Consider the following 131,717-nt stretch of genomic DNA (forward strand, 5'->3'; position numbering starts at 1 on the left):
CTCTATCAGGCCGCACCAAGCCGTCCTGAACCGAACAATTCCTCCCAATTCCTATCGCTCGATAAGTCGGAGGGCTTATATATTTGATTGAAAGGGAGAGAAAGAGATCTTGTCACAACTCACAAGCATAAAGCAAGTGGTATCATTGGAGAGACAAGTACATGACACCAACAATCCCATTGTATGTGATGGTTATAGACAGCTAACCTCAAAGCCCCTCAGCTTCTCATCTCACCTGCCCCCTCCTCCCAACATCTTAACTACCAAAACTTGCTTCCCAAGTCTTTGACTGATCTTCACGCTGTCACTTTTGACACTTCCAATCGAATCACTTTGGCCAGCTGGGGAAAAGCTGGTCTCTGTCTTCATCTCCTCGGAATCTCTACACGGAGCACGGAGTTTCCGGAAAATTCTATTCCAGAGCTGTGATAATGATGGGATCACTTGCTTGATATCGATGGTGTGGTATACGAACGTCGCTTTGGTATAGGTGGGACGGAATCTTGGTGATGGGGCGTGGTGAGTATACCCTCCATTCTTGATAGATTCTTTCTCTCTTTTTTTTTTGTTTTTTTGTTTTTCGATGACAGATACGGCTTATAGTTTTAATACAATAAAATATGAGTCATAATAGCAAATAAAGGGATACGGACGGAAAATTCTATGATACATACACTTGAAATGCATGTATTTACTCGAGAAACTTCTAGTAATTTACTTGTAAATTATATAAAAAGCAAGTAAACTACGTATCATTCATATATCTTCAACCCCGTGTACTGTAGACCAACTCGGTATGGATAGCTCCACAATGAGAATCAAATTTGCAATCATTTGGTTAACAAGCGAGAGCGGATCACTGTGCTATACGTTATTTATTTATTGATTGAGAGATTCTTTTTCAACGGGGGAATCTTAAACATATGGGTTTAGAGTTTTTCTTTTCTCCCCTTCGTTTTCGTCCTCCGAGTATGATAATTTAAATAAATAAATAATGATAAATTGTTTGTTTGGTAATTTTGACTGATAACAACCTCTTCTCATGGCTTTATGCGAAAACTACCCTTGGTGGAGGAGAAGGCAAAAAATAATCAGATTTTGGGGGTTGGTGGAAGCACCTCGTGATGATTGAGGCTTTCATTCTTTGAAACCTACTAAATTTATGTAAAAATCAAATTTCTCACCAATCCCCTTTCAAAATTCTCAGCTACCCACAAGCCCATGATTATATATAGAATTTATTTCCTTTCCATGAAATTAGGCAGCTACTTCTATTAAAAGGTACCAGCATTAGCAAAACCTACCACGGATCGATGTCCAACATAAACACATGGAACATTCTCCATGCCCATACCTACATGTAACTACCCCTCCGATTGACATGTGACCATGTTCTTATTTAGTATCTGCGTGTTTGGATAGCAAAAAGATTGATGAACACGATTCAACTGAATCAACGCGGAGCTGTTGTTATCAACTTTTTTATGCGTGTGGTAGGCACAATCTTATTCATGTGCCCCCTAGGCACTTTCCCATTTTTTATTTCAATAATTTAAGAGGCATGAACAACTTGCCGAAAAACTCCCATAATTATTGTTATAAATGTATAGTCTGGTACATTTTAAGAGGAACCATTGACTTCTCTACGGTCCTTAAAAAAGTTTCTCCCATTGCGAATACTCCGGTCTTTACTAATTTCCTCTGTAAATAAAGGGGAAAAAGAAAAGCGAAGTGGAAATTGAATTAACATATTATGATCCATCATAAAGAATTACCATATTATAAACATTCTTTATATTTTTAGTGCCATCAAATTTGCAGTGGAGAATTTATGTGGACAGTGCAGATCTGACGAGCCTTGAAATTTGTAAAAGCAGTCAGTTTATGTTTTCGCTCCCATTATTTGCTTTTTAATTGTTCACCATAGCCAAACATCTAACCATTGTATAGTTCCTAATTCTTGTTTATCAACGAATTTAATTATGCATGTAAATATATTACAGGGAAAAAAAATGAATATGCTAGACAATTGTAAAGAACACTGTTATCAGTTAATTAATACATGTAGCTGGAAAGGAGAATACACATACACATGTATATGCATGTATATATATTATACGTACAAGCAACGAGTGGCTCTTTGCCCCTTCCATGATTCATATAAACTGATTCTTCTGTTCAATAGACTGACCCTTAGAATCTTTGAAAGACTACCCTGTCGGCTCCTCAACCAATCAAACGGCCACCTTCTTTTCCCTTTCCCCTATCACTATCACTATGTCTATATATCCTCAAACCCTAGTCTACACTTTTTCGAGTGTGATATCATATAATTCATCAATCTCCAACTGCTTCAAATCCATCACTAGATCCTTTTAATTAGTTTGCTGAAAGTTACATAAATAGTCATATAGTAACAACGAACCGGCTTCCGATGATCAAAGCATTCCTCGCGTCGTTCCGACTTCACACCAATCCAACTATTTATGAATTTTAATTTCGATAACTAGGAACGTATGAATTTCGAATCAGGTAGTAGGTACCTATGGTTTTCGGTCCTGGAAGTTGAAAACCGGTAATTAGTTACGGGGTACGTGCAATGCACAATTTGGTATCTTGTTTAATTTGCATGGGACGAATGAAAGTGCAGAAGCAGCCTTGCTGAAACTGATGTGTAGGAAAGTAGGAAGGTCATTTTCCTTTCATTAATGGAGCAATGGAATGGAAGAAAAGTCATACTTGGATAGGGCATGCTTCAGTGAAATCGACGGTGTCCCACTCGGTGGAGATGATGAAATTGACTCGCGATATCAGGAACATGTTTTTCGCGTACCGCAAACATGCAATTTGGTATATAAGTTTCTCTATGAAGGTGACATGCATTAACAGGAATTTTGATCAAAAGTAATCATTAATCTTCAATTTTGGGCAACAATATAATCTTTGATTAAATTAAATTAAATAAGCTAGTGTCCGAGATCTCCTCATAACCAGATGGAGCTGAGCCGACCACCCGTGCCGTGTGCACTCCGCTGCACGTCCCTACATATGAAGGCAAAAGAAATATTCTCAATATAAATTTCTCCGACTCGTCTTTCCATTTTCTTATGTTCTTAATCCAAATAATTATAGTTTTCTAACGACAGAACGTGATGCAGTTGCCGGACTCTATTGTCGGTACGGTGATTTTACTTCGCCAGTATATATAAGGGACCCGACATCTGCTGGAAGCACTTTGAACTTGGATGGTCGACGCTTGAGCGGGGATCAATTTCAGCTGATATATTGAACGCATCTCCTGTCTACTAAAAACAATACAAACAATTATTGTGATTTCTATTATTATATATTTATTATATTATTGTTAATTCAATTGGGGATCTCTAGGCATGCATGCATTTGCAATTAATCGTCTCCTGCTGCTTCGAGAAGCCGCATTCGTTTTGCCTTTTTTGACTGCGATTAATTATTATTATTTTTTTTTTGTTATTTATTCATTTGGAAGTTCTGAATTTATTAATTTGGAAATTGCGTCATTTAAGGGAGACAAACAGGACGTTGGATTTTCCAGCATTATGAGTAGTCTTTCGTGAGCTCACAGTTTAAATCTTTCATGTCCCTTCAGCACATGGTTTTCAATTGTCGGCAGATCTTGCAGAAAGTAACAGACAGAGATATCTCAATCGAGGGAGAAAATGTGGTTCGGTCTATCTTGTTAGCTTTCAATACCCGAATCAAGAAGTTCTAAATTAGTGGATTTGATATTGTTATCGGTGGAATTTGTCGTGCCTAACTATATATTTTCTATTCTCGTGTCCTCTACTAGCTAGATCAAGACATAGAGCCCTCCAAAGAATGAACTTTTTATGGTTTTGCTATTAGGAAAATTCGAGTCAATTGACGCACATATTACAGGTCACATCACATGCAAAGTTTCTTCACCAAATTGAAGGGGTAAATACCATCGATACTAAACTGGCATGGATTGATTCGATTCAAGTGGTTCGATACGTTTTCTCCTTAAATAAAGTATAGGGTTCGAATTTTGTGAATGAAGAAAATTCATGTCGATAGAATTTTACTCCTTAGTTGGTCAATCTAGTTGAACTAGATTAATCACAACCCATCGGACTTTTGAAGACCGTGATTAAAAAAAAACTTTGATATTGATATAATCAATGAAATTTATTATTAGATATCCCAAATGGCCCTATTCACTTCTTCCTTAAGGACGACAAGAATTGTGACAAAAATGTGCCTCATTAAACCACCAGAGAAAAATGGGGCATGTCTCAATTTGATGTTGTATGAGGTGTGTCGGACTCTTTGCCTTGTGCAAAGATAGGCAACAAAACATGCAAAAGATAAATTAATGCATACACACACACACACACACACACACACAACATAAGTTACTTGAATGTTGAAACTACTTTGTAGGTAACTTTAACTTTGTAAATAATTTTAATACTTGAAGGTTGAATTTCTTGATTCTAAGTTACTGTCATTATCAGTTATTTTAATACATATTATTTTTCGATAGGCTTTTTCCTTCCGTCCAGGCCAAGCAATGATTTCTCAAGTCATGCTGGGAAAGATCTCATTGATCCAATTCTCGCGGTAAAAGATCCACTTCAATAATTAATTACATAATGCGGAGATTAAAAATAGCCTATATTATTTAATTTATTTATTTATAAAAATGTATATACTCCACACGATTGATTAATTAATTGCTTGAACCAGATAGTTTAGCAACTGTTTCCGACCAATAGCTTTGTTTAATGCTGTCCCAAAGTTTTACTAATAATTAATTGAGGGATGATCACCTAACAACATGTCTTTTATATTTTTTTAAATATAACACAACATTTAGAAAATAATACAGAAAGGCACGATGTATGCATTTTTTTAATATAGTACGATCTTTAGAGAATAACATAGAAGGATACGACATTTGCACTTTTTCTTAAATATAGGACGACCTTTAAAAAATAACATAGAAATACACGACTTTCATGCACGATCTTCTTTTTTAATATGCTAGAATCACAGCTAAACCTAAAGGTCGCGATTCTAGCACGTTAAAAAAGAAGATCGTGCATGAAGGTCGTACATTTATGTGTTTTTTTTAAAGGTTGTGCTATATTTAGAAAAAAGTGCAAAAACGTGCCTTTCTGTACTACTCTCCAAAAGTCGTGTTATATTTATGAAAAAATATAAAAGTCGTATATTTTTGTGCTATTTTTTAAAGTTGTATTATATTTAGGAAAAAATATAAATGTTATGTTTTTCTAGGTGAATAACTCTTAATTAAATTCATTTTCTTTGGAGTAATCTATATTCATGCAACTGCCATCATTAATTAATGGTGCAGTCTAAAACGTTGAAATAATATATTTACAAAATCAAATAAAATATGAGCCCTTTTGGACTGTCATGTCCATCCATGTCACATTTTATTTATATATACGTCCATGTACTTTAGTCAAGAAATTATAAAATCAGTTCGCTTCTTCGGCATTCATAACCACTTGAGCTCAGTAAAATAAATAAATATTTAAACAAGGAAAAAATAAAAATAAAAAAGGAAGAAGAAGAAGGGATCAAAACTAACCCCAAGAAATCAATTTTGATTTGACAAATGAATGGCATCTTTTAAGAAAGCAGGTCTACCTTCTCCGCGTCAATTTGAGTCGGTGGCTGGGCTGGTAAGCCCCACGGAAGTCATAGCGGCCCTACTCTTCCTCCTCTTCGCTTTTGGCTACCTAAAGGCAGTGTGTTAGGGTGTCCCCTAATGGAGCACCCTCCTGCTCCCCGTCGTGGTCATGCCTCCTCCACCATTGCCCAAGATCTAATGTGAAGAGGGAGGGAAGTACTCATCTCCTCGGTCACCGAAGAGGGCTGTCTTGCTGAATCAGCCAATCCAAATTAGACATGTCGGCCTTACCCAGTCTGTCGTTCAGCGCCCGATCCGACCATCATCTACTCCGACCCGACCTGGGACGACATGCATGACCTGACCGCCATTTTTCGACCGATCTGACTGCCATCAACCCTGACTCGACTAGCAAACCTCCCAATCTATCAGAATCTCCCATAGATGGCGGCTTCTATTATGCAGACAATTGCCATCACATGTGATGGAATCCCCGTCCTCCACCTTAAAGGATTAGCCTCTTGGATTAATCTATTGTACCAACTACCTGTAACCGACCTTTGGCGGCCATGGTCATTTTTTTGTTGGCCTTTACAGGTTTCAGCTCCCCGACAACAGTCGCTGGTATGAATTGATCAAGGAAGCTTGGTAGTTTGATTTGATAGTCTAGTTGATATTGATTAATTAGGTTGTCACTGATTTGAACCGATCAAAGGAATCTTGCTGAATTGGTTTGAATATTTAGGGATTGAGCCATTTAGGAATTGATTGATAGAATTGATCTAGAGGTTTAATCTGTGAAGGGTTCTTGCCGGAATATAAGTTCAAGACTCTTCTTGACTTTGCTTCTCTATGTAACAGCCTCTATATGATTGTGCTATGCTCTGCTTCTCGATTTTCACTAGGGTCCATTCAAGTTTATCTCGTGAGATTGAAAATGTCTACAACATATGGATGGATTTCTACAATTGTACCTAAGTTCAATTGATTTGCTTTAGTTGCATGTTATCTTCATTTGCAGCAATTTAAATGGACCTACTGTATTACTGTCTCTTTAATGTACCCTCTTGGACTTTTTCCCATTGTATCCATCTTTGTGATTAATGAACAGTCATTGATTTTCGAGGAAAAAAAAGTATCGAATTTCCCTGTCGTTCTTATTTATTTAAGTCCTTTGACTTGTTGGATATAAATAGACTAAAATCAATCTCATATTAGGCTATGGCTCCCTAATTCATCAAAAAAAAAAAGGGCCAAGCTCACAAAATTAACGTTGTGAAGATAATACTTTCTTCATATTACTTCAATCTTTTCCTATAATTTAGAGTCAATGGCAAATACAGAAAATAGATGAATAGTTACTTATCGATTAGTCGTAAATTGTCATGTGTATGAAACGAACTAAGGAGTTCATAAGACCAGTAATTGATAAGATCTTCGCATGCTACAAATTGAAAGCGAAATGATTTCTACCCAATTTCAAATGATAGCAAACAAATAATGGCATAATCTATTTTATTCTTCCGCAAAACAAAAATCTTTTTTTGGTTTCTCCAACTTATTTGAAGAATAATTGTTTCTCTCCTTTCTTTTTCTTTTTCTAGGATATACTTTTGTTTTTCCTTGGCCAGATCACGAGATACAAGGTAGGTCTTAGCTTATTGGCTAAGAATAATTCCCATTCAAGTATCGATTTGTTTGTCCACAAAATGTTTTAAATGGATTCCGACTCTTACATTATAAGTACAGTCTTTTTGTTGGCAACACAATTTTAGAAATATTAATTTAATAAAAAGGTTTTTATGAAATCAAGATAATTGACATGCGCTCGTATATATATGAAGAATCTGGTACTATATTTATCATCAGATATCTTTATTCTTTTTCCCATAAAAGAAGATTATTTATTCTTATATATGGTCAGCTGGGAATCAGCTTAGCTAATCTGTTACATGCACCTTTCAGGAAAAAAGAAAAGTAAAGAAAAATTATTTCAGTTAGAATCTCCACGTGAAACACAACAAAAATTAGGTACGACGTTCTTCTTCCTTGTAGATATGACGATGTCTATGGGGATCCTCTCTCTCTCTCTCTTTTCCGTTTTTCCAATTGCTACTTCAAAAGTACTGTAAAAATATCGTGCGAGAAAATAAAACTCTTCAATCTTTTTATAAATTAAAAGTTGGTGCACATAACACAATTGGACTATAAAATTGATCAATTCCATTCCCCCATATATTTGTGGTTGTAGATGTTCCCCACGTACTCGTACTAGCTCTTCGGAACGTGATTCACGATCATCTTAGGGCTTTGATGTTAGTCTATTATGTTATTTTGAAATCCACAAATATGATCAATAAATGTTGACAACAATTAAGCTGCAATGAGAAATTTTTTAATTAGTATAGTATTCGCAAAAAAGAAAAAGAGAAGTCGTACTTTGATAAATTATGCTGAAAAAAAAGAAGAAAATTGTTCTGGATTGCTTTGCGTAAAAGCATCCAAGAAGACTAATTATCTCCATGGTCAATAATAAATAAATTAATTGAATATTTAAAAGGTAAATCAGACAGGATTTTTAATATGATCTTATTTTAATAATTTAAAATAAATTATCTCAACTATTCAATATTTTTTTCTCAATTTCAATATTTATTTTTTAATTCAATAACACAATTATTACTTTTTTTTATCTTCTTCTTTAAATTCTTTCATATACTTTTTCTAACTATTTTTGTCTTCATTTTCTCAAATCAAACTTAACTTCGTTACCAAACGCAATGCAAAAGAATATGGAAAAATAAAAAATAAAAGAAATTAATAAAAGAAAAATAAAAAGGATAATAATTAAAATTTTTAATAAATGCAAGTAATGTATCTAAATCCCCTACTCACTATGTAAAAATTCAAAGAAAATTGAAAGAATATGGAAGAAAATTTTAAAACAAAGAATAATAAGCAAAAATATTTAATAAATGCAATTAAATGTACCCAATTTTCTTACTAAATACAATCAAGATATTTTTTTTATAATTTCTTAATTATATATAAGTTTGATAAATGTACACAAGCAACTAACTTACCGTGACATCAATAAAATTGAGACTAGCTTATAGAAATTGATAAAAAAAATTAATATTCTTACGAAAATTAATTAAGCATATATATCATTTATCATAAAGACTAAACATATCTATATACGAGCATCTTGAAAAGAAAAATTTAATGTGTTTAAAATAACAAACATGAATAATAGAAATGATTACTTTTTAATAAATTCTAAAATAATAGGAAATATATGAAAAGTATATATATAAAATATAGTTAATATACATATATATATATATATAATGTCTCATTATATAGAACGATAATAATTCTTACCCATTAAGGAATATTACATAAGTTGAAAAAAAAAATATTATATAGAATAATAACAATTTTTATCCAAATGGAAGATTCCATAAGTTTAAAAAATAATAAAAAATAATATAATATTTAAAATAATATAATTATATATAACACAAACTAAAATTGCGAAAGAAATTAAATAAATTTACAAGATATAATAAGAACGTTGATTGTAAAATTATAATTGAACTATTATAAAACATTTATGCAACTCTCTTGAAAATTATTTTTGAAAATTTATTGTTGAAAACTCTTATTTTCAATAATAATAGTAATACTAATAAGTAAATTAATATCTTAAATTGTGATAATTATTATTCATATAACATATAAATATATAAACACAAATCAGTGCAAAGCACGTGTTTGAACACTAGTCCTACAAATTAAAGCCATGCCTTTAGTTAATGAATCACTCTCATGATTAGCCTCATAATCATACTTTTAAATAAATAAATATGGACTACTTATCAAAAGAATAAATAAATATGGACAAAGGCCATTTTTTCTTCTTTTGATTGATGAATAACAAAGAGCATATATATTATTGGAATATGGTGAATTGGGTTGGTAGGTGGCAATGTGGCCCAAAATTTGAAGATTTATTAATTGATAAATATATATATTAATGAATGAATAAATAAATAAAAACTTTGGAAAAAGGGGAGGGGATTAAGAATGTAAGTGGAAATTTGGACACTTTCGTACCGTTTGCAGAAGCCTTGTCATATGGGGCCCGGAAAAGCTTTGATTAGATATTGTGCCCCTTTAATTATTTTTGGGGAGATTTTCTTTTAGTCCCAAAAGGGCCTTTTTGGATATTTATTTTACTAACTTATTTATTTTTAAAAAATAAAATTTATTTATTGCCATTTTCCAAAATACTGAACGCATCTCACGTGAACTTCCCCTCTCCAATTCTTCTAAATCTTCTCATATTGTCTCTATTTCCAACACGTTAAATCTCATTGATTTTTAAGACCCGTGCTTATAATTTGTTCATTAAGTTTGCGTGAGAGTTTGATGATTAGGCACCTCTTTTTTGCTTGTATTTAAAATAAACATAAATGATATTAAGTTCAAGAGCATCCCTTATAACCAAAAATAAAAATAAAAATAAGCATCGATGTATTATATTATCGTCGGTATCTGATATGATGTGATCACACACCCTGAAATTCATGACATCAAACTGCACTTGTAACGCTCCTATATTATGAAAAGGATAATACCAAAAAACTTCACTAGTTCAGTTATATATATCAGTACATCTATCGATTGACTCAATTCGTTTTTTCCTCTTATTGTGTAGCTATTGGGTACTTTTCACTCAACTTATTAATTGGTCACATCATTTTTTTATGTGTTAATTAATGTTATTATTATCTATACTAATATATACGCAAAATTATATTTTGTTGAAATCATAAACAAATTAAGGGTAATAAATTCGCTGGTACTGCAAGATAAGACATCGACATATTACAAGTTCCAGTCAGTCTTTAGATATCACCAACTGATTAGTCGTCACATCGATTGTCACATTGTTGGCCTTTCATGTTATATATATAAAGAAAATATGAAAATTGGCAAGGTAGATATAGACGCAATTAATATTGCCGGCTCCACTTCCACGAGCAAAGGTCTAGTCAGGATAGCAGAATATAGTATGAAGTATTATAATTAATATTGGCGAGTTAAAAGATTATTAAAGATTATTTTTATAAATTATATGAAACTTTATCTTTTACCAAAAAATAACATGTTATTTAAGTTTTGTAACTAAAATATAACATGAATGGGTTAACAATTTTTTGGATTAAAATATTGTTAAATATTATATACTCTTATAATTAATATTACGTACTTGTATGCCTTAACTTTATAGAAGTTATTAATTAGGATAATGAAAACATAAAAAAAATATAGCTTTAAAATTATGAAATCAAGATATTGCTTGACAAATAATGTTGCATTTAGTATTAAAATGCAATATTCGTACATGGCACAAGTGATTAGACTAGTAAAAAGAGGAAACTTAAAAAAAATAAAAAGATGGAAAAAAAAACTCACTTAACTGTAAAAAAGATTCGCTGTCGGTTCCTTTCGCTTTGGATCAAATCACAGAGAAGAGAATTGGCCCTTTGTCTGCTTCGTGTCGTCAATGTCACACGTGACAGTTTTTGACTGAGGCAAGCATCATCGCATGGTCCTTTCGCCCTTTGATCAATTGCACAGAATTTTCCTTCTCCATTATTATTTATGGGGTTCCATAATTAATTTCGTAAAATCCAAGATTTATATATAATGAGTTATTTCTAATTACCAAAAAAAAAAGAATTATTTCTTCTGAAAATAAAAAATGAAAATCATACTGTACGGTGCTTTAATATCAATCATTGGATTTAAAAGTGTCTGCTGCCACTATTAAAAAAGGGTCATATTCAATTATGGACTCCCATATTTCGTATTTTTCAGATACAATAAAAGTTCTCTTGAAAAAAAAAAGAGTTGACGATCTATGTCAAGACATGAAGTAAAATTTGTCACCTATGACACAATCGAACGAGATGTGTCAGCAAATTGTCTGCACAAGATTTAGGTCCACTTTCATGGCAGAATACATCATACTGAATAATATTCTCGTAGATTTATGTCAATTTATGTTATTAAAGATCATTATCATTGATTACATATTTTTGTTTGTAGAATCTGAAATGTAATTTTCTCGGGATAGCTCTACAGTTTGAAAATCTCTCCTTTTGTATTATTTCGATGGTGATAAGAGAATTCGTTTTTAAGAAAACAATATATGCGTTTGAATTTCAAAGCGAACAAGCAAGACGCGGCGAAAGGGTTGCGAATGATCGGATCAACAAACACAAATGCAATGGACACGAGAAAGACCTACTAACCTTAACTGCAAGGCTTGAAATCTGTAATTGAAGCACAGTTAGATATGATAACTGATAAGCCTCCTCTTTCTTCTCGTAGATTAGGACTTCCATTCGATCAGTCAAGACAGCGCTTTGACACAAACATGGGAGTCATCCCTCTACACGAGAAGGGAGATATTTCTTCGATGGATCATGGGATTCATACTGTCATTGTTTGATGGGACCTTCAAGGAGGCAATAATAACACAAAAGGACGAACCATTAATTATTTGAATGAAAAAAAGTATCATCTCTTTTTGAATGTTCTTCGCAACTCAATAATTTACTTCACCTAACCCCCGCCATGTCATGTTTGGTGGCACGACTATATAATATAATATTGAAGGTAATCCACGCTATGCATGAAATTAAATCATACATAAATTATTTTATTATTATTTTAAAAATTTTAAAAATAGTTATAATTAACAAAAATTAGAGAGAAGAAGAAAAAGAGACCCGTAAGAGATAGGGTGAGAGAAAAATAGGAGATGTGGTTTATATGTGGTTTGTATAAATTCGTGAATTTATAATTTTAGATGTGGTTTGTATTAATTGAAATTATTTTTGTAAGGACATTCACGGAAAGAAAAAGTGACGGAAGAGATGTCTCTCCATATAATATGACATAAAATAGTATAGATAAATATAATAGTATAGAAGTATAAATATATTATGTTATATCATTTAAATCAAATGCAATAAATACTAAACTGTATAAACACCAGAGCGTGTCACAAATTCAGCTAGCCTTCAAATATATTTTATTATATCATTTAAAATTTCTATTATGAGGGATACTCATGCATTAGTAATAATAAAATAAAATTTTTAATAATTAATAAAGAATTACGGATGATTTCATCACCAAAATTGAATTTATAATCTTTAGGTTATTACGTGATAGTATGAGCCCTGTACTGCATTCTCATTCTCTTTCTCTATTCTCTATTCTCTATTCTCTATTTTCTATGGTGAGCCAATATTGCTAATGACTTGCTCTTACAAAATTAAACTTTATATGTACACAAAAAAACATCCCACAAATTCACGGCCTCCCCGAAAACCGTCGGTCAATTTGAAGGACTCCATGGCATGGCACTACGGTCCGAACTGTCGACGTTAGGCGTACATCGACTGATGAGAAAGTTTGACAATATCCTCCCGAGGGCAGCCGCCTTACTATTTAAGACACTTTGATTTATACATCCCTATGGTGGGCCAAAAAATTGATAACGACGTGCCCTTATAAAATTAATTCGAGAAGTGCCCTAGCTTATAACATATATATATATATATATATATATATGCAAATTTGTGTTTTTTTTTTTAGGTTGAAGATCTGGTGTAGGTAATTTAGGATGTTACATGTACAGTTGACTGAGACATGGGAGTAGGTAAATGGAAACGTGGGCTTATGAGATTCAATAGACGTTATTATCGTTTTGACGCTTAGAAAGATTTTGGCTATCTTTGCCTAGAATTGGAAAGTCGTGACAATTAGAGATACCGGACATATTTCGATTTTTATTTTTATTTTTATTTTTGTGTTGCGTACGAATTGAAACATGCATGTGGATACGACTTTGAAGCAGCTTAATATATATTCGAGATCCGCGTGTTTCTTATAATCCGAGAATGTACAACCAAAGAGATCATCTGTATAATAGAAGGAAAACATAAAAGAAGTTTGAAATGAAAATACATTTTAGAATTCTGAGTCGTGAATTGGAGTAAACAATCGTTGCTGATGAGAAAGCTAGTTAATTAATGTATGCTAAACATAACTTATTGAATAGATTAAACTGTTGAAAAGAAGTTGTGTTGATCATTTTTATCGTCCATCTATCGAATATGTAAGAAAAGCTAAATAACTTTTCCTTTTAGTTTTTGTATCTTTCTATTCTAGTTTTCTTTATCATAATGGATAACCTAACAGAACTGATCGTGTTACGATTTCCGCTATGACTTCTATAATCCAAACTGGAAAAGAGAACATATGATAGATAAAGTTTCTATGGATTATGAAGAAAGCATATGGACATGCAAATGCATCCACTAGGCTGCACTAATCGGAAACAACTTTCATGGCATGTTCCTCTTTTCAGACAAGATAATGCGATAACGACCACTCCTCGAAAGCTACTTATTAGGACAATAAGGTCGAATTTCCAATTGAGGTTTTAGAGATGATGGAAAAACGAGATATTTGAGAAAACAAGTGGTTTCATGCAAATGATAATAAGAAAGTAGTTTTTCTTCACAGTTTGTGGCGATGCAAAAGTCAATTAAATTAAAGCATATTGTTGAAAAATGAAATTGTGTTGATCATTTTTATCATCCATCTATCGAATACGTAAGAAAAGCTAAACAAATTTTCCTTTTAGTTTCTGTCTCTTTTTTCTTTACTTTTCTTTATCATAATCAATAACCTAACAGAACTGATCGTGTTACTATTTTCGCTATGACTTCAATAATTCAAAATGGAAAAGAGAACATATGATAGATAAAGTTTCTATGGCTTATGAAGAAAGCGTATGGACATGCAAATGCATCCACTAGGCTACACTCATCGAAAACAACTTTCATGGTATGTTCCTCTTTTCAGCCACGATAATACGATAACGATCACTTCTCGAAAGCTACTTATTAGGACAATAATGTCAAATTTACAATTGAGGTTTCAGAGATGATGGAAAAACAACATATTTGAGAAGGCTACACATAATAGTTAGGGAACAATATGCTTGAATTTAATTGACTTTCGCATCGCCGCTAACAAATTGCGAACAAAAAGTACTTTCTTATTATCATTTGCATGAAACCACTAGCTAGAACCTAACGTGGAAAAACGATTCTCTTCTTGGGGAAGATCTCACGAGAACCATGCACTGACCTTTCCATAAATTGATATATAAGTCTCCAACCAATACAACTTAAGAATGCTTTTCTGATTGAAAATGACTATATGTTATACTATCATAGTCAGATCCATCTAATAATAAAGATTTTTTTTTGGGTTTCAGATTAGTTCCATATACCTAAAAAAAAATAAAGGAAATCTAAATAAAAGGATACAAATAGTCACACTGTTAAGAATTAAATTTGAAAATTTTTGGTTAGTAAGTAATGATATATACAACTGCATTATACATTTCTCATCAAATAAAGATTTAAATGAATTTCTACGTAAAAAAGATTAGTTTCCTAAATCACCCAAAAATATGATCCCAATTAGGCAAGTTGCTTATCATAAAATAAGGGTCATTCAAAAACTGCATACGTGATATCGAAGAGAGTGTTGAGCACAATATCGAAAAAAAAGAGGGCGTTGAGCACACTATCGAATAAAAGAAGGTGTTGAGCCGTGTCGCATGCCATCGTTTGGTAATCAAGAGGTTCCAGTTTTGATACCTGGTCGGACTACTTGAATGGTTGAACCCCTTTGTTGATTGTTATTATTTACATTTCATTATTATACTCAAGGATTTCCTTTGTAACTGGAAAACAAAAATAAATAAATACGTGATATAGTTGATAACTGCATTTTTAATGAATGAATTTTATCTAGTGTAAGGGTACATAACCCATTAAAATATTTATTGGTGGTAAGCTCGCTCCCAAGCTAAGCTAAATACGTCTTGGAATTTAAAAAGAATTAATTTAGAAAAAAAAGGTAAAAAAGAGAAACTTTAACTTATACATGGAAATGGAACAAACACTAACTACGACATTGCAAACACAAACTGTTGGCCGCGTAATTAATTAGAAGTATATAATCTCCGCCGGCAGCAGAAACTTCACATAATCAAGTGGCCGCGTCCACTCTCATTCCGTCGCTCATTCCGTCAGGTTGCACGCTCGGCTTGGTCAAGCCGCTTCTCTGACGGCAATACACCCCCAGAAGTCGGCCCACAGCTTCGTTAAATTTTTCAATATTCAACTTATTTTCTTTATCTGTTATGGTAATATTTGCTGTAATTATTAAAAAAAGGGGTAAATTTTGATACCATTTCACTAGCTAATTTCCCAAGTTACCATACATTATTACATTTTATTTTTGGGTGTACATTATTACATGATTCTGATTAGTTTGTCATATTAATATTAATTCCATTGATCCTACCGAAAAAATAATAATATTCCATTGAACAAGAAAGGATAGTTCCCTATAAAACCTCGATTATATATTGGATTAATCACTCCACCACCATCACCTGTATAACATTTTTTTAGTCATTTTTCTTTTCTTGCTGTATACGACTAGCAATTTTTTAATGTTCATTTTAGAGGTTTTCAGAGCACTTGAAAAACACAATTTCATGTGTATGGTTTTTCTTTCTTCTTCTTCTTTTTTTTTTTTGGCTGAGATTTTCATGTGTATGTTTGATTGCTTACATAAGGTGATAGAATTTTCTCGTACCTTTCGTAACGGGGAGAGATCACTAGACAAATAAACGAAAGGATTGTATCTTGATTTAGATAAATATTCCGAGGTTTTCAAATATTAGGAGGCCGTCAAAAGTCATTTGTTGCCCAATATTTCAATCTTTTTCTTAATTATCTTTTCTTGATGAAGTCAACCTTTATCTTGCTGTTTCTTTCGATGAGAAAAGTTGGCGGGGGGAGCGGTGGTGGGGAGAACAACTGCACCCGTTGGGCGGTCATTTACACCTGTAATTTGCATTCATTATTTTTTAACTTAAAATCTCAATGAGAGTTATCGCAACAATAATTATATATGAATCTTTCATACTAAAAATATCTTGTGAAGAAAAAATTGGATCTCAAAAATACGGAACAACAAATCAAGCTGGTTGGTTCAAATAATGGTTCGACATTTGTTCTTATTATTCGAGTCTTGTGAACGAGAAAAATCCACGCATGAATAATTTCACATTTTAGTGGGCTGAATCGACTCGAACTATATTAGTTGAAATTCATTGAATTTCCGAATAGCAGGAGTACATCAAAAAATTCAGCAATAAGAAACTCGGGATCTCTTCGGTACTTTTACTACAAAATTAATAAATACGGGGTTTACTTGCTCCCATCCGTCAAGCTACCAGTTTTTTTTTTCTCATATGAAAATAACTTTTTTCTTTTTAGGGTTGTAGATTGAAAATACATTGAAGAAAAGTCTATATATCCATTTTTTGCTCCTTCGTAAAAGTCAATGACTAATGAAATCCATGCACCAACAGTTACCATCACTTCTTACGTCCTTGCCACGGTCTAATAAGCCATTCATAGAAAACTGCATATTAAAATATGTCGGAGAAGACATGCGTACGCACGCCCGATTTGTATATTACTAGGAAAATATACAGAGCATACCTAGACAACTCGTATTCTTCTACCGAAGTGTGCCCGATGACGAAGTGCATATTCAAGTGGGACTCGAAAAGATTCCCTTTGGGTTAGGTTTGATGGATTTCCAGCAATCCTATTATTGGTAATCCAGATTGCTTCGAGATAAATTGCCAGCAATTAAATTACTAGTAATCCAACATTGTCATGTTTGGTATCTAAAGTATCATCGAAAATAATTAGACTTCCCAAAATACCCTCTGTTTTCCTACTTCTTCATTTCGTTGTCCTCATCAAATCCCTAAGCCGCACTACAATTGGCTCCTCTATGGCCAACAACGACATATCTCTATATTTTCTACTACTCTCCACCATTGCTTGCACCTTCCTTTTCTGTCTTTTTTTTTTCTCTCTTCAATGCAGAGACTTCGAGTCGAAACAGCACAACTTAGATCAAAACATCAGTTGCTTCGAATCAAAGCATAACTTCTTCGATTCGAAGCATAGACCCTTCAATTGAAGCCTTGCTGCTTCGATTTGAAACTTAGAGGATTCGATTAGAAGCTTAGAGACTTCGATTGAAGCCATTTTGCTTTGATCTGAAGACTGCTTTTAGGGTTCTCCGATCTAGAATGGTAGTGAGAGTGGTGGTCGCGAGGCTGGCAGCTCTACTTGTGGTAGTGACGATGGTCGACGACGCAGTAACTGTGATGATGATGGTAGGTGAGGGTGCGTGGAAAAGGAAGATAATAACGGTAAAGGGGGTAATTTTAGACGTTAAAGAATTAGAGATTGCCTCCTTTGAGGAATAGAGTTGAAGAAAATCAACGTGCTTTGATGGCCCGTTCATATTCCGTATGAGTCCGACTTTCTTGTTTTAACTAGAACCTCTCCTTTGCGTACACTTTCATGAATTATTAATTTCAGTTGGTACTAATTGTTAAAATTTAAGTATGATTAATATGAAAAAGCCGTTACACTTTACTCGAGTAACAACTATCACGATTGGAAATTTTGTTATTTGACAAGAACAATTAGCCAAAGGAAATTGCGGATAAGAATCTGCTGGCTACTAATCCACAGAAAAATTATGCCGATTTACCAAAATATCCCTGCTATAATCTCAAAATTGTGTGAAATAGATAATTTCATTTATAAGGAGACCCGTAATAAACGGTCGATAATCTAGTTATGTCTTCCAACTTGTTCTAAGAAGTACGCATAGGCTCACTTAAATGTTTGGTTGTTAAAGGAATTGATTATATCATTAATATAAATCATTTTGAAACTTTACCCAACGCATTAAATCAGTATATAACAAAGTGAAATTAATTCTGAAGAAGCGTGTTTTATGTGACTCAAATCATAATAAGCCTCCTTATTTGGTCAAGTGGACCAATGCATAATTAATTATGAGTGAGGCAATTAATCAAGAAACAAGTGAAGTTAGTTGACGTAAAGTAATTAATCTCCAACGTACCAGCCAGACTGAATCCACGTATAAATGGCATCGTATAACAAAGAATATAACCTAGTACGTACAATGACTCGTGATCGGGCAATTACTGGACACGCAATAAATAGTCGATAGTATAATTATGTCATTCAACTTGTTTTTGGAAAGTACAAATTGGCTTGCCCAAATATTCGGTTGTTAAAGGGTTTCATCTCAATATTATGTAATGTAACGAGTTAATTTTGGACGTTAAAAAATTATACATCTTTTGTTTTATTTTTTGATTATTTTATTCTTTATTTTTTGTTTTCTTAAAAATTCAGAAATCAAATTTATTTTTTTATTTAAAAAATAGAGTCACCTCTATTGCTTCTTGAAATGCCAGCAACCATATCAGCATGTGCTAACGGTGTTAGTTAGAAATTGACCGAATGTATTTAATTGTAACATTTGCGAAAGATTTTATACTCAATTGCTATAGTTTTTTTTCTTTTTGTATCAATGTGTTATACCTTTTAAACTTTTTGTACTCAGGAATAATTAAGTCTAATATAATCCTTTGAGTTTATCCAAATGGATTAAACCAGTGATAGGAGTGCATTTAGCTGGGAAAAAACGTGGGCCCCGCGTGACTCAGTGGTCTCTGTCAGATCCACATCAGCATCGGGACCACATCACTATACACAGCCAATTGAAGGGGGAGTAAAATCAGAATCATTAAAAAAAGGTAAAAGCGTAATTACGGTAATTAATGATTTGTGTTGTTTTTTCCTTATGTAGAGAGAGCTCTAATTTGATACTGGGGGCGCCAGGGGGGTGCGGCGGCTCGCAGCCGAGCCGCCGGCTGATGGGGCGACAAGGGAGAGAGCCTAGCGAGGGCGGCTTCGAGTCGCGCGGGCTGTCGGGGAGGGGCTGAAGCTTCGGCAGTAGCGTGCTGCATAGCCTGCCAGCACACGTGGCAGGCCGTCCAGCCTGGCCCCACCGTGAGCTGTCACCCTCACTAAAAATGGTGAGGTGGGACTGGACTAATTCCGGCAAACCATCCCTCCCCGCCCCCAAGCTGTGGGCCCCACACTCCGCCCCCACCTATCTCTCCTCCTACTTTCTCTCTCATCTGAATTCTCTCTCTCTCTCTCTCTCTATCATTTGAACTTTCTCTCTCCTCCCCTGCTCTCCTTCTCCTCTCCCCTTCTATATAATGCATTGCTTGCCCTGCTCCGAGTCGGAAGAAGCCCTATCTCCCTCCCCTGCCTCCCTCCCTCCCTCCCTCCCTCTGCCCTCCATCGCCTGAGATCCGCTTCTGCAGCTTTGTTTCTTGCTCTCTCTGTCTGGGCATTGGGTCGCTCTTTGGTTTGATAAGTTTAGCTGTAACTTCCTCGAGAATCTCTCAGGCTCTCGGGGAATCCGCGCGTCAACAAAGTCTCCCTTACCCCCCCGTATAATTTCAATTTCGGATTTTTTTTTTGCCAGAAAATCTGCTGATGATATCAATGATTATTGCTTAAAAGGGCACTTCCCAATCCGAAAAACACAATCCGCTTCTGAATCTTCTCTGCTTCCTTTTGGATAAAGTTTGTTGGGGTCACAGATCTGTTAGATTTTCACCTGATACACATACCCAGTTTCCTTCAGCTACTGGATCTGGTTGTTGGTGAAAGCCAAGCTCGAGGTCTGCCAATCTCTGTCGACCCTTAAGCCGCCTTGCATCAGCTCTTTTTGCCGGGTCTAATCTAATGTCGTCTGCTTCTTCGAACTCCGTCCTTCAACCCAAGGCCCAGAGCTCTGCTCTGCCTTCTTCGCTCAACAAGCCTTATGTTACCCCTCAGCTGAATGTGAACCTTCGGAGGAAGAGGGGAGGGAAATGCTCTGTCTCGAAGAGGCCTGCTTCGCGCCTCGTGGACAAGCGGTTCTTTGGGTCGAAACTCAGGGGTGCTGAGAGGCTCCACTTGTGGCAATCGGAGGGTCCCGGGCGGTCACCGAAGCTCCTCGTCGTTCAAAACACCCTTTCCGGAGTGCCGGAGAAGCCGCTTGGGCTCTACGACCCCAAGTTCGATAAGGACTCATGTGGGGTCGGGTTCGTCGCGGAGCTGTCAAGCGAAAGCAGCCGCAAGACGGTGAGCTTTTGCTTGTGCCATGCGCGTGCAGGATGTTTTCACACGATTTCTCGGAATTTTGCTAATAAAGATTTGCTTTTCAGGTGACGGATGCTTTGGAAATGCTTGTTCGGATGACGCACAGAGGCGCCTGCGGGTGCGAGGCTAACACCGGTGATGGAGCCGGCATCCTTGTTGCCCTGCCTCATGAGTTTTACCAGGAAGTATGGATTTTTTTTTTTGTCTTGTTTATGTTTTCTTCTCCTTTGTTCCCAATGTTAATTTGAGAATGAATTCCAATTCCTTACTCGAAACGAAATCTTTTCTGGGAACTGTATTCCTTAGTCCAATATGCAAAATCTATGTATAAAACGTGGTTCCGATGCAATTTCGATGAATATTTTGATTGAAGCAGACTACCCTTTTGCGGCTATACCAGTTTGGGGTCTTAGATACAAAGTTCACACTAATGGGTTATGTATTTTCCTATCTCAGGTGGCCAGTGAGAACGGGTTTGAGCTACCCCCACCAAGGCAGTATGCAGTCGGCATGTTCTTTCTGCCCACGTCGGAGAGTCGGAGGCTCGAGAGCAAACAAGTTTTCTCAAAGGTAGCCTCGGACCTATAACAATGCTTTGTGTCGCTCGCAATGTTTTTCATAATCTTTAACCTGTCTTGCTTTGATCATCAGGTTGCGAAGTCACTTGGGCACACAGTCCTTGGATGGAGATCTGTTCCTACCGACAACACAGGTCTGGGTAAGTCTGCTTTGCAGACAGAACCTGTCATCGAACAAGTGTTTCTCACCCCGAGTCCCAGGTCCAAAGTTGACTTGGAAAGACAGGTGCTCATCCAGCCATTCAATTGAAAATTTCCATATTCATTGAAAAACCAGGGCGGACATTGTCACATTTGTAGTAGCGTTGCCTTAATATGCAGAACTCCTACTCTGCTAATTGAGACCATTTGTCTCTTCATTATTCCCAAAAACTCTCTTTCGCTGTCTTTATGATTAAAACCATTTCAGCAGAACAACCTGTAGCCCCCTTGGATTTTCTAGAAAAAAATTGGCGATGATTGGACTTATTCACTTGTGTCTCTGACATCTGCAATGCTTGAATCTATCTTTTTTTGCAGATGTACATGCTCAGGAGGCTCTCAATGGTTGCTATTCGAGCGGCATTGAACCTCCAGCATGGCGGTGTTCGGGACTTCTACATATGTTCTCTTTCCTCGAGGTTTCTGCTTCTTGCTTATCCTACATAAATGTTAATGTTTTTGCTTTGACTTCTCTTTTTGGCCAAATATATCTGATGCTCTGTCCCGTCTTTGCAGAACTGTTGTGTACAAGGGTCAGCTGAAGCCGGATCAGTTGAAGGAGTACTATTATGCAGATCTTGGGAATGAAAGGTTTACGAGCTACATGGCCCTGGTAAATAATTTATCCATTCACTTGTCTTCTCTCCACTAACTCATAATAATACTTCAACAAACAGCAAGGGAACCAGAAACCTGACAAGGCGCAAGGTTGAGGAATGACTTCTGAGGCCTTGAGGTTTGAATGATCCCTTAAGTTCATCCACTCCCTTTTGATTGGCTGCATTGTGTGAGTCGGTAAGAAAAACCTCATTACTGAAGAGGATGAGATGAGTTTTAGTGACAAGAGAGTCCAACTAAATGGCTTAGGTTCCCTTTCCAAATAGAAACAACTTCTCCGTATACAAATTCCATTTCTGAAGATTCATGGAGCTTCCACGTACAAAAACCGAATCCTAAATTCCCATTCGAAGCATTTCTAAATGGATCTGGAAATATCAATAACAGCAAATATTTTCTTTCCAGGTTCACTCTCGATTCTCTACAAATACATTTCCCAGCTGGGATCGTGCACAACCCATGCGTGTCTTGGGCCACAATGGGGAGATTAATACTCTCAGGGGCAACGTTAACTGGTAACTTCTGAAACTAGTTCTCAGGGGAGATTAATACGTAAGTACCCTGCTAACTGTTGTACAATACTCTGTGTTGCCTTTTGGTCTGCTGCCTCTAGGATGAAAGCTCGTGAAGGTCTCCTGAAATGTCAGGAGCTTGGTTTGTCAAAGAATGAATTGAAGAAGCTTCTACCTATTGTCGATGCCAGCAGTTCTGATTCAGGTGAATCTCACATGATATGTTTGATTTGCTCGTTCTTATTCTAGATGCACACAACATTTCGGTGGTTCCATTGTTGTTCGTTTTTGTTCATAATTTTCTGTTCACTTTGTACCTTCCAGGAGCTTTTGATGGTGTCCTTGAACTCCTGGTTCGAGCTGGTAGAAGCCTTCCTGAAGCAGTCATGATGATGATTCCTGAGGCTTGGCAAAATGACAAGAACATGGATCCCAAGCGAAAAGACCTGTACGAGTACTTCTCCGCTCTCATGGAGCCCTGGGATGGTCCCGCTCTAATATCATGTAATAATCCTTCCATTTTTCCCTCCTTCAAAGACATCAAAATGAAAAATGTACTAAAAATTACAATTTGAGAGGAACTGCTGAATCAAGAGAGGTCTGCCAAAGTGCATGTGAAAAAGTCTTCCCTCAACCTCTTTTATCTTAAGAAAATAAATGAGAAATGTCAACTTGAAAATTTTTCCCATCTCTCTGATTCAAAAAGGGTCTTAGCGATTATACCATTTTTGGCAGATTTTCATTTCGTTGTTTTATCATGGTATAAAATCTTTCACAGTTACGGATGGTCGCTACCTCGGTGCTACATTGGATCGAAATGGGCTTCGTCCTGGTCGGTTCTACATAACCCACAGTGGAAGAGTTATCATGGCAAGTGAAGTCGGTGTTGTTGACATCTCTCCCGAGGATGTGGCTCGGAAGGGAAGGCTCAATCCTGGCATGATGCTATTGGTTGATTTCGAGAAGCATATTGTCGTGGACGATGAAGCCCTAAAACAGCAGTATTCACAGGCGAGGCCCTACGGAGAGTGGCTTAAGAGGCAGAAGATTGAACTCAAGGACATAATTGACTCCGTTCCTGTGTCTGAAAGGGTTGCTCCTTCCATAGCTGGGGCGGTACAAGTAAGCATCCTTGGGCTCTATTTGCTTTTGCAGAAACAATGTCCACTTTTCTGTTTGCTTGCATGGAAAGTACGTGAAGTTCCTTTTTTACCTGATATTTTCAGACAACAAAAACAAGCATCATGCTTTCATTGACACACACATGTATCAAACATAGCTTCCCTTTTTCTATTCTGAATTTTTTCACCAACCTTTTTTTTTTGGGTTAAATTTAGTACAAAAGTTAGATACTTAATTCAATATCCAATTCGAGGCACACTGCAGTGGGAAAGAAAAAATTAGTTCTCACAGAAATTTCTCCTGTCTTATAATTATTAACTCTTTATTTTTAGTATGGCCTCTGCTTATCATGTTTAATTATTTTATCAGGCGTCAAGTGACGATGACAACATGGAGAACATGGGCATTAATGGTTTATTGGCGCCACTGAAAGCCTTCGGGTATGTGTGAATTTCTTTCTTTCCTGTATATGTTACTTTTGCCCTCTTCTGTTTCTTAGATTCCTCTACTTTCTTCTGCAGTTACACCATTGAAGCATTGGAGATGTTGTTGCTTCCCATGGCGAAGGATGGGACCGAGGCTCTTGGTTCAATGGGAAATGACACACCCTTAGCTGTCATGTCAAACAGAGAAAAGCTCCCCTTCGAGTACTTCAAGCAAATGTTTGCTCAAGTTACTAACCCTCCCATTGATCCTATCCGGGAGAAGATCGTGACTTCCATGGAGTGCATGATTGGCCCTGAAGGTGATTTGACTGAAACCACCGAGGAACAGTGCCACCGCCTCTCACTAAAAGGCCCCCTTCTGTCCATCGACGAAATAGAAGCTGTTAAGAAGATGAATTACAGAGGATGGCGGAGCAAAGTTATCGACATAACTTACCCTAAGAGCCGTGGTAGGAAGGGACTGGAGGAAACCTTGGACAGGATTTGTGCTGAAGCACACAATGCCATTAAGGATGGCTATACGACTCTTGTCCTTTCTGATAGAGGTATAGAGAATGATCAGTCTTTCTGTTACATAATAAAGTCGGTTTCCAATGTACTTAACCTGCTTATATAATGTTTGCTATAATAAATCAAAATATCTTTTGCAGCATTTTCACCCGAACGAGTTGCTGTGAGCTCCCTCTTAGCAGTCGGTGCTGTCCACCACCACTTAGTGAAAAAGCTCGAGCGAACTCAGGCTGCAGTCATTATAGAATCTGCCGAGCCACGAGAAGTCCATCATTTCTGTACGCTCGTTGGGTTTGGTGCCGATGCCATTTGCCCGTACTTGGCAATTGAGGCAGTTTGGAGATTGCAGGTTGATGGGAAGATCCCACCAAAATCAAACGGTGAATTCCACTCTAAGGATGAGCTCGTAAAGAAGTACTTTAAAGCAAGCAACTATGGGATGATGAAGGTTCTAGCAAAGATGGGAATCTCAACCTTGGCCTCCTATAAAGGCGCTCAGATATTTGAAGCTCTGGGTCTTTCATCTGAAGTTATTGAGAAGTGTTTTGCTGGAACTCCAAGCAGGGTTGAGGGAGCTACCTTTGAGATGCTTGCTGGAGATGCCCTTCACCTGCATGAAATGGCCTTTCCCAGGCGGATCTTCCCTCCTGGGAGTGCTGAAGCTGTTGCCCTTCCAAACCCTGGGGATTATCACTGGAGGAAGAATGGAGAGATTCACCTGAATGATCCTCTTGCGATTGCGAAGCTTCAGGAAGCTGCGAGGGGCAACAGTGTGGCAGCATATAAGGAGTACTCGAGGCGAATTCAAGAGCTGAACAAGAGCTGCAACCTTCGCGGGATTTTGAAATTTAAGGAGGCAAAGGTGAAGGTTCCTTTGGAGGAAGTTGAACCTGCTGGTGAGATTGTGAAACGATTCTGCACTGGAGCTATGAGCTATGGGTCAATATCTCTCGAGGCCCACACAACTTTGGCTATTGCTATGAATAAGCTTGGAGGGAAATCCAACACAGGTAGATGAATCTTCTCCTTATGCAGTTCCCTTTCTGTTGGAGCTGGCCATAAACTGATGAATTCTCTTCTATTTATGTTGAAGGTGAGGGAGGCGAGCAACCTTCTCGAATGGAGCCTCTTCCTGATGGTTCAAGGAACCCAAAGAGGAGCGCAATCAAGCAGGTTGCAAGTGGAAGATTCGGCGTCTCGAGTTATTATCTCACCAATGCCGACGAGCTACAGATTAAAATGGCCCAGGTAAATAAATGTTTGCATCTCTTATTTGGATTTTGGGTTCCAATGCACTGTTTTCCCAATTCTGAATTCTTCCTTCCCATCTTACCCCCTTGTTCCTCTTGGAAAGAACAGAGGTTCTGCTTCTTTATTTAGTTATGTTTATGGCAGATGATGCCATGGTACTGGGACCTACATTTGCCGTTTGGTGAGGCTAAACAAACCGAATACTTGCTGATTTACTTTGATCATCTATACAGGGTGCTAAACCTGGTGAAGGAGGTGAACTTCCAGGCCACAAGGTTATTGGAGACATTGCTGTCACTAGAAACTCCACTGCAGGTGTGGGGCTTATAAGTCCACCTCCTCATCACGATATCTACTCCATTGAAGATCTGGCCCAGTTAATTCACGATCTCAAGGTAAACTACTTTGATTTACCTCCATTAAACTAAGATGTCAATGATTTTGAAGCAAAATGCTTGATTTCTGATTTTGTATGGTCGTATGTGCAGAATGCCAATCCTTCAGCCCGCATTAGTGTCAAATTAGTGTCTGAGGCCGGAGTTGGAGTAATAGCAAGTGGAGTTGTGAAGGGCCATGCTGATCATGTCCTGATCTCAGGTCATGATGGTGGAACAGGAGCCTCTCGTTGGACTGGTATTAAAAACGCAGGGCTTCCGTGGGAACTTGGATTGGCTGAGACCCACCAAACCCTGGTTGCCAATGACCTTCGTGGTCGGGCTGTCCTTCAAACCGATGGGCAGCTGAAGACGGGCCGGGATGTGGCCATCGCAGCCCTTCTTGGGGCTGAGGAATTCGGATTTAGCACTGCCCCACTCATCACTCTTGGATGCATCATGATGAGGAAGTGCCACAAGAACACCTGCCCTGTGGGGATTGCAACACAGGATCCCGTCCTCCGTGAGAAGTTCGCTGGTGAGCCTGAGCATGTCATCAACTTCTTCTTCATGCTCGCAGAAGAGGTGCGAGAAATCATGTCTCAGCTTGGGTTTAGAACGATGAATGAGATGGTTGGCCGATCGGACATGCTTGAGGTCGACAAGGAAGTAACCAAGAACAACGAGAAGCTTGAGAACATTGACCTGTCCCTCCTCCTTAGACCTGCTGCCGATATTAGGCCCGACGCTGCACAGCATTGTGTCCAGAAGCAGGATCATGGGCTGGATATGGCTTTGGACAATGAGCTCATTTCACTCTCAGGACCTGCTCTCGAGAAAAGCGTCCCTGTATACATTGAAATGCCTATTTGCAATGTGAACAGAGCAGTCGGAACAATGCTGAGTCACGAAGTTACGAGGCGTTACGGAATGGCTGGGCTTCCTTCTGATACAATCCACGCGAAGTTCTGGGGAAGTGCTGGGCAGAGTCTCGGGGCTTTCCTTTGTCCGGGAATCACCCTTGAGCTTGAAGGTGATAGCAATGACTATGTTGGGAAAGGGCTTTCCGGTGGCAGGATTGTAGTTTACCCTCCAAAGGTCAGCAAGTTTGACCCAAAAGAGAATATTGTGATCGGAAATGTGGCTCTATATGGGGCTACTAGTGGGGAGGCTTACTTCAATGGGATGGCTGCCGAGAGATTCTGTGTCCGAAACTCAGGGGTAAAGGCAGTGGTGGAAGGCGTTGGAGATCATGGATGTGAATATATGACAGGTGGCACTGTGGTGGTGCTCGGGAAGACGGGACGTAACTTTGCTGCGGGAATGAGTGGTGGCTTTGCATACGTTCTTGATGTGGATGGGAAGTTCCATTCTCGGTGCAATCTGGAGCTTGTAGATCTTGATAAGGTTGAAGAGGAAGAGGATATTATGACTCTGAGAATGTTGATTCAGCAACATCAAAGGCACACGGGGAGCAAGCTAGCAAAAGAAGTGCTTGCTAACTTTGATCTCCTTTTGCCAAAATTCATTAAGGTATTCCCAAGAGACTACAAGCGTGTACTTGCAAACATGAAGGCCCAAGAACTTGCCGAAAAGTCTGCAGAAAATGAAATTCCAGAAGATGAGCAGCCAGATGAGGCAGAATTGATGGAGAAAGATGCATTCGAGGAGCTCAAGAAGATGGCAGCTAAAGAAATTAACAAAACCAGTCAGGTAAAAGTGCCCCAGGGATAAGATATTGGAACCAAAAATCAAACCACATAAAGAGAAGGAAATGGATAGCGATCATAAATTAGTAAAGTTTACTGCAAATTTCTTTTTAAATAGGAAAATTTACCGATGGCCAAAAAAAGAGGAGTAAAATTTACCAATAAAAGAATTGATCCATTTTCTGGAAATTTTCCGGTGGAGCATTCTGAAATATTTTAACTCATTATATCCTGCAGAAGGTTGAAGCAGCTGCATCATCTGAGCGGTCTGTTGAGAGGCCTACTGAAGTTACTAGTGCTAAGAAACATGGCGGTTTTATGAAGTACGAGAGGAAGAGCGTTCAGTACAGGGACCCTAACATTCGGGTCAACGACTGGAAGGAAGTTATGGAGGAGACAAAGCCTGGGCCCCTTCTGAACACCCAATCTGCTCGGTGCATGGATTGTGGAACTCCATTTTGCCATCAGGTCAGTCGTCCCTCATATCTGCTTCTTTCTTTCTTCTCTCTTTTCTGCATATGGAGTTCCTGTAACAAGACATCGATAGAGATTCAGGAATAATTTTCTGTATGAATTATGCAGGAAAACTCGGGATGCCCTCTTGGGAACAAAATTCCTGAGTTCAACGAGTTGGTCTACCAAAACAGGTGGCAAGAAGCATTAGACCGGCTACTTGAGACAAACAACTTCCCAGAATTTACTGGGCGGGTCTGCCCTGCACCTTGTGAAGGTTCCTGTGTCCTTGGCATTATTGAGAATCCTGTGTCAATAAAAAGCATAGAGTGCGCCATTATTGACAAGGCCTTCGAGGAAGGCTGGATGAAGCCACGACCTCCTCTTAAGAGGACAGGGTAAGCTTCTTCTCCCATTTTTCTATTTTACTGATGCACTTATGAAGAAGACATTTTTCCGTAAGATATGAAGTTGTCTCAAGTCCTTTAAGCTATTTCTGTTCATAATTCAGGAAAAGAGTGGCAATAGTTGGAAGCGGGCCATCGGGTTTGGCAGCTGCTGATCAGCTCAACAGAATGGGTCACCATGTGACGGTGTACGAGCGGTCTGACAGAATTGGGGGCCTCATGATGTACGGTGTTCCCAACATGAAAGCTGACAAAGTCGATGTGGTTCAGCGTCGTGTTAACTTAATGGCTGAGGAAGGTGTTGACTTTGTGGTGAATGCCAATGTTGGGAATGATCCTTCCTACTCTCTTGATCAGCTCAGAGAGGACAATGATGCCATTGTCTTGGCAGTTGGGGCTACAAAACCTAGGTGTGTTCCGTTGACATTACAGTTATCAGACCAGATGCCAACAATTTCAAACCAAGAACCACCGAGGGCTTGATTTTTACATGAATTTTTGCTTTTTCCAGTCAGAAACTTAGAATTTCATAAGTTCTTCAATTGGTCTTTCCTTGCTTGCAGGGACCTCCCAGTACCAGGACGGGAATTGTCAGGTGTTCATTTCGCCATGGAATTCCTTCATGCGAATACCAAGAGCTTGCTCGACAGCAACCTAGAAGATGGTAAATACATCTCTGCCAAGGGAAAGAAAGTTGTTGTCATTGGAGGAGGTGACACTGGCACAGATTGTATTGGAACTTCTATCAGGCACGGGTGCAGTAGGGTCGTAAACTTGGAGCTTCTTCCTCAGCCTCCAATGACCAGGGCTCCTGGGAACCCCTGGCCGCAGGTATGACAGACGAAAATTTACTGGAAAAACGTCTTAAAAACATAGGAAATATTGGCAAAAAGAGTTGAATGGATTCATCGTACTGCAATATTTTCTTATGATATTCGTCTTTTGTTGCTTTCTGTTGCAGTGGCCTCGTATCTTCCGTGTGGACTATGGGCACCAAGAGGCTGCCAACAAGTTTGGCAAGGACCCGAGAACATATGAGGTGTTGACTAAGCGGTTCATCGGGGATGAGAACGGGGCCGTTAAGGGGCTCGAGGTTGTTCGTGTTTGCTGGGAGAAGGATGCCAGCGGAAAGTTCCAGTTCAAGGAGATCGAAGGCTCTGAAGAAATAATTGAAGCCGATCTAGTCTTGCTTGCAATGGGGTTCTTAGGACCTGAAGCGGTAACACTTCCAAGCTAATCCGTATTAATTTACGAATTTCCTGAGCATCTCCTCTCTCAATGTACACATGTGTGATTTAATGCTACTTTTTCCTTCCTTCCAGACAATAGCGGAGAAGTTGGGAATGGAGCGAGATGGAAGATCGAACTTCAAGGCCGAGTATGGTCGATTTGCGACCAATGTGGATGGGGTCTTCGCGGCTGGTGACTGCAGAAGGGGTCAGTCTCTGGTGGTTTGGGCCATCTCAGAGGGTAGGCAAGCTGCTGCACAGGTGGACAAGTACCTCACCCAAGACGAAGAGCAGCAGCTCAAGACAGGAGAGGATAACCTGAACAAGATGCAACAAGACTCGACAAAGAGCAACAAATTCACAGTAGTAAGTTGAGGTGATCCGCATTCTTTTTTGTCTCGGGACGTGCTGTAAGGGGTGCGAAGCACGTTGGAGGGAGTATGTATAGCTCTGCAAAAGCCGAGTGGGAGATTCTTGTGGACGTGTAGAGGGACATCAATTCGATTCATCAACTAGTCACATGGGGGAGACAATAGCAGGAGAAAGGACTTTCTGGGATGCTTATGGCGTTTTTTTTTTTTTTTTTAATGAGTTATGTTCAATTAAATCTTTCCTTTTGTTTGTGTTCGGTACCAGATAGGCTGGTCATTTGTTACAAGTGAATAATGTACAGTTTTTTTTTCCAGCCCGACTGGAAATTAATATAAGGAAGATTTTCATTGTTATGGTCATCAGTGCTCCTCTCTAGTAATGTATCGATCATCATATCATATTGAATTCAAGTCGCTCGCTCTTTCAATGAATTACAGTTGTATTGTTTCTCAAGCTTGAAATGCATCTGGCAAAGTGATTCTCGAGCTTTAAACACGATGTATTTCACAGCTTGACCACCTTTTAACACACGGGGCATCGAGACTCAATCGGGATTATTTCAAAGTGCCACAACATTGTTCCATTGTGAACACTGCCTGAGAGGGCATACTCTTACAGAGAAAGATTGCAAAAAGCTATCAATCTTCCAATCTCCTTATCCATCCTGGGTGGTAGCTTCTTGGCCCTCTCGAATATCAGAAGCTGCCGCCCAGCTGCAGTGACACAAGAACATCGAACACGGACATCAGCATCGAAGCAAAGAAACCTTGCGCACTCAATAGAAGAGACAGCAGAGAGATCATTGAATCTACTCGAGAATACCAATCCTTTGCATCTCCAAGTTCACAAAAATAAATATATCATAAAATATCAATTGGGCTTCTCCATATTCATCCTTAAGCATGTTTTCTAGACTTATATTCAGTAACGTTGTTAACTTTCTCCAGCCACTGCAAATGCAACATTCTGCGTGGATCTCAGACACGGCTTGCGAACTTGTTTTTAAGGAGTCGGAGACTAACAAATTCATCCCAGTGATATCAGCATCAATAAGCTCTGAGCATATATTTCTAATTCACGTGCGAAAAGGCCTAAACCCGTCAATGGGGTCATCAGCACTAACCATAACGGCTTCAATCTCCTGGTCCGAGACAGGCGTGCGTTTGGGCTGCAGCGTAGCTTTCCCTCCCACGGCCATGTCACTCGGAGAAGCAGGCACATCCGACCTCGGCATCGAGACGTTCCCCAGGCTCCCAGATGCCGATGCGGCCTCCAACTGTGCTCCGGCAGACACTGTAGGGAAGCAGAAAATTACAACTCCGAGCCGAATTATGCTTTTGTCAAGTTCTGATTTTACGATTCCACCAAGGATCCGCAGAATTGGCGGCAAGGATCACAAACCAAACAGTTTATACTCGCCAAACATGTCAAAAACTGCTCATAATCTTTCCGCAACACATCAAAGAACACGTTTTGACTTTGTATTGGTGAAAGCTCATATGATCCTTGAAGGGGACAAAGATTCTATCTTTACAAGTTTGGGACGATTCTCTTCGAGATACTGATCTGCCCACATGACCACTATGAACATGCTACCTAAGAAACCACAGAAGCTGTTCAAGCAGAGAGAGATAAGAGGAGATAAAGAGGACCTGAAGCTGAGGTGTTGGGATGCCTCTGTGGGAATCTGATGCGTGGAATCCTCCTCATGAGCTCACCTCCTCCCCCCATCTTCTCCTCCTCCTCCTGCTTTAGCTCTGCAAGTTCTGATATTTTTGGTTGGATTTTTTTCGTCACAGAGGAGGAAGAAGAAGGTTCTGTTCTCCGGCTCGGTCTCGGTGAGAGAATCCCTGCGGATCCGATTAAACGGGTTCGGGTCTCAGGCCGCAGCAAGCCCATCCGAGGCCCATGAACGTGCCACGGTGCGAGCTCTCCCCCAGTCCACGTGTCGAGACCTCATGATAACACGTCAGCCTCCCACTCGCCTCCCCTGCTTCTTCTACCCTAACACTAGACGGAACCACCCTTACCATACGACGAGAGAACGATGGCGTCGAATCTGAGCCGCCTATTCTCCACGAGGCTGGTCCTCCCCACCGGCGGATCCGCCCGCCCGGCGGTGTTCCGCCTCTTCGGCTCATCGAATCAGGAGGAGAGCGGCAGCGCCAGCAAGGGACGGGAAGAGGATGCGGTCAAAGAGAGTAAGACCAAGCGGGAGGATGCAGAAGAAGCAATCGAGGAAGGCGCCGCCGGGGAGGAGGAGTGCGTGAACAGGGAGACCGGCGAGATCGGCGGGCCGAGGGGGCCCGAACCGACCAGGTACGGCGACTGGGAGCGGAGGGGCCGCTGCTCCGACTTCTGATCGGTACGGTCGCACTTCCCTCAGCTCTGAGATTTCGGATTATGCCATTAATCACCTCAAGCAATTAGAGAGAATCTATGATTCGATGTTTCGGTGTATTTTCCCTTTGTAAAATAAAGAAGGAAAAATAACAGTGATGTATTTCAATTTTTACATGTTATTTGTTATTTTAGTTTATGTCAAGTCGATTTTTTATATATCTTTAATGTAAAATGTATATATCTTTAATGTAAAATGTATCTCGCCGTAAACTTTAAATCTTTTTTTTACGAAAATGCTGACGTAACGCGTCAATCACTTGACTACCTATCTTAGCCTATATTGTGGGTCACAATATAAAAAAAAATAATACTACCTATCTTCGCCTTTTAATATTTTCTTAATTTAATCTCAACATTTTTATTTTTCTCAATTTTATCCCAATCTTTTTTATAATTCCTTAAATTTATCATAATAGGGATAATATTGATAAAACAGTAAAAATTGAGATAAAATTGAAAAATTAATGCTTGATAAGCATCAAAATGTTAGAATAAAACTGTTAAAATAAAATTAAGAAATAATAAAAATATTGGAATGCACGGTGTAATTTTTGTCTCTTATATTGAGACTCACACACTCTCCATGTCAAGCTCATTAAACAATTAACGCGTCACATCAATATTTTCGTAAAAAAATAGACGAAACTTTTATGGTGGGATAGATTTAAAATCAAACCATTAACGTTAGAATTTCTAAAAAAAATCGACGTTGGAATAAAACTAAGATAATACGTAAATGTTATGATATATGATGCAATTTTTTCAATAAAGAATTAGAAGAGCCAATCTTTTTTAGGATCGATAACTTGACGAATAGCGAGTAGTGATTTGTTGTGGTATCAAATATCATTTTGGGATTGATTTCGAATCCTTGCTTGCTCCCGATCCAGCTCTCATCGATGCAATTTCGCTCGAACAACCAAGATGATGAGCACTTATGTCGGGATGAAAGGAAAGTCGCGCATGTTAATTATCAGATTTCGCCATACTGAAGCTTAACCCGACGCCTGAATGCAACCTTATGGTTGTGTTCTGCATTGACAAATGAAAATGGCTGACACGACGCTATCTTAGTACTTACTTTACACTCTCGATCTGCATGGTCCACCATATTGAGGACGCTCTTGTTCAATTCTCCACACGCGTCCTTGTCTGGACTGGAACAATGAGGTTTTGGATTCAATTTTTCACATGTCAACCGATGTTTCGAATTCAATTTTTCACATCTCAACCAAGAAAGTTTTGTACAGTACTATCTTTGTCCATTCATGATATGCTGTGTGTCCGAGTAACTTGTTCCATTTATTAAAATCTGCCATATTTATCAATCGTATCTATTGCCGTAAAATACCAAGGCAGACATTTCCACAAATTTGGGCAATTGTTGTTTAGTGTTAGGAACAATCAATCTGACCAAGCAAGAAGATTCTCTGATTATTCAGCTACTTCAAGACGAAACATGAATATGATAAAGCCGCCATTGCAGAGTCTGCCTCATATGGGGACACTTCTGATTTCAGATTTTGGACTCAAAGGGGCCAAAAAATATATATATATCCAACACGACCCGATGCAATTGGCTACTTTTATTTATTTATTATTTTATGTATTTTCCATAATGCAACTGAAATAAAATTATCCTTTTTGAACAAGGAAATGAAGAATTATTCCCCAGCTATATATATTTGACTGCCCGCACTGTTCTTGGGGTCAAACAACAGAACATCCAATACACGAATATACCAAGGACAATGTATTTTGGTCCGGTCATATTGCTCGTCGGCTCATATTTCGGACGCGGCTCCATATTCCCTCCCTTTTCTCCGATTTATAGAAGTCTTAACAAATGAAAACTCATCTTGATTCTAAACGGAGATAAAGTGCTACTGCATAGAATCATACGCAATCCAAGTCTACCGATTAATGGGAAAAAAGAGAAAAGGAAATAAAAAAAGTCGTGCGGGCATTATTGTCTATAATTAAGATTGATTTGCATAATAGCAAACTAGTGGGGATGAAATCATTTTAGTCCCAATAAGACCCTATTTGGTAAATTACAATTAGTGGTGTGTGGGGTACTATATGTATATATATATACACACACATATAAATGCGTGTGTTCTGTGTGTGTATACATATATATATATATATACATGTATGTATGATAATGTCAAACGTTACTAAAATGGCCACTACTTTGATTTATAATGATGGTTTCGATTGTATATACATCTGATGATTAATAATGGGGAATGCAAACCACATGGACATAATTAGAAATAAAAGAACATGGTCTTAATTTTACTAGAATACTATTATGGCGATTAAGTCAGCCAAGTACGCCCAAATTATTCCTAGCTAGCCTTCTTGTTCGGCCGGTTTCCTCTCAAGATAGTGGTATCCGACCTGTTACCACACACTCGCGCTCAGTGCCACTTTTACGGTCTGAGCCATGTTCAAATTTAGATCATGTGAATCGAACCTCGGCGTGTTGGACACTTTAGTAATTAATCAATAGTGGCTTAATGATTATGACACTGTCCATAGCGTTGACATGCTGAGCTTATTATATACGATCAAACAACACGCTGGACTTCCTCATCAAAGATTCAAAGCTCAATAGGTCCATACGATTTTCCACGATCAATCATGACCTCATGTGGACCCCAAACCTCCCCCCCACCCCCCCTTAAATTGATGGCTTCCCCTGCTTCTTTTCTTTTTTTTTTTTCCTACTTTTCTTTTTCATCAACATCACGTGATGTCCTCAACGATTAATTCAAAATGTTTTGGCCTATTCAAGCGTTCGCCTTGTCCTTACTACGAAGTATTTTTAAAAATTTTCAGTTCATGCACTAATAAAAACCGCGTTACCAATTACACTACACTTGGTAGGTTTTTTTCTTTTCTATTTTAACTTAGTGGTCTACAAAATACAAATCCTTACTTACGTATCAATATGACTCTTACATCATATATTTATGTCTATATGTATATAATATATATATATATATATGCATGTATATAAATTCCTAGGCCCATGTCAAAATCAACTTCCTCAAGCGCTTTGATTTACTAATTCCACTCTATCTTTTGGGGAAAAAAATGAAAACTCTCTCATTGTCCACCACTTCCTTCTTCCTCCTCTTCTTCATCTTCCTAACCCTATTTTGTCCACCATCAACTGGAGAATCCCAAAGCATCTGCAGGGGCTCAGTTTGCTACCGCAACGAGCCCGTCATTCGTTTCCCCTTCCGGATCCCGACCCAACAACTTGCCCCATGCGGATACGCGGGCTTTGAGGTGTCATGCAATGTCACGAACCAAACCCTCTTTCGCCTACCCAACTCAGGCTACTTCAGCATCCAGGGCATCGACTACGGTGAGCAGGAGATCTGGATCAACGATCCTGACAACTGCTTGCCCCGTCGTATCCTCTCCCTTAACCTCTCCGGATCTTCCTTCACCGCGGTTTATTATCAGGAGTTTTCGTTCTTCAGATGCTCCTCCTCGAACTATATCAAGTATGGGCTGAACCCTGTCGCCTGCCTCAGCAGCCCGAATTACACAGTCTTCGCCACCTCATCTTACAAGGTTGTCGAGGATCTGACCGGCTCGTGTGAGCTCATGGCAGTGGTCCCAGTGCCAGTCCAGTGGCCATTCTTTGAGCAGGTTCTATCTTCAGACCTGAGCGACGACCTCCGACTCACATGGGCAACGCCCCGGTGTGGTCGCTGCGAGTCTCGAGGAGGAAAGTGCGGGCTCAAGGTGAATTCCAGTACTGAAGTCGAATGCAGAAACGTCCCACAGCATGGTATAAAACTCTCAGCTCCTTCCGTGATCTAACATGATTTATCATTGTAATGTTAATTCGAACGAGTCAGTTCAATTAATTATGTGATTCAATTGTGGAGATAGGGTTGGAATTAATTTCATAATTTGCCCGAGAAATGATTAAGATTTCCAAAATTACATAATATGTCAGCAAAGAAGTTGATGATGTGCTGCTTCCATGTGTGAGAACGAAAGAATTGATAAAAGGAGGATCAATATAATGCAATCTCCCTCAAATAAACCCGAGTTTTAGACTCGATTTTCGTGGGTAAACTTCTCATATATCCCTTCTTTTCTTCCTTCCTTGTCCCATGCTGGATCATATGATATAGCGTCCATTCTAACGACAAAAGTTTAAATCGATAAATGTATGTGTTGTTATGGGCAATTGGGTAGAGACCTTTTTAATGATATGTAACCCAAAAAAAAAAAAAAACGTTATTAACGGTCAGCTAATGCATAAATATATAAATACAGATATATAAAAAGGGGTGATGCATCTGACATAGTCAAGAGCATATCTAATATGTAACAGTTAAGAGTATATCCAAGAATTTATTTTTAGATAATAAAGAAGAGAAAATACAAAGGAGTCAATGCAACCTTATAAAAATATTCTAAATATGTGCTGATTAAGCTTTCATGATTATTCATTAATTGTTTAAAAATTAATGACAAATTCTTGACCAAGTTGGACAAATTCAACGCATTCTGGTCTACTTATTACGGAAAAGATTGTAACATTGTTCAAATAATTTGGTCAATGGCAATATTTCGTAGATTATCTAGCATTCCTTCATATCTATATAGTTTTTCCACATTTATACGTGTTAAATATTAAATATGGTCGTTAAGACTTTAGGAATATGATGATTATATACGTCAATGATTAGAGTCGATATTGTTATTAATCAAGACAATAATTACGGGTGTGAGCAATATGTAAAAAGGCTTTTGCGGTGCCACTTGGATATAATTAAATAACAATTATTTTTTGCTTGAATAAATTTGAATAATTAATTGTTAAATTCTAATGAAACTTATCTAATCTTTGACTTTAGGGCAATTAAATTCTCAGATTATGGGCATGTGTGGTCAACAATTCAAGGTTTGACCTTGATTGTGATATATAGCCACTGGGCCATTGGCAACTCATAAGATCAACGTCGACTCCACACGTAAAGTTCCAAAACACAGATCAATGAGGGTCCAAAGATAATGATAGTATTTCATTATTTACTTTAAAAATTACTAAATATTACGGGGGTAGATCTGCATGAATTATAGACTAGCTAATTATAGTCGATCGCTCTCCTCGATAGGGCAATATGTTGAAAAGTTCATCATATTGGGGCACCGTATGAGGAGGGACAAAATTAAACATGTCGTGTTGTGATGTATAATTTGTATTTTATATAGTTATGAAAATTATAATTAGAGGAGTCGAGGAGGAAGAATGCAGTAATTAAAAGAGTTTGGTGAAACATGAGATGAGTAGGTAATGAATTTGGTTAACTAATGGATCTCTTTAGTAATTAATTATTCGATTGCAAATCAAAGATATGAAGATTAAATTATAACATTTGAGACACTTTTCCTCTACATTGAAAAGTACACGAAGAAGAAGAAGAAGAAGTGAAAGGGAAGGAAAGGAGAAAAAGGAAGGGGAAAAAAAGTGCAAAATATATATTCTATTGAATAATTTAACACCTTAATCCGAAAAATATGAACTAGTCTCATTAGGTTCCTTTTATAATCACAGGAATACCTCGGGCTGCTCGATATGCGATCACCTTTGGAGTCGGGGTCCCCGGGCTCATGCTCATCATGGGACTAATCTGCTGTGTATGTGGCCGGGTCAAGTCCTTTACGATACGACCGGACCACCAGGTCGCGGAGCTGGCCTCCTCTACAATCACCTCGCAGGCGAATGCTGTCTCGGGCCTTGATGGGGCCACCATCGAGTCGTATCCCAAGGTAGTTCTGGGAGAGAGCAGGAGGCTCCCCAAGCCCGATGACGCCACTTGTGCCATCTGCCTTTCGGAGTACCAGCCTAAGGAGACCATCAAGACCATCCCTGAGTGCAATCACGGCTTCCATGCCGAGTGCATCGACCAGTGGCTAGAGCTCAACGGATCATGCCCCATCTGCCGGAACTCTCTAGAGCGGCCAATGGGGACGATGGATGCTGTGTGACCGGAAATTGTTTGATAGTATTGCATTGGGCCCGTCCTATTCATTCCCTTGCTTTATTTATTTGTACATGGAATGGAGTAAATCTCCCTTTTATCTTCGTCATTAGTTGATTTTGGAGTTACGTTCCTGAAATTGGGCAACCGATTTCACTATTTTTTAAAATCCCATGAAAATAGAAAATAAAAGAAAAACAAAATGGAAAAAGGAAGCCCACTGGACCGAAGTTGATAGTCAATTGGATCGAATCCACCGAAGCCGGAATTGAATTATATTGTAGAAACTAATTTGAGCACATATAGATGTGGACGATGACTCTGCAGTCGGCCCATCGAGAATATAGCCCTTTTGTACATTGTCCAAAGAGATGAAGATAACACTACCAGCACCGTGATTTAGTGATTAACCTTCAAGCGCTCCATTTGAACATCACGAGTTCGAGTTTCACTGAGAACGTAGAGTTCGCACACTATGGAAGTGTATTATGGGATGGCGGTGACCAGCTTATAATGTTTGATCCAATGAGCCTTGAACTTAATCCACTTGTATGTTGATGGGGCTGCGGTGACTAAGTTTGACTAAAGTCTCAGCGAGTTATGACGAAATAAATATTTCATGGCAGTTAGGTTTCTTTAGTTGGAGCAGTCACAGCGGGTCAAAAACTTGACCTAGCCTTTTATAAATAAATAAATAAATAAATAAAAGTGAGAGAGGAGATGAAGATAGCAATGATTGGAGAAAGTGCACAATTAGTATTGGATGAAGACTCAACTTCCCCCAATCATATGGGTGTGGGTCTCTGTAAAAATAGTAGAAACTCGATTTTACCGATTTAAAAATTGAATTATATTGTCATCTTTTAATCCAATCTAATTGTAGTTGATTGAATTTGATAGTCAACTTAATATTACAGAGCACATAACTTAAAAACATAAGAATTTAATTTTTAATTTCCTATAAACTTCCTTTTTGCAGTATTTTAAAAAATAATATTTATTTTGCTTAGGCTGTTGAAGGAATGCATATTGAGCCTTAATTTGAACTTTGTAATTATTATTGTTGATATAGATATTAGATATGTATAAAAAAAATTTACTTTTTATGCGTTATATTAACTTTTATGGAAATTTATGATTCTACACTTCGATTTTGACAACTTAACCTATATTTTTTTATTTTATTTTTTTTTCCAATTTTGAGGTACTTGCATTTGGTCCGGCCATGCGAACACTTTAGAAGCTTCCGCAATAAGTAAGTTGACCCCCTAGCCATGCATTTGTCAAAAAGAATGCATGTCATACGGTTTCGCAATGACTCAAACTTGTATATCTTTATTTGAAGAGTTGTGCTACATTTATCACAAAGATGAATTGTGTTATGAGTTTATTCTCGGTGAAATATATCTATCTATATTTATAATCTATAATACAATACTACAAAAGTGAGAAAGAATGTTTTGGTCTAATTTTCACATTCATAAAATACCCTTACTAAAGTAATCATAATTAGTAACAACTATTTAATTAAGGTTAAAATTATAATTTTACTTTAATAACCACCCAATTAGCCCTATTTTCTCTACCCCATTCGTCCACTCTCTCCTCCGATGAATTTCTCTATCTTCTTCCGTTCATTCACTCACCAAATTTTCTTTTATTTTTTAATTCTTTTTAAGATATGTCTCAAATTACCTTAGTTAATAAATAGAATAACCTAACATTTCTCGAACTTGGTGAGTCGATTTCGAATTTTCTGCTCCTAATTACATATTTTTGTCATTTTAATTCACAATTTAAATACTTCAATTTAATTATCGTGCATAACACAGATTTATGTTTAAGTATATCTACGTTATTCACGGGAGAAGAAATCAATCGGTGTAACTTCCTCTTTCACATATTGCCTATGAAAAAATAGGTTGAAATTTAGGAGTCATTGGATTAGAAGGAAATTAGGGATAAATTAGTCAATTTATTTTTTTAACCACCCGCTTTTCAATTTCTCCCACAATTTTCTCTTTCTCCTTCTTCTCTTATCAGCCTTCTTTGTTCTATCAAGTTGCCCACAGATTTTTTTTTGGAATTGTGTTTCATTAATTACTTTTTTTAATTAATTAAAATACTTTTTAATTGCTCCAAAAAATCGACATACATATTAAAAAATAAGAAAAATAATGATATTTTTAAGATTTTAAAAGACAAGAAAAAATCATATCGACCGTACATAGCACGGATGTATGCTTTCTACATATAATCAATGACTTTTTTTCAACTATAAAAAAGGCTCAATACTTAGCGCAATAAAAGAAAAATTATAAATAATTAATAAAAAAATTTAAATAATCTCACTAAATATCGAATTTGTGATCTCTAAATCAATAAGTGATCACGTACTCCACTACACTACACGTCCTTTTCGTTATAATCAACGAATTTTGGGAATTGATTTGATGAGTCACGAGAAAGATGAAAACATATGACTCAACCTGTCGACACGTAGGCGCAGCGCTTTGATTGCTTGCGATTCACTTTTTCGACCCAATTCTCGTACAAAACCCAACTCCTCAGTAATCTCACAACAAACCATTGAACACAGGCCAGCCAGTTAGCACGTTGTTTACGTGATCCCTCCATAACTGTGTCCTGCACCTTCTACTTTTCTCTTCTTTTTTTTTTTTCAATCTAATACGGAAGAATGTTTGCTCGATATCCATGCTCTTGACAGACACGTTGGTGACGTAGCGACGAATTGGTCAGCGAGAAGTGACCTGTTTAGAATTATGCGAATGGATGGCACCTTCTTCTTAAGTCGTAACTTTCTATCTTATGGCCGTCGCATCAACTAAATCAATTCGATTGGTTGTTGCGCCAACTCGATCTATGAAGCTGCATATGGTCCGAGAATCAATGGAAATCGAGAGATCTCCTCTAATCTTAATCTAAGAAAGAAAAAAGAAAAAAAGAATCTATGTATGCGTAAGCTGGGCAGAAGACCGGGGGGGGGGGGGCATGGAGGCTAGAAAATCTCTCGCAAGACGCAAAAGTATCGGCATCGACACTTGGTACGAGGTCCCAGCTTTTCTTCAATTCCAACACGACTGCTTCTGACCCCACCACTCCCTCCCGACACGTGTCCCCAAAGTCAAACTTCTCTCGTCACAGTCCTAAAAAATCTCCCCACTTATTCCCCCCCCCCTTACATACATACAAGCAAGAAAATTTCAATTTTAATTCATTTTTTTGGTTGGACGCTCCTTTCCTTCCTTCTAAGTAAGGAGAGAGATTCGAATTTATGCAGGAGGAAGAAAATTTACGATTGTGAGATTTACTCCTCAATAAGCTCTTAGCTTCAAATTTTGACTAATTAGGATTCAATGATATTGAGTATTAGGAGGTGTAGATTCTTAACAGAAAAAATTCATTGAATGCATAGATTGAGTTCCTGTCCAACTCAAAATTTTCAATTGATAGCTTAGTGGATGTAATTATATTATAGATCTAATATTTTTTCGTCATTATCAAGATCTAGGATTCTTAACATAGATATAATACTTATTTTTTATAATTTTATAATTTTGAATTTTATTATTATAAATCAAAAAAATTATGGTGAGAGAGTTTTTTTTTGAGCGATGAGTCAATTAAATTCGAATTAAATTAATAAATTAGATTTTCGGGATGGTACGGTACCCACCGAAAAGAAAAAGAAAGGAAGAAATCTCCCTTTGCGGGGCAAAGGCGAATGGCAAGGATTCGCCACGTTGCGGGTTCGCGTGGGACCCAGCGGACCGAAACCCCGGAGCTGAAAAATCACTAACCTCAGGATCCTCGCGCCACGTCTCGCCAGATTCGATCTCAGCCGTCCACGTCCTCCCGGGGGGCAAGATTCAATCCTCGAAAGAGAGAGGTTCATAACCACCCACGTCGCGGTCGGGGGGGCCACCTGATCAGGATGGACGGCTGTGATGCGTTCTGCTTTTCCCGCCATGGTCCCCATTAAATAATTCCCCCCACCAGACCGCACACCCCCCAGCCCCGTGTCACCCTATCTTAGCTTACCTAAGCTGGTGAAGTGATACTATATATAGGTGGAGCAAGGGTTGCGGCACAAAGTTATACTACACGGCCGGCGCGGAGAGATGACCGTGGACGCCGGTGGGAGGGTGAACAACGGAAGCCGGAAGAGGTCCAGGCACCGGCGAGCTAGGTGTGCCCCGCAACATACTAATATTGATATTAACTACGAGATCAATAAGAAAGCATCAGTCGTTGATGCCGACGAGCTGCCGACAGAGATGTCGATGACGGCGCCCTTCTGCGCCTCCTCATCTTCGTCCTCGGACCGATCTCCGGAGAGCGACGTCGCGGCTGTGTTGAGGGAGGAGTTATTGAGGGAGAGCATGACCGAGTGTGCGGCGGCGCGTGCCGTTGTTAGCTCGCTCGGGTGCGTTTCGGTGATTGGCAGGAGAAGGGAGATGGAGGACGCGGTGAGGGTTGAAGTGGGGTTCGCGATGGGGGCCTTGTTCGGGGACCTGTACGATTTCTTCGGGGTCTACGACGGGCACGGCGGGGCCCACGTGGCGGGGGCGTGCAAGGAGCGGTTGCACGGGGTGGTGAAGGGGCGGGTGGAGGCGGCCGAGGGGCTGGTCGACTGGGGGGAGGTGATGGCGGGGAGCTTTGTGGAGATGGATGCAGATGTGGTGAAGACCGGGGGCGAGGCGGCCAGGACAGTGGGGTCCACCGCGGTCGTGGCAGTGATCGGGGGAGACGTGGTGGTGGTTGCCAACTGCGGTGACTCGAGGGCGGTCATGTGCCGGGGAGGCACCGCCATCGCCTTGTCCGAGGATCATAAGGTACTGCTGAATGTATAATACCCTCGAGATTCGGTGACGGACATATGGAAGAACGATATTCATGCTTGTCGAATGTTCCGATATTTCGTGTGACTGAATTTATTTCTGGTATTTCACGTCACGCTGCATCATGCTATCGTTTGATCCTAGGTCGAAACCTTTTAATGCATACTTATTGGAATTGCAAAATTGATACATGATATGACTGATCAATGGACCGTGAATTTATCGAGATATAACATGGTTTCATGCATGGGAAGATGGATCAACGACGTAGTATCTTAAGGATAATGAATAGCTTGTGATTCAATGTTCGAACTCGAGACTTTTTGCCATCGTACTCCTTTCGACTGAAAAAAAATACAATAAAGAGCCCATATGCTGAACCGTCCAACTGTATGTACGTAGCGGACTGCTTTATGGAGATGATTTTATGCTGTAGAGATATGATCGATAATCTAATATTTCGATATCATATGCTACAAATTAGATTGCTTATTATTATTGTCATTCTCAAGGATACGGAGAGAATGAAGGTGAGAGATATTGTGGATGTGATCATATTCATAGAGCGAGTTTCGGTGGAACATTATTAACTCGGATGTCTTTTGGTCCTCGTTTCTAGCTTGAATATGATAGTCATGTTTTTTGTGGGATTCTTTTTCGTTTATCGAGCTATCGCAACTGCTGTGGTTGATCTTTCTCGTCGACTAGTTTTATTTTCAGTGTGATCATATCGTGTACACATGTTATACATGTTATATTTGCTATGTTCATGTCAGGCCCTTGGTGATAAGTAAAAATCCCATAAGTGGGTCTTATAAATTTCTGGCTTATATACCTTTCTGCTCTCCTAGCATAGCCTAACAGGCCCGATGAGCTGAAGAGAATTGAAGCTGCCGGTGGAAGGGTCATCAATTGGAATGGTCACCGAATCCTTGGAGTACTTGCCACTTCTCGATCTATCGGTACGTATGGAAAGAAAGTTCTAAGTGCTTCATCAACTTGCTAAGGCACTACAGGAATTTGTTTCTGTAGAGACGGAATAAGTCCGTCTTAATTTTGAGACGGAAATTTTCAAATTGGGACGCAAAATTTCGTCTATCATCCCCGTCTCTTTTTTTTTTAAGAGGGATCAGGAGATAGAAAATTTTGTCTAAATTTGACGAGACAGAAATTTTCAAATTGGATTGGCAAATTCCATCTTATCAAAGAGACGGAAAAGAAGATGTAAAACTCCGTCTCTTTTTTCGTCTCAATTGCAGTCTCCATAAGAGTGAATTCCTGTAGTGAGGTCAAGTATAGGGATCATTAAATAATTTTATAAGTACTTAAAATCTAAATCTTGATCGATATGAGGGAACAAATGACAATAGAATCGAGTACAATAGTACTATATGAAGTTTCTCAATCTTAGTCATCGTACCTTGACTCGATGAAGGCGACCAATACCTCAAGCCGTTTGTGACGCCAGACCCCGAGGTCAGAGTGATGGAGCGCACTAGCACTGATGAGTTCCTCATACTGGCGACCGACGGGCTCTGGGATGTGATCTCAAATGAGTATGCCTGTCAGGTCGTGAAGAGGTGCCTCAAGGGCCGAATTAGGAGGAGACATGGCCAGGATGCAGCCGAGGAGGACGAGGCAACCAGGGCTGCAGCCATCCTAGTTGAGCTGGCAATGGCCCGGGGCAGCAGGGATAACATCAGCGTGATTGTGGTCGAGCTGAACAAACAACCCCGAAGATTCTCATAGTTATAGCTGAAATCCTTACTGGTAAGTTCTTTGTTTCCAGATTCGTCTGAGCATTCTGTGGTCCTGGCGGGGACAGTGCCCGGCCACTACGGCCATTTCTCCGGCACTCAATCTGAAGGACAATGGAGATCCAACGGCGGCAATTGGGGGACTGTTCCCAGACCGTGGAAACTCCTTCTGCAGTATTATTTCACTTGTTCATCTTCAAAATGTGTACGTGGGACCCGACAATTCCTTGGAACATGACGAATGGTATTTTGGGTCATTTTGCTTTTGCTTTTGCTTTAACAGGTGGACTCGCAACTGTACCTAACCTGGTCTGGTCATGAAATTTCATTGGTCCACCATTCATCCCCGCCGTAGCGTTGGTGCAAGCCCCTACTACGGCCCGAATATCGGACCATGGACTTTACAGGACGATATGGACACTTTGCAGGAGATTGGAGTACATGACAAAATGAGCTCAAGGCTTTTTAACCTGGATATGAACGAAATCAAAGATTGCTTTTGGTACGTATATGTGCTGTATCTTATTCTTCGTCTTGCGATGTATCCTGTGAAGTGGTTCGAGGTTAAGGACATTTTTCTGACATGTACATTATTCGTCGTTGTACATGTTCTTTCAAAAGCCACCTCGATTGGCCTAATAATTATCGTAAGTTGCACATTTAGCATCATTTTGGATGAGAGCCATTGTAATGGTGTTGATTATTATCCACCATGTAAGTTGTGATTGTGACTCTTTCGATCTATGATTCTCGAACAAATTCAGTTTACCGGTTTACAAAAATTGCCGTGCTGATGCTTTCTTTAAATTCACAATGATCCGGTTGATCCATCATTATTCGGTCGGTATCCTTTCCAATCTTCCGACTGAGACATGTCACTTTCTTTTTTGCCCTTTTGGTCTCTAATTGTCTAGCATGCGCATGGACTGGAAGGTCCGTATAATCACTTGAAATAATAATGAAATCATTTCGATTTGTAGTATAAAATAAATCCCTTTTGAGTAAATTACTTATATTCAAGTAAATTATTTGCAATGGTTAATTGTATGTATTTTGAGCAAATTATTTATACTTCAATTAAACTATATAAAAGTAAAAAGTTTTTAGGTAGACGCTTAATTCTATCTTGCTATGATACAGTCGCTTTCGCTGATTTGAGTCAATAGAATTATATTGCTCAACGTGGCACCTCAAATCATGGATGTTCTTATACGAAACTAGAAATTTGAATAATAATTTGGAGTCATTGACGGCTACACGGAAGGGCTAATATAATTTTAGTTCATGAAGTTGAGATCGGACAGCTAAACGAAATCTCAGTTCATGGAGTTTAGATCGGGATAGCTCCACGAGTAGGATTGTTGTTCAAGTTCATGGGCTTCTGATTGGGGTGCGAACACGAACTTAATTGATCGAGAAATTTGGAATTGCTTCTTATGATTTGGTAGAGGAGCATTGTTAACAGCTAAGAGCTTCACGTCGGATGCCATGCATGGCACGACCTGACAATACGGTGTTTGAACTGAAGACGTATTTTGACAAATATATTATATATATTAAATACAGAGAGGAGCTCTACCAAATTGTTTGACAATTTTAATTAACTCCGAGTCAATCTTGAGTCGGAAGCACGTATTACCAACAACATAATTTATATGTATACAAGATACATATGAACTTCGTTTAAGGTAATATACTTTTTTTCTACCACGGGAATATCCTATCTTATATATGTTAAAAATTGTTTCGAAACTCAAATGCGAAAGCAAATATTTACTGGCATGAATTTCAAGCGCCACGAGAATTATATGCTAGAAATCACCATGTTTTTTGGTAAATTTTTTTTATTATAAGAGAGGCATGAGGATAGTAATCTTAATATAAAAAATATGCATAATTTCATTAAATATCGAACTTAAAATCTCTTGAATATCATGAGAAAACGTGCATCACTGCATATACTTTTTTTTATATGTTTTTTGGTAATTAGATGGTCTTTTTTAAACAAAAAAAAAAAGTTCTTAATACTTCGTGCATGTTGACAATGGATGATTAGGAATGTATTTGGATTTAGAGCTGAGTTGAGTTGAGTTTTGATTTTAATTAGTTTGTAATGATTGTATTGTTGAATTATAAAAAAAAGTATGAAAAAGTAGTGAATAGTTGAGATAAAGTAATAATTAAGTAATGATTATGTTGTTAAATTATAAGAAAAAATGTGAAAAAGTAATGAATAGTTGATATAAAGTAATAATTAAATAATAATTGTATTGTTGAATTGAAGATAAATGGAGTTACGTTGAGTTGAGTTAAAAAAAATTTAAAATCCAAACACACCCTAGGTCATTCATTGAGTGAGCCCGTGTTTGCTTGTAATGGAGCTTTTGTGGTCCTCCCGTGATGCTTTTTCTCGAACCAAGAAGGTCCCATGGGCCATGGTTGGTGGCTACTAGCTAGTATACAACTATCATGCTTATTCGTTGCGACGAGAACGTGATCATGGTACTGATGGTGGGCTGCAATGCGATCCAAACGAAAGTATTATAATTTCTTTGTCTCGTGGCACGAACGTTTTGAAGGATATCGTACATTATGAAGGCCTTCACCTTTTTTTTTTCCCCCTTTTATTTTGTTTATATTTTTCACAGCCTCTTTCCCATTGTGCCATTTCTTGTTGCCCATAGATTCTTGCTGAAATATATTCAATTCACGATAATTGGACCACTAACTGGACCCATCCACTCAATCTTTTCCTAATGGGAAAATTATATCGCGGACGGGTTTGTGACTCCTTTTACATTACAACACAAATCGAAATAATTTTACTGTACAATACGTTTTTTTTTTTCACACCAAATCAAGTTGTCAATATTCCATCAAACGATGGACAAAATGCTGATGTTGTTTTTTTTTTTCTTCTTCTTTTTAAGATTTTAGAGCACATCGCAAACTTATGGATTTAAAACAAATAAAATAAAGTTAAAAGTAAAATTTGGGATTGGAGAAGGGAGTGAGGGCACCCTCGTAAACTTATGGATTGAAGTAAACGAGAATTGATTAAGGATTTGTAAGTTCACTGAGTAAGGATCTTCATGAGCAGACCTAACTTGTTGATTTGAGAGGTCGTGTTAATTGATTTTATCTACTATTAATTTCAAGGAGTTCTATTCTACAAGTTATGCCACATATATAGAACAAATCTGATCTACATTAAAATACCAAAATTTACTTAGTGCCTGGATCAATAATTTATCAGTGCTCTCTTTGGACGTGAACATCCAAGTCATGCACTTTTTTTTTCTCCTAAATATAGGACGAACTTTAGAAAATAGTATAGAAATGTACGATTTTTGTACTTTTTTTTCCCTAAATATAGCACTACCTTTGAAAAACAGCACAAATAGACACGACGTTTGTACTTTTTCCTAAATATAGCATGAATTTTGAAAAATATTCATGGAAAGGTATGACCTACGGGTTTAGTTGCGATTCTAGCACCGCGTCAATTATTTCGTCAAATATAACGATAACAGTTAACGGGAAGCTAACAGTATCACGTGACACGATATGATTGGACGATTGAACCCCGCACGTGAACTGACGAGTGAACGCCGCACATGAACTGCCCCTTCATAGCAAGAAAAAAATGAGATCCTTACCTAAGAACTTGGGATGAAGGGCTTGTTGAATAAGACTGACTCCTTATGGCTTACAGAAAAGGTGCTCTCAAGTTAGATAGAGATTCGCATCACCAGAGTCATTTGATTCATGGATTGAATGCGCTCAATGCAGCCTATGAGAGAATGCGCCGCGTTGGCAGTAAGGAAGATGCACGATCAAAGGGTATCGGCACATACATTTTATTAAAGGAAAAAAATTCGGAGAACCTATGCACGTGGAAAAGGTTGAGGAATGGAATCAGGTTCCAAGAAAATAGATAAAAGCACCCTAAAATTAAATAATTGATCACAATCAATTCCCTTTCGAAAGTAAAGATTGGGTCATCATAACTTACACGTACGTACACACACACGCATATATTATAAATATGTCATTACACAACTTAGAGCATCAATCATAATAGAAAAAACACATGAAAAAAATTAAATAAAAAAATATTTAATCATAAAATACATTATGGGTGGGGACAAAGGGGACATAATCCTTAATCATGTTCCACGCGTATCAATATCTTATTAGACACAATGGATTAATTTTTAAGGCATCTCACTAAATGAGAAGCTTTTCCACTCGCAAATCGTGTGCTTTTTGGCCAAACCATATGCCCCATTTTCTGCATTCCCTTTCCTTTACATGAGAATCACGAGATTTATTAGAAATGATAGACCATTAATCGGGCCGCGTTTCGAATAGAGCCCAAAAAAAAATCTTTAAAAAAAAAGGCATTACATTAATCTTCACACTGTTATAAAAAGTGATTGCATTTAAAATCACCATATTTCAATGATTTTTAATGTTTATGAAAATTTTTGTTTTCTATTTAGAAACTATAAGTGGATAATTTCGATTTTATTTGAAAGACAATCTATCTATAAAATTCTAATTTACGACCGGGAAGACGCAATCACATGTGAAGTACTGGAAGTTGAGGTTTTTCTTCTCTATACCGTCACGAGAAAGAGTTGTTTAAGTGTGTTTAAATTTTTTTAACATTATATCCGAAAAAAATAACTTTTACATAAAAACTTGGATTGAAAAGGGCTAAAATATCTCTTTCTCTTTCTCAAAAAGATAAATGAAATGAAAAGAGGGTAAAAGGAGATCTAATGAATAATAAATTGAAGGGGAAAAAAAAGCTATGGTTTGGCCCGGTAGTTAAAAAAAGAGATACGAGAATGATCTAAATTTGAATCATTCCACAAATTATTCACTGAGTCATAATGGATTAACTCTTTCATATTTCATACTCTCCCTTGATTATTAGTTATAAACTTGTACTTATAATTTTTAAAATATCAAATCAACTACAATAAATTATCTTTATATTGTATACTAGGTGATAACTCGCTCATTGCGAGAGTAGATTTTTAATTGTTTAACAATATTTAATATTTAAAAGTAAGTACAGTACGAATTTTCATTTGAGAAAAATATATTGTGGATTAAAATTTTTCACTTAAACATTAAATGACTTTAGCATAAAATTAAGGAGCAAAAATTTAAAATCTCAAGTGGGGTTTTTGTTTCCTACACCAAAATCACATGATCTAAGATAAATATCTTACCCAAGTAAAAAAAATTGAAATTATACAATTTGAAATTGAAAAAAAAAATTCCATATAAAAAAGAAGCATGTGTCAATTTTTCAAGTATAGTAAAACGCAAATTTTAAATAATAATTATTTTAGAAAAATAAATAACTGAAAAAATAGATATCTAAGCTACTTATTTCAAAGAATAATTATTTTCCATCCGACAATGACCATAATTATGTATTATATTATGTTATATTATAATTATATTTACTATCAATATTCTATTCAGCTCAATTTTTGAGAGCTTGCATAATCGGAATTGCCATCTTAACAAAATTACATTTCGCATGGCAATTACAACTCTTCAACAAAATAAAAAGTTCTTTAAACCAATAATACAATAGGAGCAAGGCAATTATCTAAATGCTCAATGAATGGGTGCTAACTCATAAAAATTGAAGAGATTGCAATAACTTAGAAAAACGGCCAAATCCTAATGAAGTGGGATTTAATGTAAATAAAGGAAAACATGATGAATGTGAAAACATAAATAATGACCGATGAAAGAAAGACCTATTTTAGCCATATTTAATGAAACCGTCCATTAAGTACCAAATATGTTACGAGCCTTTGCATGAGAAAAAGAAATATTAAAATATAATTTATAGCTACTAAAATTTTGCACTATAATTATACTTACATAATATTACAATATCTTTAAATAATTCAAATGCCTTATTAGATTAGATTCCACTAATATGCTATTATCATAAATATATTTCGCTATATATTCTACTTTTCCTAATTCCTCTAATATCCTATTGAAAATATATTTCATTCTATATTTCAATTTGCTTAAATATATATATACATATATGTATTTTCTTAGTATAAAAAATGATGATGTGAATCAGTTTTAGACTTTGTTATTATATATATGTATATATATACACAGATATACAGATATAGATTGTAAAATATATTTCCATAAAAATTAATTGAACTATGTAAACGTAAAGGTCTACAAGTACTAGTAAAAAAAACAAAAAAACTACTTTTTACTTTTGATAATAAAGAAAAGAAAGGCAAGTGAAACTAGTGTTATCAGAACCAGATAAGACGGTTCAATCGGTCAAATCGAAAAATCAGACATATGCCCGATTCGGTTAGTTTAAAAATCGAAAAATGCATAAATATACCGGTGAACCCAGAAAACCGTGCAATTTTTAGGCAAACCCATGTGAATCGGCTAGTTGGATGGGTTCAGAATATTTTAAACATGAAGAACCTAAAGGTAAATCTGAAAAATAAAAAAAAAACTCAAAAAGGAAAATGAAATTATGAAAAATTGTCTTCATCTTCACGATTCGTGGCTTCACTAGTTCACCTCTTCTCTGTTGAAGTCTCGATCTCGAAGTCTCCATGTGAACTGACGAACAAAGGTCGAAATTTCAATTGCAAGTTGTCTCTTCTCGGCTTCCTCTTCTCCTTTTGTCTTTCCGTTCGAAATTTCGAACGAAGGTCGAAAATTGAAGGTTGAAATCCATTTTAAGGTTTGCAATTTGGGTATCGATTTATGTTCTGCACTTGCAATTTTGTTTGGGTATTGATTGATTTTCCTCTGGCTCTGTTTTAGCTTTACAGTTCGCATTCTCCTTCACTCTCACCACCTGCTGACTCGGTCACTCTCAGCTTCCATCTCCTTCCTTTTCCTTCCTTCCCAATAGCCTCTGAGTTCCTCTTTCTCTATCCCAACAACTACTGGAGGTGAGGATGTCTTATTCTTGGGACCTGGAGAGCCCGCGAAGGGTGGGGTCAGAGTTCTAGGCCGGAAAGACGAGGAATTGAGGAGATTGTTGCTATGTTGGGGTTGCTGGCTTCAAGGAATCATCATGTACTGAAGGAGGAAGAAAGGTTTTAGCGTTGAAGAGAGATGACATGGTTCTTGAACTACCTATTAAACCGATCACGAGAATACCAATTACAGTGCTTGGTGGCAATTAGAGGATCCGAGAATTTCTACAAGTGCCTTCATTTGATTCATTTTCATTTAACTTACGCTGTTTCAACTCTGAATTCTATTGTGTTTGGTGGATTGTTAAGGATGATTTGTGGTTTGTTAATGTTACTTGAAGGTTGAAAAGCCCATTTCCTGCTTTTTATCTCTACGATAGTGTTAGGTTGGGCTGTTGAGAGATGTGTCTTCTCCTTCACCAACTATTTTCTTGTATTTTATAATTAAACACGCGGTCTGACCATCAAACCTCCGGTTGAACTCATAAATCAATATCTCGACCGGTTCGATGTCTGGTCAAGGTTCTGATAATACCGAGTGAAACTGTTTTCAAATATGCCAATCTATTCTAATTAATTAATTCAATTGGGAAAAAGATAAAAAAAACCATTGTGGTTTAGAGTCGAAACAAATCGCACCATGTTCTTTTGTTTGGGATAATTATCCCCCATGTGGTTTGCTTCGTTAGACATTGGGGGTTACGACGTTAATTTTTTTTCATTTTCATCCTCAATTTTTAACTTTTTAATCATTCCTATCATCAACTTTCCATTTTATTTTATTTTAGTCCTATAACAAAAAATCTAAAGGGGAAAGGGTCGGGGCCGCCAATTGGCGACCTCGAACCCTCCACTGAGGGCGCCGGCACCCACAAAGGACGTCGGCGACCTCAGTGGAGGGGTCGAGGTCGCCGATTGGCGGCCCCGACCTCTTCCCCTTTCGATTTTTCGTTATATGACTAAAATGAAACAAAATAGAAAGTTGAGGATATGAATGATAAAAGAAAAAGATTTATGATCAAAATGATTAAAAACTAAAGATTGAGGACTAAAAATAGAGAAAAATTTACGCCGTAACCCCTAGGTCTAACGGAGCAAATCATAGGGGAGACTAAGAGTGCGTTTGGATTTAGAGTTAAGTTGAGTTGAGTTTTGGTTTGTAATGATTGTATTGTTGAATTATGAGAAAAATTATGAAAAAGTAATTACGATTGAGAGAAAATAATGATTGTGTTATTGAATTGTGAAAAAGTAATAAATAGTTGAGAGAATTTAATATTAATAATTAAATTAAATGATTAAAAAATAAAAAAATAATAAAGGTAATGATTGTGTTGTTGAATTAAAGATAAGTGGAGTTGAATTGAATTTTTTTTAAAAAATAAACACACCCTAATTGCCCCAAACAAAATAACGCAGTGCGATTTGTCCCGATCCTAAATTACAATAAATTTTTTTTTATCTTTTTTCCAATTTTTAAGCCCGCCCGTATTTCCAATGGGGAAATTGGGCGGGCTATAAATAATCGCCACTGCCATTCCATCCAGAGCACAGAGCAGCGTCGTCGTCTTAAGCTTAAAAGCCGCAGAATAGAAAGGGGAAGAGAGTCGCCCCTCCCCACCTTGCAGAGAGAGTTCCAGAAGAGAGAGAAACTGATTAAACAGCTCTTCTAGAGAGAGAAACGGGGAAGCAGAGGAGGGATTCTTCGCATTTTCCCCCTTCTCACCGCAGCTGCTAACCTACTCAGGCAAGATCGATCTTCCCCCCTCTCTCCCTCTATCTCTGTCAATCCCTTGCTTTTGTGTTGGTAGATGAATGCGTTCTGTCAATCTTCTTGCGAGAGCTCCTTATTCTTCCGGTAGGTTTTGCCATAGAGTGTATCTTCTCTTTGCGACTACCAGACTGTGTGGTTCCTGTTCATTCAAGGTGACGATTATGTGACGGAGCTTCGAACTGGAGCTCTTCTTTCTGCTTAAAAAGAAAAAAGAAAAAAGAAAAAAAGAAAAAGAACACATGCTAATTTTCTATACGAGAAATCTCGAGCAGATTGCAGCTATTTTGTTTTCATTTGAAGTTGTCTTTTTTCTTTTCTTCTTTTGTTTAGTGGCGCCATGCGGCTTTTGTGATGTCATTCAGTCCCTTTTCTCGGCCAAATTTATGTCCAAATTCAGATTATGTTTCTTTTCCTCGGCCTTCGTTTTGCATATGGTGTTGATGGTTACCAGTTCAATTCGAGCTAGTCGCACTACTTTCCGACCGGCATTTGCCTTTCCCAAATGTGTTTGTGATGCTGAAATCATTGTTGATCGGACCCGGTGGCTTGGGAGCTCTTGCTTCGGTATTTGGTATACCAAGATAACATTTATCTGGGCCATTGACTGACTCATCATTTCCATCGTTGATCACAGATTCCTCAGTCCTGCCTGTAGAGACTGGAGCCGGATAAGAAAAAGATTATCTATGGAGGGAGGCGCAGGAAGAGGTTTGGAATGCCAGAAGACTATGGATGGGAGGGCGAATGACGGGAATGGACCAGAGAAGGAGATCCCTTCGTGTTGCTTGAAAGCGAGGGCTTCAATCCCCGAGCTCGATGCCAAATGCCACTCAACTGTTGTTTCTGGGTGGTTCTCAGACGCTCCATCTAGCACTGGTAATTATCTCAACATTGGGCTTGAAAATTTGTGAGCTTTCGTTTGTGTAGATCAGGTTCTATTGGTTGCATTTTGATCTAGATTTAGAGTCTTTTGAGTTGTTTTAGTATTGTACAGAGGAAATTTGATGATATGATTGGAGTGGGGTTCTTGACCTTTTCAATCTTTATTGCAGATAAACCATGCAAACAAGTCTACTTCAACAACCCTATGTGGCCTGGTAGGCATGACTATATTTTTCTGATTGTAGCCATTTTCATTTTGGGTTAAACGAATTGTTGAAAAGTTTTATTGGGAAGATTCAGTTTTCCGGTTTATAGCTTATTTTAGTACAGCATTCCTTGCTCATTCTTTCTTGTGAGTTAAGGATCTTTATGTGATAGATTGCTTGTTATATTTGTAAATTGTATCGTTGCAGCTAATTCTCATTCCTTTATCACTTAACTATTGCTTGGAAAATCCTCATTATCAGTTTCCTCTGAAGCTTCGAATTTTATCCTTTATTTAGTTCGGTGACTGTGACTTAAATTGTTGCGTACCTGTTTATAGGAGAAGCACATTCGCTGAAGGTTGAAAAAATACTGTTCCAGGATAAGTCAGATTACCAGGAGGTCTTGGTTTTTGAGGTTAGCTGTTATTAACTCTGCATCTTCAAAGATCCATTTCGAGCTTGCTTGCCTGAATTTTGCCACTCTACCCTTTTCATCTCATTTATTCTACTTGATTAATTCATGCACCTTTGTCCTGCAGTCCTTGGCATACGGGAAGGTTCTCGTTCTTGATGGCATTGTCCAATTGACTGAGAAAGATGAATGTGCCTACCAGGAGATGATCACCCATCTGCCCCTTTGTTCAATTCCTTCCCCGAAGACTGTGAGTGTACATGCTATCATAAGGATTTTCTGTTTCCTGTGGGGTTTGGGTGGAAATATACTGTAATCCTTGCTTTTTCTTTTCTTTTTTTTTTCCTTGGAACTTCGTGACATTCCTTCATTCACTTACAAATTAATAGAGCTATTTTAGGTGTTAACTTTTGTATCGTAGTTTAATGTCAGAATTTTGCTCAAAGTACTAATATATCTGCAGGTTCTGGTTGTTGGTGGTGGTGATGGTGCAGTCCTTAGGGAAATTTGTCGTCATGGCTCTGTGGAGCACATTGACATTTGTGAGATAGACAAAATGGTTATTGATGTGAGTGAGAAGCATAGTACCTCTTCATACGATAGCTTTCATATTTCGCATTATATGCTCATCTTTACTCTTTTATTCTTAAACAGGTGTCCAAGAAATTCTTTCCTGAGCTAGCAATTGGATTTGATGATCCTCGGGTCAACCTACATGTTGGTGATGGTATTTGAACAATCTTCCTTCTTTTTGATTTTTCACAGTTTCCAAATAACATATGAACTATTTAGACTATCTCCTTACCTTCCTAAGACAAATTTTGCTTTAATGTTCTTAACAGCGGTTGAATTTCTGAAGAATGTGCCTCGAGGGAAGTATGATGCAATCATTGTTGACTCATCCGATCCTGTTGGTATGTTCTCTTTAACTCGCTGACCTAAAATCTAACACAATTCTTTCAAGTTATTCTAAATAGGCTGGAACTTTACTCACTTGTGATCATTCTATGTTCTCAGGTCCTGCTCAGGAGTTGGTGGAGAAGCCATTTTTTGAGACAATAGCTCGGGCGTTGAGGACTGGTGGTGTTCTTTGTAACATGGCTGAGAGCATGTGGCTCCACACGCATCTTATTGAAGACATGATCTCTATTTGTCGGGAAACGTTCAAAGGATCTGTCCATTATGCTTGGACCAGTGTGCCTACTTATCCTAGGTAAAATGGACTTTCATACCGGAATTTCTATCAGTGCCTTCTTCAGTCTTGATGAGGGTCACTTGAAAATGAATTCTCAAACTGTCAGGTCTTGTTGTTTCTGACCCACTATTCAACATTTGTCATTTAGAAAATGAAGAAAATAAGAGCACTGTTGTCCTTTCATGTTATGTTCTCAATCTGAAAGACTTGGCTTGGGTAAATAACTCCCCTACCGTATAAGTTTCCTGGAACATAGGTAGGTAGGCAACATATCAGGGTGATGAACTAGCAAAGAGTTTGTGTCTGTGTGTTTCATGTACTCATCATTCTTACTCGAAGCATTCTTTTGCAGTGGTGTGATCGGGTTCCTCTTATGCTCAACTGAGGGCCCCCCAGTTGATTTCATTAATCCTGTTAACCCAATTGAGAAAGTAGAAGGAGCAGGGAAACAGTGTCGGGAACTTAGATTCTACAATACTGAGGTAACTATTTTAACCGCCTATCTATATAAGCTCGATGTACTAGTGAAAAAGGGGGAAATCTTTTGCTTAGAAAATTGGAATAATCAGGTTAACCTTACAGAAAACTGATAAGTTTGGTGGTTGTATTGTTTTTACTTAGATGCACTCTGCTGCCTTTGCCCTTCCGACGTTTCTGAGGAGGGAGGTGAGATCGTTGCGCCATTGATTCTCCGACTCCATAATGCTGAATCTGTAACTTCCGGGCTGGATCCACGATGGTGAACTTCATTATTCTCGTACATGACATCTGTTCTTGCACGGGAAAAGTAGTAGTTTGAGGTATTATTGTCATTAGTACATGGCGTATTTGAAGTGTATATGACCGGGACATCTGCTTTGAGGATGCAGAACTATACATGAAGTATTTTAGATATAACGCGGCGGTAGCAGGCTGATCATATTCGTGTTGTTGCTTCACTCTTTTCTATTGAATAACCGGTGATGGTTTCGGGTTTTTAATGTTTTCTTTATCCATGTCCACTGGATGTTTCATGACCTGCACGAAATCTTTTAATGTGGAAGTGCACACAAGAAATCCAATTTCTGGGAGATACTCATAACATTAACATCTCGACTGACCAGGAGTTACTGTGATTACTGTCCAACTCGAGCCTGGTCGACTTTTAATTGACCATGGAAATGTAACAGGATAACGGATCTGGAGAGTGCTGCTAGATAGATGAGAGTGGCCAATGCCGTGTGTGACGAGTAGGCTTGAACAAATCTGACACCGAATTCAGAAAACTCGAGCTCTAGTATTCAAACTGCACAGAATTGTTGATAACAAAAGAGAAATCACCGTATACAATAAGCTAATTATGCACAAGCCTATTACAAGCAAATTCCAACACTACAGTTTTCGCTTTCCTCTCCTTTCCCCTTCCCCTTCCCCTTCAATAATACAATTACGATATGACAAAACAGCTACTTAAAAAAGTCATTAGAACCGGACTCCCTCACTTATCCTTGCTATTGTTCGTCGGCGGTAAAGTCGGGCTCAGCAGGCTTCTGGAGCAGCATTGGAGGAATCCTCTCAGACATCCTCGCCTTCCTCGAGCCCTTCTGCCTCAGAGCCCGAAGGGCATTTGCTGCAAACCGGGATGCATAAATGGTGGCCCCCAAGCTGGGGGAGCTACCTCCGCCCTTCGCTAGAGCACTCTGAAGCCTATTCTCCTCTTCCTGAAGGGTCTCCTCGAGCTTCTTCCGAACATACCTTCTCCAAGCAGCTTGTATGAAACAAGCTGCCCAAGTCCTCCACTGCTGGGAGTAGAACCTAAACGTGTGGCGAAGCTGCTTGCTGTGGAGCCGCCTGAACTGGGAGGCCACGAGCTTGAGGTCCTCGGCCACGAGGGCGAAGGCCTCGACCTCTGCTAAGGCTTGGACTGTTCGGGTCGAGATTGGGAGGTTTGAGGAGGAATGCGGGTCCAGGGCCCAAGTGAGAAGCTCCTCTCCACAGAAATCTCCCGCCTTCAGATACTCTGAGTTGAAAAATCCTGTCCTTCCTCCATTTGTAGTCATAGTCAAGAGCCTCCCACGCATTATAAACAACATCTCATCAACAGGGTCTCCTTCTCGGACAATGTAGCTCTCTTCTGTGTAAAGGACAGGCTTGAGTCGGTCACACATTGCATCCAACAGCTGCTCGTCCATCTTCTCAAATATTGGCACCTGGAAGAAGTAATCATCTCAGCCTTCATATATCGGGCAAAATCAAAATAATCTACGAACTTGTGAAGTAAGGAAACTCACTCTCATGAGGAGAGCCAAACAAAGATGGCGTTTAATGTCCCTCCTCAGGTCCTTGGGGAGATTCCGAAGCAGATATTCTTCATCAACTCCTCTGGTTTCCTGCCACCTGTACTGTTCATACCTCCTAATTCGGCTCCTCAGAGTTTCAGGGAGCAATCGGTGGGACATCCACTGCTCTGCATCTCGTCTTTTCACCCTCATCTCCTCCAGTCTCGTTGTGGTGGACTGAAGGTATGTCTACTCCAACAAAATATACAAATAATCATTTCCCCATAAAATTCGACTCCTGAATAATTTTTCATGTGTTCGCCCAAAAAACCAAAAACAATATAGCGGGACCAACCTGCATATTTCCAATGAGGAACGAAAATAATACCAAGCCCGAGATTGAAATGAATACAGCAAAACAGTTTTCCCAGACGTATGTACTTGTCTTAAGGTTTTGACCAAGAGAGCTGCAAGAATAAAGAAACAATAAGTACGTGATAAGCTCTTAATAAATCACAAAATGATTTAGCTATGGGATATTAATTTGCTTGCACCTTAAGTTCTGCAGACCCCACCAAAAGCAGTAGAAGAGCTTCTCCGGAAAATCTGTCGACTCTACAACCCCCAACCGAAGGGCATCAAGGAATATCCCAAAGTCAAATAGTGTAGTATTTGGCGTCTGAATGGGGCAGGAAGAATTGAGAAAGGTGTTGAGGCTGGAGCTGTTATAATCACAAAACAAAGAATGACGGCTACAGGTGGTGTGATGCTGATCACAGGCCCTCTGCCAACATGTAGTCTCCCGCTCTATCGAGAACAAGTACCAGAAAGCTCCAAACACCTGAAATAGCAGACAAATATGAGTCACCAAAAATTCTGCTTTGTAAGGTTTCAAATATCTAGCTCAGCAGAGGAACAAGTAGTTGGAACATCAAATAAAGGAGATGTGATCGCCAAAATATCCAATCACTGGTCCAAACTTCATATATGAACTACTATAACAAAAATACATACATGACTAGCAAGCATGTATAGCAAGAGGTTGAATGCAGCTCCAGCCCCTGCAGTCTCAGTGAGTATGCCCGAACTTCTTGTTACTTCTTTGAACAAAGGATATATCCGCAGAAACCTTGGGATATATTGTACTAAGACGACAAACTTCAACAAGTTCTTTGTGTTCAAAGATTTTGCACCCCTTAACTTTGGAATGACAACAAGAATCACCACCTACAAACACAATAGCAACTTAAGTGTTGAGTTCACATACGGCCATATAATTAAATCAAAATCAGAGTTGTATACATTCCCAGAGGCATGCTTTAGATTTTCCTTTACCTGAGGGAGGGGAAGGACCGCGAGGATGTCCACAAAGAAATACGAGGCTAGATATCTTTTGGCTATAGCCCATGTATCTTCAACCAAAACACCTCTTCCAAATACCCGAGAGGAGGGAGCAATGAAACCGGTGTGAAATTGAAAAATTATATGTAATATGTAAAAGACATCAGTGAAGAATCTCAGCACACAAGCAGTGACCTCCATCTTGTGGTCCAAGTCGAGGCACTTCTTGGAGTCGTTAATGATGGGTACATATAGAAACAAAGGGTCCAGTGAAACCGCAACCACACAAGAGAGCATGAATATCTTATTCCACTTCTGAAGAAATGGTCCCTGCGGGTCGAGAACTTCCTTTTTTGAATCCGAGCCTTTTGCCAATATACTATTAATGGAAAATGATCTCCAAGATTTTCCAATGCTCTTCATCCGTTGGGAACCGAACCCCAGGCTGTTCTGAAACTTCTCAGACACTACACTTAGGGCAGTTCTAAACCTCCCAGAGCCTGCCCAAGCATTCTGAGCAAATTGACCGTCTGTTTCTTTATCTGAAGTCCAATCCTGAAACCTGCGCAAAAGGGCATACACTAAAGTTTGAACGCAGAATAACTAACTGGGAAACAAGCAGCCGTAGAGGAAGAAGAGATGCACCAGTTTTGCTCACCTCACGGTTTTCTCTCGCCGATAATCCATTTGTTCGGGATAGTTGAGATGACAATTTTCAAACCGAGGAACCTGCGAGCCACTTCACGGACCAGAACATGCCCAGTTCCGGACTTCTAATCTAACGATAAAAAAAGAGAAAGAAAACTTCATTAGATTATAATGTCAACATATTCCCAATACCACAACCGAAGAAGATGCAGAGACAGTCGCAAGAACAAAAGTGTGCCAAATTTAACTAATTTCAGGTAGAGAATCATAGTCAAGCACGGTATAACTGAGGACAATCGTAGACCCACCGGTCACGAAATTTGAAAAGTAGGTCACACTGATATTACATATCATCGACGAGCATCATACACCTGAGATACATGTAAGAAGCAAATATCACTTCCAAGCCGTTCAAGCGAAAACAAGCAGATAATCGACCCTCTGCCTACTAAAATCCTTAGGAACAACAAAAAGCCATAACTGCTAAACGCACCCTGCAACTCCAGAAAAGCCGGGAATGGCCGTCCGCAACCGCCGGGAATTCAAACAAACGGAAAACTTGCCGCACCTAACCGACGGAAACGGGGAGAGCAAGGACAACAGAAATGGCGGAATCCGAGAAGCACACGACCATGGAGTTTCAATTGATGGCTGAGGAGCAGCGAGTGAGATTGACGGACCAATTGGAGGTACAGGGAAGGAGGAGGGTTGAAGAACCGGAGAAGGGGTCTTGGAGGCGTTGATGGGGGGCACGAGAGTCCTGTGCTGTGATGCCTTCGATGAAGTAAGCGGTGGGGAGAGAGGCTGATTGAAGTGGGGGAAGGAAGAAGCTTCTCCGAAAGCCCTCTCTCTGGTTAGGGCAGTGACTGACTGGTTCTTTATCTTCCCTCTCAAAATGTCGTCGTCGTCTTCTTCTTCTTCTTCTTCTTCTTCTGCTGCCCCTTGTCTTTGCCCCTTCAAAGGCGATGACAAAGTTCGGACGTTTACAAGATTAGATTTGATTTTACAGTGCAGAGAGAGAGAGAGGGAGTGAGAGTCCAACACGGTACAGTCAAGGAAGAAAAGGACAACCGCGGTGGGACCCCTTCGGGTTGGAAGGGCTTGTATTGTTGCATGCACCCGGAGCACCTGCTTCCAGCAACAAATGCCTTTTCTCGGGTCGATCTATTGATAGTAAAATCCCATAATTATGAATTTTTTCCATTCACGAAACTCGAAATCGATACATTATATAAGGAAAATAGACATGTAATTACTTGAACTGACCCACGTTAGTTCGGAGTTAAATGTAGTGCTTATTACTCTGACGAGATATTGAGCTATACGCATTCATACCCTCCAATTATGTTCCCGCATGTTATGTGGAAATTTTACGCGAGTTGTTGATGGTGTATATGTATCTGTTCGACATAGTATGACCTTTCTTCATGCTTTCACCAAGAGTGCTATTTTCGGAATCATTTGGATGGGACCCTTCAAGTTGGAAAGAAGAAAGGATAACTCGGAGGAACCATTTGATTGGAATAGCATATAATAATCATATGCGCTCGGAGTAGGTGCTTTACATTGCGAACGATTATCTTTATCGAACAATAACCAGCTATAAAGCAGCACGTATGAGTACCCTCCAATTACATTTTATCACATTATCAAGAACTCAAGAGGCAGAAATTTTATGCAAGTTGTTGATGGTGTATATGTATCTGTTCGACATAGTGGGACCTTTCTTCATGCTTTAACTAAGAGTGCTATTTTCGGAAGCATTTGGATGGGAACCTTCAAGTTGGAAAGAAGAAAGGATAACACGGACGAACCATTTGATCTGAAGAGCCTATAATAATCATATGCGCTCGAAGTGGGTGCTTTACATTGCTAACAATTATCTTTATCAAAAAATAACCAGCTATAAAGCAGCACGTATAGATACCCTCCAATTACATTTTATCACATTATCGAGAACTCAAGAGGCAGAAATTAACACAAGTTCTTGAGCTATCAACTTCAAACTATGAAAATTTTCTTGCAATTGCGAACGATTATCTTTATCAGACACTAACCAGCTATCAAGCAGCACGTGTGAGTACCCTCCAATTACATTTTATCACATTATCAAGAACTCAAGAGGCAGAAATTAACACAAGTTCTTGAGATATCAACTTGAAATTGCAAAACTTTTCTTTAAATTTTAATTAATATTAGAAATTTTCGAGTGCATTTGCATGAATATTAAGAGCTATTTATGCGTCATAATATTAATTGAGTTTCTCTATATTTCGTATAGAGATAGTTTATCGGTCTACCATGACATAAAAGAGACGAACGATGACGATTCTCCCGCATGGTGCATCAAGAGTGCGCGGGCGGGCCCAAGCTATGCCATCTCTCACTGGGCGTTGGTGCTCCGGGCGCAGGAAGAGTTGACATGGCGGGTGGAGGGGACCGCCCTGACAGACTTCACTGTTGCATGCACTGCCGTCAGTCAACTTGACGCCGGTCAATCGGGCGGTTGTGGGATGGCTTGTAAAGTGGGCTGAGAAAATGTATTTTCAATTCGCCCCCCGAATTTTTCTAGCCGCCTGATCTACTCCCTGTAGTTTCAGCATCCTCAATTCTCTTGCCCTAATTTGAGAATTCTTTTCAATGAGATTTTGGATAAGGGGCTAACGATAATCCACAGACTATCATAAGAAAAGTAGGATCAGGGAGCAAGTGCCAGGGTGCAAATGACAATTAACTTAAAATCCAATGTTTACTTGCTCAATATAAAGATTAGATTTTGTACTCACGCTATGAGCGATTCTCTATAGTTTTTGAATTATCGAGTTTTGTTCATTTACCCTTTTTTTATTTGTTAATTTAATCATATCAATCAATATGTCATTCGCCCAAAACATAGTTATAAAATCAGTCTTTTAATGGTATTGAATTTTATTTTTGGGTGATACTGATAGCTGTCTTGAAAATTTATGAATTAAAATCTCAGAGAATTCATTATGACTCCTTGGTTCACCCCAATTCCCCGAGGACAGTATTATTGGTAGGACCTTCACTTAAATTTAATTTTCTTTGTCAAAGGAAAAGGCAATTAGTGCATTTCAAGTGAGAAATAGGAACACTTAAAAATCTTGAGAAAATTGAAATAAGAGAAGAAATTAAAAATATTGTCTACAAATATGGTATGCAAATACCGCACATCCCGCGAGTTATAAGACCAGTCGTTGTTTAAGTTAGAAAAGTAACTGGCCCATGAGAGAGAGAAGTGGAGCGTTGAAAGAAAAATGTGAGAATGAGTGGGTGGTTAAATTGACATAAGTTGACAAATTTATTCTTATTCTCTCGCTAATTTAATGGTTATAAATTTTCAATAATTTGTTTACGGATATTTTCGAAAATTAAATATTAGACGAAAGTTTCCTTCTCCTTTTTTGTATTAGTATAGAATAGATTAAGATTAAAATATAAGAATGAATGAGTGACCAACATTTGTTGATTCGAGCAATTTGGCGCTTGTTCCCCTTAAGTAAGATATCAATTTCGAGTTTTGTAATCCATGCCGTGAGAATTTTACTCCTTAGTGGGCCAACCCGCTCAAAATGAATTATACGAGACCCGTTAAGTTTCTGAATACAAGTTACACACTGAAAAATATAAGAATGACTTTAATTACTGTTCTGATAACTAATTGAAGTCGTAATAAATTATTTAAAAATATATGTTTTTGATAGGAATCAGAAGAGCAAAAAATCACTCTCTTCTACGATATTTCACAATAATTCCAACTAATCTAAGTATAAAAATTAATTATGGAGTCATCGTATAGTTGTTAGATGACATATATAGGTTTCTTCCCTGGTTTCATCGTTGGAATTGTTTTGTTGGGGAGCATGATATTCTCGTGCTTCAATTTTTCTTTTCAATGTCAATAAAATCATATCGTCATCGTCGTCATCATAATCAAAATTTTTATCCTCTACTTATTTTAAAAAATAAAAATCTCGCCTCTACCTAATATTATATACGTTTATATATATCTAGTATGTTTAACATGATAATATCGATCTATAACAATTACCACTTAGTATTCTTAGTATTTAAATCGTGGAATATAAGTTCAGCAATGATGGAAATGGCAATCCAGCCGTAAAACCTCAAAGGATGTCATATCGGATCGAGCATATAGCTCGGCAAATACACAGTGCTCTAAAGTTGTCGTGCCTCATTCTGAACCATTGATGTCTACTCCTTCTAGAGGCTAAGCTCTCGTGCTTTCCATAGTTGAGATATCATAGTTATTTTATCATTATCATCCATTTATTATATGTTTTACTAGCTAGGGAAGGCATTATAAATTTGGAAATTGCCAAAGTGACTCCAGTGGTATGGGACGACTAAAAACTGAAATTGCAGAAATACAACGATTGTTCGATAGCCTCGACGAAGTCAATAAGGCCGGCAAGATATTCCAATTCCTCATTGGTGTCCCGCAACTAATAACAATAATCCTAAATAAAATAATAAGGAAGAGTAAAGGAAAAATGTAAAAAAATTTACAATTTATATTTTATTTCCGTTTTTATTATTAATGTATCGGTACATTTTTCAAAGTACACGTAGATTGGAGTTGGTAAATTAATTTAATGAGTTAGACTAGAAGCTACATAAAGATTAATTTTAAGGATTTATATATATATATATATATATTATGTATGTATATATGTTGATGGGGTAACAGTTGTTTGTTCATAGTAGTGGTGGATTTATCACAGAACAGAATCCGGCTTAGTTTGGCTTTGGACTGAGTTGGCAATTGAATCAAAAAGCTCAGCAAAGTCAACTCAACATCTTCAAGGTTTCCAATTGCAGTGCAGATCATCTCTTGTGAATGCTGGGAAAAAAAATTGCATATATATACATACATATATATGATGTGTTATATTTATATTGTTTTGAAGAAAATCGAAATTTGGCTTTCTCCAACAATGCAGGCATTCAATTCTCAACATCGATTTGATTAGTTGGGGGGGGTGGATGCAATTGTATGTTGCTATTGGTGTGCTCGGTAACGAAATTAAATCTAACTTAACTTTATTTTATTTTAATTTCCCATTAATTCAACAACATAATTATTACTTTTTGATTAATTTATTTAATTTAATAATAAATTCTCCCATATATTTTTTCTTATTTATTATTACAATTAATTCTTTAATACTGAATTCTTCTAACTATTCAATCTTAATAATAAATTTTTTCAACTACTTTTGTTTTTATCCCGTGATATCAAACTATATATATTACATTAGAATTTTAAAACTTAAGGAGTTAAAGATACAATACAATCCCGACTTGTTAACCATTGTTAATGACTCATCATCTCGTATACAATCATCTTGCACTAGAAAAGCCACAGTCCATAATTTGCGCTACCTGTATATACAATTTTTGAGTCGATTTCATATCAACAAATGATCGAGAATAGGATGTTTATACATCTCGAATGCCATAGTTGCTTCTAACTGCAGTGTCTTAATGTATTAGCACGAAATATTGGATTTGCGAAGGGAAAAAGAAAATAGACGTGTCCTCCCTTATAATTTTTAAAAAAGGAAAATGGACGTGGCGTCGGCTCATTGGTGAGGTGCAGTGAGCAGACTAGCTCTCGTCTGCATGGAATCATAACTCGAGTAGTATGCATGATCGGTGCCACGTGTGCCTTTCCTCTTCTTGTGTCAAAGTTGCAATCTTTCTCATCTCACTCTCTCTCTCTCTCTGCTGTAAGCTTTTCAATGGCCACTCGCAGCATAACCCAGCTTCACTCTATCATCCATTGATCCTCTCTCTCTCTAGGGTTTGAGATTCCCCAGCTGCCCTCTCCGGACAGAGGAGCTGCGCGGTCGTCTCGGATTCGGATCCTCCGAGCACCACCGCCGGATCGAATCTCATCGTCCCGATTCGCCTGATCCTCCTGATCCGTTTCATATCGGAGCTCAAGCTCGCAGAATCTGTTCCAAAGACCTGTAATTTCTTCCTTATCCTGGCTTCCCTTCCCGTCAACACCCGGAATTCAGCTAGCTGCAATTGTGCCGCGGAATTCGGATCCCGTTTCATGGTTTTGGGCCTTTTGGCATTTGTGATTTTTGAGTTGTTATTTGATTGCTGACTGACCGATGGAAACAGTTAAAATGATACTTAGGAAGAGGGTAGCATGGTTGAATTTGACATTTTAGGATTAAAAGGGGTGATCTTGACACTGTCTTGTTCGCAGACTTTGGTTTGCATTTGCTTTTCCTTGTCCGGATACTGTTCGCGGAAACGAAATTATCTTCAATGATATCTCATTGTTCTCGTTGTTTCCACTTATGTTGGCAAGTGTGTCTTTCGCAGGAGAGCCGGGTGGCTGATATAGATGGTATGCAACGCTTGTATAAGAATGTCATTGTTCAAGCTGGGCTTTTAGGATTACTCCCTCCTCTTCGAAGACCACGATTGGGCTGCTATACGGCCAGAACTTTTCATGCGGGTCTTGGGCTGACATATCCGTGGAGGTATCAACTGAGTACGGGATACAAGATGATGGTGGACACGGGCGCAACGGAGAAAAGAGAACCCATCGCAGACGTGTTTATGGCGAAAGAAGACGACGGTGGATTTGCGATTGCAAGTGGAGGCTGGAAAAGGTGCCCTTTATTTTATTTATTTATTTTTTAACTTTTGTTTTCAGTATTTTGGTTTGCCTGTTACTTGGATGTGGAAAGTGAGTGGATCATTTGTGCGTCGAAATTAGTATTTGTTATATTATGTTATCTTCTCCTTTTGGTACCTGAGTTGTCAAAGGGCATTTTTTGGCATAACCAGCTGTTGTGAGTACTTATTCGGGCCTTTCCCTTTGAAGGTGGAGCTTGGTTGTAGAGAAGTACTGAAAGTACAATAAATTTTCTCATTAGTCGATGGAAGAAAAACTAAAAATAAAAGTTTGGCCATTTTCCTTGAGATCTATCTTCTAATGTCAATTTGACATCAGGCTGTTTTATTCTTCGTGTCACTATGAGGAAGATGTCGGAATGGTGGAGTTGCTTCCAATAAAGTTTATTGACCATTTCCATTTCATTTTTATCGACAGTGAAGATGGAAAGTTTAGCTGGGGATACTCGAGCTTCCGGGGGAAAAGAGTGACAATGGAGGATTTTTATGATGTTAAAACTTCTAAAATTGACGGAGAGACGGTCTGCATGTTTGGAATATTTGATGGTTAGGATTCAATGTCTCTTCTTCAATTTTGACTGTGCGGACATTACAACCTTCCTGCTCGGAGTTAACATAGTGTATATATACATTGATATTTCTAATTCTGTTTCTGATTCTGTCAGTAAAAGCTGTAATTTGTCCTTACAGGCCACGGTGGGTCTCGGGCTGCTGAATACTTGAAGGAGCATCTGTTTGATAACCTCATTAAGCATCCACAGTTCATGACAGATGTTAAATCAACAATAAGTACGTGCGTACGCTTAACTTTTACATGTAGTGCTAGATTTTGTAGAAAATTATTTTGGTCCCAAGCGCAGAAAAATTCGACAGATAAGTTATTAGCTCCTCTGTTTTTTTTTTTTTGAGCCATAAGAATCTTAGTAGGAACAACCTATATCAGCGACTCTTTTCTTATATTGGCTCGAGTGTCGAATGCTCTTTCTTCTTCTGCATGAGCTCATTTGAAATGCTCTTCCCATTTACGCATCTGTATGAGCTGATTTAATTTCTCTGGTGAGGTTTCAGCTGAAACCTATCAGCAGACCGACATGGATTTTCTAGAATCTGAAAGAGATACTTGTCGTGACGATGGTTCGACTGCATCCACAGCAGTATTGGTTGGCAGGCATTTGTATGTGGCAAATGTTGGAGATTCTCGTACTGTAATATCAAAGGCTGGCAAAGGTATCGTTGTCTTACATTTTATCTTCCCTTGTGAAACTTCATTTCTATAACTTCAGATTTCCTATTAGAGTGGGAGGTGGAAACTTTGCAAAATATACGGGGGGACAACTTGTATGAATTAGAGATATTGATTAAAGTAAATTGCTGGCGGAAATATATATACTATTGACCTGACCATAATTTCTTCCTTGTCATGCTTTATAAGACAGTTCAATTGTGATATGGTGCCTGGAACTTACCTTCAGAATCAGGTCAATTTTATATCTTGACCAACAACACAGAAGTTCATCTTCCAGTAGCTGAGGTTTAGAATTAAAAATGGCTTAGGATACTGTTCTGGTCAACTTCTTTTTGGCCGAACATTTAGTTGAGGACTTCTCAGTAATTTTAAGCATCATCCTGTTGTACAGCAATTGCACTCTCTGAAGACCATAAACCAAACAGAAGTGATGAGAGAAAGAGAATTGAAAGTGCAGGAGGTGTTGTTATGTGGGCAGGTATAGTTGTCTTTGTCACGTCTACGCAGCTGAATATTTCTCTTTTTGATTCAGTTAGCAGCTTTTTGGTTCACAAATTTTTACTTAAATCTGGTGAGAAATTCCACCAGGCACTTGATACGTGTGTTCGGGTTGGCAGGTACTTGGAGGGTAGGAGGTATATTAGCCATGTCCCGTGCTTTTGGTAACCGCATGCTGAAGCAATTTGTTGTTGCGGAGCCCGAGATTCAGGTGCAACTTTTGAGGACAAATTTCCGTGCGATTCTTATTTATGGTCGAGCTGAATTCTACTATGAATCAGTTTATTTCTTATATTTCATCTGTATTCATACAAAATAGCTTCAAAGAATTGAGTGCTTGGCCAGTACTTCCAAGTATCGCGTAAATTATGAGGATTTCTATCATAATGTTTCAGGAGCAAGAGATTGATGAAGAATTTGAATTACTCATACTTGCCAGTGATGGACTGTGGGATGTGGTGCCTAACGAGGTAAGCCACCGTCCTTATTTCTCTCTACTTTTTTCAGATGCAATGATCTGCGTCTGCTTCAGAGCAGCTCTTGAATTTGTTCAGCGGTCTGTGTTACAGGACGCTGTTTCACTTGCCAGAGCAGAGGAAGAACCAGAGATCGCGGCGAGGAAATTAACTGAAGCGGCCTTTAACAGAGGCAGTGCTGACAACATAACGTGCATTGTCGTGAAGTTTCACCACAGCAAAACTGAGGCAGAAGATCCTGTGGCTTCTCAAACCGGTGCGGTGCCAAACCACAGCGCTTCTGTAGATTTGTAGATGGGAGTCAATTTAATCTACTATCGAGATTTCACGTGTACGCAATGCATAATGCTCGGGTCACGTAGGGAGACATTTGTTTATTTAATTATTATGATTGGTTGTGTCCCTATTCTCGTCCTCTTCCATACGACCCTGTCACTTTATGCGATGCTGAAGACTCGCCTTCTTCAAGTTGTTCGATTGATTCCTAATTCGAGAGTTTATTGCAGTGATTCGAGGGGAAAAATATTCGTGTTCTTACATGTTTGCTACTGAAATTCGAAACTATAGCGAAAAACCCTCCATGGAAATCATGCTTTCATATTTATGAGGTCAGCAGCCTTTGCTCCCTGCATCGGTTATTTCTAGTCCTTCCGAGTGCATTTATATTTGCTATTGCCATTCCCATAGGGCCATAGGTCTCCTTCCAATGAGCTTACTGGTCTGTCCCAGCGGCATTAGCGTCCGTTGCGTTTGGCAGGAGACTCTTATTGAGATCGAAGTCCATTTCTTTCCGAGAACAGCCATGGCCATACTTCTATTGAGATCAAAGTCCATTTCTTTCCGAAGTTCCAGCCATGGCCATGTTTTTATTGAGATCAAAGTCCATTTCTTTGTGAGATACGGCCATGCCCTTCTCTTCTTGATGTCCGCTTGTCGAAGCTGCTGCAGGCTCGACCACCTTCCCCTTCGCCCTTCTCATCTACTTTGATACAAAGTGATCCAAGAAAAAAAGAAACAGCAATCAATATCTAATGGTGTCTAACTTATTTGGCTTGTTTCAATCATCGATGAAGTAGATCACTGGATTCGATTGAGGGTCTTACTGGGAGCCGAATTCCGATGAGTCCTGTTGAGGTTGTGTTTTGTACTGTGATGGGTCCCTAAGTAGCTTATTGAACCGAGTAATCTGCTCGAACAGGATCATCCTAGTTTAGTAGGCTTAGAAAAATCTGGGATCCTCTTCTTCCATTGCTGTCCAAACTATAGGATATACAATTCGTGAATTAATTACATGAGATTATCTCGAGATTTCTTGCAAGTGACTACATTAGATGGGGAAGTTTGCAATGATTACTCAAATCTACGAGACTCGGCTTTTATGGTTGAATTGCATAAGAGAGTGATCGCCTTGGCTTTTGTCATATACATAACCGGACATCCTTCTGTGGAATGCCGAACCTGTAAAGAGCCATCGAACCTTTACATGTTGAGAACAGTTACAAGAGATATCCGGGCGAGTGGCAGTGCGAAAGAAAGATCATAAGCAGAAACGCATCGAACTGTTCGATGTGAAGGACTTACATGCGCGGCGAGTTGTTCGATTTCCTTTGGAATGTTGCGTACCTTTGGCATTTGCTAGAGTATCAGGAGAGATGGCTCTGATCCAATCTGCAGAGCCTTACCAGTGAGTTACACGACCACTTCATTTCGATTCGATTTTGTTAACACAGCCTGATACTGCAGTGAATCACGCAGCGCTCATATATGAATCACAACTGAAAGAACTGCGCATTCTAGACTAGGAGAATCGGTATCGGAAAATGAAGAACAGGTCAAACGTTCTGGAGTAGTTTTCTCGATTCACCTTTCAGCATTCAATCCGACGATAAGATTTATGATCCGGAAAATCAAGAACCTCTGAAGGAGGAGAAACCAAGAAGAACTCCAGAGAGGCAGTGTCTGCTATGTAACTGAAATAACGGCTTGCTACTGCTGAAGAAGACTTGGAAGTACACAATTGCTCGTTTATGGTCCCGAATCGAGCATTTTCATACTTGTTATGTTTCGAAAGAAAGAATAAAACGATCGAAATTATCCGAAAAGTTCACAGTCAGCCACGTTTAAAATGGCAATAGTTCAAAACTGGTCAAGACAACCACTTGAAGATGGCTCGGATCCCTCGCCGTTGAGCATAGAATGAGCTAACCGGCGAGGATCATACTATACAGACCAAGGAAAGGATGCTTGCAGCAAACTAGTTGTCATAGACCTAAGCAAAAGCGAATCGAGCTCGAGAATGGTGACGTACTACTTACGCGAAAACTGCTCGTTTTTTTTCACCGTCTTAGTCGTTGTTCTTATTTCTTTCCTTTTGTTTTGGCAATTACTGCTGAAGGATGGAACTGAATGACTCGACTCGATAGTAAGCCTCATAGTTAAAAAAAGAAAAGAAAAAATACGAATCCCACATAAGTCTATTGCTAAAAGCAGTAGATTGACCTAATAATTATTCATTTTACAAAAAAGACATTACCATGTATACTCTTCAAACCCATTTTTATGGTTAATATTTAACCCGAGTTAATACATCTCCACCTCCAATCCATACATCTGAGTTGGCCCCAAAAAAAAAAAGAAAAAAAAGAAAATCATTATTAAAAAAAAAACCACACTTAACCTTTTTACATTTATTTATTATTTATTCAATATTTAATAAGTTATTTATTATAATTATTATTTTCTTTTTGTTTGAGTTAAGGCTGCTTGTCTAAGCTTGAAGCTCTCTCTTCGTTTCTTGTGAACTGTACAATGGTGATGGTGTCCTCTTCAGATTCAAATTCCCCTTCACTCCCACCGCCTCCTCACTCTCATGGGTAAGCAGCTCCTCCTCTCCCTCCTTCACCTTCCCCCGCTCGCTCTGCCCATTTCCTCTTCCCCTCGGTAGGAATGCACTTCACTGAATCTGTTGCTGTGCTTTCGAGAAAAATGCCCGCCCTAGGGTTTCGTGCCCACCGCTGCTGAGAATCGGGCTCAGGGCTTAGATGGGTGCGTGAATTTCGTGCTCAAAGACTCTGCCTTTTTCAGCTCGTGTTACTGTTCATCAGTGGGTTGGGTGAATTATGGTTCAAATCAAGATTCGTGTGCTTAACCGTTAGATGCTGACTAGTTGCCCTGGGTTTCGGTTCGACCCAGGAGGAATTTTGTTGGGGTTTTGGGATTGTTGCAGTGATGAGTAGTTTTTCTGGGTGATTGGCTGCTGTGAGTTTGAATTCTGAGCTGCCTTTGTTTCAATCTTTGTGTTGTATTTGTTTAGATCGTGGTAAAGTCGAACTCTTTTCTAGGGCCGAGCTAAATCTGTTGTCTTTCGCTTGTCATGATCCCGGGATCTACTGAAACAATAGCTCGAGTTTGGGACGATGTTGTTGTTGTTGTTGTTGTGGCTAGCACGTTAAAAGTTTACGATTCACCGGTGTAAGTTTGAACACATGTTCCTTTCAGTTGGTTGATTATTAGCGATTTAGCAATCACGGTGCCGATCCACATGATGTGCTCAGGTTTTCTGGGTAGATCTCATTCTAGTTTTGCTAATTTCTCCTTATATGTTTTGGCTGGCTTGGTGTAAATGCATTGATCAACATTAATTGTCTTGTGTTATGCCCTAAATATTCGGGAAAATTGAAGAAGCTTGTGTTCTGCCTCATGTTTTATTTGTCCTACGTGCCGGTTTCCTTGAATAGTTGGAATTATCACTCTACATGGCAAGCTAATGAATGTGGCTCACAAACCGGAAATCCTGTTCTGTGGGTGTACCTTTCTAAAGTGATTTGTAACGGTCTTTGTAGTGATTTTTGGAATCAAATATTCGCTGTATTGTTAGTCGAGACTTTATTTCATTGTCTTGTCTCTAGTAATCTCTGCGAATCTAGAAAAAAATTGAGATCCCCTAATCATAACGTATTAAGCCACGTAGGTTTCCTAGTTTTACCAATTTTCAGATTTTGTGACAGGTAGCTGACAGAAGGATGTTCCCCCTTGGTATCTCAAAGTCGTAACCGCTCCGAGTCTGGGGGTCTGATTGTTATTCATCTTCAATTAATGTTAGAATCTGACCAGGAACGGACAGCATCAGATAGGGATCAAAACATTAACGAATCATCTGATGGAGTGCAATAAGGATGATGCACTCCGGGCTAAGGAGATCGCTGAAAAAAAGTTCATGGAGAGAGATTATGCAGGTGCGAGAAGATTCGTCTTGAAGGCCCAAAACCTTTTTCCTGCTCTTGAGGGCCTTGCGGATATGCTGAGCACTCTCGATGTGTACATCTCTGCGGAGAATAAGATCTGCGGCGAGGCCGATTGGTATGGAATTCTCGGAGTGAACCCGTGGGATGATGACGAGGCAGTTCGAAAGCAGTATAGGAAGCTTGCCCTTGTACTCCATCCTGATAAGAACAAGTCTATAGGGGCCGAGGGGGCCTTTAAGCTCCTTCTTGAAGCCTGGAGTCTTTTGTCAGATAAGTCCAAGAGATTAACCTATAACCAGAAGAGGAACTCAAGGGTTGTTCAGCAGAGCAGTAATGGTTTCTACTCAAATAAGATGAGTACGAACTTGGACAGTAATAATCGGGTCAATGTTGCTTCCGTCCCTTCTCAACCTCGCCGGAAAAATGACACCTTCTGGACTATTTGCAACCGGTGCAAGACTCACTACGAGTACCTTCGGGTTTATCTCAATCATACTCTCCTCTGCCCCAACTGTCAGGAAGCTTTCTATGCTGTGGAGAAGGCCCCTCCGCCACATGTTTTTAAGCCATCAAACTCGCATTCTAACCAGTCTCACCGTAATTCAAGACGTGGGACTAGTATCCCAACTAATGACAGTTCTTCTAGACAGCAGTCTATTAATTTCTCAATGTCAGCTCCTAGTGCTTCTCAGGGATCTGGGGTTCTCCAGCACGATCAATTGAAGCGGCGAAGGATGGAGAATGATTATCATCAGACGTACAGTTACGGGAGTGATCAAGTGAGCACTGGAGAAAGAGGTTATGCTGAAAAGGAGAGACCCCAGGGAAGTTATTACTATGGCCTTAATAAGCCGAACAGTGAGAGGGAGCTGTCTTTTGTTGAAACCCGGAATATGTTATTGGAGAAGGCACGAGGTGAGATTAGGAAGAAGCTTGCAGAGTTGAGTTTAGGAATCAAAGAAAATGGGAGGGAAGACAAGAAGGTGGATCGCGCGATGGACCTGCTTTTTTCTCCTGTGGCAATCAATGTCCCCGATCCCGACTTCCACAACTTTGACCTGGACAGAACAGAGAACTTTTTCGAGGTTGACCAAGTGTGGGCTGCTTATGCTGATGGGGACGGGATGCCCCGATTCTATGCCCGTATTCAGAAGGTCATCTCCTTGAAGCCATTCAAAGTGCAGATCAGTTGGCTGAACTCAAGAACCACTGCTGAGTTCAGCTCTCAAGACTGGATTGGTTCTGGTTTTACAAAGACCTGTGGGGACTTCAGGGCTGGGCGGATTGAGATAAACCGAAGCCTGAATTCTTTTTCTCACAGGGTCGCGTGGATGAAAGGCCCACGGGGAGTTATTCGGATATTTCCCATAAAGGGTGAGGTGTGGGCCCTCTACAGGAACTGGAGCCCTGACTGGACAGATCTTACACCAAAGGAAGTTGTGCACAAGTACGAGATGGTGGAGGTCCTCGAGGACTATGATGAGGAGCTGGGCATCCCCGTGGCTCCTCTTGTGAAGGTTGCAGGTTTTCGGACTGTGTTTCACAGGCATATGGACCCGAAGGAGGTTAGGAGGATCCCAAGGGAAGAGATGCTCCGGTTCTCTCACCAGGTCCCGAGCTACTTGCTAACAGGCCAAGAGGCCCAAAACGCTCCAAAGGGATGCCGGGAGCTGGACCCAGCTGCTATGCCTCTGGACCTGCTTCAGGTAATAAGCGAAGTTTATCCTTAGGATATGATATGCCTGCTGTAGAGGACGATTAATCTGGAAACTGAGGCGGAAGTGCAGGCGAACTGCCTAGGAAAGCTGATCTGTTTTAGACGGTGAATTGTTTAGCTTATATACAACTAAAGATTTAGAAAGTTTGAAGATTATCAGGAACTGGATCCCAATTGTTGAAACCGAAATCACCTTTTTCCTGTTTGTTGTTTTCCCTTTTTGATGTCACAGCCTACCGGGTCCAGGTTTAAATGATTTAGGGTTCATTTGTTCGGGCTTTTTAATGATATGGTGACAGTTGAAAAGTTTCATATAGAAACTGAGGGGAATACCATACCTCTTAATTCTTTCGGAGCACAGCTGTGTTGAAAGGTTTGATTGAGTTTCTTTCCTGATCGCTCACTTCGAGTTTCCATGCAAACTTGGTGTCTGAGCCTTCTCTTTTGATGTGGTTCTGTGGAGATTTTTGCATTCATTCGCATATGAGGCCTTGTCTGGTACGACGAACGAGGAAGGGAACAAAACAGAATCGTTGCTGGGTTTCAAAATACTGGTGATTCTATCGTGACTCATGCCCGTTCCGTCATACAAGAACTGGCCTTACTTTGTTAGACTTGTTACTACTACTATAATCTTTTCCTCGTTTTTTTCTCATGTTCTATTGGTGGATATTGTACATTCACCTTCCTTGATGACAGATTGGCCTTTCCTTTCCGGCTTGATAATAATGTAAATACATACATATGTATGTTCTCCTGAGGAGTTGCTCGTGGATAGATCTGAGCCTGAAAGTCGAAATTAAGGCTTATGTTGTCTGCCGCGTTTGACACAGGGCCCCAGCAGGAGGCCCGCTCGATGGGCTATCAGCTCGGTGATAGAGCACGTCCCTGATAATTGAGTCGGGTCGTTGTTCTTGTAAGGTAAATTATTGGGCACCTTGGCCGCTTCCTGAATTTCCTTGGACCCATTTGGATATATATAGTACGGACACTAGGAAAACCTTCAACGTCCAATAATTCTCCCACCCACATCATCAATCAATCAATCAATATGGGCAGCTAAGCCACTGCCACGCCAGTGGTATATATATGTACTTAAGCCCACTAATGTGTTCTTAATCAATCAATCAATATGTTCTCAAAGCGATGCTCTTAAATAATAATGCCTCATCGAACATAATACCTCGCAGGATTGAAGGGTTTAGGTTACAACTTAAAATTCGAACTATGACGGATGACACGTGATTCATGTTGTGTATGACGAAAAACGTAATTCATGTTGTGTATGACGAAAAACGTAATGGCATATGATATTAGTATGTAGAAGGAAATGAGCTTTTCTACTTCGTTCTTCTTCGAGTTGGACTACGATTCTATGCTTACACTAAAAATGGGTGTCCTTGATAACTTATGAATATTAATATGTTCGATACTTTGCATTAGTATAATACACGCGTGATTGTTGTCCGGCACATCAGACAGGGTGGACCGTACCGACTTTGAATTCTAGAAGGGGCTGATCATGTCAGTCGGAAAATCAATGAAAACATGAAGATAAAGAGGCTCAAGAAGATGTCCAAGATGAATTCGAAGTCGATAGCGACCTCCAATCAAGATGTTGAGGTTGTGATTAAGAAGCATGACTTCCTCCTACGATCATTGAAAGTTACATCATCGAGGGAATTTTACAAGCCATTAATTGTAGAATTTGGGTTAGTAATATCTTTTTTTTTTTGGTAAAATAAGAAGTTTCATTAAAGCTTAATTGTCCGTGCACATAGTGCTTACAGATCGAGGGGACGAAAGCCCCATAGGGTCCTCGGAAAGAAGTTTCTTAATAGAAGGAGGTGCATGAAATAAAATAACAAGGCGATCCAGAAGTTCCTCTCCAAGATGGGCAAGGTGGTCAGCGCATTTGTTTGCTTCTCGGTAGGCATGCTTTGGTGAGATGATCTCAAACTGTTGGCACAGTGTCCTGCAATCGCCGATCAAGTTTGTTAGCGCCATATTAGTAGAGTTTCCCCACACCCAGGATAGGACTAGTTTGGCATCTAGCTCAACAATTAACTTGTTGACTCCACAGTCTTTAGCCATGATTAACCCTTGCCTAAGGGCTTTAAGCTCAGCGATAGCACTGGTGGTACGCCCAAGATTCATCCTAAAGCCTCTGACCCATCTGCCCATGGGATCTCGAAGAAGTCCCCCAGCACCGGCTAAGCCCGGATTGCCCTTGGCACAACCATCAGTGTTAAGTTTGAAGAAACCATCCGGGGGGACTCCCAGTGGACTTGAACAATCGAGCTGGGTTTGGAAGGAGGTCTCTGTTGAGTAGCACGGAACTCTGTAGCAATTTGGATGATATAATCTACCAGGTTGCTATGGAGGGGTTTCGAAGAAAAGGCTAAGGAGTTCTTATTCTTCCAGAGATGCTAAATAGCGAAAGGGAAGATAAAGCCCCAAGGAATACGGAGGTGTGAGGCTTGAGATGAAGCAGTGTTGTATCTAATCCAAAGTTCGATCGGGGCAGTGAAGGTGCCCAACTTTGATGTTGGGATTTCCAGATGTTGCCAAAAGGATTTAGCAATAGGACAACTCCGAAGGATGTGGTCTACAGTTTCCTGCTCTAAAGGGCATCCGGGACAGCAGGGTGAGATGAGCAAGTCGCGCTTAGCGAGGAGGGAGGCAGTGGGGATCCTATTCTTTTGGCATAACCAAATGAAGTATTGAATGCGGGGAAGAGTTGGGCACTTCCATATCCAATCCCAGTTATCATCGGGGGGTCCTGAGGGTCACAACAGGAGGAGATATGCAGATTTAGTGTTATACTTGGCATCGCGAGAGAGGCCCCAGATGATAGAGTCCGACGTGTCATGTCTTAATCCAGTGGGGAGGCCTTGGATGGAATAGGTGATGGATGCTGGAAGGTTGAAGGAGAGATGGGAAAAATCCCAAGTTCTGTTAGGCAGCAAAATAGAGCTAACAAGTCTGTTGTGTTCTCCGGCAAGAAGGGGGCCATGGACGATGCTTCTAAGCGGTTCCCTGCCCACCCAGCGGTTATACCAAAAAAGGGCAGAAGCTTCATTACCAATTGCCCATTTAGCTCCTTTCTCCCATACCTCCATTCCTGCCCGAATGGCTTTCCAGTTGCTAGAGCCACTGATGAGGTGGGCGAGGCATCCCAAATATGAATCTTCGTAACAAAGCTCTATTAGGAAGCCTAGTCTCTAGAGCAGCTTCTTCAAGAGAACCCTGGGTTAGTAATGTCGATATTGAGCAATAGGCGGCATTCAAAAGTTATTATAGGGCATTCCTATTTGTGGTTTTAATCAACCAATCATAGAAATCTATAGATATAGACTGTTTCAAAATATCCAACTACCAACTAATTCTTCCATTTTCTTTTTTCTTTTATCCCCTCCCTTCACTTCCTCATTATTGATCCCTCCATCCATTCAAATACCATGGGCTCATATGACGTTTGGAATAAGGTCGAGGTTGGATCTCGATGCTTGAATTCGATGTAAATCATGTTGGCGTACGAAAGAAGATAGAAATAAATCTTGCCCTTAATCTTTGACAAGTTGGAGATCTTTGTATGTGATACGTGCAATAATATAGATGATTATAAGAGAGTTTATTTGGTTTCAACAAGTTTTTTAACAGTAGTAGTGGTCATCATATACGGTAATATGAGGAGAACGACGTTATTAAGCCACTTTGAATAAGAATTCTCGGACTAATGAAGGAGTATGATTACCTAATTGGACTACATGAAATCAATAATTTTTTCAATATTAGTTTCGATGATCTAATTCCGAGTGAACTCTCTATTACTTGAGATATTTATGCTTTTAGGCAAGTGCATTTGCATTATTGAACACTTTTAGAAGGAAAAAAAAATCTTTTATGATAACTAATTATTGTATTGGTCTAGAAAAAGTCTAACACGATCAATTCAAAAAATAATAATAAATCCATACCATCCCCCTCAGTAAAGTTACACTATATATTAAACTTTGATTCCATGTCTCCTTTATTACAAAAATATAAAGCTCAAATGTGCATTGAATAGTTCTCATTAGTTTTCACATAAAATTGAGCCAAAAATTTAAGCGGACGATGAAGAAATTCTTTACAATTGTTAAGATACAAAATACATTAATTCAGTTCTAGACATTAAGGACCCGTTTGGTTTCATGATGTGATTTTAGAATCATGATTTTGATTTTAACTCTACCCACTACACAACAAAAACACACGTTTCCCAAATCAAATTTATAATATCATATCATCTGTCTTTTTTCACAATCAAAATCAAAATTTAAATTAAACTTACTTTAATTCTGAAACCAAACTACCCCTAAAAGAATCTTGCATGGGAAAGGAATCCTCACTTTAATTCCTATCAATGAATTATTTTAATTTCCCCAACTTGCTCAAAAAAACTAATTAATAAACTTTCAATTACTGTGTCAGCATGCTATATCAACAGAAATCCCCCTACTTTATGGCCAACCAAATCGATTCAAAGTCGACGAATATTACTTTTTCCAATTAAAAAGGAAATACTCATTTAATACTTCTCGTTTCGCGAAACAAAAATGTGTGATAATCTTAGAGAATTATTCGGTAAGTATATTCACCTAATTTTTTTTCCTTTTTAAAGTAAATCTCGACAAATTATTTCAATGGAGAAGTTGAATAAGTAACAATTTGACGGAGCGAACGGATCTCTAACCGATCGTTTAATTCGGTTTTTCGCGCTAACAAGTGGTCTTAAAGTTTAACGAACTCGCTAGCGGACAAAAAACTGACCGAAGTGTATATATATATATATATATATATATATCTGTCAATTCGTTTCTCAGATGCAGACAAAAATCGATGGCACAACCGTGATTTTCTGGATGCCTCGGGGCATTCCTATGGCAAATAAAAAACACGGGAAATGCATTTCCTTGAAAAAAAATTTCCGACTGTATTATCGTATTCGAAAGTCCGACGGATGTCGATTAATTTAGTTTGAATCGAGTGGATATTGTGAAATCCTCCCGATCAATGATTTTCTCGATTTACAAAGAACTCGAGCCCGAAAACAATCCTTAATATTAGCGCATTTCCGTGGAAATTAGTTAATGGGTAATTAATTTTTTGGTAATATTTATTTAATAATTATTTCCCGGTGAAGAGCTGATCTCTTTGAAGTGACGTATAGTTCTCCAATGGCGGTGGATAGTTTCTCTCTCTAGTCTCTTTTTAGCCCTGACGAATCTCTGATGTCTCTAATCTCTCGCCGGAGTTAGTGCGTCTCGTTGATCCGAGATCGGTTTCCGGCGTGCAAAGCGGCGTCTGCGTGCGGCTTGTTCTCCTTCTTCTTCTTGTTCGATGGTCCGTGCGGTGGGGAGGTTCGACTGAGGGCGCATTCGTTTAGGTCGATCGGGGAGCTGAAGGTCGGGGAGGGAAGCAAGATGAATGGCAACGCGAACAGTGTGGTCGCCAGCAGTGGAAACGGATTCGGGAGCTCGGAGAGCGAGTTCCTGTGGAGGCATCACAGGCACGAGCCATCGGATAATCAGTGTAGCTCCGCACTCGTCAAGCACATCAAAGCTCCCGTTCATCTCGTAATCTCTCTCCCTTCCTCTCCCTCTAGCTGCTCGGCCTCCGTATTTGTGATTGTCCGTACATCGATTCCGTACTAGTGCCTGCCACGGATTTGCTTACATCTCTGTCTGCGGCCGTTTCGAGTAGTTTTAGGTCTTCCTGTTGATGGATTGGCGATCGATTAGGTTGGGAGTTGTCTCTAAGACGTTTCCGCAAGTGGTAACCCGTCCGCAAAATGACACTGTTTTTCTGCATATTCTCTTTCGCTTTAGGTTTTGCACAGTCACTTCTATGAGCGAGTTGTCGTTCCTTTGGAAGTATTGACAATTGTAAAGATTTGACAATGCATGATGTCTCACCTATTCTACACTGGCATGTCTTTGTTCTTGATCTGTGTGTCTCCACTTATCGGTTATTAGCAGTTTTTCGATTTGATAGTTGATCGTTCGGCTTGCTTTGTTTGCCTCGCTCGGGGATGAGATGAGAAGATTCTCGTCAATATCTGTTAATTTCGGTCTGTAAGCTCTGCCGCTTTGGCTTTTAACGGTAGGTCCTTTCTCTTGGGTTGGGACTTTAATGAGGAGACTGTTAGGAACCAAAATGGAACTATCTAATGTGTTCTGTACTTTTTCTGACTGCTAAAATGGGCAAAATGTTCTGCTGAAATTGTTTGTGTGGAAGGTGGGCAGTGAGTAATCAGGTCTAGTTTGTAAGTTTGATTCCTGAGAAAACATAATGATAAAAGGGGGGCAGAGGATTTTGTGCTCCCCTCAATATATTGATGCAAAGATATATGATGCTGAAGACTTAAAAACGCGCGCACACGCACAAGACGCTCATGAGGTATCCTTATCAGGAAGAATTAGTCCTGATAGGATATCATCGGGAATATTCCTGAGAGATACTTCTTTGGATTTAATTCAGGTCTGGTCTCTGGTGAGAAGATTTGATCAACCGCAGAAGTACAAGCCATTCGTCAGCAGGTGTGTCGTGCGAGGAAACCTTGAAATCGGGAGTCTTAGAGAAGTTGACGTCAAGTCAGGGCTTCCAGCCACAACGAGCACTGAGAGGTTGGAACTTCTGGATGACAATGAGCATATACTGAGCATCAGGATCGTTGGCGGGGATCACAGACTCAGGGTACGTTACATGTCTTTCTTTTATCAATGCTCTCTCTTATTTCCTCTTTCGATAACGTTCGCCCTTTATAGCAAATAATTGGGTCTTTCATTTCTCCTCGTTACTTCACCATTTCTTACCAGCCAAAAGAACGTCTATACCTCATGCTTGCATATCAAATTATAAGTTCTTCCGCTGTTTCAGTTGTGCATTCTATATTTTTTTCGGGAAAAGTGGTGTTGCATTTCATTAACTCAAGCAAATATGTCTAGAGTATATCGATTACATCACTAATCCAAAGCTCAACAACTTAACAGCAAAAGCAGCATTCTATATTTTCAAGTATCCCTTTGTAAATCAAACAAACAGTTCTACTTTGGGCTCCAGCTTATTTTTTATACTTTACGTGATAATGTGATTTGCATGAATATGTTGCAAATTAATGAAGTAAATACTGGTTTTTGGAAGATGCAGTAATTCTTGAACATCCAAGCTGCTAGGTGCCAATCTTGACAATGGATTGCTATGTGATATCTCTACCGATAGTAAACTTCAGAAAACTATAATTTTATCGTATTGCAAATTCAAAGGTAGATATGTGTATGCCTACATACTTATAGGATTTATAATTTTACTCTTGACTTGTCAAGCAGTATACTCTTAAATTTGGTTATCTTGAAATTTTTCCTCTTACCAGGTATTTATGTTTCATAGTTTCATGGGAAACATAATTAATATTATAGTTACAATAGTGGAATCAGGAGTTTCTACATGGAGAATAGTGATGAGATTCTTATCCACAAAGTGATGCATGAAAGAGTTTTTCTCCATAAAGTGACGAGTGATGGAGATTTTCTAGCACCACATCTCTTTTGACAGTTGATTGCACTTGAATTAATGAACTTTTCAGATTTTTTAAGATAAAAGGGTCCTTTCATTCAAGATTAGTTGGGGTTGAACAGTACATGGTGCCCATTTCTTGGTCGGCTTTTTTGCTTAATTACGTAGCTAGACAGATATAAAGTACCATCATATGGTTGCTTTCTTTGGGTGCTGAATTTGCCATAATATTTTAAAGTCTTAAGCTACCTGCCCACAAGCTCCATAATGAAAAAAAAAAAACCTTGGTTTACTTTTGGCTTGATTAAGCACATCATATGTCTTGTGGAAGTACTTAAATGTCTTCTGTGTGACAGAATCATTGATTACTTGGCATTTCCATTCCCTAGTGAGTACACCGTTGAAATTTGGTCGGTGACAAAAACGTTTTCATATATTATTTGGATAAACTGAGCTAATAATAAGGTATTTTATTTCAATTGTAACTTCATCAGTTCCAGTACTCAGCACTTCAGGCAAGACATCTAGGAATAATGGGCGAATTGTTGATTTTGCATGATATTGATTTTAAAACATTGCAGTAGGAGAATTCCTGGATTCTGTTATTCAAACTCATGTCGATATTGTACTGCAATTCGTGTTTTCTTTTAATCACATCTGGTTGAATTTTGATGGGTGTAATACTGGGAACGATGTACGCATTCCTGACTTTGAAGGAGCAGCTCTGACTGCTCATTTTTGGGTCACCTTTTGGTTGTATGTATGTGGGAACTCCTAAATGACAGACAATTATGACGCGTTTGATTTCAGAGTTAAAAATAACTTTGATTTTAATTTTGATTTTGATTGTGGAAAAAGACAAATGAGATGGGATTATAAATTTGACTTGGGAAACGCGTGTTTTTGTTGTGTAGTGTGTTGAGTTAAAGTTAAAGTTAAAATTTTTGACTTGAAAAATGTGTGTTTTTGTTGTGTAGTGCGTTGAGTTAAAGTTAAAATTTTTTTTATTGTGAATCCAAACAAGCTTTAGATTCGGAGGTCCATATTGGGTTTAGATATTGCTGTATAAAAAGCTTCTGATCTTCCCCTTGAAAATTTCATTTTATTTTATTCTATTTTTCTCGTTCCTTCCAGAATTACTCTTCCATCATTTCCCTCCATCCCGAGATCATCGAGGGAAGACCTGCGACCCTAGTCATTGAATCGTTTGTAGTGGATGTGCCTGAAGGGAACACCAAGGATGAGACCTGCTACTTCGTTGAAGCTCTGATCAGGTGCAACCTCAAGTCTCTGGCGGATGTCTCAGAGAGGCTAGCCGTGCAGGACCGCACAGAGCCAATCGATAGGATCTAGGAAAGACAAAAACAAGGTGGGGAACGAGAAGATGTGGATTTTCTTTTTAAGGGGGTGTTGCCATGGATGAAGCTTCCGAGGCTGGAGACAGACTGGCACCAGCCGCTCGTTCCATCTTTCTCTGCTTATAGATCTAATTAGTACCACGACATTATTCTTACAGTTTTCGACCTGTTAACTTGCCTTTTGTGTTAAAAAAAAAACAAAAAAAGAACAAAGAACATTATGTGCTACAGAGCTAGGCTCCTATAATGGTCTTATATTGCTGAGGAGGTCGATGATATCTCGATTGATGGACGATAAAAGATAGGCTCCTTGATCCCCATACCTCGAGATTTTTGTATGTTGTATGTTTGATGGTACTGTATGGAGTGCTTGATTTTATTGTGTACATTTAGTCTCTAGCATCTGAGAGTATGTGGATAAAATCATCATCATATAATAAATTGTACGAGAGGGGGTTCCTTGTTTTTCTTTCTTCTGCCTTATTTCTGTTGGAATGTATTAGTAATTTCAATTTGATAGCTGATACCCTAATCAGGGCCTTGTCCTTTTCCATCTTTTTTTTTTTTTCCTTTCTAAACACAGTTCTTAGAGTGTGACTTCGATGTTCCATGTTGTCCGCTGTATAAAATCCTCGACTATGACATGACGAATCGGCTAAAGATTTCTACCTTTGGCCTTTTGCTTGGGGACTGATCATAAGCCGTCTCTTGATCTTTTGATGTTTGTGCAGCTTAAGGCGGATGATAGACAAGCAATTTGACTCATTGACTTAGGCACAGGGCCATGGATGGTCTTTCCTTACCCAACACGGGCCCATTGCGGCTGGCCAGCCCAAGGTTTTGGGCCCAAGAGATGGACCTGGACTTGCGCACGTGGGAATGGTCCCAACGGATTTCATCCTTAGGGTGGGCCGAGTGGGGGCCCAACTAGTCCCATAAGCTAACCAAATTGGACCGTGAGTCCAAAACATGGGCCTCATGTCGCCCTAATCTTTGGTCCTGGCGTTAGGCGCAATAGATCTTCTTGTGTACCAAATATATTTCAAAATGGAAAATTAATGAGCTTCCTGTCGCACGCGAGCAATGCAATGTTGGTTACTTAAAATCTGTCAGTCATCTGCACACGCTACTCATATTGAAAGGTTTCAACAGGTTAGCTCAGATCAGGCACGACAGACTAATCTTCAGAACTTCCAGCAGTACCAAAATCACGCCAGGAAGTTTCCTGACCATTCGTTTATTATACGGCAGTGGCATCAACATCGTACTAACTCTAAACAGCAGTTTCGAAACAAAAAATTAACTAGAAGCGGGTATAGTTCAAAATTTTTTGCCAGGATCGGCTGCATATTGAATGTCCCGATCCCCTGATGGTACAGAAATTAACTACTTGCTCTAGGATGATATTTTTATGAGAGAGGAGCTGCTTCAGAAGAATATTGCAGAAGGAGATATGGTACATCTTTTGAACAGGGAGACATTGAGGGGGGGAAAAAGAATTGCAAGATGTGTTAAGTATAAACAATTACCTGTATGCTTCTAAATTACACGCTGTGCAATGCTGCCCTCTCTTGCTTGGTGCCCTTGGCAATGACTTTAACGCGAATTTTTACGGCATTCTGATTTTCCTCGTGTGTTATTTCCTTTCTGTTTATTGGACAGCCGTCAACTCCCCCAATAACTCAGCAGAAGAAAGAGGAATAACTATTCATGCCAACACGAGGTCGCCCGCTTCTTCTTCTTGTTCCTGTTGTTCTGACATGCTGCCTTCCCGATAGGGGTGGAGTATGCGCTTTATTTCTTCTGCGCTTAAGGTCTCATACTCCAAAAGAGCATTTGCAAGTGCATGTAAAGCCTTCTCATGCTGAAAATATGTGCATCAACACTCTTAAGAGGTGCCAAGTTTTCCGATAAAGAGATTTCTGATGCAAGTGATCACTAATAAAAAATGATTTGATTGCATAGGATTTTGCAGTAGATACATAGAGAAGAACGGACCTTCCTCAACAGAGCCTTCACGCGGTCATATGCGTCCCTTAGTAGCTTCACCACCTGCAATAGATTTTTGAAATTAGTATCACAGCCAATGTCCATATGTATTCTAGAAAGCTCATTGTCCATCAGAAAGTCATACTTCGGCATCGATACGAGATTGCATCTCTGCACTAGGTCGCTCTTTAATATGAATTGGACCAATCGCATTGCTCATCCCACAGTTTGAAACCTAGCAGGAAAGACATTCACAGAGCCAGCAATCAATTAGAAAAAAAAAAAAATGCAGGACAGGTTCTAAATCACACACATTCACATTAACTTCAAAAAGCAAGTTAAAGAAATCAGACAAGTACCATATACTGTGCTAGCTCGGTAGCTGTCTGGAGATCACTACTTGCTCCAGTCGTGACATGGTCTAGCCCAAATATAAGCTCCTCGGCAACTCTTCCTCCCATGCAAACATCGAGTCGGGCTAATAATTGTTTCTTGCTAACTGATGTCTCATCACTTGAAGGGAGCTGAGTGACCATTCCAAGAGCTGATCCACGGGGCATAATTGTGGCTTTGTGAATTGGATGTGCCCCATCAGTATTGAATGCAACTATCGCATGGCCACTCTCATGATATGCAGTGAGCTGAAAATGATGGATGATATATACAGTCAGTGTGCGAAGGTCTACTCAAACTATAAATGGAAACCCAACAATATCAAGGTTGCTGGTCAATACCTTTTTCGATTCTTCTGATATGAACATCGTTTTCCTCTCGGTGCCCATAATTATCCTATCCTTAGCAAATTCTAACTGCGTAGATGCTAGTTTATCTGCTCCGTCGACTGCAGCTTTGATGGCAGCAATATTCACCAAATTCGCAAGATCTGATGGAAGGCACGGAAGAACTTGCCATCATTAAGAAATTCATGAAGAGAACACAAAAATAGAAGAGATACTTTTCCGATGAATAATGGAAGAAAGGCCACCTGCCCCATTAAAACCAGGTGTACCACGAGCTATTGCTTTAACATCCACATCATCAGCCAATGGCTTATCTTGTAGATAGAGCTCTAGTATCTCCTGACGACCCTTTACATCTGGATTTGGAACTACAATCTAAAATTGAAAGTTAAATCAGTTTTTTTTTTCATCATGAACTCAAAACTATCCAAGATGCTTGATGTAATGAGTTCTAGTAATCACAACTGGACGAACCATTCAATGCTGAAAAATTTTGAAGTACAGAAACAAATTATAAAGAGAGCGCTCAAAACCAACATAGAAAATAGCATGATGAATTGGTATAAAAATAACTTGATGTTTGCTCTCTACTTTCCAGTGACTACTTTAGAAGAGGGAGGAGACGATGTTAGTATTGAAAGGCAAAGAAATCTAAGATGAAAAATCCTCAGAAAATGGCATCAAATAAGAAAATCAAGGAATACATAAACTAGTCATTATGGAAATTCTTAGGTAGATTAAAGAACTCTTACATGGCGGTCAAATCTACCAGGCCTTGTCAATGCAGGATCCAAAATATCAGGAAAATTCGTTGCACCCATCAGTATAATTCCCTGAAATCCAAGACACAGTAAGATAAGCTGAAACAGGACGCAACTACAATTAACTGAATAAAGGTATACCTCATTTTGTTCAAAACCATCCATTTCGACAAGCAATTGATGCAATGTTTTCTTCGTATGACCTTCCCATTGTTTTCTAGTAGAACCAACTGCATCTATTTCATCGATGAAAATGATACAAGGAGCCTGCGAAACATTGAAGTGAAATCAATGAGATGATCCTAAAGGTATTTCCATCAAATCTGGTTACTTGTTGAGAGAGTCATCACTTAGTCAACTAAAAGGAAGTCATGGTTCAGAAGGCATCTATCCAATGAATTTGTGATTTTCCAATTGGTGCGATCACTCTTCCACTTCCAATATTTTGGATATAGTTAGCAAAGAATACACCATATTATGCATAAAAAATGGTCAAGAAAATTGCCTCAAGAGGCAATAACCTTTTTTTTCGCTGCTTGGAACAAGGATCTGACACGACGAGCTCCAACCCCGACAAACCTGTGTAATTAAACATGGGTTGATCTAGTGAGTTGTTGAAACGGGAATAAAAAAACTCGACTAAGTACTTCAGATCATAGAAAAAGACAGGAGTCAGTTGCTCAGTTGCCACTGAAACATGTCTGATGGATGCAGCATGACATTCATGGTTCAACAACGACGGAAGACATTTTACAGCATTATATGCCAGAGAACCTCTGAACTCATCTAAAAAAGTATATTATATACAGTAGGTTTTACATATCAGATAACAGATTGCCAATGCCATATACTCTGAGGCACACAAACAAGAGTAATAGATAATACTTTGGGAGTTTTAAACATATCTATCAAGTAAACACAGCTTACATTTCCTCAAATTCAGATCCTGCTCTGTAGAAGAAAGGAACACCAGCTTCTCCAGCAATGGCCTTCAAGATTGGATTAATAGTAGTATCAGACTAATTGTGTTTTAAGGGCAAAGAAAAATGACCACAGATCATATTCTGAACTTGGAATATAAGTAGTAAATTCCAGGGTAAGAGTTACAAATTATTATAATCTTGCAGATTAAGCAAGACAAACATATATAACAAGACTGAACGGACATTTTATTAATCTTTTATATATGTGTGCGTATAGATCAGAGAGTTTTCACACCAAAGTCATACAAAATAAAAATATTTATTATTCTACATCCAATAACGGCCAGAGTGAAAATAAACTAGCAATTTTCAACAGAATCTCCATAAAACTACAAATGTAAAAGCAGATAATGTAGTCCAAAATATATTATGCTGACATAAATCAGTGAAAAAGCATCATATTTTACTTTGAAATGAGATTTTGAAGCTTTCTACACACCATACCTTGGCAAGAAGAGTTTTCCCTGTTCCAGGTGATCCAGTTAAAAGGATTCCCTGTAAACAAGAAGAAATAAAGTCATTTAATTTAACTCTGGAAGATACTTGCCCATTGAGGCATAATCACTTGCAGCACAACTGGGATGGAAAATTGAGATAAGTCTGATCCAAATAATAAGAAGATTGACGTCAACATTGATGTTGCTAAAAGATTCATATTCTAAAGGAAGCAATGAAATTAGTACAAGAAATAACAAAGAAGTTAAAATTCAAGCAGAATCAACTCATAGACAATGCACCAAATTATACTCTTAGTATTCTTATATAATCTAACTAAGAAAGCACTAAGCATCTTTTTAGTCTGTCAGCAGGTGCAGGCATGAATTCAATGGCCTATTTAAGGGCTATCATTAACTTTCTTATTTGAGCAACTCATAGAGGTACAAGAGCATTTGCAGCTCAATAAAGATAAAAATACATGTTCAAGTGATAAACTAAATCACACCTTAGGCAACTTCCCTCCAAGACGTGTAAATTTTCCTGGGTTTTTGAGATACTCCACCACTTCTTCAAGCTCTTGTTTTGCATCATCACAACCTTTGACATCCTTAAAAGTTTTAACATTCTACAAAGAAAAAGAAATCTTTAGTCAGAAAATGAAAATAAAGTAGTTTTATGAGAGCATCCGTGCAAAGATATGGATCAAAAAATATCTTTTGTTTCAGAGGTGAGCAGGTCAGCACATAATAAAGGTAAACTGGAATGATGCAAAGGACTTCAACTGATATCACATTGACAAATGATGAATGATACCTTCTCAGGCATGACTTCCTTATTCAACTCCTTTGGGGTGTAGGATGAACTTGAACCAACGCCTGATGCACCAATACCGCCCAAGCTTCCTATGTACTTCTGGAGTGCGGCAGCACCCATCACCCTGAAAATAAGTGGTCATTTGATAAGAATATTAAAATCACGTGCATAAACGAAGAAATTAAGTAAAAATGTTAGAGAACGAAGGAAGCTACCACACTAGTCCAACAGCAATTGTGAACAAGATGGTTGAGATAAGCTCTTGCGCAAAACGTGATTTATTTGATACTTTAGGATCAACCTAGATGAGAATAACACAGTTCAGAATTAGAATTGAAAGAAAAGAAACAGAGTGTCGTACATGTAATTCCATTAAACCACAACTACCACAAGGTCCGCAACCCTGAAAATACTGCACAACTATGACACTGAGTCTTACCATGACAACATGCAAACCACAACTACCGCAAGGTCCGCAACCTGAAAATACTGCACAACTATGACACTGAGTCTTACCATAACAACATGCAGCGGTTGCTTCTCAGAGATGCCAGGGTTTAGGAAAGGCTCATCCATGTTTCCTGAGGCCCGCTGCTTCAACTCTTGTAACTACATGCGAAATAGAACAATTCACTTTGTAAATTGAGATATGGGGAAAGATTGTAGTTGTTTTCTTACTTCTGCAAGACAAAATTGTGGGAGAAAGTTGACTCTTAATGAGCCTTGAACGAGAAGAATTCTAATAACTGGTCGGTATTACATATGTAAATCAGTACAAGCATATCCTAGTTTAGAAATTTAAGCTCACACTTATGAATGTCATGCAGGCAATGCCTTACCCTGATTTTGATCTTTTGACGTTTCAGGAGTTCATGTATGGTCCTCGGTTGAAAGATGTTAGAAAGCCATTCTTCTATACATCATATAGACTGTTTGATCACTGATGTCTAAGGAAAATGGGCAACATTATAGCCCAATTTCAATTCTAGAAGACCCCTTAACTATATAATAATTCTGGATTTTAAATTCTCCCCTTTCTTTCACTATTTCGGTTTACTATGTTAATGTCCTTTTCTTTTTCTTTTTTTTTCTTTTTTATGGCAAAGGAAACATCCTGGTATAATGGCATGTACAATTTTATTACTTATTAGAAAAAATAACGGCATGAAAAATAGTTTACCAGGGTCGGCAGACTAGAAGTCTTTCCAGTCTGCTCATCTGGAAGATACTCAGCAATTGCATTGGTCACAACAAGAGCACGGAGATACTCTGCAACTCCTCTACTGTCCACTGTGTGATCCCTTTGTTCAAAACGCTTGATGACAGATTCTGGACTGCAGCAAGTCAACAGGAAACTATATGTAGATTTATCTTAATAAATAATTGACCAAAAAGAATACTCCAGGATGGAAAGCAGCAAAGACAACAACTCTGATTAGAAAGGAAAATTTCTGATGATGTTAACGCAAGCATTCCATCGAACAAAATGACCTGATAACACCAACAAAGATGCAACAGAAAACTTGGAATATCATACTCGAAAATTCATACAAGAACCGGCAGCTTCATTTATCATTTGCAAAAGAGACAGTAAGGACGGTTACTGCTGAAGATACACATTATGTTGCCATTCGCAGTTGAAAGAGAGACAACTAGAATTTTATTCCAGAGTAGACTTTTGTATCTGACAAATGCTTCGCAACTTCTACAGAGACGATTCGATATTGCAAAGCAAAATACGTAGACTACAATAAAATTTCATTAACTAGACTTTCCGCGGTTTAACTTGCAATATTTCATCTGAAAAATGGAGATTAGAAATTGCGACTTGAGCACCAATACATAATCCAAGTACGAATAGGAGTACATTTTTATTTTACCTTACACGAAAAACTTCTCGAGTAAAACTTAAACCACGCACCATCCGATTCTGATAATAGTTGCTTTTTCTCAGTTTTACCCCCCTTAAGCTCTATAGTCTCCCTCAATTCAACCCACCCACCCTCCAAGTTGAAATTAAGTTTCTATCATCCTCCTCCATAGGTATCGTCGTGATAATGAATTAAATAAGCAAAGACCAATATGGTATGTCTTTGAAATTTTGGAAGCCAGAAAATACGCCCCAAGTACTAGAGCATAGTTCAATTGGAAAACTCTAACAACCATCCCATTAAACGGAGCAGCTCGGCAACGTACTAATTGTCGAGAATCAAAGGAGAAATTAAGACGAAAGCCGGGGCCTGACCTATGCTTATTGAGCTCAGCCAACAGCGCGCTCTGCTTCGCGGCATCCTTGGGATTAGCGTCAGCCTCTGCTATAAGCCGCTCCAACCGCTTCTCTTGCCGCCAAAACGGCAACCAACTCAGCCAATCCGCCGCCAGAAGCCTCTCGTAACCTCGCTTCAGCACAGCCCACACCCCCGTCAGGAACACCATCACCGGAATCTTGCTCTTCGAGGCCTCATTTTCCACCAAACTACCATCCTCTACTCTACTCTCCACCAGATTCTCACCACTATCAGCACCTAGCTCCCCGTACTCTCCCTCCACCGCCTCAATCTTCAGGACCTCGCCACCCTCCGCCTCAACTCCGAGCTCCCTCTCACAGGACCCCGTCACTTCGCCGTTGAGCTCATCAATTACCGGCTCCGAGGGGCTGGTTGCGGATTCGGAGTCCAAATTCAAGTTATCGGAGTGCAATGTGCAGCGAAATGGGGAAATCCGTGCGCGGGAGCGGAATCGGGGACTTCGTGAAGTTGACGGATTAGAACTGAACGAGAGAGAAGCGGAGCGGCTCCGGCAGGGGGGAAGAAAGTGATAACGATGCTTCCAAGGAGAGCTGGAATAAGGACAAAGACAGTAGGATGAAGAAGAAGAAGATATGAGAGCCATTGAGGCTTTGCAGAGGAGAGAAGCTTGGAGGACAGTCATCGCTAGGGTTTATCGGCGAAGCTCAATCAACTCCCAAGCTTGGGATGGAATGACGGCGTCTCTCTCTCCCTGGCTCGTTCTTCTGCTCAGCTCAAAACCCTCGCCGGAAAAAGGAGAAGGAGAAGGAGAATGAGGAGGAGGAGAGTGAAGTGAAGAGGAGAAGAAGCAGAAGAAGAAGAAGAAGGAGAAGACCTTATCCCGATTGAAATTGGCGCCGGCTCTCTTTTGTGGCTCTCATTGTATTTTGTTCATGGTTTCTTCTTTTTTTCATTTTCATTTTCGGATTTAGTTTAAATATATACATATATAAGGAATAAATAAATTAATTATCAACTTCATCACCCATTCACCTAATTATACTATAGATGGCCCGATCAACAACTAAGTATCATTATTGTCCAACTCCAAGAATGTTGGCCTAGTGATAAGAAGGAGTTTAAGTATCCACTTGATCCCGGATTCGAAAATTCCTTGAATCCACTGGAATGCTTTTAGCGTGATTACCCGTTCCGTGTGCTGTCGGGGGTTCATGGATCCCGGGCATTAGCCGGGCGAAGTCCGAACATCCCGAGTTAGTAAAAAAAAAAATCAATATTGTCCCATCAGACCAGCACCAATTACATCAGATCTCACGTAAGAATAGGATAATCTTCTCAACATATTGAAAATCGAACATGAAAATGGATAGTTCAATCAATTGGTTAGAAAATTGTACCTTTTTCTGACATAAAATAGGCCTATAAACTTAATATAATGACATAGAAATGCAATAGTTGATAGAGGAATGCAAGTGGATATTGAACGTGAACCGGACGAGAGTATATACTATTGCGCTACATCATAACCTTAATTGTTTTGTTAGATGAATAAATGAACGGACCATAGGAATTTGACTTCATGGGGAATTGTCGAATCAGTTTAGAGTCTCCTCGTCATCGACCTGAAAGCTCTGGCCAAAGCCTTTCTGTGTTCGGGATTGTTTCAGATAGGGTGGCAAATTGGGCCGGCCCGTTTACTATGGGGGCCGTGGAACCCTGTCCGAGCCATAAGCCATTGGGCCGACCCTCTGTTCGACATTACATCTCGCTCTAGCCCGTCATCCCTGATATTGTCAAACACCGAATTAATACCAAAAATATATATATCTATTTAAAAATAATTCCTTACAAAGTAATGCTTAATCTTTTTTAAAAAAAACCTAAATTTATAAATATGCGATTTGACGAGTCGATGGCGGGAAGGGAAGAGGTGGACAAGTGATAACAGGCATGACCGCACGAGAGTGACAAGACCGAAGAGACGATCAGAAGAGAGATTGGGTTAGGTTAGGATTTCCCGTTTCAATTTCATATTCAATTTTCGTTATTTGTCTTCTTTTTATTTTAAATTATCAGGCTATCGGGACGGGCCGACCCAAATGAATCAGGCCCATCCCAACCTGATATACTACCAGTCCTAGTCCGTAAGTTTCACGCCACAATAACTAGGCCATGGCCGCTCTTATCGAGCTGTGCCTAATTTTTCCACCCTTAGCTTCGGGAAGTTGACGATACCGAATCGAGCTTTTGCAAGGAGCCGAAGGTTGGAGGTTTATTCATTGCTCTCGAGAGGAGGAGCTTTTTCTTGCTGATAGAAAGCCCACATATTCACTGGTTACTAGTGGGTTGGGCATGGTATTAGGCCCATTAGCCGTCCTCTTAAAGGATTGTCGGCTCAGAAGTTTCATGACCGCCATTGCACAACATTTCCGTCGACGAGGCAGAGCAGCTTCGAGCATTCAAGTCTCTGCTTCGTCACCGCTTGATATTGATGCTGGTGAAGCCCAAAGCATTTCCGTTACGAACATGGACAAAGCTCAGCCAGTTCCCGTCCCTTCGCCGGAGCGTCACAACTCAGCAGGCCGACGTAATCTCCACCAACATTTCCATAACGCAGCACTTGAGGTCTGGCAAACTGGACACTGCTCGAAAGATGTTCGACGAAATGCCCGAACGGTCCGTGGTCTCGTGGAATACCATGATTTCCGGTTACTCCAAGTGGGGAAGGTATCCTGATGCCCTGAGCCTCGTCTCGAGCATGCACCGCAGCGGGATGAAGCTCAACGAGACCACCTTTTCCACCGTGTTGAGCATTTGCGCAAATTCGAAGTCTTTGAAAGGCGGGAAGGAAATCCACTCCCTCATCCTGCGGTCCGGGTCAGAGAGGTTCGAGCTCGTTGGAAGTGCCCTGCTTTACTTCTATGCAAATTGTGCTGGAGCTCAGGAGGCCGAGTGGATTTTCGAGGAGTTCATTCATATGAATGACCGGCTGTGGAACTTAATGATTGTAGCTTACGTGCAGTATGATTGGATGGAGGATGCAATGGACGTGTTCGAGAGAATGCCAAGGCGGGACGTTGCCGCGTGGACCTCCCTGATCTCGGGGTTTGCAAAGCAGGAGGATGCGGGATCCCAGGAGACAGCCTTGGAGCTGTTTCAGCTTATGAGGGAGACTGGTGAGGTAGCACCGAACGAGTTCACCTTGGACTGTATTCTGAGGACTTCTTGCAAGCTCGGAGTTTCTCGACTGGGTCTGGCCATCCATGGCCTTGTGATCAAATACGGGCTCCAGTCTGATGACTCCATTAGCAGCGCCCTGATTGAGTTTTACTCCAGTTGTGAAGCAATCAATGAGGCGAGGAGGGTTTATGATGGAGCAGTGAATCCGAGTTTAAATGCTTCAAATGCTTTGCTTGAGGGACTTGTTTCAATGGGTAGGATCAATGATGCTGAGGTGATATTCAACGGACTCTCTGAGCTAAAACCGATTTCGTATAACTTGATGATTAAAGGGTATGGACTAAATGGGCAAGTCAAGGATTCGAAGAGGCTGTTCGATAAGATGCCTCAGAGAACCATAGCCTCCTTCAATACAATGATAGCAGTATATTCGAGGAATGGGGAGATCAATAAGGCTATGCAGCTCTTTGATGAGATAAAGGGAGAAGGAAATCCGGTCTCGTGGAACTCCATGATCTCCGGCTGTATCCAAAATGGTCATTATGAGGATGCATTCAAATTGTACAGGGAAGGGCGGGAATTATCAATCACCAGAACAAGATCAACTTTCTCCGCTCTATTCCATGCCTGCTCATGCCTTGGGTCGCTTAAACTCGGGCAGATGCTCCACGCCCATGTGCTCAAAACGCCGCACCAATCAAATGTCTATGTCGGGACATCTCTCGTAGACATGTACTCCCGATGTGGGTCCATTGACGATGCTCGAAGGTCGTTCTCAAGCATCTCCTTGCCTAATGTTGCCGCTTGGACTGCCCTGATCAATGCGTACGCCCATCACAGGCTTGGGTCGGAGGCAATTCGCCTGTTTGAGGAGATGCTAGAGAATGGGGTCTGCCCTAATTCGGCCACATTCGTAGGGATCCTCAGTGCTTGTGGCCATTCGGGTCTAATTGAGGAAGGAATGAGAATCTACCGAGCAATGGGAAATTATGGGATCATCCCTACGTTTGAGCATTATGCTTGTGTGGCCAACCTGCTGGGTCGATCGGGCTATTTGAAGGAAGCAGAGGAGTTTATCGATCAGATGCCCATTAAAGCAGATGGGGTCGTGTGGGGAGCCCTCTTGAGTGCGTGTTGGTTCTGGGCGGATATGGAAGCAGCAGAGAGAGTGGCTGAAAAGATGTTCAGGATCGACTATAACAATGTGTCTGCTCACGTTATCCTCTCGAATATCTATGCCCTGTCGGGGAGGTGGAGGGAGAAGAGGAAGGTGAGGAAGCAGTTAAGGGGACTGGCACTGAAGAAGGACCCCGGGCGGAGTTGGATCGAGCTAAACAGCGGGTTTCATGCCTTCTCTGTGGAGGACAGAGGCCACCCACAGTGCGACTTGATTTACTGGACTTTGGAACGTATAACAGCGAATGTGAACTCACTAGTGATGCTCGACTATGTTTCAGAACGAACTGATGATATTGCTGATGTAAATACAACAGTTCCTTTGTGACATTGTCCATTCCTGGCTTATTTCGAACTAATGAGAAGAGTATGAGAATCAAGACATCAAAGATATCTGCTCGGGGAATCTGTGAGAACCAAGAGCATGGCGAAACAAGCCATAAGAAAGTGAAGAGAACAAACGCATTCTTATTATCATGAACACAGTATGAATCAGAACATGAACCATAGTCGGATTTTGATACAAGGCTATAGGACTTTCCAATTTCACTCATGGAAATTGACATAAAATATCTTGGTACAATTAACAAGCTTTAGGTGGTGTACACAGGTAAATAGAAGAAACAGAGAGTGAAAATCTTCATCGAACTTCATTTGAAATTTAAATCCAGAAACAGGGTCAAATTTTTGCAGACCGTTCATTACATGGATTGAAGCTAAAATCATGGAGCTTGAGAGCAGGAGTTATTAGTGATCGCGGTCTCCGGCTGTTTCGGTTTCTCATCGCTGGTGTTGATTGTGCTCTTCTCGACATCCCATTTGCCTGATTCCTGCATGACTCCTCCTCTCTTCCTGTACTTGCAATACAGCACGAGTTGCAGTATCCCTAATGGGCTCCCCACAAGATTAGGTGACTGCCACCACCAAGAAAAGTTCATGTCATTCATATTTTGTTCGACATGTGTTTGCTTATGATAATCGGAATTAAGTCGATTTTGTTCTTTATAATATACGTACGGCGAGAAAGAGATCGCAGCCCAGTAGCCCGTAAGCCATCCAGAGGGAACTGGCGAGGAACGAGAAGAAGGACAGATAGAAAGGCATGAACTCCACGCTCTTCGTCTTTATCACTTGCCTCTGCACGCAGTGTTTTCCATTAAGCAATTACTAGCTTACCTTAGCTTGACTCATGATCCGGAGTGAGTTCCGGTACATTTAAAAGCAAAGATAGATATTTGTATGTTCATAAGATCGGGCGATGACTTATCCAAAAGGAAAAACAAAGAGAAAAAGATCGGGTGATGAGAAGGTGGCGACTTACTACTGCGACCAAAGGTGAACCATACATTGCGATAGACGCCACAAGCCCAATGCTCCCAATAAACATTTTACGGTGAGGGTGATCATGGAATACCAATGCCGAGATAAGTGCTGCAGCTGAAAATACAAGTGCAACACTCATTGTGGTTACCGCGACTGTCACCTGCAAGGTATGATTATGCGAAACTGCTAAATAATAGTAGTGCCGAAAATTCGATAAATGAGGTGTGGTGGAATAATGCATAAAACAATGAATACAGTCGAACTATAAGCAAGCCAGATAGAGCTTGCCTTTCTTCGTGGTGATGCAAACCAGAAGTAGATAAGGATGAAGGAGAGCTCGAGAAGGATCCCGACGCCATTGATCGTGACCACCGGGAAATTCTCCCACTTGTAGCTCACGACCGGGAGACCGTACCAGGTGTAGAGGAGGCAGTTCAGGAGCGCCACGATGTAGGGAAAGCATGAGAACTCCTCGGTGCTCTTCTTCCTCAGAACCCTAAAAAATGTCAGTCTGCCAAACACACACGCGCATGCCAGCCGACCCAAAAGTTCAGTAAAGATATAACGGTACCATATCGAGCATTTGTAGATGGAAAACTTTGATATAGGGGAACAAAAGGAGAATATTACGAAACATCTATGTGAGATATATTTACATGGGAGCTGCGTAGAGCAACAGGGAAGCAGCATTTCCTGCAAGAATAAGAAAGCAAATGATCTCTCTAGACTTAGAAATTAATTATATGAATGCAATAAGGAATGATATATTGTCTAGCTAATTAAAACCCTATACACATACCCATGACACCAGTGGCTAGATGGAGTTTGCTGTCTATCATTTCCTCGTAATCTTCCGATCGACCAATCACGATGAAAGATGTGCCAATATCTATGTGTGTGTGTGTATGTTTATATAAGTCCTAGGATACAGAAGTTGATGATTCCTCTTATTTTAGCCAAGCACACCTTTGGTCGAGCTTATAGTAGCAAAGCTTTGTGCTTGTCTTGAAGACCGTGTGTTTGCTAATATATATATATAGAAGAAGAATTATCTATTTTCAAAAGAAATAAAAGAAAACAAAAATTAAAGACAAATACATGCATGGAAACAGTTTAATTAACCACCAGCCGCAGAGGGTTGCGGCTCCATATATGTGAGAAAGTTAACCTGCGGGTGCATAGATTCGCAGCTAAAAGCAATTTGCTGTTGGGTAGAATCGATGCCCGAGCGAATACTAATTTTAATATATTTTAAAGGTACCATGTCAATGCTCATACCTGAAGAATTAAGAATATAATTTAAAAAAAAAAATGCCAGAGGTGGAAGTGGTGCCTGACTTGTTATTGTGATGATAATGTTTATATGTTGGGAAGAAAAAGCGAGGTGCGAATTTGATGATCAAATGGATCAAAACTTGTGGCTAAAAGGTGATATGGAGCATGCAGTTTTGTGTCACCATGCATGAAATGCTATTCTATATGCATTTGATCTATGCAATCATGTCATCACGTAAGGGAAAAGGAGGGGAATAATTATTTATTTAATTAATTGATAATACAATCAGAAATAATGCATGCAATATGGAGAAGAAGAATTTCAGTCATGATCACTAGTGTTGTTTGTATGTGTGTATGAGTGGGAGTCGAGAACTTCTTCCCCCCACTATATCCACTTGGCACATGTGTGGTTGTCAAATTTAATCCTACTACATGTATGCTTGGTATATTGTTAATTAGTTTATACATTAATTAAGTAATGCTCACATATATTGCTTGCATTCTTGCCTCTAATTAATTCCCAAACCCTAAAATAAGAATACCAAAATCAGAAAGAAAAGGGTTCTGCGTAATGATACATGTTATCAATTTGGAAACAGAAGCAAGTCCTCAGACTTGATAATATATATCATATACAACAATTGAAGAGAAATTCTTTTTACGTTTTTTATTTTATTGGAGGTGAATTCAAAGAATTGTATAATCGTCTATTCCTGATATTGGTAAATGACCCAAAGCAGTTTGATTATAGTTCAATTCGTGACTATTCCTAATGGACGAGGTAACAAAGCAACCTTTGCCCCCACTGCCACTAAATCACCACCCCCTAATTAGTCAAACTAGTGCTTGTTTTTGCATCGAGGACCGTTGCACCAGGTGCCGTGCCAAGGTATGAGTGTTTTATATATCACATTGAGCAAAGACAGTTGTTGCTATTCAACGGGCTTATTTATTGGCAAGAACTTATTGAATCCATTGGTTTATATCCTACCAAGTGAAGGTTGCTTGGCTACGTTGGTCTCTATAAATTACACACAACAATATAAATGAAGAAAAAGATTAGGGTGTTGTCCCTTTTAAGCTTTAATACAAATTAATCATATCCAAATTATCATGCTGTAACGAAAATAAAAGCTTTTAAAACATAATTGCGTCAATTTTGAGAGCGATCAAGAAAACCGATGCAATTGAAAAAGAGAAGTGAACGTTTCATTTAAGGTAAAACATTCTTTTAAAAATTTCATTTATTTTGATTCTTTAATTTACAAGATTGAAAACTGTTGAATTTGAGATTAATTTCATATGACAATAATGGATCGACCTAAAAAAGAGGATGAGAATATTTTGACATAATACTTTGAGTGTGTTTGTCATTCAAAGCAAGGACACTTGGAAAAATGATACATTTCTTATTGTTTAGTAAAATTATTTGTTATTTAACAAAAGTCTTGTTATTTTGAAAATAATATTTTTTTCCACAAAATAATGAGCTTCTTTTCATTTAATAAGTGAGACTTTTATTTTAAAAAACAATAAATTTCTGGTTAAATAACAAGACTTTATTATTTCACAAAAAAATTTCACTCACAGTCATCCGACGGCGTGTCTCTTTCTAATTGATCTATGCAATGTACTCCTTTTAAGAGCCTCCCAATAGAAGTTAATTCCTATCCACTTTGTCATAAAAAAGGGAAAAATATAATATCAGATCATTTTTTATAATATTCTTTCTTCTGATTGTAAGTACACGGTTTGTAAGTCAGATTCGGTCCATTTGATGAGAACCACTTTCGGGGGAATAAAAATAGTTGAATTCCATCCTCATATTCCTTTGAGGTGAATTAGATTTGGACAGACATAACGATATTCTGTCCGTCAGCAAAAATAATTATCTTGGTAATTGCGATATTTTGTCTGTCAAAAAAAGCATTTTGCTATGCTGAAGAAGGAGATGGGATTGTGCGATTCGACATAATGTTCGGTACGGGAAAAGAATTAGAAGCATTTAGAATATCTTCCCTCAAGCAAGCACATTATTATCATTGCAAGTTAGTTGCCTAGCTATACATGTGATAGTGAAGTGAAGTTGACCAAACCAAACCATCTATCCATCCACTTGATGATGAGATGAATATGGGCATCTATTAGTACTCACAATTCCTCAACCCCATTTTAATTGGTATGAAATTGAAACACATGTGCTTGATAAAGATCACACACACACATTCCATTTAATTGCATTGTTCCATACCCGTCTCAGTCGAACATCTTCTAGTATTATCTGCTTGGCTGAAATCATTACGTACGTATTTGATTTGATCCATTGATCCATTGATTGATATATATATATATATATATATGAAAAATAGCTGAGCCGTGACATGTGCGGGGTGTTTCGATGATTATCCCGGGTCTTGGAGGAGTATCGGATCGGATATAGAGAAGATGGGCCGTGAGCATTATAGCAAGTTGGGTCGGATTGAGGTCCATATAATTGAAGATAGGCCCAAGACATGGAAGCTTAGCCCAATTGGGGAAAATTAGCCCAGGAATCCAGCATGGAGGAATTTGGTTTGAAGTTGGTCGGTCTGCAAGCAACAGGGGCGGTGGGAATTTGATTTTCTTGGCAGCCGATCTCATGCTTGAAGCTCAAGCATGTAAAATTATCGTGCTATCTCTTTAATTTAGTAAGTCGAATAAATTGGAACGTATCTCCGACATTTCTAGGATATTCGTTAGAGAGTCAGATAGTCAATTTTCTATTTCGATTTTATTCCGTGGCGCATATAATTTAGATATATTCTCTAGGGTTTCAATGTACATGCTGACATATACGTGCCGTTTATTTCGTTGTAAACTCTCCAAACACACATCAATCAAACACATATCTTTTGTCCTTTCGTTCATCGTTCTTCCTATTCCTCGCACTTCGTTTCATTGTTCTTACTTTTCAAGACATTTCTTTTACAGCACTTTCAATTCCCGTACTTTTCCCTTCAACCGATCCGTGAGGATCAAAGCCGCATCCGTTCTTGGAACTCCCGGGCATCCAAAGCGAAGATTGCAATTTTCTTCGACACCGGCTGCCGAAGCATCTCTAAGGATTTGTGGGTTCACTTATATAAGTGGATTCCCACGAATTCACAACTCAGTTTGCTGAGTTGAATTTGGCCGAGAGAATAATGAGGGGGCTTGCGGGGCCACTCGTTTATTTTTCGGACTTGAATTCGCGTTCGAAGGTGAATATTTTGGTGAAGAATCACAAACAGTCAAATCTTCGGACTGCGAATCGTCTAAGACGCACTTTAATTTTGAAGATCAAGCCCTGTTTGTTTTCAAAGAATTTGATTTTAACTTTAACTTTAACTTTAACTCAACACACTACACAACAAAAACACAAGTTTCCCAAATCAAATTTATAACTACATCTCATTTGTCATTTTCCACAATCAAAATCAAAATCAAAGTAACTTTAACTCTGAATCCAAACGGCCCGTTACAATCTAGTCACTGTTCAGTCCCGCGGACTTTTGAAACCGTGGTACACGCTTTGTTTTGATGAGATTGATTGCGACACGTTAATACTCTCTGAATCGTATCCTGACACGCCTACAATCACCACACGCATGGCCGAGTTGGTGTCTAATGTTTTTAGCGTGAACAGGACCTTTGATTGCTGATCAAGGTAAAAACCTCCTCTTTATGTTTCGTTTTCGGTGAAATGCCCAAAAGGAGGATGATCGATGTTGGCAGCATATGCTTTTTTTGAAGCGACAACATGTGAAACTCAATTTATATTTCCTAAAAGAATTTTTGAGCCAAAAAAAATGAATCCCGGCATATTTTTTGCACAGAACAGGAACCACATTCGGACATGGTGTACAACTTAACTGAAACTATGGCGTGAACACATACATGATCTTCGCAGCTCGAGAAAATCTCGAATCAGAATCAAATTCCTCTACTCAAGATTGTGATGTAAGATATAAATATGAAAGTAACGAGTTCTATATATATGTTTTCGGTCAAAATATCTCAGGGACAACTGAGTTTCTTTATACAGAAGAACATCTGTTTGACAATATAAAATTTCACTCGATTTTAGCTTTGCTTTATATTCGTATCAGGGATCGATGTACATATAGAACCTTCAACATTCGTCACAACAGACAGAAAATATATGGTGTTACGTATTCTCCGCAGCTCTGCAATGTTATACACATATTTAAATACCGATCGATAAGGTATGGGACTGCTATTGGAATATACAGCAATGGTTTCGTAAAATGGCGGGATGATGATGGGAAGTTGCAAGACATTGAATGAGGAATAATATGTACTGTGATAGATGATGGATTTCTCACACTATATACCGGCGTAAATAGTCAACTCGAGCTGGATGCTTGAGCTTCATGAGAGCCTTCACTTCGTGCTTTCGAACCATCTCCCGAGATATGTTCAAGTTCCCAGCAATCTCTCCCAGTGTCCTGTCTCCTTTCCCATCGAGCCCGTATCTTTGCCTGATGACTAGACTCTCTTTGGGCTTCAGGGAGTCGAGCTGAAAACATGAAACTTCCATGGTGGATAAAATATCTATTGATAAATGACGAGTGGTTACGAGAACATTTGTAAAGGTTTTTTTTAACTAACCACATCGTCGAGAGCAAGTCTGAGAAGAGCAGGTTGCCTCCTGTTGTCTCCTCCGACACCATCAACATCAGTAATGGCACTAATGAATTCTTCCTGGGTGACAGCATGCCTTGAATGGAGAGAGTAGACTGGCTTCGAAGCCCTCATGACTTCATGGTATCTCTCTGGTGACATTCCAACTCTCTCGATTATCTCATCCTCTGTAGGCATTCTATTTAATTCAAATAGCAGCTCGAGTTTCGCTCTTTGAATCTCAACTCTGACCTGTAAAGTCGATTACATGAAACTCATCTTAACATCTTCAGCGATAGCAAACATTACCCGTATATAATCCTCTAAATATGCCCTCTCTATAAACTATTACTAATAATTTAAAGTTCCAAAATCTCTAATATCCACACATTCAAAGAGTGCAGCCCATTCTTCGGGATGCATTCCTGAAGGAAGGCTAGTATCCTTCCTTCTTCGTGCAATTGATTGAAATTGCAATAAAGACATTGTCTATAGACAATGTGACTGAGAACAGAGAGCAGAAAGTATAATTCTTTAGACAAGAGGAAGTAAGTACCGATTCTAGGCCAAATGAGACACGAGTAAAGCTGGAGACAGTCATGGAACGGATGATGGCATGCCTGATCCAAAACAGGCTATAAGTGGAGAGCCGCAATTTCCTATTCGGTTCGAAGCGATCTATTGCTGCAATAAGCCCCTTCACTCCCGCTTGGCAAAGATCTTGAAATCTCGATCCATTTGCGAAGTCTTGAAAATACTTGTTGATGACGAACAAGACTAGCCGAAGATTATGCTGCAAAGCAAATTAGCTTAAGCGGTCAAATTTGTAGCTCTAAGCCTCTAAGCAACATTTCTTTCTGAAATCATGATAACAGCAATATCCTGGTTTTGCAAGAGAAACTAGAGACGTGGAATAGAAGAGAATACCTTGATGAGTTTGTTTCTAGCTGCACGACCAACCTCCAGGTGTTTCCGCACTTGAGCCACAGTCATTTTTGTGGCATCTGCTAATTCAGCGTCGGCTGGTTGTCTACCCAGTCCAGCTCTCAAGTTCTCCCTCACCTCAAAGAGAGCCTGATTTGTGTGAAAAGATCAGAGTTGGAAAATGGCAACCTTACATAAAACAGGGCGACTTGACTAAACCTTTTGAAAAAGGGACCAGAAAACGTTATACGTTATCTTTCTTTCACTCGACTTTTTCGAGAGAAAAAGGCTCACCTTCATCGGCTGCATCAATTTGAACAGCCAAGCGTGTTCCGTGGAAGGGAGAACAGGAGGTATCTTCATTTTCTTCCAGTCCAAGCTGACCAAATCAGTTGAAGCAGAGTAGTCCCGAACCAGCCTTTCAATCTTCTCATCTTCACTCTTGACATCCTTCTTCTTTTGCTCTGAAGCAACGGGTTTCTCGTCCTTGTTATTTTTCAGTGCGATCCTTCTATCGAGACTCAGTCGTTTCGCTTTCTTTGTCCTGTTTCGGACCACAGTTTGACCAACCTCATCGTTTTCTTCCTCATCACCTTCAGCGGTCTTCTTTCTCCTCTGTCGGCCTCTCTTCTTCTCACCAGTTACTTCTTCAGCGTCAGATGTATTAGGGGTTGAAGTAAGCTTGTATATATCCTCAAGTTTGGCAGCAGCATCATAATAATCCAATTCCAATGTGCACGGAGAAACTTCATCTGTTAAGACAGCCTTCCTAGAGGACTTGCTCCCGTTTCCTACCTTTTTCTTTTGCTTCTTGGACGTTTCTACTGGAGAATGAGTCTGGTCCTGGTGGGTCAGCAAAGCTGTACTATTGTTCTTTTCTCCTCTGAATGCTACAATCAAAGGTCTCTTTACTACAGATTTGCTAGTTGAGAATTTTGAATTAAATCCCACCAGTGTTCCAGAAGCCGAGCTGGAGACGGTCACAACTCCCATGCCAAACTTGTTTACGCAATAGTTTTACTCGATATAAGAAGGCTCTGTTGCTGAAAAAAGGCTGCAAGCATAGAAGGCATACATGGTAAAGACATGATCTCTCAGCGGGTGGTGTGTATTCCAGATGCATGTGTTCTTGAGTATCAAACTATTTTTTTTCGGTTACATAAGCATCAAACTAAGTACTTAGCTAAGCAAAGTCGGATTAAATCCGAATGGGATTAGCCACTGACTCCAAACCCAACAAACATATACCCAGCAAAGTACAATGACAGGCAAGTCAAACTATTGCAAAATTCTAATCATCCACAGAACATTACCCGGTAAACATGAAGAGAACGAACTTCAAATTCTAATCATTTCAACACTATCAAGTGCAGGCTGTTACTGATCAAATCCTAAAGCCACATCAAGATTGAGCCGACAAGGAAATCTCGAAAATCTTCCGTCCAATTAATCGGTCATGCTGAAAAACGCTCGCTTTTGCCTCTAATCAAAACTTATACACAAGCAGAGTGATCTTCAACTGGACACCGATTCACCAACTATAATGCCCTGCCACTCCCCTCATTTCTCAATCATTCGGACTTCACAACAAACCACACAATGCCGACATATCGACATCTCCGAGCCTAAACTATAGAAGTTGTCATTTCACAACTACGACACGCTAATCATCCCAAACAAAACCAATCAACCACACCATACGTCCCCGAAGATCACGAGAACGAGCGGCCATACTTAGAAATGGAAGAATCGACAGGAACCGGACACAATACACAATCATTGAGCATCACGGAATAAAAAATCCAAGACAACGGAGAAAACCGTACCTCAAGTGAGCGAGCTCGACGAGTTCCTGTCGGAGTCGTCAGAGGCGAAGTCGGGTGTCTGGCGAATGAATGAGAATCTCCGGCGAGGAGAGAATTTCCGGCCTTTTAACGGAGTGGAAGGCAATAAAATACGTAAATTACGTAGTCCACAAAAATATGTCTCCCGGGGATCTAAGGGATGGGGACCGCTCGGGTCCGAGATCGACGGCCGGGAAACTCTCCACGTCATCGGAGGGATCCTACGTGGCAGCCCGGGCGGGGCGGGAAAAGATATTTTGGGGAAGGGTTTATGGATTAGATTCGAGAACGTGGTCAGCTCTCATAGGACGACTGGCATCGCGTGAGTCACGGGGCCCACTGTCAGTGGTGGCACTTTGCATCTCTACGTAGCTCATCCATGGCCACATGAATTGAATGAAAAACATGGGAAAAGAAAATTAATTTTTTTAAAGAATTAAATGTTTATTTTATTGAGTGTTTCTAGAGCGGGACACTAAATAATGTGCCATGATGAGATACATACTTTTTACATCCTTTATTAAAACTTACATTTTGACCCGTAATTTTTTTAATCTTGTTACAATATTATCGGGTCACATTTCAAAATAATCAAATATATTTGATTGATGATGTGTCACATTTAGACGTCGACACGTGTTACAATTACTATGTGACTCTTTAACTGCTCCTACTGGTACCACGACAAATCCGACCCGACTCTATTGAAACAAACGGTTTTTCAATAGTATTAGGATAAGGAAATTATTGTTGCCAAAAAGAAAAACCGATTGGAAATGAGGAAAAATAATAAAAAAGATTGACATGGATTGGCCTTCAGCGAACTCTCTGAAAATACTACGGGAAGCCTTGAGCGATGGCGTCGTTTGATGAAGTAAAGCAAAACATATCGATAGGATTGACCATCTTAATCCAAACCAATTTCCCGTCACAACGGCAAGACGTCCGACAGGGGCGATTTTCGAATTGAATGTATCGCGAAATTGATGAGGGTGTTGAAGTTTCAATTCCAATGAAGAAAATTTTCAACTAAATAAAAGGAAATGAGAACCCCGATTGTTTGTAGTAGCAATTTGATGATCGAAAAGGTAGAAACCTTTGTATTAATTGCTAGATGATGATCGAACATGATGGTCAGAATTGAAAATGATAGAATGAAAGGATGAAAAACCTGAAAAAATGGTTAAGAAAACGATTGAATGAACCAATAGAAAATCAAACAAACCGAATTAATAAATAATATCAAACCGGAGTTGTAAAAAATAGGTCTATAGTTTTGGTTTTAGTACTATTAATTAGGGTCGGGTTATGCCCATACCTATTACATGTTGCCCCCCGTGTGGACACGTGTGACGATTTAATTAGGCCAAGTGTTAGATGAGTGAGAGACTAGTACAAACTATTGTGGGTAAAAACCATTAAATAAATAGTTGAAGGATTATAATTTGAGGGATAAAATATGTAAATTATGAATGATTAAGATTTCGTGTTGAAATATCTAATGGATATAATTAGTATCTCATAATGAGACTTTATTTAGTGTCTCATACTACAAAGATCAATTTTTATTTTCAAAAATAGCGAGCAGTAGTGTGGCACACTCTACTGTACCGACGATTTGTGATATCCTTGCAACCATACATTTTATATTAATAAAATTTCACAAGATCGTACCACTCTCCTTTTCAAAAGTTCAAGCCCACAAATTTTTATAAATAATTCTTAACAGTATTGTCCGTGGTTTAATAAAAAAGTATTAATTCTTCATGATTGTATGAGAAAATGTTATATCACCAATGTGTATAATTATTATTATTTAGCCAAACCAAATTTTAATTGTGGGGTGCAATGTTTGCGTGCACGCATGCGTGCTTTCTTTCCACGTAAAATCCTTAATTTGATGTAAAATACTTAATTTCATATGCATGGAAGAGACAAAGATAATAATAATTATAATTATAATAATAATAGAATAATTAAGGCTGAAGAATTTCCAACGGCGAATTATTGGGGGAAGCTGCAGACTTTTTGTGAGGCTGTAATTAATATTGGGGGCGTGGACAATAAAATAAAAGACACAATTTCAATTAAACCACACACACGGCTTCATCGGTTCGATGCTTCTACTTTTCTCAATTTTAATATTAAATTCTCTCAACTATTCATTACTTTTTCACAATTCAACAACACAATTATTACTTAATCATTATTTTCTCTCAATTATTTATTATTTTTTCACACTTTTTCTCATAATTCAACAATACAATCATTACAAACCAATTAAAATCAAAACTCAACTCAACTCAACTCTCAATCCAAACACACTCTAAGAGTGTGTTTGGATTTGCAACAATTTTCAACTCAACTCAACTCAACTCCACTTATCTTCAATTCAACATCACAATCATTACTTTTTTTTATTTTTTAAATATTTTTAACTATTCAATTCAATTTTTAATATTAAATTCTCTCAACTATTCATTACTTTTTCATAATTCAACAACACAATTATTACTTAATCATTATTTTCTCTCAATTATTTATTATTTTTTCATACTTTTTCTCATAATTCAACAATACAATCATTACAAACCAATTAAAATCAAAACTCAACTCAACTCTCAATCCAAACACACTCTAATTCATTCACCTATTTTGCCTCAAGAATGAGAAGAGACTGGGTAATTATCAAGACATCGAATATAGCGAGATCGTCAAAGGCTTTGGCCGGGATCCGCTGGTAAAATATTCTGGCGGATTAGTGAGGGATTAGCGAAGGAAACTTAGCGAGGGATATATGTTGCCAGGTTTCCTAGTTCGTTCAATTATTCTTTTTTATTTCCCCTGGAAACATTGTTCATTCATTCATTTATCAGGTTGTTATTGGCTAATATCGAAGCAGTTTCGTATTTCATTTCAATTATATGTCACACATGTGTTAATAAAACCATAAAGACATGTCCTGGTAAAGTTCTGGAAGGAACCAAAAACTTCTTTGCGTGCATTGCTGTGATAAGATAAAGAGTCGATGTTACGTTCTTGTGATGCATGGATAAGATGGAGCGTCGAGGCAATTATATATATAACATGGGCAAAGGCCAATTAGCCCATCTGGCTTTATACATGGATAAGATGGACCCATGAGGCCTGGGAGAGTTGAAATGAGCTCGGTCGATCATTAGCAAATGCATATATAGAAATGTCACAGGACTAAACCTAAATTTCTAATAGCACAAGACATAGACCTATAGGTAGATGCCGACCGGTATGTGCCTCATCCGAAGCAAATTATGCACCAATAACTTTGCGAAGCAAATTCAGTAGAAATCCTATACATATGCTGGTCGACGTTCTAGGGGTGGGCAGAACAACCATAAAGGGGAACCAACCAACTAGAGAGATGAAACCCCATATATCCAGAAAATCGATAAAACCGTGCCGATGGTATATGTCGAACTCAAATCTTTTCTGCATTTTGGGATGCTTCCATTTTAGAAGCATTTCATTGCATGATGAGCTTAAAGAGAGAATATTTAATAATTGTTTGGAGAGAGTATTAATTTCGATGCGTAAATTGTGAACTCTTCACTATAAGAGAGAATGTATTTTTTGCTCCCATTTTTTGCGGACCCATCAAAATGGATGGCCAAAAGTCCCGTGGAATGGGTCTGGAATGACCCAAAAAACTTGGTCCCTCAAGATAAGGCTTTGGCCGACCCTTTCCAATGAGTTGGCAAAAACTGGTGGTCATAGACAAGCCTATACCGACCCACAAAAAAGGGTCGCATGGGTATGATTTTTGGTGACCCATTATTTAAGGTTAGCACAAGTTAGTCGTCCTAAGTGGGATCTATTTCGGCTCTTACAAATGGGTCGCCCCATGCCGTACTTTAGCTGACCTTTATAAAAGAGTTGACAGAAAAGGTCGCCTCAGCCCTACGTATGCCGACACTTTCATAATGGGTCAAAACAAGCGGTGCTTAGGGCAACTCATCAGTAACGATCGGGAGTAAAGATTGCCAAATGTCTCCCTCTCTCCCGACCTTATTGGACACGTTGCCATAAATGTACATGGGGCGACCCTTTCATGGTCAGGAAAGGCCTATTCTATTTCAAATGTTTTGTATTCACAACTGGTAGCACGCTAATAACATGTTGCCAAAAAGAGCAAAGACCAAAAAGGGAAATCGAAGGGTCGTCAAACAGTACGCAAGTACAGTCCATTCCGACCCAAAAAAAGATCACATCCAGCGAGACTTTACCCGACTCAAATTTTTAGGTCGGCCAAGCAAGGTTTATGAATGACCCATAATAGGTTGGCCTAGACATGTCAAAGTCGACCCATCTTTTTTTGGGTCGGACAAACAACCCCTATGTTGACCATTACATATGGGTCGCCTAAGACCGAATATTAAGTGCTAAAATGAAAATTTCAAAATTTGAAAATTAAAACTTGGAAGTAATATAAGTGCGCTGCTCTCTATATCTCCCTCCCTGTATTTATGTTTGTCTCCATCTTTCTTTGTCTTTGCCTTTGCTTCCCGCAGCACACCGGAGCTCTGAGCCTCAGCCGCCTTCAGCACGTCTTCCTCCTTCTCGGTCCAAGCTCCTTTGCCACCAAGTTCCTCGTCTCAGCCTCCAGCTCTACTCATAAAATGTGTTTTCCTTTCGACGTCTTAGGCCTGCTGACGTTAATCGATTGACGTCCATGAGCTCAGCTCGTCTTCCTCCTTGACTAGCACTGGAGCGGCTCAACATCAGCTCCTCCATAAGATCTCTTGCTATTATTTATATGCTCGTCGCCCTCATCTGCCTCATCTTCTCTACTACCACAACTATGATGCCTACTTGAAGGTCAACTTGGGCCTCGCACTCTTCATGGCGGCCCTTCTTATCGTCCCCATCATGGAGGCCATGTAAATAAAGGGCTGGTTCATGTTGCTCTAAGTGGTTTGTTGTTTCATTAATTTGTTTTCAATTTTTCAAATTACTCAATTTTCTAGATTTAGGGTTTACAGTTGTAGCTTCAATTTCAATATTTTTTTCTATGGTATGACTATTATTTGGTAAAATTTTTTGGTGAATACAGTGACATAGGTCAACAACATGTTTCGAGGTTAGATTATTAGGGTTAATCAGATAAGTTCATAAGACATTTAGACGTTCTTTGATTCCATGTGATTTCATTTGCTTAGTACTAACTGTTCATGATTTTGTTTTGATTTTTGCAATCGACTATCGATGGGGAGTTTGTGGTAATACTTAAATCCATGTTCTTGAGAATCTATCTACAGAAAAGGGAAGATGATGAACAAACATTGAAGGAGAATATGTTCTGGTTGCAAAGCTTCAAAGATAAAAGACAAGAATGGAGTGAAGAAGAAAATTCAAAGAGAACAAGAACTACGCATGAATTTGTTTCACATGTATTTGGCTTTGTCAGGTCTTGTAACTGTAGGATTCATAAATTATTTTGTAATGACTTTGGACATAATTATTCATGTTGTCAATTTGATTCATGTGTAGATATATTTTTTCATATCACAATTTATGGCACAACTTGTTGATAGAATCTAAATGCTAATGTGCATTCTCGTATACTGATAACAAGCTAATAACATGCTAGTAACGTCCCGACAGTGGTTTCTATTATTTGTGCTCGTGGACTGACAGCGAACTATTAGCATGCTGCCAGAGGACGTTTTATATAAACATGTATCATGTTTGGGTCGACCCTTCGAAGGTCAGCCAAGACAAGGATCTCACGACCCAAAACATTGGGTCAATCCAAGTTTGCTTAGGTCGACCCAAAATCTTGGGTTGGCCCTAATCATGGCTTTGCCTATCCAAATTGGGTAAGCCCAAGTTCCCATTGGACGACCCAAAATATTGGGTTGTCTCAAGACAGTGCATAGGCGCCTATCACTTTAGCCAACTCATCGTTATGGGTCGCCTTTGGTCGGGTATATAGTGACTCATTTGAAAATAGGTTGCCGAGTATATCACAACTGTACTTTAGGCGATCCTTTTTAATTAGTCGGGAGATGGGTCGCCAAAAGTGGGTCGCCCCAAGTACTTTTATGGGTCACCCCAGGTACATTCTCTTGTAGTGCTTCAGATATTCTATCAAGCAAACTGATAGACCGAGCTCGTGGGAGATAATGGCATGTCATGACTGTTAGTAGGAGCAAATTGATTTTAATGACATCGATGGTTTCATGTTTCATATATATTTAAAGCTTTGATGATACCGTCGATCTTCCCAAACACGGATAGCTACTCTTATAAAGAATGTGATAAATTTTGAGCTGTGAGATATTATATATATTACAATAATAATCAAGCTGTTAGAGTAGGAACGTACTGGTTTTCTATGTTAATATAATTCAGAATAATGCATTCATTAATTGACGACACATTGGTAAGCTTTGAGGCAGCTCAAGATTACAGGAGATCGCGCCAATTAGCTAGAGGATTCACTGCATTGACCACTAATATAGAGTCACATGAAATGAGGTAAATCATAACTAGAACTAGTATAATAAGAAGAACCTATATAGACTCGATCTGCACAGATATAGTCCGATATCAACCGCCATGGTTTGAATATTTCCAAGCCTTGAGAAATATCCTCAGGATGATATCCGCTCCATCTGTGTCGACTGTGTTCCTAATTAATTAACTAAATCCTCGCTTATTTAATAATTAATAATCGTTTTCACATTAGGAAGTGAGCCGAATTACACGATAAATCAACTTAATATGCGGTTAGGACTTAAGTCCAGCTAGTGAAAGGTCTGCTGGATTTGGTGAGCGAGGTCATCCGCACTCAGTTGGCATTCAATTCCGATCTGCCCAACAAAAAAGATGCCCACAGAATTTGTAATCATTAGCACCTTGTTCCATTCACGAAATTCTATAAATGTGCACGAAATTAAAAATAATAAAAATAATAAAAATAATAAAAATAATAAAAATAATAAAATGAACAATTAATAAATAGACAGGGGATCGATAGAGATAGAGTTCATTGTTTTCAGTGAAGCATTTGCGGATTTCGAGGGGCTGTGTGATGATTGTGTTCCGTTTTTCACAGCAAATCCCATCATACAGCTTCCAGTACGAACACCCAAACGTCGTCAATGTCAAAAAAAGGGGAACTGATGGGATGTAAGACTTCACTGCCAAAAGAAAATTTTTTCCCGCTTTCGAACAAAATCCTCAGATCTTTGTCAGTCTTTTCCGCAAAGGGAAGATCGTTCCCTTGTTTATGTATGACATTAAATAGCCCAAGCAACCAAAAAAAGAGGGAACTAATTCAGTTGAATAACACCCATCCTCGAATTAGTATTCAGTTAAAGATGTCCACAATCACTAATATATAGCGTTAAGAAAGCATCGCGATTGAATATTGGACTTTTATGTATGATAAATATTTTTTCTAGAGTTAGTATCTTATTTTTGTATGAAGCGGATTCATGTCTAATGAGTATTACTCAAGCCTCTGTGAAGTTAAAGGTGGCGAGAGAAGCAAACATAGAAAATGCACATTTGCAAAACGCTACATTTACTATTTTAGGATCATTTCGTTCAGGAGGCGAATAATGAATTGGGCGTGCAGTGACAAAAACACAAACTAGAGCAAATTAATAGATGTAGGGTTCCCTAATAATAAAGCTCTCTTTTTATGAACGAGTGAACGAATCAGGGAGGAGAGAATTTGAAATTTGTCTGTATTGCTCCAAATGTGGAGACCACCACGTGAATTCAGGGGGTAGTTCAGCAAAGCTCAATGAAGGAAAAGAGGGGCCTGAAGAATATCAGCTATTTACTCGCTATTTCAAATATTTGGAATTATTTGTGTTTAAAAATAGAGATGCAATACAGTTGATAAATTATATGCAATACATTTAGTAAATTGTACTTTCATGTGAATAAATTTCATTTCATATTAGAAAACATTGAAAAGACTTTATGGTAAAAAATTAGTCGATATTTGAACACTAATGTTTTTGGTAAACAAACAAGAATTACTCTCATAGCCAATATATGTTAAGGTATTTGTGGTCAAAAGAATTTAGAAAAAAAAAATTGGGGAGAAAGGGTATGTCCGTCTCTAGCTAAGAAAGCCTATGGCAACGTGTAGTATGGGGTATATCTATATTTAATAACTTATACAAATAAATTTGTCTTGGTACTGTCCCAAAAATTTAGTTGACGATATTGATACGTCCTACTCTCCATTTTCCTCATTCCCAAGTTTGAGTATTTTAGTACCCCCTCCGCATTAATATATATAATGTAATTCTCGAGATAGAAAAATAAAGAAATTAAATCAATGTATTTGCACTTTTTTTAATGTATTTGCACTTTGTTATATAAAATGGACCAGGTGCAATTAGTTTTTTTTTTTAAGATAATGAGTACAATGACAACTACAAGTGTTCTGGGATAATTTCCATATGCATATATTGTCAATATAAATATCATTTTATTTAAAATCTAAATCCTCATTTTCTATAATTACAATATTTTACTTAAAAAAATACTTTGAACAATATTTATAAATATATGCTTTTTAGGATAGTTGACAGTTTATAGCGTTTCAAAATAGTAGCCAGATGAATGTTAAATTGAGGTCACTCACCTTGATGGTGAAGGAATTAACCATTGTTTCATCAACTGAATTGATGTTCACTTGTAGGATCTCGAGAGAGAGCTCCTCGAGCACCGCGATAATTTTCGTGATCTGCCCGGGAATCCGAGAGGACACTGTCTTGAGAAGGAGGTTTGCACCGGAGAACTTAACCTCCACATCAGCTATGGACGACTTAGAGTTTGCTGCAAGCTCGTTGAGGTTTTCGTTGATGGAGGAACTAGAGGACGAGGTCGGAGATGGGGAGGAGAGGGCGCTGCTGTAACAGCTTCCACCACCGCTGGCCGCGGCGGCTGGTTGCATTAGTCTAGGCCTGTAAGGGCTGGTGGGCTGTGGGGTTCTGGGGCTTACGGGTAGGTTGAGTCTAGGGCTGAGAGGGGGTTTGGACCTCGGACTGAGAGGGGGTTTGGACCTCGGGCTGAGCGGCGAAGGTCTAGGGCTCAAGACCGGACGGGGGCTCAACACAGTCTCACTATAGACCTTGCGTTGCTTCTTCGCTTCAAGGGATTGAAGGATTTGCTGGAGCTCGTTGATGTAGTCCACAACGCCTCCAATAATTGATGCTTGATCACCCTAGATGTATAGAAAGGAGATAATTAAGAGACTATATATTGAGTTTAGGGCTCAAATCATTTACCCGTAAACTATATATACTAACTTTATTAATTAGCATTCGAGGAAGTTAGTTAATGGGTTATCAATCATCAATAACATGGCTAAATTTGACATATATGCCGCGGAAGACTTTCAATGCATGAAGATTAGAAGACAAAAAGGGAAGGCCCCCACAATATCATGAAGTCCGGGGACCCATATAGTTTAAAGATGAAAAGACCAGATGGACAAGAGCCCGAGAATCATTAACGATGACCATTATTATCGTGACACACATTTCACAATTACAGCATGATTCTTATTTTTTTTCTTTTTCTTTTTCCAATATGTGAGCCTAATATAATGAAATAGAAATCCTAATAACTAATAAAAATGTTTGGATAGTTTCACTGAGTATCAAGCCTGAGAGAAACGGTGATGTTGCTTGAAACCTTAAATAAATATGATATTTTAAAACCATATACATATTTAGGAATTTAATATAATGGGAAAAGTTCAAGGGGAGGCCGCAAACGGGAAGAGCAAAACCCGAGAGGCCAGGGGGGCCAGGATACGATGATTTCATGAAAGAAAGGATTACGTGTTATCGTTTTTCATGACTTCAAGGAACCCGGCACCAGGATCATCGTTGATTCTGACCATGTTTAAAGTATCGATATAGCTTTCTCATCAAAGTAGCCATGCATGTATATATGTATGATCAACAAAGTAGTGAAATTAATCAATACGGGTAGAAGACCTCACCCTTTTCACGTAAAAGCAAGGCATCAAGGACCTTAAAACCGAGAGGTGCTCGTTCATTTGCTTCCTCCGGTTGCGCTCCACCGTTATGTGCGAAATCCGCTGCTGCCCGTCTTCCTTCTCAACGTCCGAGGAGTCCGCCACAGCCCTCGGCCTCTTGCAGCTCCTCGGTGAGCTAGTCCCCCCTGCAGCACCCTCAGCCTCAGTCTCGGACTCATGACCGACATGAGAAGACGACCACTGGCCTCCCCCCAAGCCCAACCCTGACCCGAGATCTCCCACCTGGTGATTGGCAGCATCCAGCTGGGCTAACTCGGCATCCAGGCTCTCGAAGATGCTGAAGAGGTCGTCAGGCGAGGCGGGACCCGTGCCAAAGCCAGTCGTGTCAGCGAATTCATGGTGTTCATCGAAGATATTTGTGGTGTCGCCCATCCCGTCCACCAATGTCCTCTTTTTCTTCCTTGGTGAGGGTTCAGAGAGAAAAGAATGCTTAAAGGGAATAAGTAAATATTGGAACGATAGGGGAGAGAGAGAGAGAGAGTGAAAGGGACTAAACTATCGCCATCAAATCAAATCTGTCACTCACTCAACTCAACTCCAACCTCAACCCAACCTAAATTGTTGTCTTCCTCTTCCTTTCCTCTCTTTCAGCGTACAATGTTTTTTTTTTCCTTTTTTCCGCCCAAGGTGGAAGGCTGTTATTTACCGTTTGGGGGGGGGGGGGGGGGGGGGGGGGAAGAGACGTAGTCACTCGACCGGCCGATATCAATGGCAGGCGTCTCTGAGGCTGGGGAAAGAGCACAGAAGCCGATGATGGGAAGGCGGCGGAGTGAACAGAAGATCAGATAAAGAGTGAGACTGAGAGAGAGAGAGAGAGAGAGAGAGAGGATATGGCCGTTAGGGTTTTAGGTTTTGGTGTCTGCAAGTGCAGAGGGGAGAGAGTGAGAGAGAGAGAGCAGAGAGTAAAGAGAGATGAGCTTTCTTATTTGAGTGGGGAAGATCGAGGACGCAAATTCTTTTCCCTGCTCTTTTTTTTAGGGCTAATGCCTATTAAAGTCGTAAATGAATAAGATATTAATTTGTTACATGCTAAATATGTTGGTTCGGTTAAATTAATCGTTATGAATTCAGATGATCACATGGGAAAAACGTGTATTGTGTATTACGATATCAAAATTCTTAAAGTTATCTATGTTATGTTGTGAGAAGTTATCCATGTTATGTTGTGAGTTCTTTCGAGAAGATGATAGTTTAGATAAATTTCAGACCGACTGAATGTTAAAATGACTGGTGTTTGATCATAAGAATCCCAACTAGTGTAAAATTAGTTCAATTTTTTTTTTTTTAAAAAGGGAGAACCTAACTAGTGCAAAAATTCGTTGTGCCTCTATGGAACTTGCTCGGTTGAAAATGTACGGCGAACCAAATATACATACATAATAACCAAGTCTACTCGGTATCATTTTAAATTTACTTAATCACCATTTTACAGAATAAACACATTTTACTAGAAATACGTTACCAAGAATTCGAAACTGCAATCCAAGAATTCGTACTTTTAAGTAGAGATCAAATAACTATTGATGAGTGTTCCTCCCATAACTATTGATTTTAACTATCATTATGGATGGGCTCTAGTCAAGTACTTACGATATGGCATGTCCACATATAAAAATAATGCTCTCGTGGAAGATTGAACGTCCCCATTAGTTAATAAAACGTTCTGAAATTATTAAAGGATAAGCAGATAAATACTCTCAGATGATATATATATATATATATATATATGACTAGGATTTGATGATGCAATGAGTGTAAATACAACAGACATGCCTATGTACGCACATAAACAGCCAAAATATTCTTTCTGATCTTAATATTTGAATGACCAAAATGCCCAAATGTACGTACAATTAGTTAATACTGCTACCGCTAGGGTTTTTATTAAGTCGAGAGCAGGGTTCGGGTCTAGGTGCTGGTACAAAAGTTGAATGTGCCTGTTGTCAGCCTATCCCCCCTTAACCATATTATATCAGATTGATTATTCCGGTACAAAATTTAAAACTTCAAATAAATATTATACATTTATATATACATATATATTGAATCATAATTATACAAAAAAAAATAAAAAATGCACATATTTATAGAAATTAAAGGAAAAGCCGCAGCCACCAATTAAATGCTTTCCCCACAGCTGCTTTGTCTCAGTCTGAGCAGCAAATTAAATGCCGTGTATTCAATGGACAACACCTTTCACTTTCTGCCATGATATATAATAACAGTGTCAAGTTTTTTATTCTTACCAGAAAAAAAAAATGTCATGATTTTGATTGGCATGACACATACAAGGATGATGTTCTCTTCTCTCTGCTTATATCCATCTTTATCATGGAGATTTATTATTAATATGCTTCCCATTTTATTATATTAATCAATTCTGGGAAACCAATCTACTAGCTAAAAGCAGCAAGCGGAGTAGGGTGGCTGCGTATTGATTGCGGTAGATGTTTCAAGCAACGTTATTGTACATCTTTCGAAGTTGACGATGTTATATATATTAAAAGAAATTATTGAATTTTGCTTACATTATCAATGATGGGTGTTTGTTCAAATAGAGCATTAGAAGTGTACCTATCTATGTACAAGTAATCACGATATGTCATTGGAGAATATATTAATTTGGACTTGCACGGAAGAGGGAAATAGGTACATAAATTGCCTACAACTACGTGTTAGCTACTCCTATCTTAGTTAGTTTATTAAATGGCAATATCATAGCTATAGCTAGGTAGACATGCTAAGACAGCAATAATTTAATTAGTGTACACAAAGATCCTATGATCGAGTACATACTAATAATCAAGTACGCTAATTCCGTATACATGATAATTAAATATACATGATAAGGGGAAGTGGATAAATCATATCATATATTATTCATGTTATTACGTACGTTTATAATAGGATTAAGTAACATGTCTGCCATGCATATATTCATTTCGAAAAGAACAAAAAAGCACTGAATCACATATAATCATTTCCGAATACACATATACGTACTTATACACACACACACACACACACACACACACACACACACATACACACAAAGGCCTATAGCTAGGAGAAGGGCCAAACCTATACGAAAACCCTTTTTCTCCCTGTGCCTTTGTGCCAAATTTTGAGATTATAATAGTATTATTACCATTCGAAGTAATATATATATATATACACACACACATACAACACAGCTATTCCTTTATATTATATATATGTGTGTATATATATTAACCTTTCAAGCCAAAAAAAAAAAAGCTAATGAATCCTTTTGGTTCTCAATGGCATCATTGAAACATATATATCCGGGTGTAAAAGCAAGGTCAGGTTTGTGATATGTATGACGGCATGAACCGAACACTCCTTTTGCTACATACATGATTAATTAGTGAATGTTGTTTCTTCAGGACTTGGTATAGAAAATATGAGGGATCATGTCCGCATTTGGTGTATAATGTGGTTTATATATATATATATATATACATACATATATATATTAACCTTTATATTATATATATATATGTATATATATTAACCTTTCAAGGAAAAAAAAAGAAAAAAAAACCACAGCTAATTAATCCTTTTGGTTCTCAAATCTCAATGACATCATTGAAACATATATATCCAGGGGCAAAAGCAAGGTTAGGCTTACGATATGTTCGATGCATAAACTGAACACTCCTTTTGCTGCATGCATGATTAATAAGTTAATGTTGTTTCTTCAGGGCTTGGTATAGAAAATATGAGGGATCATGTACGCTTTTAGTGTATAATGTGGTTTGATTTTGGTTAATATTGTGCAATGAGACCAGCCTGCAGCCATATAAGGATCGACCATTAATGTACATAATGAGTAACTACGGGTTGGGGATCATTGGACGTTTATGGGCAAATGAATGCTGTTAATGAATGACCATGGAACTGAAGTTGGGTTCCATATAACAGAGAACAGGGGGACTAAACAGGGAAGATTAAGAAGCTGCTAGTAAAGGAAGGCTACTGAAGAATTTAATGAAGGATAACGAATGAATAAGAGAAGAGAGAGCTGAAGTAGCCATGGGGGAGCAGATTCTGCACGTTGTTTCTCTCTAAAATTTTTAGAGAGAGAAAAGAGAACCGACGTTGGTTCGTTGCTTGTTCTCATTAAACAAGATTTCGGATTCGAATATTATAAATAGAGAAAATTAACGTTGAGAGAATTTTATCCTTTAATGAATCGACTCGTTTTGAACTGGATTAGTCAGGATTCTCTGAAATTTTAGAAATCTGGGTGCACTTCGAAAAAATATTTTGGAGAGATAGATGTTTGCATTGGCAATAAAGGAGATTGAAGGGGGGAGAGACTTGAATGTGCAGACACAGCATCTCGTGCCTTCTATGCCCTAAAATAATTTTCTGTCTGTGTGCATTCGAGAGAGAGAGGAGAGAGAGACAAATGAAGAGGGGAGGAGTAATTGCAAGCTCAATGAGTGAATTGAAAGAGGAATCGTATCTCTCTCGTAATATCTCTTTTCTTTAAAAAAAAATTAAGTGCAATTGACAAATTGTGTTTCATGCGAATGAATAGTACGATTTTTAATACAGTAGTTCAAAATTAAACATGTTGAAGATCGATTGTAGGTAGGTCCAAGCTATGCTAGGATGTGAATTAAACTTAAGTCAATAAGTTGAGACATCTAAAGTGCGTTTGGTTTCAGAGTTAAAGTAACTTTGACTTTGATTTTGATTTTGATTGTGGAAAAAAACAAATGAGATTGTATTATAAATTTGACTTAGGAAACGTGTGTTTTTGTTGTGTAGTGGGTAGAGTTAAAATCAAAATCATGATTTTAAAATCAAACTCTCAATCCAAACGCAGCCCTAGTGATTTTATTTGAAATATAAAAGGAAAAAGAAAATTATGTTAGATTTATAGAGTATAGAATTTACTTCACCCCCTCACCTCTCATCACTCACAAGGGGGAGAGTACTTTCTCTTTAGTATCTTTAACTTCAAATTTTCATATTTACCCTTCTTTAGCGAACTCTTTCCTTGCCCCCTCCTCCATGCAACCAAATCGAAGAATCTCGATCTTCCGATCGAGTTATGGAAAACCTTGATGACGCGCTTGAGGGAGTCGAAGCATGGTGGGAGAGTGGTATTTCCATCTGATATACAATCATGACATTTCCGTTCTCATGCTGGGCATAGTGCTTGTAACTGTACTTATACGATATTTTGATATAATTAACTTGGACTCGATGGGTTTCTTTGTAATAGCATATATATACTACATTGATCTTAGTTCTCAGATGGAATATAACATGTATAAGTTTGAGCATGCAGCAACCAATTCTAAATTTCAAATGGAAATGTTTCCCTACAAAACGAAATCAGAATACATACTTTGTTTCTTATTGTTGTCCGGTATAGGAGAAAGTCTTATATATATATATATATATATGAGAGGGACCTCCTAAAAGAAAGGTATGCAACCTTGACTTTGCACGTCAACTATATATATGGACCAAGTTAGTGTAATTTAGCCTCCTTTCCTCGTTAAAATATTTGGTATATGTTTATTTTAAGAGGTCGGGTACTATGCAAAACTCAATTAACAACCGGTACCTGTAAAGATAGTACTAGTTGTTGATTGAGTTTATATAACCACGTGACTATATAATATACACTGCTTATTTTTTTCCTTTCTTCCTGGTGAAAACCTATATGTATGTATTTATATACATATACATTTGTGCGTATACATATTAGGTGTAGAGCCCGACTTATGTATAGATCCGGAATCTTCGGCGCTTGCTTCAACGGTGAGCTTAATAATCAGCACGCGCACACATATATAGTTGAGTGTTACTCATTTTGAATGAGTAATAAGCTCGATTCAGAATATACATGCATGTGTTAGCATTTGTTATAAAAATATTCAAAATTTCAAATAGCTAGCTGTTATTCCTTTTTACTGCACACGAAATTAAAGTGCATGTCTGTAATTCCCATAATAATAGATATTCATCAGACAACTTCAGCTCTATCATGATCAGGCTCAGCAGCCCAGCCCAGTCCCATTAATATGGTTGATTAATTTTTTTCCGACTATAAGAGAGGCTTATGAGTAATATAAGAAAATATAGAATCTAATAAAGGAGGACGTAAATCTATCATGGAAATCGAACTTGAAACTTTTAAATTATTACGAGAGGTGTCACTACACTGCACTCCCTTTCTCACGATATTTAATTAATTATAGTGAGGAACGTATACATAGAGTTAAATATACTTTCTCTCTCTATAGATCGGGTATCTGATCGATCATTCATATCCCAAATAATAGTATTTGTGAGGCTTTAATATGCCTCAACTGTCTAATATAAAAGATTAACTTTGTTAGATACAATGTGATTTATATATTTATTACTCAATACTCCCCCTCATGCGTGACCCATGTGAAATTAATTAAATGGGCAAACGCATGCACGGCATGTCGCACTTGCAGTCTAATACCATGTGAGATTCTTTAAGATGCCACAACCGTTTAATCTAAAATATTAACCTTATCTTATACTTGTAATAGAATTAATGCCCATATTGCAGCTGAAAGTTGAAAATAATTAATTAGCAAGGGTATATCAGACTGCAAAAAGCACAATGATGTTATTATTAGTTTATATTCATTAGTGTTGTTAGCCTACAAAATTGGGTAAAAAGGATGTAGATAACATTTGTGTATTTATAACCTAACGTGATTTTTCAGTCGATATCCTAGTTGAGCAAGACAAAATTCGCCATATTTTTGTATCCAAATATATATAAATATTACAATTAATTAATTTTGAGAAATATTTGTGAATGGGCAGACATCATGTGGGACAAAATTTTAAAACGAAACTGAGGAAAATTAAGAGGGATGGGGTCCTCCGATCCCCCAAACAATACGAAAAAAAAAGAGAGTAAATATTTCATAATAATTGAGATATTCACTTCTTCCCACAATCGTTTCTGGAACATCATTCAATGGCATCCACGAAATGTTTGAGTGTAGCATTACTCCACCTTTCATTCATGCACATACATGCATTATCTCTCTCCTCTCCTCTCCTCTTCTCTCTCTCTCCGCGTCATAATTTACGAGCCGCAAGCGCAACCGAGCCATATAATCAGTGTCGTCCTTAATAATAAACTCGATCGACACAGTATTATAAGACTTGGTGCTGTTTTTGTACTTAAAAAGTTCAGCAGATCATCAAGCTTCCAATCAATCATCTTCCATCAGTCTCACCCAAAGGACAAGAGATGATTGTGCCTCTTGGCAATAATATCATCTAACCTTGATGCGCAGATAAAGTGAAGAGGGTCGTTATTATGGGAAGGATTAATAGTCATTTTGCCCATTTGGGTTCGGGTGGTCGGGGAGCTGAGAAGTCGCAATCGGATGGATGTAGGCAATCGGGAGGATGTTGAAGTTAAGGGGGCTATTAAGGAGGCCGGTGGGACCCACAAAAACATGATCGGGGCAATAAGATTTGCATGTCCATAAATTTAAAAGCCTTGTCCCTATCCCCACAGCCCCCCTGTATTATAACCGTTGGGAGGCCGTCGCTAATTAAATTTACATTTACTAAATGTGAGGAAAAATATCAAAATAGGGTGTAGTATAGTGATGCATGCTATCGCATGTTGACTTAAAAGTCACAGATTCGATATCTAGTAGGACTACACGTGTCCATTTATTAGTTATTTAGATTTATCTTTTATCGCACTGGACTTTAAACCTCTTTTGTAATTGAAAAAATATATATGAGAAAAAATGTTTGTGTGTAATGGATAAATTGAGGAATCTTCATTGACTTGTGACATATGCCACGTGATTTATTAAAAAAAATATAATGTTATATCACTATGATTATGGAATTTGAAAATCGCTTGGAATTGATTACAAAGTGTTTTCAATGAATTTCAAACTTTTACATTTTAGATGAAGTTCGTTCACTAAAGGATTAGTTTACCGTTAAAGCTACATTCTCGTGATTTTATAAATTAAATTTATGACGCTCTCAGTTGCCATTTTTTTATTGGTTTAGTTATTTAATTAATTGTTTGCAGAAAAAAAACACACATATATATATAGATTCTCTATCATATAGAAAAATAAATTAATAAAATAGATAATGACTGATGAATGGGGGATCCTTTTGCAGAAACTTGCAAGAGATTGTGTGCGCGCCCCTGAGATCTTATTAATTGTGCTAAATAGTTCTCTATGTTTTCCCACTCTCATAATTCATGAAATTAATTAGGACCACCGTCTTGAGCAATAAAACTACACGAACTTTAGGTGATGTTTGGTTTTAGAGTTGAGTTTTAATTTTAATTGATTTATAATGATTGTATTGTTGATTTATGAGAAAAAATATTAAAAAGTAATGAATAGTAGATAAAAAGTAATGATTATGTTGTTAAATTGTAGAAAAAGTAATGAATAGTTGAGAGAAAGTAATAATTATATTATTGAATTGTGAAAAAAGTAATAAATAGTAGAGGTGTGCACGGATATCAAGTATATCCGGAAGCGGTCGGAACCTACCATTTAGAGTAGAGTCCGGATAGCTCGTATTGAAAATAGGGTAGAGTTCGGGTATTAAAATTAAGAACCGGTGAAAACAGGTTCCGGTTTCGGTTCATGCATATAGGATACCCAGAACTGGAATAGGAACCAATACCTTGACCAAATAATAATTTTCTTAGTTATATTTAAATATATTTCTCCCTTTTACTTTACTATATTCCCCTCTTTGTCTCTTTCTTCTCTTGGTGGAAGCTTCGCATTCCTTATCATTGGCAGCTTTGGTTTGACGATGATAGGTGTATCCTCAGTGAGGCCTGATCGTATTACAGATGTTTAGTTTTGTAAATGGATTGATGAGAAATATTACTTTTTGTTGTAGATGTATTGTGGATTTAATCTAAATCTATGTCGACATTTTGTTATACGTAATTACTGATTATGAATGAGACATTTTCGGTTTTATTTAGCGAGACAAAAAAATTTACAGATTCCAACAGAGTACCCGTAACATGTGGGATAATATGGATTCCGGATAGGTTCCGATTCCATGACTCAACATGGTAGGGTTCGGTTCCAAAATCTTGGAACATGTTCTTTACAAGGTAGAGTCTGGGTATCGTGAAAAAAACATGGTACCCAGAACCGAACACCCCTAATGAATAGTTGAGAGAATTTAGTATTAAAAATTGAATTGAATGGTTAAAAATTAAAGAAAATGGAAAAAATAATAATTGTGTTGTTGAATTGAAGTTAAGTGGAGTTAAATGGAGTAGAGTTAAAAAAAATTATGAAACTAAATGACCCTTAATGTTTTATTAATTATACACACACATACTCGTGTATATATATTTATACATATACACTATTATTCTAACCCGTATGTAGCACGGGATTATTATCGATACTAATTACTATAATTTTTAGAAATAAATTTACTTTTTAAGTGTAATAAGAATTTTTAACAATAAATAAAAGCTTTGAATAATAATATTAATATATTAGACAAATTTTAAATATTTTAGTAAAAATTTTACTACTAAATCTCTTATTTAAAATAGATTGCATATTTATTTAATCACTAACAATATACAAATTCACCACAAACATTAAGCGTAGGTATACAAATTTGATTTTATAATTATTTTTTAAATAATATTTTGTCATATTCTAGCTTCCATTTATATATTAAATTTTTACTTTTTATGTGATCTTAATTTTATAGCATTAGTGCGTTTTTTTTTCCTTTTGAAAATCTTGTGTATAAGTAATATATTTATTTATTTATTTAGTTTTGAATTTCACTTTATCTCATATGACATGCTCTTATTCATTTGGAAAAAACTATAAATAACTTTCATGATATAGATTCTACTACATTAACAAAACTTTCACATTTCCTCTGCCTCAAGGCTAGTTGGTCTTCAATCATAATAGATTTTAAGGAATATATACTTGTTTTAAAAGTTATAATTGATTCCTCGAATAAATTCATTTTGAAAGATATATTACTTGAGTTTAAAAATTATTATGACTTTTCAAGTATTATTGACGTTATTTATAAATGAGTAAACATTATTAGTTACTTCATCTTATTAGAAGATTATTATGGTTTGCTTCGAGTTCTTGCACTACCCTAAAACCAAAGCCGAACTACAACATACTCACTGAAATAGTTGAACCTAGAAATAGCGATCGACTTCTTCGATTCGGCTTTCCTAACGGCCAGTTTGGTTCCGCTATAGTTTTTGACGGGAGGCCGATGGCACGTACGCATGGCAGAGCTGATAGACAAGGCAACATATTATGACAAGATACATTAATATAAATGGTCATATATATGATGGGTCACCTTGAGGTTTTCTAAGCATTATATATGCCCCCTCCTGATCTGTCGGGTCCATTTTCCAAAATTGGACTACGACATCTCATTCAATTTTAACCCTTCCGGCCCCCTCTCCCTATACCTATTTTAAAACCAGGTACACCGAACAGTAACCGATCGCACTGGGGATAACAGGCCGATGATCATGCCCACCTCACCCGATAATTCGAAGAAAATCGCCAATGATGACTATCATTTAAAAAATCTTAATATGTATTTGTCGTGACGTCGTAATTGTAGGACCGTGTGAAAAAATAACTCCGTGATAAAAGCGAGCATTGTGTACAGGCACGGGGTGTCGGTTTTGTTTGTATATGTCGTCTTGAATGCTGAGGCTTCGTACATACATTAGAGGGAAGAGGAGGGGAACCAAGCTGCGAAACGTATTTGTGTTGAGAATTGGCGGCCTTTTGGGTGACAGTGACCAGTGAATTGGTTTTTCTAAGATTTGCACCAATTTGGCCGTTGTGTTTATTATGTCCCCAGTCCCCACACGTCTTTGCCTTGCCGAAATGCCTCTCTAATCCCCCAAACAATGTTATATACTTTCCCAGTTCGAACGATTTCTAATTCATTCCCTTCCTCCAAGACGACTAAGAGATCTTTGCATGTATAGCGCACATCTACCGGGTGACCTTGAACTAGTACAAAGGGGCTGATCGACGGGAGGCATCGGAGGAATTATCCCTTGAACATACATAAACAAAGTTTACTATATTGGTCATATAATGAACCCACAATGATGATTTAGTTTGCAAACAGGCAGCAAAGATTGCGAGAAGCAAATATACATACTTCTGTTCTTCCTGTTTGTTTGCAATAAAAGTAGTTCCTGCATAAAAAAAAAATGTAGTGTTGTGACGCGTTAACAGCCGACCGCTCTACCACTGAGCTACTGAGGAACAACGGGAGATTAGATCTCATAGAGTTCAACTCCCGTTCTCAACTCATAACCAATATGAGCTCGAAGTTTCCTTCGTAACTCCCGGAACTTCTTCGTAGTGGCTCCGTTCCATGCCTCATTTCATAGGGAACCTCAAAGTGGCTCTATTTCATTATATTCCATCCATATCACAATTCCATTCATTTAATATCCCTTTGGTGTCATTGACATAAGAGATGTCGTTTCTAGTCTATATCTTTCTATATATGGAAAGTTTAATACTCTTTTCTTATTTTGATTACGTCGGATTTCCTTGTTCGACAAAAAGTTCATTTCTATACAATAATCGCATTGTAGCGGGTATAGTTTAGTGGTAAAAGTGTGATTCGTTTTATTAATCCCTTACATGTTAATCGAGAAGTCGTAAGTTTGATACCTAGTGGAACTATTTGTGTCCCTTTGTTAGTTGTTTAGGATTTTTCTTTTATTGTATTAGGCCTTAACTCTTTTTTATAACCCAAAATGTAATTCCTACATGCATTTCCAAGTGATGGGACAAGCCTATTTAGGTTTCTGTTTCTAATCACTTTGTAGGATTTGTGCTTTACGATCAGGGCACAAAGTGATGGATGATAACGTCTTCGATCTGTTGAAAAGTAATTTGCAATTATGGTTAAGATAGTACAATCTAGAAGTCTTGCATCTCCATTGAGAAGAATTGAACTTTGATATACCAAGTTGTCATCCAAGTGGAATAAAGAGAAATCCAACTCGAATTCTAAGTTGCTAGTTGTCATCTCAGAGAAGGAAGACGAATCCAAATTGGACTAGTCATGCTAGTGGTCAATATGCATGGGACAACTAAGATCTTCTCCATTCCACCTCCTTAGAATATCTACATATGCGTGTGCTATTGCTTGTAATATATTATGCCATAGATGATGCTAGAGAATCCTAGAGATTACTAAAGAGTGTGCGGATGTAATTCCCATGTAAATGCATTTAGGTGGATGTTCTTATGAGAGTACAATTCTACTTCTACTATCTTCAAAATATTTCCTCGTTGCCTCCATAGATTTAATAAATACACACCAACTACTAGTATCAAAGCACCCGGAATTTCCAACATCTTGTTATCAAAGCAAGGTTCCCCCTTCAAAATCTCCAACAACTTAGACAGTCATGCCATCGACAAGCAACGACATGGCTTTCAACTACTCTCAACAAGGAATCCCAATCTTTGTGGGAGAGGAATTCGAGATATGGAGCATCCTCATGAAGATGCTATTCATCTCCCAAGACCTTTGGGATATAGCGAGGATTCCTATGAAAGTGTAAGAGCAAGTGCAGAGGAAATAGCAGCTCGGTCTGTACAACAGCAAAAGCAGCACAAAAAAAAAAATCGAATGAAACATGCAAAAGCATTGTCTTTCATTCATCGTGGGACAAGCAAATTCATTCTTCCTAGACTCATGGGTGCAACTACATCAACAATAGCATGGGAAATTATGAAAAAAATAATTTGGAGGCTATGATACGATGATCTCCATCAAACTGCAGAATTTATAGCGAGAATTTGATAATTGAGCCACAAAAGAAAGTGAAGACATGCAGGAATTTTCCTCGGGAGTTTCTGTTATCGTCAATCAAATTGGAAGCTATGGAGATACCATGAGGATAAAAGATAGTGCACAAAATTCTAAGGAGCTTGCCAGCTAAATTCAAGCATGTAGTTGCTGCAATCAAAGTATTAAAGGATTTGTCAATCTTCTCCATAGATGAGTTGATGAGTTTTCTTGAAGCAAGCGGAAGAGAATTAGCAAATTCTTAACGCAAAATGATGCAAATAAAGCAAACAAAGATAAATATCAGCAAACAAAAATCTCAAGATGATGATGCAAATAAAGCAAGCAGCTCTACCAAACGATACTCCTCACGCGGCCGAGGACGTGGTAGAAGTCAATATAGAGGATGTGAAGAAAGAGCAATTTCCTCGAAAGAAATTCCGACAACTACAATAATCCAACATGCAGAATATGCATAAAAGCCAAACATGAAGCCAAAAACTGTCACTTGTAAAATATGTTGAAATCCAACTCACTCTCAAAGAAATTGTTGAGAATACCATTATTTAAAGAAAAATATAAAGTTGTAATTGTTGCGCCTAATATATGATAGTGGAAGACAATATGAACGAAAAGTAGAAAGGACACGGGAAATTGATTACCCAGTTCGTCAGATATTCTGACTACGTCTAGGGGCGCCGCCAAGCCAGATATTCTATTATTTTGAGTTAAGGTTACAAGATATATAAGCTGCTACTTATAAAGGGAACAAACCCTAATTACATCACCAATGGGCCAAACAAAACAGTTGGATTGCCGCTCTCGATCTGGAATCACAGTACTTCAGGCTCCATAACTCAACAATAATCGTTTTTTAAATTACCTAGCTATGATCGATATTTTCTTATGTATAACTATACTATTATGATGAGACGTTCAGTAGCTCAACATTTTTCACAATTTATATACACTGTCTTACAATTTATATAAAAAGACAATAATAATAAATATAATGTTGATGACGGCATGAATAAAAAAAATAGCATTTTGGAAGAAAATATGCATTGATATGTTAGAAGCGAAAATCCCACAAGTACCTATTACGAGAAAAAAAATTCATTCAATAAATTCGAACG

The 131,717-nt window shown here is 38.7% G+C and overlaps 15 protein-coding genes across 23 annotated transcripts; 9 read left to right on the plus strand and 6 right to left on the minus strand.

The window, feature by feature from the left end:
* The first annotated feature begins 20,010 nt into the window (after positions 1-20,010).
* On the plus strand, positions 20,011-31,039 carry LOC116203863 (glutamate synthase 1 [NADH], chloroplastic). 3 transcript variants are annotated; one of them, XM_031535819.1, is made up of 22 exons: positions 20,011-20,886; positions 20,970-21,089; positions 21,361-21,474; positions 21,556-21,708; positions 22,002-22,102; positions 22,200-22,296; positions 22,707-22,816; positions 22,915-23,018; positions 23,138-23,317; positions 23,592-23,935; positions 24,305-24,375; positions 24,457-24,926; positions 25,032-25,901; positions 25,985-26,139; positions 26,376-26,537; positions 26,631-28,229; positions 28,463-28,693; positions 28,808-29,076; positions 29,190-29,495; positions 29,649-29,916; positions 30,047-30,304; positions 30,408-31,039. In XM_031535819.1, the coding sequence occupies exons 1-22, from the start codon at positions 20,506-20,508 to the stop codon at positions 30,687-30,689; spliced, it is 6,645 nt and encodes a 2,214-aa protein (XP_031391679.1). In that variant the 5' UTR covers positions 20,011-20,505; the 3' UTR covers positions 30,690-31,039. The 3 variants fall into 3 exon arrangements, with proteins under 3 accessions (XP_031391679.1, XP_031391680.1, XP_031391681.1); XM_031535820.1 differs by lacking the exons at positions 20,011-20,886; positions 20,970-21,089; positions 21,361-21,474; positions 21,556-21,708; positions 22,002-22,102 and adding an exon at positions 22,361-22,419 and having other exon boundaries at positions 22,200-22,274; XM_031535821.1 differs by lacking the exons at positions 20,011-20,886; positions 20,970-21,089; positions 21,361-21,474; ... (1 more) ...; positions 22,002-22,102; positions 22,200-22,296 and adding an exon at positions 22,385-22,478.
* Positions 31,040-31,161: 122 nt separating this feature from the next.
* On the minus strand, positions 31,162-32,620 carry LOC116203865. Its single transcript, XM_031535823.1, has 3 exons — positions 32,339-32,620; positions 31,810-31,979; positions 31,162-31,399 (listed from the first exon to the last, which is right to left on the minus strand). Exons 1-3 carry the CDS (start codon positions 32,583-32,585, stop codon positions 31,382-31,384), a joined length of 435 nt encoding a protein of 144 aa, XP_031391683.1. The 5' UTR covers positions 32,586-32,620; the 3' UTR covers positions 31,162-31,381.
* A 17-nt stretch (positions 32,621-32,637) lies between these two features.
* LOC116203866 (succinate dehydrogenase assembly factor 4, mitochondrial) lies at positions 32,638-33,245 on the plus strand. Its single transcript, XM_031535824.1, has one exon. The coding sequence runs from the start codon at positions 32,734-32,736 to the stop codon at positions 33,046-33,048; it is 315 nt and encodes a 104-aa protein (XP_031391684.1). The 5' UTR covers positions 32,638-32,733; the 3' UTR covers positions 33,049-33,245.
* A 2,875-nt stretch (positions 33,246-36,120) lies between these two features.
* On the plus strand, positions 36,121-39,240 carry LOC116203864 (putative RING-H2 finger protein ATL21B). Its single transcript, XM_031535822.1, has 2 exons — positions 36,121-36,903; positions 38,686-39,240. The coding sequence occupies exons 1-2, from the start codon at positions 36,195-36,197 to the stop codon at positions 39,117-39,119; spliced, it is 1,143 nt and encodes a 380-aa protein (XP_031391682.1). The 5' UTR covers positions 36,121-36,194; the 3' UTR covers positions 39,120-39,240.
* Positions 39,241-43,146: 3,906 nt separating this feature from the next.
* Positions 43,147-46,513, plus strand: LOC116204689 (protein phosphatase 2C 51-like). 2 transcript variants are annotated; one of them, XM_031536894.1, is made up of 4 exons: positions 43,147-43,968; positions 44,831-44,936; positions 45,764-45,936; positions 46,015-46,513. In XM_031536894.1, the coding sequence occupies exons 1-4, from the start codon at positions 43,255-43,257 to the stop codon at positions 46,084-46,086; spliced, it is 1,065 nt and encodes a 354-aa protein (XP_031392754.1). In that variant the 5' UTR covers positions 43,147-43,254; the 3' UTR covers positions 46,087-46,513. The 2 variants fall into 2 exon arrangements, with proteins under 2 accessions (XP_031392754.1, XP_031392753.1); XM_031536893.1 differs by lacking the exon at positions 45,764-45,936 and adding an exon at positions 45,410-45,744 and having other exon boundaries at positions 43,158-43,968.
* A 7,768-nt stretch (positions 46,514-54,281) lies between these two features.
* LOC116203332 (spermine synthase) lies at positions 54,282-58,223 on the plus strand. Its single transcript, XM_031535023.1, has 11 exons — positions 54,282-54,488; positions 55,150-55,391; positions 55,568-55,612; positions 55,942-56,018; positions 56,143-56,265; positions 56,479-56,583; positions 56,670-56,742; positions 56,858-56,929; positions 57,033-57,228; positions 57,563-57,692; positions 57,832-58,223. Exons 2-11 carry the CDS (start codon positions 55,202-55,204, stop codon positions 57,895-57,897), a joined length of 1,077 nt encoding a protein of 358 aa, XP_031390883.1. The 5' UTR covers positions 54,282-54,488; positions 55,150-55,201; the 3' UTR covers positions 57,898-58,223.
* A 477-nt stretch (positions 58,224-58,700) lies between these two features.
* Positions 58,701-62,443, minus strand: LOC116203331 (cyclic nucleotide-gated ion channel 1). The gene is made up of 9 exons (XM_031535022.1): positions 61,951-62,443; positions 61,766-61,828; positions 61,468-61,587; positions 60,804-61,371; positions 60,483-60,695; positions 60,023-60,309; positions 59,824-59,935; positions 59,481-59,717; positions 58,701-59,399 (listed from the first exon to the last, which is right to left on the minus strand). The coding sequence occupies exons 3-9, from the start codon at positions 61,494-61,496 to the stop codon at positions 58,701-58,703; spliced, it is 2,145 nt and encodes a 714-aa protein (XP_031390882.1). The 5' UTR covers positions 61,497-61,587; positions 61,766-61,828; positions 61,951-62,443.
* Positions 62,444-67,191: 4,748 nt separating this feature from the next.
* On the plus strand, positions 67,192-70,888 carry LOC116205230 (probable protein phosphatase 2C 76). Of its 2 annotated transcripts, none has more exons than XM_031537754.1 (9): positions 67,192-67,474; positions 67,842-68,134; positions 68,578-68,705; positions 68,850-68,948; positions 69,228-69,386; positions 69,797-69,883; positions 70,023-70,114; positions 70,299-70,373; positions 70,473-70,888. In XM_031537754.1, the coding sequence occupies exons 2-9, from the start codon at positions 67,869-67,871 to the stop codon at positions 70,671-70,673; spliced, it is 1,107 nt and encodes a 368-aa protein (XP_031393614.1). In that variant the 5' UTR covers positions 67,192-67,474; positions 67,842-67,868; the 3' UTR covers positions 70,674-70,888. The 2 variants fall into 2 exon arrangements, with proteins under 2 accessions (XP_031393614.1, XP_031393616.1); XM_031537756.1 differs by having other exon boundaries at positions 67,313-67,566.
* A 2,215-nt stretch (positions 70,889-73,103) lies between these two features.
* Positions 73,104-76,756, plus strand: LOC116204784. 5 transcript variants are annotated; one of them, XM_031537068.1, is made up of 2 exons: positions 73,104-73,252; positions 74,387-76,756. In XM_031537068.1, exon 2 carries the CDS (start codon positions 74,539-74,541, stop codon positions 76,351-76,353), a length of 1,815 nt encoding a protein of 604 aa, XP_031392928.1. In that variant the 5' UTR covers positions 73,104-73,252; positions 74,387-74,538; the 3' UTR covers positions 76,354-76,756. The 5 variants fall into 5 exon arrangements, with proteins under 5 accessions (XP_031392928.1, XP_031392929.1, XP_031392931.1 ...); XM_031537069.1 differs by having other exon boundaries at positions 73,120-73,252; positions 74,375-76,756; XM_031537071.1 differs by having other exon boundaries at positions 73,122-73,252; positions 74,391-76,756.
* A 4,717-nt stretch (positions 76,757-81,473) lies between these two features.
* On the plus strand, positions 81,474-85,730 carry LOC116203110 (abscisic acid receptor PYL8). The gene is made up of 3 exons (XM_031534773.1): positions 81,474-81,961; positions 82,866-83,081; positions 85,035-85,730. The coding sequence occupies exons 1-3, from the start codon at positions 81,809-81,811 to the stop codon at positions 85,251-85,253; spliced, it is 588 nt and encodes a 195-aa protein (XP_031390633.1). The 5' UTR covers positions 81,474-81,808; the 3' UTR covers positions 85,254-85,730.
* Positions 85,731-86,456: 726 nt separating this feature from the next.
* Positions 86,457-94,158, minus strand: LOC116203109 (ATP-dependent zinc metalloprotease FTSH 11, chloroplastic/mitochondrial). Its single transcript, XM_031534772.1, has 17 exons — positions 93,228-94,158; positions 92,163-92,316; positions 91,499-91,591; positions 91,198-91,283; positions 90,983-91,106; positions 90,675-90,794; positions 90,176-90,226; positions 89,676-89,737; positions 89,270-89,327; positions 88,890-89,015; positions 88,740-88,820; positions 88,233-88,362; positions 87,982-88,130; positions 87,607-87,888; positions 87,393-87,482; positions 87,257-87,310; positions 86,457-87,122 (listed from the first exon to the last, which is right to left on the minus strand). Exons 1-17 carry the CDS (start codon positions 93,911-93,913, stop codon positions 86,967-86,969), a joined length of 2,502 nt encoding a protein of 833 aa, XP_031390632.1. The 5' UTR covers positions 93,914-94,158; the 3' UTR covers positions 86,457-86,966.
* Positions 94,159-95,506: 1,348 nt separating this feature from the next.
* Positions 95,507-97,976, plus strand: LOC116206018 (putative pentatricopeptide repeat-containing protein At5g37570). The gene has a single exon (XM_031538739.1). The coding sequence runs from the start codon at positions 95,723-95,725 to the stop codon at positions 97,913-97,915; it is 2,193 nt and encodes a 730-aa protein (XP_031394599.1). The 5' UTR covers positions 95,507-95,722; the 3' UTR covers positions 97,916-97,976.
* Positions 97,977-98,077: 101 nt separating this feature from the next.
* LOC116206019 (bidirectional sugar transporter SWEET3) lies at positions 98,078-99,930 on the minus strand. Its single transcript, XM_031538740.1, has 6 exons — positions 99,710-99,930; positions 99,567-99,603; positions 99,199-99,421; positions 98,909-99,070; positions 98,605-98,724; positions 98,078-98,501 (listed from the first exon to the last, which is right to left on the minus strand). The coding sequence occupies exons 1-6, from the start codon at positions 99,747-99,749 to the stop codon at positions 98,310-98,312; spliced, it is 774 nt and encodes a 257-aa protein (XP_031394600.1). The 5' UTR covers positions 99,750-99,930; the 3' UTR covers positions 98,078-98,309.
* A 4,250-nt stretch (positions 99,931-104,180) lies between these two features.
* On the minus strand, positions 104,181-107,753 carry LOC116205852 (RNA polymerase sigma factor sigE, chloroplastic/mitochondrial). Its single transcript, XM_031538538.1, has 6 exons — positions 107,601-107,753; positions 106,069-106,828; positions 105,778-105,924; positions 105,407-105,643; positions 104,839-105,102; positions 104,181-104,746 (listed from the first exon to the last, which is right to left on the minus strand). Exons 2-6 carry the CDS (start codon positions 106,765-106,767, stop codon positions 104,549-104,551), a joined length of 1,545 nt encoding a protein of 514 aa, XP_031394398.1. The 5' UTR covers positions 106,768-106,828; positions 107,601-107,753; the 3' UTR covers positions 104,181-104,548.
* A 6,260-nt stretch (positions 107,754-114,013) lies between these two features.
* LOC116203284 (transcription factor SPEECHLESS) lies at positions 114,014-118,331 on the minus strand. The gene is made up of 3 exons (XM_031534958.1): positions 117,634-118,331; positions 116,266-116,847; positions 114,014-114,469 (listed from the first exon to the last, which is right to left on the minus strand). The coding sequence occupies exons 1-3, from the start codon at positions 118,060-118,062 to the stop codon at positions 114,404-114,406; spliced, it is 1,077 nt and encodes a 358-aa protein (XP_031390818.1). The 5' UTR covers positions 118,063-118,331; the 3' UTR covers positions 114,014-114,403.
* Between the last annotated feature and the right edge of the window lie 13,386 nt (positions 118,332-131,717).

This window comes from Punica granatum, chromosome 4 (assembly GCF_007655135.1).
Source record: "Punica granatum isolate Tunisia-2019 chromosome 4, ASM765513v2, whole genome shotgun sequence".
Lineage (NCBI taxonomy): Eukaryota > Viridiplantae > Streptophyta > Magnoliopsida > Myrtales > Lythraceae > Punica > Punica granatum.

Bases quoted from the DNA above. Each gene is read 5' to 3' on its own strand.
- LOC116203331 (XM_031535022.1), bottom strand. From the start codon at position 61,496: ATGGATTATCGGCGAGAGAAAACCGTGAG. The intron at 61,372-61,467 runs GTGAGCAAAACT...CCTTTTGCGCAG, and splicing joins CGGCGAGAGAAAACCGTGAG to GTTTCAGGATTGGACTTCAG. The intron at 60,696-60,803 runs GTAAAGGAAAAT...TTGTGTTTGTAG, and splicing joins CGGTCCTTCCCCTCCCTCAG to GTGGTGATTCTTGTTGTCAT.
- LOC116203284 (XM_031534958.1), bottom strand. From the start codon at position 118,062: ATGGGCGACACCACAAATATCTTCGATGAACACCATGAATTCGCTGAC. The intron at 116,848-117,633 runs GTGAGGTCTTCT...CTATACATCTAG, and splicing joins CTTGCTTTTACGTGAAAAGG to GGTGATCAAGCATCAATTAT. The intron at 114,470-116,265 runs GTGAGTGACCTC...TTTGTTGGGCAG, and splicing joins TTAATTCCTTCACCATCAAG to ATCGGAATTGAATGCCAACT.
- LOC116203110 (XM_031534773.1), top strand. From the start codon at position 81,809: ATGAATGGCAACGCGAACAGTGTGGTCGCCAGCAGTGGAAACGGATTC. The intron at 81,962-82,865 runs GTAATCTCTCTC...GATTTAATTCAG, and splicing joins TCAAAGCTCCCGTTCATCTC to GTCTGGTCTCTGGTGAGAAG. The intron at 83,082-85,034 runs GTACGTTACATG...CGTTCCTTCCAG, and splicing joins GCGGGGATCACAGACTCAGG to AATTACTCTTCCATCATTTC.
- LOC116205852 (XM_031538538.1), bottom strand. From the start codon at position 106,767: ATGGGAGTTGTGACCGTCTCCAGCTCGGCTTCTGGAACACTGGTGGGA. The intron at 105,644-105,777 runs GTATTCTCTTCT...TTTGCTTTGCAG, and splicing joins CTAGAAACAAACTCATCAAG to CATAATCTTCGGCTAGTCTT. The intron at 105,103-105,406 runs GTACTTACTTCC...TCGACTTTACAG, and splicing joins TCTCATTTGGCCTAGAATCG to GTCAGAGTTGAGATTCAAAG.
- LOC116206018 (XM_031538739.1), top strand. From the start codon at position 95,723: ATGCTGGTGAAGCCCAAAGCATTTCCGTTACGAACATGGACAAAGCTC.
- LOC116203865 (XM_031535823.1), bottom strand. From the start codon at position 32,585: ATGGGCTTGCTGCGGCCTGAGACCCGAACCCGTTTAATCGGATCCGCA. The intron at 31,980-32,338 runs GTCCTCTTTATC...GCTTCCCTACAG, and splicing joins TCCCAACACCTCAGCTTCAG to TGTCTGCCGGAGCACAGTTG.
- LOC116203332 (XM_031535023.1), top strand. From the start codon at position 55,202: ATGGAGGGAGGCGCAGGAAGAGGTTTGGAATGCCAGAAGACTATGGAT. The intron at 56,584-56,669 runs GTGAGTGAGAAG...ATTCTTAAACAG, and splicing joins TAGACAAAATGGTTATTGAT to GTGTCCAAGAAATTCTTTCC. The intron at 56,930-57,032 runs GTATGTTCTCTT...CTATGTTCTCAG, and splicing joins TGACTCATCCGATCCTGTTG to GTCCTGCTCAGGAGTTGGTG.
- LOC116203866 (XM_031535824.1), top strand. From the start codon at position 32,734: ATGGCGTCGAATCTGAGCCGCCTATTCTCCACGAGGCTGGTCCTCCCC.
- LOC116203864 (XM_031535822.1), top strand. From the start codon at position 36,195: ATGAAAACTCTCTCATTGTCCACCACTTCCTTCTTCCTCCTCTTCTTC. The intron at 36,904-38,685 runs GTATAAAACTCT...TTATAATCACAG, and splicing joins CAGAAACGTCCCACAGCATG to GAATACCTCGGGCTGCTCGA.
- LOC116204784 (XM_031537068.1), top strand. From the start codon at position 74,539: ATGGAGTGCAATAAGGATGATGCACTCCGGGCTAAGGAGATCGCTGAA.
- LOC116205230 (XM_031537756.1), top strand. The intron at 68,706-68,849 runs GTTAGGATTCAA...TTGTCCTTACAG, and splicing joins CATGTTTGGAATATTTGATG to GCCACGGTGGGTCTCGGGCT. The intron at 69,884-70,022 runs GTATAGTTGTCT...TCGGGTTGGCAG, and splicing joins AGGTGTTGTTATGTGGGCAG to GTACTTGGAGGGTAGGAGGT.
- LOC116206019 (XM_031538740.1), bottom strand. From the start codon at position 99,749: ATGATAGACAGCAAACTCCATCTAGCCACTGGTGTCATGG. The intron at 99,604-99,709 runs GTATGTGTATAG...TTATTCTTGCAG, and splicing joins TCTAGCCACTGGTGTCATGG to GAAATGCTGCTTCCCTGTTG. The intron at 98,725-98,908 runs GTAAGTCGCCAC...CACTGCGTGCAG, and splicing joins GTTCACCTTTGGTCGCAGTA to AGGCAAGTGATAAAGACGAA.
- LOC116203109 (XM_031534772.1), bottom strand. From the start codon at position 93,913: ATGACTGTCCTCCAAGCTTCTCTCCTCTGCAAAGCCTCAATGGCTCTC. The intron at 89,738-90,175 runs GTATGGTGTGTA...CCAATCTTGAAG, and splicing joins GGAAAACTCTTCTTGCCAAG to GCCATTGCTGGAGAAGCTGG. The intron at 88,363-88,739 runs GTAAGAGTTCTT...TTTCAATTTTAG, and splicing joins CTGGTAGATTTGACCGCCAT to ATTGTAGTTCCAAATCCAGA.
- LOC116204689 (XM_031536893.1), top strand. From the start codon at position 43,255: ATGACCGTGGACGCCGGTGGGAGGGTGAACAACGGAAGCCGGAAGAGG. The intron at 43,969-44,830 runs GTACTGCTGAAT...CTCCTAGCATAG, and splicing joins CCTTGTCCGAGGATCATAAG to CCTAACAGGCCCGATGAGCT. The intron at 44,937-45,409 runs GTACGTATGGAA...GACTCGATGAAG, and splicing joins TGCCACTTCTCGATCTATCG to GCGACCAATACCTCAAGCCG.
- LOC116203863 (XM_031535819.1), top strand. From the start codon at position 20,506: ATGTCGTCTGCTTCTTCGAACTCCGTCCTTCAACCCAAGGCCCAGAGC. The intron at 29,077-29,189 runs GTAAGCTTCTTC...TTCATAATTCAG, and splicing joins CCTCCTCTTAAGAGGACAGG to GAAAAGAGTGGCAATAGTTG. The intron at 29,917-30,046 runs GTATGACAGACG...TTTCTGTTGCAG, and splicing joins CTGGGAACCCCTGGCCGCAG to TGGCCTCGTATCTTCCGTGT.